This window comes from Dermacentor variabilis, chromosome 1 (genome assembly GCF_050947875.1).
Source record: "Dermacentor variabilis isolate Ectoservices chromosome 1, ASM5094787v1, whole genome shotgun sequence".
NCBI classification, from domain to species: Eukaryota; Metazoa; Arthropoda; class Arachnida; order Ixodida; family Ixodidae; genus Dermacentor; species Dermacentor variabilis.
In genome coordinates this window covers 272706074-272837639 of record NC_134568.1, presented here as the reverse complement: position 1 = coordinate 272837639, position 131566 = coordinate 272706074, and the positions used below count along the sequence as shown (strand labels likewise).

General features: G+C 47.9%; 1 protein-coding gene across 1 annotated transcript; it reads left to right on the top strand.

The window, feature by feature from the left end:
• Nucleotides 1-58082: 58082 nt before the first annotated feature.
• Nucleotides 58083-127973, top strand: LOC142564758 (transcription factor LBX2-like). Its single transcript, XM_075675910.1, has 2 exons — nt 58083-58600; nt 123545-127973. Exons 1-2 carry the CDS (start codon nt 58120-58122, stop codon nt 123898-123900), a joined length of 837 nt encoding a protein of 278 aa, XP_075532025.1. The 5' UTR covers nt 58083-58119; the 3' UTR covers nt 123901-127973.
• Nucleotides 127974-131566: the final 3593 nt, after the last annotated feature.

The window sequence follows — 131566 nt, the reverse complement described above, 5'->3', positions numbered from 1 at the left end:
AGGAGAGTGGACGTACCTGTTGGGCCAAGGTTTTTCAAGGTACAATAAGAAATGTTGTCAGGACCAGTAGCTGTTTTTGGCGTGTCTTCGAGAGAGCGTGCTGCAGTTCTTTTAGAGAGAACAGAATATCCAACTGGGTATGAGGTAAATTGCAAGCATTTTGATTCTGTTGCTGCACCGAAAAGATAGATTGAACTTGAAGTGACATAGGATTTGTGAAATTTACTAGTGTTGCGCAGAACGTGTTTGCAATTTCGCGTTCAGATACGCCAAGAGCTGTAGCAAGGCTTTTTAAGGGACTACACTGTGATACCGGATGGCCAAGGGCGTTTATTAATCTCCGAATTTTCGGCAAGGGAGTGAAGGGGGTAAGTGACGTACAGAACTCACGCCGCCACTGCTATCCCAGTTTTTGCATGTCCCGGTTAGATTTTCAGTGTGCAGCTTGACTTTCTTGATCATCTTCAAGCCGTCGGGAACGACGAAACCGACGCTCTGCTCTGCGTCCAACGGCTCAGAATCGTTCTTAGTCTGCGTCGACACCGTTTTGTCCCTCCGGAAGAGTTGTGTATCGCGTAGCCCTGGAGTAATTACTTAGTACCGATGACATGAACGTGTTCAGGTCATTTACTTGGTTCAGTGCTGCAGAATTATATTCTCGAGTGAGGGAGAAAAGCTTTATTTCGAATCAGAACGATTCGCGTCCGGCAAGTTAGTGGGCTGGGGCACCCACCGAGGTTACGGCCAAGAGTTCTTGCCTCTTGACGGCTTCCTTGGCCCGCTGGACTGCCCGGAGTTGGTCTCCTAGGTTTGAGCTGAGTAGCGTGGCCTGCCATCGCGCGCGGAGGCTGTCGATGGAGGCTGCGCTCGCATCGTGCTGTATTAGTTCCTGGCATTCCCATAGCATGGGTTGTAGCGTGGCTCTGCAGTGGTGCCACACACTTTGCATCTATCTGTTGTGTATATTTCTGAAATACTTGCCAATTATTAAGTTTAGTTACTCTTTAGTGCATAAGGGGATGCGCTATAAGAATTGGGTAGTGGTCACTACCCCGTGTCTCATAATATGTGTACCATCTAATACCGCGCGTAAGGTCAGGGGAGGCTATAGTCAGATCAAGACAACTAGCGTAATTGTAGCCTCTTAAAAACGTAATCGATCCATCATTGAGCACAACAAGGCCGCATGAATCTATAGCCTTTTCTAAAGACCTGCCTCTAGAATTAGTGTGGCTACTGCCCCAGGTAATGTTATGTGCATTGAAGTCCCCGCAGAATAGGACTGGTCCTTGAATCTTTTGAAAGAAATGCATGAAAGTTGACTCAGTAATGCGCGATGCTGGTTGCATGTAAACGCAAACAACGGTCACTAGCAGCTTTTTAAACTGACCTTTACAGGCAACGAACTCAGGCACATCAGAGTCCGGGGAGAAGAGAAGACAGGAAGGTAGATCACGCCTTACGCATAACATAGTTCAGCTAGGATTCGGAGTTCGTGAAGATCAGCATATTACGTAGTTCGATAGACGGAAATTACGGTCTACACCGGCTTCGTTAAGACACACAACGGGGAACCTGTATTGCAAGTTAAATTTTGATCACTTGATTATGAACGTTAAAGAGCTCTTTGTTGTAATGTACACGCCGCTTATATAGAAAGAATGTCATTTAGCTTTACAGTCGATTTACTCTGAGCTGGTGCTCTATGCAGGCGATATTATATGATATATCGACTGCAAATACGCGCGAAAACGTCTCAGTATATAGTTATCGCAAACAGTCAGCTAGAAGGCATACACAGGTGGGTCATGGCTAATGTTGAGGTCAACTTTGATTTTCCTACTCTAATACGTGCGCAAGGTGGTAATGCTGTGGTTATACAACCGCTGAACCGATTTGATGGAGTTAAATGAGTAAAAATATAGCGAGAGAGCCACAGAGGATAGAGTAGAGAAGATAACCATATTTACATACATGCAACAGAACGACTAAGTAAAAGTTATCCACAGTTCTCTTGCGACGCGACTTCCTTAAGAGGGTCTGTCATACACCCCCGCACACCAGCACTATTAGGTCACGTATATAGACCAGTCAGGTGGCGAGGCCCGACTGCTCGAGAAAGTCACACAGCGTTTTGTGAGCTGCCTCCGGCGCGTGAGGGGCACCGCGTGACCGTAACAGCGCCTCGGCGCTGTCCTCGCGCAGCGCATGCGCACCGTATAGCGAGCAGCTCGATAGTTCCTCCCGCCGAGCCTCGAAAGCACGGCACAGAAAGAGCAAGTTTTCGAGGATCTCCACTTCACCACATGCGTTTATTGCTGTCGTCTGTATAGCGACTGCCCGTAGCAACAGCGAGGCGTGGCCTGCGCGCTTGCTTCCTCACGCACCCGACTCGCAACCGAAGCAACCTCGCCCGTTGCTGCCGCGAAATATTGCTTGCAGGGATCGCAGGGAGCTTCTACCCCCACCCACGATACCAGGGTGGAGATTCCGTTGTTGGAGGTGGCGTCGGATGGCGAGACGCATGTCCTCGCTGTTCAGAGGAACGTCGGCGAGCAGTGTGGTGGACGCTGGCCTGGGACCCAGCCACTGTCTTCTCACAGTCTATGCCGAGTATCATGCTGAGGTCCCAGAGCTTCGCTGTCGTCGACGACCCCTGGTGCGTCGCTCGTTCATGTTCGTAGCACTTGAGCACTATTACGGGCCCAAATTGTTTACTGTCACCATGGACAGTCGCCTAAAGTTTGTTCGGCACGTGCCCGAGCGTACAAAGGTAAAGCCTTATAATTTCTGCAAGGTATAGTTTTGTTGTTAATCTGCACTGCTTTCTGGTTAATGCTCATTCTAACTACTGCACAAGTAGCCACTTGCCGAACTACAAAGAAGAGTCGCTTATTACCAACATTCACGACTCAGAAAAGAAGCTTATGCACATTATATTCAAAAGCGCGCCGAAATGCGGCGCGAACAACCTGTTTTCTTCGCTTTAAATGCTCACCGCCTCATCTCTTCCTCTAGTGCAATTTAGTGTTCACTACACCATAGATTTCTTCTCACTAAAATGCGCACTAACTACTTGTGGGAGTCAGGCATTGCGGTTCTTCGGTATATAATTTGGAATTACTTAATAATGTTAATCTGCACCTTCTCACTGTATATTTCTAAAAAGGTAAGTTAGTTGCTATTGACACTTACGTGTCACAGTTCGTCGTTGCCTTACTTTAATCTTCGTGATGCGCCATCTTGTTTTAGAGCGCAGCTCTTTGGCGTCCGTTCCTGGGTTTCGCGTCGTCGTCGGCGTTGTCGTCGGCCTCGTAACCAGCTCCGCCCCCCTTTCATCCCCCCAGCGCTAGCAGCGACCGACTGATACCGCTGGATGCCGCTGACGCCGCTAGAGAGTCAAGATAACGTGACTGCATAAAACACCGTCGCCGCCATGCAGAAAGAGGAGGAAAGGGTCCCCCCCCCTGTTCTTGTGTGGCGGATAGGGTGCTCTTCAGTTGCCGACGCGCCGGTTATTTCACGTAGGCCCCGGCACGTCGACGAATACGTGACCACCTTCCCACGGCTAGACCTGGTTCTTAGCGCTGCGGAAGCGAGGGTATCATATTGTTTGTGTTGGCATCGGCGGCGTTGTCCCTGAAACCAACTCCGCAGCTGGGGTTGACTCACTATCGGCGTCAGCGGCATCAGTCAGTCGCTGCTATCTCTTCCCTCCTCCCTTTATCGTGTTGTCCGCTTGCTGCGCGCGCTTCTGCCCCCATCGTTTGCCGCTGGGTGTACACGCCGCCCCCCTCCCCCCTCTTCCTGCGAGTCTCCGGTTGTCAAAGCGCCGGCTCGAACTTAATTCCTTTCTTCGCTCCTCCTCCAATGCAACCCCTGTGCGGTGGCAATCAGAGAGCCAGATCGGTGGCGGCGGATCTGTATATGTGCACCGCCCGAGCCGAAATTGCCGCTGCCGTTCGCCCTGTGCGGTGGCAATCAGAGAGCCAGATCGGTGGCGGCGGATCTGTATATGTGCACCGCCCGAGCCGAAATTGCCGCTGCCGTTCGCCACTGCGAAATTATCTGCCAGTTCTTTCTGAGCCATGAGCGAGACGACCGATGGAAGTCCTCCGTCTGCTGCTGCTGCTGCTGCTGCTGCTGCTGCTGCTAAACGAGCTGCCAGAGCAGAGGCCCAGCGCCGTCGCCGTCAGAATCCAGAGGTGCGTGCCGCCGAAGCAGAAGCTTACCTAGTGGAGTCTTTGTTAAAGGAATACGTGTGAAAAATAAAAAAAAAATTCTGTGATAGCGCATACATGTGTTGCTCGATTTCTTTGCCTCAATCTATCGAAAAGGTGAAACAGCTTATTTGCTGCGCTCAAATTTCGCATTAGGAAGTAACGTAATCGTCGGTAATTTTTTTCCTCTGTCTTTCCCTACTTCATATCTCAAATTTTCTTGCTTTGTCCCCCTTGCGGGGGCCAATTGCCAGCCTACCTCCTTCTCTTCATCTTATATTTGTACACATGTTATCAAACATAATAATAATAATAATAATAATAATAATAATAATAATAATAATAATAATAATAATAATAATAATAATAATAATGTTTGTTTTCATCCTATGGCAACTTTATGATAACCAAGTGAAGGCTGCTAATCAAAGGCATACCAAACGAACTTTACGCTGATGAGAAAAGCTTCTATGTCAAAAGAAACAAATAACCACCTCTGCCAAACCGATAAACTGTGTTCACCAGGAACCTTATGCTTCGCGGGAACAAACCCGTTAATAACATGCCATGATCGCTTTATCTTTTTTTTTTTTCGTGTGCTTTTCTTTCAACGCTCTCGCGCCAGTTTCTTGGGCGTGCGGAGCGAATGAAACGACCAGTTAATCCGCCAGCGTATCTAACTGCACGGTCGAAAGAGCGTCGGGCTCGGCACCTGATACGCGTTGGGGACTCCTCATGCGCAATCTGGGTGACCGCATATTCGTGCGTCCATCGCTCAGCTGCAGCAACAATGGGACACGGGGTGGAGGCGGTGACAATCCAGCCCGGTGACATCACGGCGCCCGTCATCCCCACAGTGTATACACGAGCGGGGCCGCACCACACACCGCCACTCAAGCGATGCCCGCTGGCGCCGGGGTGGCCCGCGCCCCGCCGGGGTAATCGGACAGAAAATCGCTGCAGGGCCGCGCAAGGAGCTGTGAACATTCAACTGTATCATCACGGCCCTGAATTGATGCCGCTCTCTTTTCTGGGAGGGTGAGGATCCTCGCGCGCAGCGCTCCCGTACGCGCGAGGTTTGTCTGTGCGTAAGCAATGAAGATGAATGGCGGACAAGCGCCAAGGCGCAGTCGGGTGCGCGCACCCGGTAGCTCTCAGGAATGCGGCGAAGGCGACTGGCTGCTGCTGCTGCTGCCGCCTTTTACTCGTGTAGCGGAACGTTGCTTTGCCACTGCGGCGAATCATGCAACGCCCAGCCCGCACGCGCACAGCGCAGGCGCCTTGCGTGCACGCAGGGTGCGTCTCGCGTCCTCATGGCAACGAGCCGTACCCCCCCTCCCCCACTTTAACGGTAGCGCGAGTGCGTTCAGGGCCGCGAGGGCTTGCACAGTGCGACCACGTGTGTCACGGCTGCGTCCAGTTCGCGTCACTGGCTTCAATTTGTCTGGAGTGTAAGTTTTATACTGAGGTGGCCCCTTCAAGTGATTGGGATTCATTTAAATGCAAATCACGTTGCAGGCTGTGCAAATGCATGACTGCAGACAGACCGAAAATATAGTACCTGCACAGTGACTGCCTGGAAACACTGCCAGCTGTGCGTCAGCAAAGAGTTTCCTTCCACTTTGTTTCCGTAGATGGTTCCAGGTTTATCGTAACGTATACCGAACGATTAAGCATGAGGGAACGGCAAGGGGTACCTTCAACGGATTGATCTATCACTTGTGGCTACATAACATGAATGGACCGTCCGGCCTTTTCCATTTGCTGCCCGCAGCTGCGCCGCCTTTGGAATGTCGAACTTACCACGCGGGGCTGCTTCGTGGAGCTGTATGAATTGTTTAAAAGCGAAAATCACGAAACAACCATGCGACGGCTGGCGAAATTTAGGCGCCCGCTGTGTGCCATGCTTCACCACGGGGCGCCAATAGGTGAAATTGCCGGAGGGATCCCTCTATTTTTCTTCTGCGTACCTCATGCAGTTTGCTTCGGTACAATGCGTTTGCGACTCACCCATTCATCGACACAACGCTTTTCCCGCAGCGTGGCGATAAGCGAGCGTCGGCAATTTGAGGCCAGAGGCCATCTGAGCCCAGAGTCGACCGTGCAGCAGGAAGGCGGCAGCAGAAAACGAGGGGCGGCGAGCGGGTGGCGAACGCTGGTGCGCACAAGCGCAATTAGCAACGAACTAATTAAAGAAGCAAATGAGACTCGTCGCGGGTCGTGATATATTCAATTAAGCGGGCCCCACTGTCCTTCCGCCCCAGCAGTCTCGCGGCAGCAGCCACGCACGCTCGCCATCTTGGTGGTTCTCGCTCGCTCGCCTGCTGCTCGCCGCATTACGCGCGGAGGGGGTCTGGGCGCGCGACTCTGCAATGAGCGGAGGACCCTAACGGCGTCACCGCGGTCGTCGGCGTCGCATCTAGCGCTTTAACACCGCGCTCTACATAATTGAACGGCCCCTCGGCTGGCTGGCTCCGCAGCCTTGTTTGTTTTAGCGGCAGGGCCTGCTTGCTCCCGTGTCTTCCCCGTTCCTCCCCCTTCGCACCCCGCCGCTCGTCGGCTCCCGGAGTTCACGCGTGAAACGAGCTGAGGTATTTTCGAAACAAAGTTGGTTGTCGGAGCAGTTTAGAAAGAACAATCTGGTAGCCGGCCGCAGCTTCGTGTTTTGTTCTCCCTTGGCCGTTCTACGCACCGACGGCCGCGCCTGCGCTTGTTGCTACTGTTTGTAATTCTCTCGTTACAGTTGGCTTTCTCTCCTCTTTGCCGGGTCCTCCCGAGGCAACGGCGGGGACTGCGCGGCTGGTTGTCTCGTGGCAGTTGAACTTGCCGCGTGATGTATGGCCGGCTCGGGAAAGGAAGCATGTTTGGGATGCCTGTCTCGTTCTCGCCGCTGTCGAGGGAGCGCGCTCGTCGAGCGAGGGGGAGGCGCGATGACGACAGTCGGGACGCTGCCGCGCTTCTTCTCGACGTGCTTTGTTTCTTTTGTCGGGCGCTTCTCGCGGAGAGCGCTGCACGCGATTCGATCTCGCACGCGTTCGTTCGAGATGCCTTGGCCGCCGCTCATTGGCCGCGTTAGATGGCTCCGTTGTCATACCTTTCTTCTTGCCCTTTTCCTTCTTTCTTTTTTTTTTCTTTTTGCTCACGCAACTCTCGCTCTTGTGCCATAATATAGGGAGACTGCGGGAAGAGCGTTTGGAGTGGTAGAATGCGCAGTCTGGCCAAAAATGATATGTTATCACTGCAGCGTGGACTAGGACATTAACAGGTGAACGACTATGTCGCAAAGCACCGTGGCATATTATAATATATCCTTCAGCGCTTCATGTCACTCCTTCGGTGGCCTAGAAATCTCGTGAACAATGCGATTAGTCGCCTCCAATTTCGATCGCACTTTCTGTTCGACAGCATCCTGACTGGCTTCTATAGCTAAGGTATTCACAAGAGTTGAAGTTTCTTCTTCTTCCTTTTTTCTCCTCGTTTATTGCGCGCTGGTATTTAGCGATCTGAAGGCTTCATTTTGTCGGACAAATTTTGATGGAACTGCTACAAATACAGTTCTTTCATTTCCCCTTGTTCCCATCGCTCGCCAGTATACCCTCTCCCCCTTTTTTGTTCTCAGGTACTATGTGATGATTAAATAATTAAGTTTCTTTGTCGTAGGCACGTTTTGTGTATTCTCTTGCCACTGGCATCGATTGTATTCTTTAACCCGCCGAGGTAGTAAAAAGGCTATGGCATTGCGCTGCTGAGCATGACGACACGGGTTCGATGCCGTCCGCGGCGACCGAATTGCGTCGGGGCGGAATGCAAAGACGCTCGTGTGTCGGTGCACTGGGTGCACGTTCAAGAACCGCATGTGGTTGAAGATATTCCGGATCCCTCCACTACGGCGTCCCTAATAACCCTCTGTGCAGTTAAACCAACATCCCAATATATATATACATATATATTTATGCTTTGCTGCGCCATCGACCGAGTTGCTGAGCGGTACAACCCTGGACTCGCAATCGTGGGTCCCGAAGTCAAATCCTGGCAAGACACTGTGACTTGTTTCTTTAAAAAATGCTGGAAATTGTATTCTGGGATTCCAGCGATGGACACCGGCGGACATCGAAATTGCTAAATGGGGAATGAGTCCATAACAGCTGCCGCTGTAAGAGATGCTTGCGAATCCTGCGCAGAAGTTTTTCCATGTCGAATGGCTCCGTGTGGCCAGAATTTTTTCACTCAACACTCTGGTCATGCATCTCTGCGCGTCCCCTTACCAGGTTAAGTGCCCCATTTCGCTTGCATCAAGAATGATATCAACGAAGTCGGTATTTGGCGTCCGTAAAACTAGGATTTTTCGTGGCAAGTCAAGTGCAGATTTCCTTGTTTCGAAAGCCTTCATAACAGCGTTGGCTAGACTTGTAGCCCAATGGGCAATGCCTGCTCTTACGCATTCAGGAAATGCATCTGCTATACAAAGCGGAAAGCGTGGAGAAAATCAAAACTGCCCAAAACCAGAATATGTCACGCAGGGGACAGTATTCCAGTTCACTAACGATCCTGCTAGATTACCTAGATTATATCGTCTTTCCGATGGTGACCAACTTGACAAATTTATTCCATTGGTAACTGTGCAAATATTAGGACATATACATATATTCACTCCTGTTCAAGGAGTCAGATAGCGCACGAACAGTTGTTCATCTTTCTATCTCTTATTAATTTTTTTCTGTCACAACTAGATGCATCTGTGAAAGCTTTAAGCTAGCACATGAAGCACGCGTTACCAAAGCGTCACACAAGCTTCTAAAGATACTCTTATGTAAAGCAAAGCAACAAATTTGTTTTGCAACTACATACACATACGTTTCACCCTGACAAGCCTTTACGCGTCAGCGAAATTGCGACTGAGAAATCTAACCTGGCTTGCGTCCTAATTCTGTGTGAATAAGGTGTCCGACTGGCTGGTGTGTTAAAAACAACCGAATGGAAAATTTTCGTTCGGCAAAACTTACTACTAACATGTAGTGACTAGTGAGGGCAACGGAAACCGCGGAATCTAAAGAAAGTAATAAACACGCTGTAAGAAGCAATAAATGAAGAATGATTTCATGACCGCCCCTTTATTTCGTCCGCTTCTGCGCCCTCGTCAGCGCTTCGTGATTATTAACAGCCCTGAAAATAGAGTCAAACCAAGTCTGGACGGCTGTGCGCCTTGTTTGCTAGGGCTCTCGGATGAAGAACTTTCCCTGGCAGAAAGAGGGCTCTTTGTTCTGACGGCAGAGAAATTAGCCGGCGATCATCAGCGCTCGCATGACATTCTGCCGGGGTAAGGAGTGTCGGGTAGGAGAGAACGAAAGAAGGAGCAAGAAAAACCAGAAGGCAGGAAGGGGCGAGCTATTCTGAGGCGCAAGGAAGCTTCAGAACTCTTTCAAGCATTCCTATACAGAGTGCGTCAGACACGTGCCATTATAATCTGATCAAGAACGACAGAGTATTTGACACGGGCGAACAAGAATTAAGCGCGAACGTTGTTGTGGTATTTAGTGGCACTCGCTGAAACGAGCGACCTTAAAGCAGTGGGGCTGGAAATTACTGTGCAAAATAGATTTGCTCCATCCCATTCCGTGGGCTCAGCGCTGACCCCGCAATTAACTGTGAATGCATTTTTTTTTTCATGTGCACTTTCGTCTTGCCTTGCAGCTAGTAGTTGTGTCGGTGTGGGAAAACGAACCTTCAATTTGTCGTTTAATTCAATGTTCTGCGCTTTAACACATGGCTATTTAGCCATGCACGGCGTTATGTATGTGCATTCAAATCTATATGGGCGTGTAATCAGCTACGTCTTCACGTCTATGGAGAAATGGGTCTCCAACACAATGCCTAAATAAAGTGGTGCGTGCATGTGTTAACGCGAGCCCAAAAGGGAAGGCAATGCAGGGAGGACAACCACAAGTGGGTCACCTTAGGCAACTACTATATACCTTAAGCAGGGTAAAGACGGTTAAACGATAAAAGTATGGAAAGGTGAGAGAACAACGACGGTGCTGCTTCGTCCGGACGTACACGTCGATGCTATACAGTCATTCACTGAGGTCTGTGGACTTAGGAATTCCAGACACGTACTTGCCACCTAATGCGCTTAAGACGTAAGTGGCCAAGGTTCGAGGAACTTTCTCTCCAGAAATCCTCTTAGATTCAAATAATTTAACCTGTTAAAAGAGCGTAGGATTTATCTACAGGCTTATATCGTAACAAAGAAATGCGCATCGGTAACAGTGAATTTTCTTTTCATTGTTACAAATAAACAGGGGCACAGCCTCATCCACCAGTTCTTCCTTCTCTCTCTCTCTGTTTGAGTGAAACGCTGAGCATTCCATTTTGCACGCAGCAGACACGCTGCTAGTGAACAATATCAAAAAATAAATTTTGCAAGCGATGCTTTCTTCGCCCATGTGAAAGGGGGGAAAGAGCAGAAGGATAAAGAGACAGGAAACGAAGATATCAAAAGGTGGCCCTCACAAGCGTCACCCGCCGTGGTTGCTCAGTGGCTATGGTGTTGGGCTGCTGAGCACGAGGTCGCGGGATCGAATCCCGGCCACGGCGGCCGCATTTCGATGGGGGCGAAATGCGAAAACACCCGTGTGCTTAGATTTAGGTGCACGTTAAAGAACCCCAGGTGGTCAAAATTTCCGGAGTCCTCCACTACGGCGTGCCTCATAATCAGAAAGTGGTTTTGGCACGTAAAACCCCAAATATTATATATATCACAAGCGTCATGAAGTACCCGACCGATGTTAGTCTCTGACGCTGTCCCGATGCTTTCAGGAAACACACCAGTAATTTTAAAGCAATTCTAGCTAACGTCAGCTGGGACTGGGGGTCCAAGGATTCACGGCTTTTCAGAAGAGACGGCCAACGAAATTACATGTAACTACATAAGACAGTAGCACAACACGTGTCTTTATAACCAGATGCGAGGTCTGTTAGAAAAGTATCCGACTTTTCTGTTTTTCTTTTTTGCGCACACCTGATGGATATGAAACAAGCACGCTTGCGTCAGCCGACCATGAACCTTAGTGCGCATGCCCGAATTTTTTCCTGCCTGCCGATAGCGTCAGTCGCTAGGACGCAGCGTTTGCGTGAGGTAGTGCGCAGGGCTCTCGTCGGTTTCTTTATTGCAAGGAAAATGGCGGATCGGACTGCAGCAGCGCTACTGCATCAAATTTTGCCAGAAACTGGGCGACAGCCAAGTATAGAGCATTCGGAAGATTCAGACGGCTTTTGGTGACGAAGCTATGTGCAGCACACAGATTAAGGAGTGGTACAACCGGTTTAAAGACGGCCGCACATCGGTGGAGAGCGAGCCACGCTCCGGCCGGCCATCAACATGCCGAAATGACCAGGTCATTGCCGAAGTACACGTTGTGGTGATGCGGGACCGTCGTGGGACTATCCGAGAAATCGCAGAAGAGGTGGGCATCAGCACTTTTTCCGTACATTCCATTATGACCGAATATTTGGCCATGAAGAGAGTTGCGACGAAATTCGTGCCGAAGCTGCTCACGGTGGAGCAAGAGCAACTTCGTGTTGAAGTGTCACAGGGCATGCTGGATTCCAGAAACAGTGACCCCGACTTCATGAACACCATAGTCACTGGTGACGAGTCTTGGGTGTACGGTTACAACCCAGAAACCAAATCCCAGTCGTCACAATGGAAGCATTCCACGTCACCAAGACCAAAGAAGGCCCGCCAAGTTCGCAGCAACGTCAAAGTGATGTTGACTGCTTTCTTTGACTCCCGCGGTGTGGTACTCCACGAGTACGCACCACAGGGTCAAACAATCACCAAAGAGTACCACCGGGATGTCCTCCGTCGTTGACGTGATGCTGTGCGGCGCAAGGCACCAGAGTTGTGGTCAACAGGAAATTGGCGCATCCATCACGACAGTGTACCTGCACATTCCTCGCACTTGATTCCTACTTTTTGGCGAAAAACCAGACTCCTGCAGTTCAACATGTATATATATATATATATATATATATATATATATATATATATATATATATATATATATATATATATATATATATATATATATATATATATATATATATATTTTTCGTTATTTATTTATTTTTCGTGAATTTTTCGTTATTGAAATTTAATTAGGTCATTGTAATTAATTATATAACTTAAGACGTACTATTCTAATTATCGAAGTGTCAATCAGGCATTTGTAGGCGCATTCAAGGGACATCTAACTGCGGTATTTTCGGCGACGTAATAATTGCGTACTAAGTTTTTACGATTGATAAATAAACCCTGCGAAATATGGAGAATACCACTTGACTGCGCTCCCACCCGCATCATAAAGCAGCGCTCTCGAACATGCTCCCTCTGACTTAGCCAGAACGAAATAAACGAAATGAAGAAAAACATCGTGATCGAGCTGGTGACTTATCTGCCGCGCCTCTGCTGAATGAACAAGTCACGTTTGGTGTTATTTGGAAACAAGCTGTGATAGCTGTTGTATTAGCGTAGATAAAGTGCAGGGATGCCTTTTTTTTTCTTTGCCAGAAAACATATCACCACAAAAGCGAATTGACAACGTCAGTGCAAATGTTTAAAGGCGCGTTTCGTTTCATCCCAGTCGCCATGTCTTTCTCTTACGAGCAGAAGGAAAACATGATACTTGCCTTGAGAGCTCCAAATGGCAACAAGAGGAAGGCCGCAAATATATATATCAGCCATGGAAGTTTGACGGTAGACCAAACCCATGGACTATCATCAGAAATGATGAAAACCTGAGACAAACCGGCAGCTTCAAAAAACAGCGCCAGAGTATTCCCCCTTTGAGTCCCGAAATGGGTCTTCACAAAAGCCGATGCGTCACCGGCCTTTTTGAGCGAAATCATGCGCACAGATGAAACCAATTTTCGCAGAAACGCCCATGTGAAGTTGCACAATGCACACTATTGGAGGGACTCCAATCCACACTGGGTAAAGCGCAATCGGTACCACTACCAGTGGTCGCTCAATGTGTGGTTCAGAATTTACGCCGGTGCTATAATTGGTCCCATCTTCTTCGATCACACACTGACTGGACAGCGTTACGTGAATAAAATCTTCCAGGAGTGGTGGAGGAGTTTCTCAGCGAAGTCCCGCTGTCGCATCTTGCACTTCTGTGGTGTCAGCAAGATGGGGCATCCGCACACAGCAGCAGCCAAGCGCGAAACCAGCTGGATGCGACTTTTCATGCGCAGTAGATTGGAAGGCAAGGGCCTGTAAATGGGCCGGCTAGGTCACCTGACCTCTCTCCAGCCGATTTCTTTCTTTGGGGTTATGTGCAAGATCGTGCTTACAAAATCAAAACGGACGTCATATTAGCTCAAGGCAAGGATAACGGATGCCTGCCGTAGAATTCCAGCGTCGGTCATCAAGAAAGCTACTGAAGACGTGATAAAGCGCACTCAGTACTGCGTAACTGCAGAAGGGGACCTATTCGAACACGTCCTCTAGGCAGCAGCTGGTGTTCAACGGGGTTTACGAATTCATAGGTAATAAGGGCACACTGAAATCTGATGTTTTCATTTTTTGTATTTTTTTTGCAGGCATACCGATTGCAAATTCGGCTCATTTAGAAGTGGTATGTATCTCCTTTTTCGAACGCATCGGTTTTGCCTTTTTCTACACTTGGGTAGTTTCTCGGTCTCTTTGTTTCACTTTTATTTTTTGCCACAAACCTGTTCTTGCAGCACGCATACACTTTTATGAAAAATAATACCGCCACTTTAATTTGGCTTCGGTCCGAAGTAAGCTTCTTGCGCGAAATATAGCTGCGCGCGCACTCTTCGATGCGATGTGAGCAGAGCCGGGACTTTGTAACATCCCATACCTATTCCATTGCCTTTCGCATTTCGTGCGTGGTCAGAGCGGCGCTTCGGCCGCTTTATCAAGGGGCTTTTGTTATCAATGTGATCTGTCGGCCTTGAGAGACGGATAATAAGTGTGACGTAGAAATGAGAGGAAGAATAGCTGCGAAACGCGAAACCTGCTGTTGGTGGTCCTTCCGTACCATCATCAAGGTGATGCGCTGTCTCTTCGGGTTCGCGACAGGCAATGCAGTTGCTTTCAATCAGCTTATTTGAGGGCGCTACGTTATGATGGGCGTGGGAGCGCAGTCACGTGGTATTTTTTTGTATTTCGTGAGGTTTCTTTGCCAGTCGGAAAAAAATTGTACGCAACTAGTACGTCGATGAAAACACCGCAGTTAGATGTCATTTGGGGGTGCCTGCAAATATCCCATTGACACTTTGATAATTATGACAGTACTTCTCTAGTTAGCTACCTAATTGAAATTACCGAAATAAACCTCAGTAACAAGAAAAGCTGGAGTAACGCTACTGCTCTTTTTTTAAGTCTTGCTGCATAATAGTTGGAGCACCCTGTGTAATTCACTCAGTAACCGAAATGTGGCTAAGCTGGATTCACTCGAAATCACAATCAGCAGCAGTCATACGCAGCAACGCTTATACTCTGACTCACAGCAAAAGGAAAAGAGAGACAGAGAGAAATAGAGAGACAGGCTGCAGTTTCGCCGGAAAGGCGAAGCAGTATTAGTGGTAGCCAAGTATACGACAATTACACGAAGGAAGATTACACCACCGAGAAACGCCGGATTCATTCTTGCTGGTGCGAGAAGACTGAGGCTGTGACGAAACTGAACTGTCTCCTACTAATACGTCTTGCAAATTCTCATATTCTCATATTCTCCGACAGGTGATATATATATATATATATATATATATATATATATATATATATATATATATATATATATATATATATATATATATATATATATGGGGGTCGGAATGCTGGTCGCCTCCCCCCCTCCCCCCTCCCCTCCCTGGACAAATGGAAGCTTTCCGCCTATGCTGGTAACTGTAGCAACGCATTGTATTCTGTAAAATTAGTACCACGTATATGATGCACGACGCCCCACACGACGCAATAAAGTTACAAATTCTCTCTACTTGCTCAAACTTGACGCAAAAGGACAGCCTAATACCAGAATCAATAAAGAATGTCTTTTTATCACTTCGAGTGCTTAACATAGCAGGTAGTCATGCTAAGTCTCAGCAACAGGTGGTCTTCCCTACGGGACAGATGGAGATGTAATGTTTTATCATTTTCATGGGCCTGTCTTCCATTTCTGTTTCTGTCCCCTCTTTCTGAAGAGCAGGTAGGCGTTGTGCCCCTTCCGGCGGCAGATGCCAGCGTGCTCCTCGCTTTCCATTTCCTGTCAAATGTATGTATGTTTTCAAAACAAGTAATAATAATAATTGCAAGTGAGACGGCATTAGTGTATCAAGGTCTGTTACGTACACTGTCCGCGCTAAGCTTCTGCGTTGTCTTCGAGGGTTCCACATACACTAAATGTGTTGTATAAATAAACATGGGCGGATATTACAAGTTCCGAATACGAATACGAATATTGAGTGTGTAATATTCAATTCGTTTTGAAAATCAACTATTCCCGGTATTCGAATATTCAAAACTAACCAAATTTTTCGCAACTACTGACTTTTTAAGCCTAGTTGCTGTTCTCCGTTTGCTAAAGAAAGGATCGCTAATGATCAGAAGTGCGACAACGATAAAAGTTTTCAATGAAATGCAGAAATAAATAAAATACAACACGAGATTTATTTATGGTTTTCCGGTGAAGGCCTATGAAAGCTTGGGATTTTTGCCCGCATTCTGTCATTTAGTGCTTTTGGAAGCCTAGCAGTGTAGCAGCTTTTACGCTACAACCAGTGATGTTTTCCTTGCAACAGGTTTTTTAAATAATTTCTCATTTTTCGTGCGTGCGTGCGTGTGTGTGTGTGTGCGTGTGCGTGTGCGTGTGCGTGTGCGTGTGTGTGTGTTTGTTTATTACAGCCGGGCTCTAACGTCGTTAAAAGGCTACTCCTGCAGTTATTCTAATGACAATGGGTGATCTTGTGTTTAAAACTAATCCTTCGTTTGACTACTTCATTTGACGTTAAAACTAATTCGTTTGACCTCTAACAACAACATATTCCCATGGATCGTCGACATATATAACAGGCAGACGTAACGCATCGGCTGTATACGCGGCTCTTTGCGAACGGTATGATACCATAGGCACGCGAGTACGAAAGGGGTATTCCGTCTGCGGGTGCCGTGTACGAGACCCCCGTCTTGCCTCATCGCGCGCAACAATGTCCCCGCGCCTTAATGCTTGATTCTTGGGGCCCGCGGGGGCGACGCAACTTATACTTGACACAATTCCGCGCCTTTCAAAAGCACCTCCCAGACCCGGAGAGCAGGGAGGGGGGGGGGGGGGGGGAGCACGCCTCTCGAGCCGCCCGCGGCGTCTGCGCGCTTCAAGAGCACACATACGCGCACACACACGCCGTGCATCCTGACGTCGTCGCCATACAGTCGCCGCCGCATGTGTGTGCGTGCGTGTGTTTGTACACTGTCGCAACCGCGAACGTCCTGCCTCGCTATTTACTTAATCGGCCGAGAAGCCATGCTGCCTGCGGCCTTGATGAGCGGCGGGGCAAGTGCGACGTCATCGCCAGAGGCGTCGTCCGCGCGGGTCCTCCGTTTCCCGAAACAAAGCCGCGCGCCGAAAAGGCATTGAGAGCGCGCCTTACCTAAAGAACGCGCCTCGGCTGGCAACCATTTCTGCGTGACGGGCGAGAATGGAGGCGAGTGGCTGCACAGTGCGAAGTTCTTGATGTCGCGCAGTCTGCGCAGCACATGGGGTGCTGCAGCGTGATCGACGCACGCGAAGATACTTACTTCAGCGGATAAGTAATTTACGCTGAAGAAGCATTGAAACAACAAACACACGAGAAGCGCGCCCTCAAAAACAAGGCATTTGAGGTCAGATCAGCTTAATAACGCCTCAAAGTTCGGTGAACGCTGTAATTTTGGACTCGGGAAAGCGCGGTAGGGGATTCTGTATACTATCGCATTTTCTCTCGTATTACTGCCGGCTCCCCGGAGACGTTGCCTACGGGATAAGTCGCACTGAGCAGCGGCGGACATGTTTGCTTGGAAAAGCTAGAAGCACACTGTAAGCACCCTGTCGACCTTTAAATTATTGCACCAGTTTCTTGAAGGCCTGCGCGGGCACGTGCGCAAAGGCTCGGTAGCGAATCAGTAGCAAGCCGTGAAAATCCGCAAATATTCGGCTGGTTTGGCACAAGCAATTGAAGTGTATTAGTCAGAGCTTCGTACAACCACCGATACAAAAATCGTGTTATATTTTTATTTTTATTGTGTTTTCTTCATAAAACTCCGGTAATTATATTTCCCACATGCCTGATTATTGATTTCTTCGTACTTTACCTATGTAGCTCACATATCTGATTTTTTGCGTTTATTTCTATGTTTTGGCTTCAAATTGCCTCAGAATTTACTGTTCAGTGGCGCTTATTCTGTTCGCTTCGTCTTGAGTGTTTTTCTCTCTCGCAGTCTCAGGTGTTACTAACGAGCCCCGGCATACTTGCCCTATACACTTGGGAAAGCCGAAACCCACTCAACCGCGAAGCTACACCCAAGATTATAGCCACTGCTGGCGGTCCACATAAAGCATCTTGACGGGTTCGGTCAGTTGGACTCAGCTCCACAAACAGGGGCCCAGCTGGACTCCGACAACGAAGACGCGGACTACGAGCCATTTAAAAATAAACACTTTCTCTCGCACGCTTTTTGTGTTGTGTTACTCATGAGTGCAAAACGAAATACGGTCAAAAGCGCGCCGTTGCGGCAGAGTACTTCTACTAACAAGATTCTGCTTAATTTTATACTTTATTTTTTTTTATTTTCGAGGCTAAATTCCATATTATCATACTTTCATGAACTTCCTTACAAAAATACACACATTCTTCAAAGCAAGTAAACAACCAAAAGCAGCTGCTAACTTCGCGGCAAGTAAAGCTCCACAACATTGTGTCTACGCTACTGTGTTCGTCTTCGACTCAGAAACCATGTACCCGCGCGCATTTAATGTGCATGTGGTATTTCCTCCAGTACATAAGCGTCAAATGTCGGGCGCAAGTGGGTACACGATCGTAAATGGACAGCCAGCATAAAAGGTGAAAAAACAACCGAAGACAGAAATGTATAAAGGAAAGACGCCGGATCGAGGCTGGTCTTCCAGCTACTTTCCTGTGCACTTCTGCATTTGAGTAGTGTTTTTTCCGCCTATAGGTTGGTGGATGTCGGGTTATAGCTTGATCAGTACAAGGGCCCTATAACGTAAAACTATCCCAATATGTTTTTATTCCAAACTCTTGACGTCAAATTTGCGTAACCGCCGACGCAAGCATCGGACGGTGACCCGCAGGGTTGTCTGAAGAGATTAATCAAACGTTCTCCTCATTTATAGGAGGTCACTTTTGTTTGCTTGAAAAAACGAATAACATTGCCTACACTGAGCGGCTTGTTTATCTAATTGGCTGACAGGAGGCGAGGAGCACGCTCAAGTGGAGAGGGACTCGCTGGGGCCAAGCTACTGCACTGAAAATCGATAACCGGATGAAGAGGGTAGTGCCGGCGTCTGCGATTGGTCCGCTTTCCCTTACTTAGCTTTAGGTGGCTGGTCGAAAATCGTGGTGGCATGCAACGGAAGGTTAAGAATGCTGCCAAAACGGATCCTCAGCAAAGAAGGGTTGGCAGAACGAGGTCGTAATCGTGCCGAAAGTGCCCGAAAATGCTTCACGGCCACGCAAACAGTTGTACGCAAATAAAACCCATGCTGTCCGGCAGGTTTGAGTAGCCAGTGCCTGAGCGATCGGCGGCAGCCATCTTATTCTTTTCGGAACGGGACAGCCTGCATGCGGCTATTCAGAAAAAAAAAATCGATATTGTTCAGCATATTAATGCATCTTTAACGCGTACACGTCACTTTGACGCGGTGAGTTTTTGCGCTTTTATATGATGTCGCGTGACAGGTAGGTGAAGTGGATACAGCCCTAAAACATTTGACCAATAGCCGAGCTCTAATGGCGATAAGGCGTCGAATCAGAAATAGCTATTTTTCTTTTGTTTGGTCCAATCATTCATAATTAGTGCGCACACATCTTATGGGATGGGGAACTATTGCGCTTCTCGTGACGTCGCGTGACAGACAGGCGATCGTGTGGGTGGTTCAAAAAAGTTTTTGACCAGTCGCGGAGGGCTGATTGAAGAATTGAAGTAGAAAAGTTTGGAATAGCTTTACGTTATAGAGCCCCAAGTTTTAGATTGGTTTCCATAGTAACCGCGATAAATATAAGCGGCGAGAAAGAAATCCGTGGCGCGCACGGAAATCCTGCTGGTGGCCGCGCGCCGTATCTCACGTGCCGCGTCAGAGGTGGGCTTTCCAGGCGGCGGGGCCAGTCACGCCGAGCACGCCGGCAATTCCGGTGGGAGGAACATGCACGAAGTTCCTTCAAGAGGAACAACGCTGAGGGCTCTGTTACAGCGAGCTTCCCCTCGCGATTCTGTTCGCTTGCGGACTTCCGGTTGTTCCGACATGCCCAGAAATGCACTGAAAGCCGTCAAAGGCAGTAATTTCTCGTAGAAACTAGCCTGGTAAGAGCGAAGTAACAGATTTAACGACCTGACGACTTTCTCCTGGGCGTTGGAACGCATGCCTTCACATAGCCGATTTACTTTTTTTCTGAAGCACGTTTTTTTAATAACTGTCTTTCCGAAGGGCATACTGATAGTAAATTATTCAATGAACTGGTCGCAGTGAGAGTTCAATGGCTGTGTGGTTCTGCTGCTGCGTGAGCACGAGGTCGCGAGTGCGATGCCCGGTCGCATTTTGCATTCATAGTGATGGAACGCAAGAACGCTCGCGTACTGAGCTTCAGGTGCACGTTAGAAGAATTTCAAGTAATTAAAATTAATCCGGAGTTTTCGCCTATACCACATCTCTCGTAGTTGCTTAGGGACGTTACCAGCCGCCGTATCCCTGTGCCCATGGCGTTGTGCTCTTTGGCTCAAGGTTGCGGGTTCGATCTTGGCTGTGGTGGCCGCATTTCAACGGAGGCAAAATGCAATAACGCTCGTGTACATAGCTTTAGGTGTGTTAAAAAAAAAAGACCCTCAGGTGGTCGAAATTATTCCTTGGTGCCCCACTACGGCATGCTTCTTAATCAGATCGTTATTTTGGCACGTCAAACACCAATATTTAAATAGAAAATTTTGAAGTAAATAGGAGTAATCATCTCCACCGTACTAAATGGCCATGGTGCATTAAAAAGATTGCCCTTCGTGAAGCTCGCTTGCTGCAAGCTAACTTCCTGAAGCTGTGACTTGAGCTTCAGTAGGACGTCTGTAAAGTGACGCGCCGCACACGTGACTTTGCACAAACATACTGAGCTCATGACGACGGGGGTGGTGACAGTTGTGGATGACGATAGTTGCGTTGGTGGTGGTCGTTGCAGTGGCACTTCTTGTGGCGGCAGTGGCACTGGCGACCAATACCCGGTGGGGGGTATTCGTGGCCGCTGAGGCGGTGGCAGTATATAGCGGTTTTGTGGAGGTTTATCACGACGCAGCGCCATAAGGAGCATGACGGCGCTTTTTATTTGCACTCTATTTAGCTCGTTTGCGTTATCGCGCTGTGCGAGGACCTTCTTTTCTCTCTTTTTATTTGTTTCTCGAGGAAACACATCGTGCTCTGACTCACGCCGGCACAGTTATGTTGATTAGGTTGGCTAATAGAATAATTTCACTACTAGGTGGTCCTTGTTTCTTTATATTACAGATGTGTCATACCACTCAACTATGCATTAAATGCCGCGGTGGTACAAGGTCGTGTGTCCAGAGGGCGCGCCTTTGAAAAAGCCGACCCCCCCCCCTTCCCCCTATCCTTTCGGCCTTGATCATTCATGCATCGTCTCGTTTGGCTGATGTAGTATAGCAAAGACCACAATAAAGAGGAATCTGTAAACTACCCTATACTAATGTAGTACATCGACAAAAGCGCATCGGCATGCATCTGCACCAATTCTGCTGCCTTTACCGTGAGCGGCAAATAAAATGCCCTCCATGGCCTTCCTGATTAGCAGACATCCTGGCATCAGTCGCGCTAAGAGTTTTTACAATTTCATGTATCTCTCTCTGCGTCATTTCCCGAGCACCTGTATCCGAGCAACCACCTAGCACTTAAATATAGCCAGCATAACTACAGTTATTACTCTGAAAAACGTGCGAATTGACAGAGTTAGCTGAGTCGTATCAAAGCACAAAAGCCATGAGCTAGGACCTCGCGCAAGGTGAGGCGGGGGAGGGGGGGGTCGACGCTGCTTAGGCACACCGTACTCTTCCTTACTAAATTTTCACAGAAGACGTGCTTTCTTCATTATTTGATGGGTTTAGCCTCCGAAAGCTGTGCTTAAGCTGTTGACAACCCATTTAGTGGAAGCTCCGAAATAATTTTAACCAAATGGTGTTCCTTAATTTGCACCAGCACATAACTGTTCCTCTATTTTTTTTATTACGCTCCCATCTGAATGTTGGTGCAGCTGCTAGGTATCGAAACCACAACCTCAATGCTTAACAGCAGACCGTCATATAGCTACTGCGATGCTGTGGTGTGTAGATTAAAGGAGGTTTTCCCACACACATTAATTGACCTAACCAAGATGGCGGACGTCTGGTTAGAATCGTAATTAGGGTGTCAAATAGCGGGCTGCTGACACCAACCTTGCTGCCTTCTCTGCCGCACACCATCCAAGCTTTGAAAACGCATGTCTCAGGTTTAACAGGGCTATCAGCTGGAGCGCGGCCACCTTGGTTAGGACAAGTGAGCTGTGTGGAAAAGCCTGCTTACGAAATTTCGCAAATCCCCTATTAGGTTTTGCAGCCGCATAGTGAAAGCTGCAGTGTAGACATTTACTGGTCTCCCTTCTCCATGTCTTGTCACCTTTTGTATTCAGTTCCCTCCTCGCTTTCCCTTTCCCGTTAATTGTATATATGTGTTCAAAACAAATAATAATAATCATTTCCCTCCTCCTGTAATGCTAAGTATCCAACGGAAGAAGACTTGAGGAACTTGCAACTTCTTTCGTAAATATAACGCTATAACCAGCTTGCAATATGGATTTGTGAAGTCTCCTGAACAAGCATTGTTGTCCATTAAAGCGCAAATAAACGATAATATTCAGTGACGAAAATATGCTCTTCGCTCATTTCTTAACTTTCGAAAAGCATTTGACTGTGTCCAACGTGATACTTTATTGTATAAGTTGGCTGATTATGGAGTTCGTGGTGTGCCTTCGGTCTTATTAAGAAGTTATTTGTGCGACAGGCTTCAGTTTGTAAGAGTCAATCACTGCTCTTCTGTTCCCATGGTTATACAGCAAGGTGTTCCCCAGGGATCAATTTTGGGGCCAGTAGTATTCATAGTGTATATTAACGATAGAACTAATATTTCTGACTCACCGGATCTGGTCACGTACGCTGATGACACCAATGTCTTTTTCACTGACTGTTCCTTGAATGCATTAGAAATAAGGGTCAATGATAGGTAAATAGATTGGGAAATTGTTTGATGGCAAATAAGCTAAGTATGAGTCTTACTAAAACTACAGACATAATATTTAGGCCGATCAATACTACAGAACGAGGTAGTGTAGTTATCAAATATAAAAATAATATCATAAAACACGTTACCAATCACAAGTTTCTAGGCGTTTGGTGTAATAAAAACCTTTTACGGAATGTTCAGGTTTTTAATTTAGTAAAAGATTTGAGTAAAACTATAGGATGTCCTTATAAAGTAACTAATTTAGAATCCACATGGCTCAAAATTTCTATTTACTATGCTCTTTTTTAGTCCAAAACATCATATTGTATTCTTGTGTGGGGAACCACTTCATCTGGAAAAACGAATAGGTTGCTTGTTCTGCAAAAAAAAAACCCTTAGAGCCATTGAAAGTTATTATGGCATACCGCGGGGTTTGCCTACCGAACCATTATTCAGGAATTATACTATTCTACCTGCACATCACATTTAATACTATCGTCTGCTGCAATATGTTCATCAAAACAAACTTTAGGCCACTCTACCTGACAGGCCTGCCATAACGTAGCATCCGAGAACACGTAGAAAATTAGTGCCTGTCACTCGGACTAACTACGGAAAACAGAAATCAACCTTTCAGGTACCATTTGTCATGAACCAAACTACACTAGATGTGGAATTGTCGACTTCAACAACGGTGTTTAAAAATAATATCAAGCAATATTTGGTTGAATATTCTATATAGTTGAACTCGAAATCTTCAGATTTATTTCACATGACCCATCGCGTCAAATTAAGATCCCGCCAACATTAGGGAAGACGACAAAGTGACTTCTTGGCAGAACACTTGTTTCTGTGCTCTGTGAATTTTTGGTAAAATCTTCGCCTTTCGAGGCGCCTCGCCTCCTCGTCTTGCGGCCATGGACGCGGAGCATGCCAGAGGCCCGCCTGGCCAGAAGTCATCATGGCCGTCAACCACAAGAAAGCGAGTTGGCTCCCCCAGTGACACCGAAGACACCGAGCTGTACTCTATGTCGGAAGACGACTCATCCGACGGCGGCTTCATACCCGTCCGGAGTAAGAAGGCGCGGAGAAAAATCGTCAACACAGCGCCGTCAACTCCTGCGAGCACAACGACTGTGAAGTCAAGGCCTGCGCACTGGCCACACGTCGTCATCTTTATGCCGGAAGAACCGTCAAGCAACCTACGATTGCTGAACAGGCAAGCCCTATCCATTTTTCTGGAATGTGCGGTGCCGGATCAAATTAAAGACATAAGAATAAATCCACGCAAGAATATACTCGCCATAGACGAGTACAACGCGAGTGCACTTGGAAAACTTCAAGAAATCACAGAGCTAGACGGAATCAAAATGCGCCCCTTTAACCCGATCGACGACACATCCATAGCCAGAGTGATTTACGACATTGACATTGCCATTCCCAATGATGACTTACCTAGCCTCATCAAGCCGGCATACGAAGGCACGATCATTACGCAAGTGCGCCGTCTTGGGAATACGCGCTGCGTAAAAGTAATATTCAAGTGGGATTGTATACCATCCCACGTTAAAGTCGGACATTTCCGACATCCAGTTCGGCCATTCATCCAGAAGCCGCTTCAATGCCATCAGTGTTTCAGGCTAGGACATGTCAAGGGCGTGTGTCCCAAGTCGCTACTCTGTCCCCGTTGCGCTGAACCTCATGCAGAACAGACCTGCGGTGCCACGGTCCTGAAGTGCGCCAACTGTAGCGGCCCTCACGCGGCCTCGTCGAAGGACTGTCCCCGCATCAAGAGGGAACGCGTGGTTCTCAAGCAAATGGCCAGAGACAATTCGGCCCACAGGGAGGCAGCCGAAGTAGTCCGGCGTCGGCGTCGACGTAGGCGCCATCGTACGTCTTCGAAGAAGGCGCATGCGCGAAGTGGCAGTACCCACTCTACTGCGGTGCCAGTTAGTCGCGCCGCGAAAAGGCCCACCACTTCCACGAAGGAAGCAGAAAAGACTATCTTTAGAGGGATGGCCTACGCTACCGAGCCGCTCCCTTGCGAAGGAACCTCAGAAGGTCGGGGCCCCACCTGATCCTTCTCCGGCCATGGATGATTCACCTAAAACAGACCGTCAAGTCATCTAGGTGCTACTTTCTCTCATGGAGGCCATTCGAGCAATTTTAGTGGACATGGGGACACCCTCTGCTCAAAACGCACTTACAGTGCTGGACGCCTTAAGCCCAGTGCTTGCATCCCTCAACTAGAAAGATGGCTACCCATACCCCATCCTTCCGGAAAGAAGTCAAGGCAGCGTCCGTCATCCAGTGGAACGCCAGAGGGCTAAAATCACGAATTTCAGATTTTTGTCAGTTTGTGTACACCAATGTGTTTCCACGCATCGTAATTTGTGAGCCCAACTTGTCGAAACCAATAAGACTGTCAGGATACGAATTTATCATGTCATCAACAAATGCTGCATGCAGCAAAATCGTCTTTTTTGTTCGTCGTGGAGTCACCTATGTTTTGCAACCAAGTGCGCCCCACGACGACAATCAATATATATGCATCACAGTTAAAAAGAACGAACTCTTGTTTACTCTCATAGGCGTGTATATATCGCCTTCCAGCAATTTCGATACCAAAAGATTTGCGGATATCTTGAGTGTTTGTCCCGCCCCATGGGTCATCATAGGAGATTTCAATGCACACCATCCAGCATGGGGAAGTACAAGGACAAATGCAAAAGGACGAAGATTAGCAAGCATCGCCCACAACTATGGCCTTACTCTCCTGAACGATGGTAGCCCCCCCTTTCTTCGAGGCGGGACATACGGCAGCTGCCTCGACTTTGCTTTCGTCTCCAACTCTCTATGAACTAGAATATGTGAACCGGTTTCCAGACATTGAGACACATGGAAGTGACCACATTCCCACGTATCTTAACATCAAAGGCTTGTCGTCTAGATCAGGTCCACGGAATACCATTCGGACAATTCAATGGGCCAACTTCGAATCTGAGATGGAAGATGCCTGCCGTGAGGGCCTACCATCTGGGTTAGAGCAAACGATTAAAATTACAATGCAAAACGCCACTCGCATGATGACGATCTCTTCCACGCGAAATGACTTCGACATAGAATTAGAGCGACTTCGAGCGCTTCGTCGCCGGGCGGAACGTCGATATCGGCGTACAAAATCAATCCATGTATGTCCTTAGGGAAGCCAGGAGGATGCAAAAGAAGAATCAGCGTCGCATGGATAGATTAGCATCGGAACGTTGGGCAACGTTTTGCCAGACACTCGACCCCCGCAAGCCACTGTCTCACATTTGGAAAACGGTGCAATATCTGCGTTGCGTTCCGGAACAGCGTTTTCCATTCAAGGCGCTCGCGCTGTTCCAAGGGCGGCAAGACATCGATGTCGCAGAAGACTTTTGTGCGTGTATCGCAGACCAAGCGACTCGTCCAGATCCTCCAGCCCGAGCTGACGTCCCCCATTCCCGTGATTGCAGCATGGACCTTCCTTTTACAATGGAGGAGCTCGAAGCGGCTCTAGCTCTCTGCAGGCGCTCATCATCTCCGGGTCCGGATGGTATATCATACTGGGCCTTGTGCTGTCTCAGAGAGTCCGCGCGGATAGAATTGTTGAGCCTTTACAACTCCTCATGGCAGGAGGGAAATGTTCCTGAAGAATGGAAAGTAAGCCGCCTCGTGCCACTCTTAGAGCAGGGCAAATCTCCATTGGAACTCACCTCATACCGCCCAATAGCGCTGGCCACCTTTGGAGTAAAGATAATGGAACGGATGATCCTTGGCCGCCTGGAATGGTACCTTGAATACTACAAGATTTATCCGATTTCCATGGCTGGTTTCCGACGTGACCGCTCTTCCATCGACAATGTAGTTGATCTCGCTTCATATGTCCAGCGCGAAAGGTCCCGTAAGCGTTTATCTGCAGCTTTATTCTTAGATGTGAAAGGGGCATACGATAACGTATTACATGAGGCCATTCTCGACGCCCTTGCGACGGTTGGCCTAGGTGGTCGAGTTTTTTCGTGGATTGAAAGTTACCTATCTGCAAGATCATTCTTTGTGTTAACTGACGATGGCCCAGCTACGCGACGCTATACCAGCAGGGACGTTCCTCAAGGCGGTGCTCTCAGCCCGACCCTATTCAACCTCGCTCTTGTTGGACTTGCTGAATACTTGCCAACTACCATCAAAATTTCAATATACGCTGACGACATCTGTGTCTGGACTTCGGCAGACACACGTCCTCAGATACGTGCGCGACTTCAAAGAGCGGCCACTTTGACAGCGAACTACTTGTGTAAACAGGGTCTCAGCATATCACCAGAAAAATGCGCACTAGTAGCATTTACTCGCAAACCGATGACGCCTTATGTCATCTCAATCAATGGGCGGACCATTTCCTATGTCCGAACCCACAGATTTCTTGGCATAATTATTGACCGAGACCTCTGTTGGAGCCCGCACGTGGCCTACATGAAACGGCGCCTGACAGCAACTTCCCAGTTGTTTAAGCACCCGACAGGAAAGACGTGGGGGATGTCAGTAGACGCAATGCTTAAACTCTACAGAGCTCTCTTTCTCGGTTTTCAAAGATATAGTCTACCTGTACTGAACAACACCTGTAAGACAAATATTCGTGTTCTGCAGGCAGCACAAACTCAAGCACTCAGAGTCTGCCTTGGTTTGCCCAGATGCAAGTCAACAGAGGCAACTCTTGCGATTGCTCGGGACCATCCAATGCGAACTCACATTACGGTGGAAGCCCTGAGAACGCACATCAGACATTTTGCACGTGCCCCCTATCACCACCTTGCAGCACTACCTTCAGACAGGCACCAATCATCATCCTCTAAAGCTATCATCAAGTACAACGACTAACTTCCCTCAGGCTTCACCGCTGCATCTAAACCATCGATACCCCCTTGGTGTCTTATCAGCCCCACAGTCCATCTCAGTGTACCAGGAATCGGGAAAAAGTCTGAACTGTCGTCGCCTGTGCTGAAACAACTGTCTCTGCTTCTTCTGCACGAGAGGTACGCGGACAGTGAACACATTTATACTGATGGTTCCACAAACATCCAGTGTTCGTCTGCTGCTGTGGTTGTCCCAGCAAAAGCTATTACCATCAGCTTTAGGACTGACCACCCAACAACATCGACATCTGCTGAACTAGCTGCTCTTCGCGCTGCACTTCGTTTCGTCAATCGGGAGCCACCTCGACAATGGTCAATCTTCAGCGACTCAAAGGCAGCCCTACAATCTGTACTATCAGCTCGGCGTCGCGGGCCATTCGAACAGCTCGTATTCGATATTAGATGCCTACTCCATAGATCACAGGAGAAAGGACACCACGTGACGTTTCAGTGCTGCCAAGTCACTGCGGCGTCACTGGAAACGAAGACGACGATAATGCCGCTCGGGCAGCTCTTGAAGACGCACAAGAAGAGGCCATACCGCTTTCACGATCCGACGCAGCTAGCAGACTTCGAGTGCTTGCACCGGAGATCACGCTCTCTCTATGGTGCACACCAAACAGCCAGACCAACCAGAGCAGCCATCCATACCACCTGCCCTCTTTGATGCATCTCTATATGCCAACTGGACTCCGAAGAGAGGCGACTCTGCTTTATCGCTTATGGCTAGGGGTGGCTTTCACGAAATCTTACTCCTTCCGCATTAGAATGGCCGACAAAGCACTCTGCAATGCCTGTCTTTGCGAAGAGACGTTGGAACACATTCTGTGCGACTGTCCTGAATATAATGTTCAGCGACAGTCCCTGGCATCTGTTCTAGCGCACCTTGACACTAGACCATTGTTCCTCGACACGATTTTCACATGCCGCCGTCAGAAGACATCGCAGGTGAAGGCGACGAAGGGATTACTTCGGTTTTTGAAAGAGACGGGATTGGACAAGCGGCTGTGACAGTGATATCACGTAACATGCCAGATTGATGGACTCCAACAGACGATGTGTGTGTGCTGTGCTATGTGCTCTCTCTCCATCTCCCCCTTCCCCATCTTTCATCTCCCCCATCCCTCTCTCATGTGTAGGGTAGCAAACCAGTTAAGCTAAACTGGTTAACCTCCCTGCCTTTCCTTCTCCACTTCCTTCCTTCCTTCCGCCAACATTAGATGAAACCAGAGCCCTTGAAACGCTCATTCGCCCTCTGTGGTTGGGTACCGCATTCACAAAAAACTTTGTACATAAAATTTCAAGAGCTGACTGTACGGAATGCACTTGTGGCCACGCGGATGAGGATATTCAGCGTCTTCTGGTACGCGACACACACAGGCAACGCTTAGGACGTTATTTAGTAACATTAGACCACAGGTCCTTAAGCCTCAGGAAAATCTTAGGTCCATGGCCAACATACTCATTGCAAAGATGAGCGTTACTGGCCCTTCAAAGATTTTCAGAAGCGAGCAATATTCTCGGACAGTATTCAGTAGAACGTTTAAATGTGATAATATCATTCTATGGCATTTTTTTAACTTGACTCTGGCCAATTCAGTGCCTGTATTAATGTACGTTCATTTGAATCTTATCCGTGCTTTCTTATGCGCCCTGATATTAGTGTAGTTATGTGACCGGACTTACTATTTACTTTGGTGCAACTATGTAACTGGACATTGTGTTATTATGATTTGGAATTGACATTTAGTTTTTTAATCAACTGACAATATTTTTTTTTAATCTCTATGGGAAAATGAGTAGCCGGCGCTAACTAAAGGCGACATATTTAAGTACCATGTAATTTAAAAAAAATGCTTGTTAAGCATTCTCTCTTCTAATGCGCAGAGCGCGCTGGAAGCGGTTACTTGAGTGGAAAGGGGACACCGGTTACAAAACAAACTTCTCTCAGTTTTTCTTCGAGCAAAGCACGTAAAGGCTGTATTAATACGAGAACGCACGCAATCAGCCCCGCAGCTGTAATATCATAAGTGGGAAACGCATTTTTATAATGAACAAGAAAAAGCGGAAACAGCTTGTCGTGGCATAATATTCTGCAGATCATTATAAAGATTGCTCATTCAATTCATTATTTCCTTCTTTTCATCAAGCCTACGTCATTCGTCGCGTCGTTAGATCCTCTATATTATGGCGATCTCGCAGTTCAGTTTTACTCTTGACCGATAGCGACTAGTTCTGTTAATTAGAAAACGGTATAAATAGATCACTTGAATGAATTATTCTACGCCAGTCGTGGCCAGACTAGGTACAGCGCCGACGTAAAATAAGCCACGACATTCAACACAAGAGTACCGTGGGCACGTACGTTAACCCTCGGGACATCCATCCCTCTCTGACGGCTGATATACGAAGGTGCAGTTCCTATACAGGAGGGCGCTTGCTCGAGTCTCGCCTCGCCCACGGCACTGCATCTGAGGGAAGCGGCACAGCCGTTAGCCGCGTAAGTTCGAAAGCAGCGCGCGCACATACACGCACGCACATCGAGAGAACGGGCAAAGAAAAGCCGCCGTGTTCATGGAGGGCAGACGCCTTTGAGGCCGCGCCGTGTAAGCCGAGTCTGATGAGATGGCACTCCCCCCCGTTTTCGCAGGCGACCATCGCCGAAGGGCCGCGCGCTTTATACGGCGGGTCGGGAGAGAGACGAGCGCGGCCGTTTGGTGCGAGGGTGCGCCGCAGATATATGGCCGCGGCAAATGGCCGCCAGATGAACCGCGGCTGGACGCGCTCGAGGAACAAAGGCCCCTTGACAAATAGCACTGCCGGCCGTCCGGCACGCGCCCACGGCCCCGTCGCGCAGCCGACGGGCAATTTCTGGGGCCAGGAAGTGCTGCATTTGGGTGAAGCCAGACCCGGGATTCAGGGATCCCCGAGGAGTGCGCCGCGCTTGCACGTCAGGCTCGGGGGCGGCCGTCAACCTGTTTACTCTTTGCGCGCGCGTCTCTTCCTTGACCCCCTAATTAAGTGCCGCGCCAAAGGAGGCGCAATTTCGGCCACACGTTTCTCTGACTGGGCCGCCGGCGTGCTTGATTAAAAGAAATGCTGACTCATCTAAAAGAAACGAATGTATGTCTTCCCCGGTAGCCGGATATTGCGCCGCTTTTTCAACACACCGGGCGCGAAGCACGGTGCGCGCCCCGAGCACGAAAGCTGCCGCGGCGGGAACTCCTCGTAACGACCGTCCGGCGTGCTGCTGCCCGATGACCCGCGGGGGACCCCGGTCAGTCGGCGTCCCATCATTGCCATTGGGATAAATTGTGCCCGACGCGCTGCTCGGCACTCGTTATTGGGCCGTTGTGGTGCGCTTACGCGGAGGCCAATTTCACGGCGGCCATGCCGACCCGAAACACGCGCAGCCTGTCTGGTGCGGAGGCGGCTCTTCTTTTCAGGGCCGACTGCGTCGCTTACCTGGTTCGCGCTCATGCGAGCTGCATGCAGTGCGGCTACTGCAACGCGCGTGGAGGCGATCAGTCTATGTCGCATTAACCTAAAGACGGGGCAAGAAATTTGCATGTGCGCCATGGCCGCATTATACTGTATGAGCCGATTTATTTGAAAAATGGGCTCTCAACCTTTGGGAGGATAGTAATGGTATACGATGAGACGTTCTCCCAGTTTATAAAAAAATTGGCAAAGTTCGCGTTCGCGCCTGCATTATGTGGGTTGTGTAGGACACACACCCACGCACACGCACGTACTGCAAAGTGATTTCTCTATATTTCATACATGCTGTGCATGGAGCCCTGTATATTTACGGTACGACGCGAACAGTGTTTGGAATTAGGTAACATTTTCGTGTCCGGCTGCAATATGGTCACAGCACCGATCCATACAAACGGAAATACATGTACGTCCATTCATGCGCACATCAAAATGAGCAACACTGAATGCACGGTTGCTGCGAGAACTAATGCGACATGACGTACCTTAAAAAAATAATAAGAAATAACATGATCTCTCACTAATTACAAATGCGACTCAAGTCGCTTGCCTTCAGAGAGTTGGTTCCCATAGAAATGTAGGCTACCTCAGTCTGAGCATGGGAGTGAGCGCACATACTTTAATTTCACACCAAGCTCTGTCACAGACACGGTGTTCAGAAACTAATCGTTCACGAAGACCCCCGGTTTGCTTCCACAGCCAACTCTCGCTTAACTGCCGCGAACGTTGTGTGCATGTAGGCACGCACCATCTGATAAAGTCGCGCTTTGAGTGCGCGCGCAAGGCTTCTGTTGAGTCGACCAAGGTTAGAGCGCACAGATGGGTTGCCGGCGAGCAGGGGCCAAATGGCCGCGACGCCTTGGCCAAAGCGCGCGCAGCGGCGGATTAATAACCCTAACTGTGGACAATTAAAGCAACGCGGTCCCGGCAACAGCGTTGGCTGGCACGCCGCACAGAAAGGCGCGCAGTCACAGATGAATCTGCATAGCGGAGCCGCTGGTCATTTACAAAGCATATTCCTCGCGCCGAGAAGAGGTTATAATTAATCCAACGAGCCGAGGCGGAGGAGATTGCGGTCGTGGAATGCGACAAGCTGCGCGCACTGCAACCGTGGGTTAACTGCGCTGAAGCGATGGCAATTAGGCTGGTCGTCGGCGTGTCCGGCGCCGCGAATTGGGTTATATCAGTGCGCTGGCCGCGCGGGCTCCTCACGCTATTTATGACCGGAGCCGTATCCTCTTTCAATTAATACCGCCCCCTCGCGGAGTCCGCGGGATTCCTGCGACGCACGCGGAGGGGCTCGCGCGCGGGGCTACGGCACCGCTCGCAATTTGAAGCAGCGCGGGCCTCGCCGCTGTGGGATAATTCAAGCCGGCAGTGCAGGCATTGGAGTGTACGCTAATTGCGTCTCGCGTGCTTCGCGACCGCGCCTATCTGGGGTCTCCCTGCGTCAAGATGGCGTGCGGCGGCATTCCCCCGCTACTTCGCCGGCCCTTTCGCCGGCCCTTTCACCGGCCTCTGTCCCTCCTCCGAGGGTTTTTGCGCAGCGTTACAGGCGCACCGATCATGAATGCGTGATGCGAGTGTACGCGCATATTTTTACCCTTCCAAGTGACCTATACGCATTCATTTCGGTGGTCTCCTTTGCGATAGGAAAGCTATTGCCGAGCTGCTCTATCAGGCAAGTAACAGAGTAGCATTATTCAAAAGCTCGTCTTTATAACTAGCTATACTTCCAGCATTGCTCATTCTGTGGCCAACGTGTTCAGATAATGCAGGTGCGTAAATAGTTCACGAAATGAAATTGTACTTGTAGAGTTAGTTGGTTCGTTCTTGCGGATTGCCACCTATCACAGGTTTTATACCGTTAAGGACCCGGAAATATTCACAAAGTTGTCGAGTCGAAGCTCTCAAAACTTAATGTCTTGAGTTCATACAGGGCCGTTTAAAAGCCTATGGCCCGAGACTACGAAATTAGGCTGGCTGATTCGTGCATATAGCATGGCGAACAACGCAAAACGGCAGGACGAGAAAGAATGCGCATCCACGTGTGTTCCATATTTCTTTCTTCTCCTGTCGTCGGCGTTGTTCGCAATCATGTCGCCACAGTGCTTCGTATAATAAGAAACATTCCGTCAACAGCGGCTTTGGCCGTAAAGCTTGACTTAAGACAGTAAAGGGCCACCAAAGGCCACATAGATTACGATCCAGGCGACTTCCGTTAACTGAAGCTTTTTCAAGACGTGTCAAATTATTCTGAATTATCTCATAGTAGAATCAAAGAAGATGTCAAAATTTTCGGCATAACAGCTTTCCTTTTTTTTCCTCGTTATTTTTTTTACCTTGAGCATTGCGTAATCAGGGAATGCACTTCCTGTCGAAAGTGGCTGCTGCTAAAGCAACAGGAATAAAATTTTCTTTGAGAAAATCCCAGAAGATTATCAGGCACCGGTGTCTCCGTTATCTTGTACACGATGATATAATGGTGGAAATCTAGCTTGCACTTCACACTTAAGTCTACCTCTATCTGTCCTTGTATTACTGGGGGAGGGGGGAGGGGGGGGCGTCCACCTAGTGACCACCTAGAGTCCACCTAATCGTCTGCTGCTCTGAAGTTCTGATGATTGGCTGGGGTGGGTTACGCGTCAGACGCAGACAGGTACTCCAGCAAATCAGTACTTCAGCAACAGACTAAATGGACCTGTCCACTACGTGGAGTTTAAAGAGTACCCTCTTGATGTTGCCAACAGCTCGGAATAATTAGTATCACGATATGCAAAGAAGCTCGCTTACGAAGCCATATTGGGGGCGAGCTCCTCCACTGGAAAATCTGGCGCCGCGTCGGCGTGACGTGTTATGAGGGATCACGTGGACACAGCGGCCGCGTCGGCTGCTTCGGAGGCGCCGAAGCGACCTGCAAACGAAAGTTTAAAGCCCCACCTGCGCTGCGGTTCTGATAAGTGAGGAGGTTTCCCCCTTTCGGGTGCCTGCTTGACAACTCTTGAAAACACTATAATATGTAGTGACTGCCTTTGAAGGCGACCAACATGGTAAGCGTCCAACATGGTAGGTCCGCGTTGCTGGACGTACGCAACGGAGCCCAGTGTCAGCTTTCACACGTACCCGCGGGACAAGAAGCTGCGTGTAGCTTGGATCACAAAACTTAGAACAGGCAAGCAGTCATCGACTACAACTAGGGTGTGCAGCAAGCACCACCGCGCGGAAGATTTTTGCTATGGCGTCGGGTTGAGATGTTTGTTGAGTAGCAGAAAGCGCGCGCTGAGACACTCACCCGCGCGTGCTGCCATATCATAAAGCTTTTATCTTGTTGATGCTAGATACTGGCACGTTCACTGGAATGGAAGGAGAACGGTAAGAAGCATATTAAAAAAAAAGAAGGTATGGCGTATGCTCAAGCAATAAATGTACTGGATTGAGAAAAAGGGAGCAGAGGGAAATTGCTCGCTGAGAAGACCGATAAATGTAGAGTGCAATGCAACTTGAGAAATAATGATATTGAAACGTCCAAGAATTTAGAATAAAATAAAAAAATGAAAAGTTTGAATCGTCGCGACTGCATATCACAAGTCGCCGTAGGCTTCGAAGTCCTTAGTTATAACGTAATTATTTTTGAACAGCTCTGATAGCGTCCACGCAACAATGGTTGCTTGTGTACTATCAAATGCTCATACGCTGTGACCTAAAGCTCACGGCACGGCGTGAAAACGCTAGCAGCGAAAGTGAAACATTGTGCGCGGACATGCGTGCAGATGCGCAGTCGGCCGTTGCGAACCCGTGCGATCGCTGCATTAAACTTCATTCTATTATGCTCCATTGGCTTATACAGACAGCCCACTATACGAAAATATTTCATACATTTTGCTCTCAGCGATTGCCTACCTTTCACGCAAGAAACCGGTTCGGGGGACTCCATCACGGCGACCGCGCGCAGTGGGCGTTTATTGCATGTATTTAGTAAATAGATAGCCTCTGTAAACCATTCTGTGCTGTCTGTTTGCCCGAGATTATTATTTTGACAGTAAAAAAAAAAACTTCCGTTGCTTCGAAAGTACCCACAGAAATGTCCACGAGGGCTTCCGCATGTTATTGTGCGCCGACAGCCAAGCCCATGAGGAGCGCGGCGCATATACGCAAGCGAGGCGCTTCCGACAGATGGCGACTCCGTAAGTCCTCGCCGCCAATATGTCCGTTGGTATGCATATATACGCGCCGTTTCCCTGATGGAAAACATCGCCGGAATCATCTTAGGGACCCTGGACTGAGGGTTCATCCCACACTGTTCTCGCCATTCAAATATTATTAATAAAGGTGTTTTACTCTCTCTCTCTCTCTCCAGTCCCGCTGCACCTGCATGTGGCGTTATTAGCCCGCCTCCGCTAGTTCCCGCTGCTTCTTCCGCTCTCTTATATGGTGCACGAATATATGCGCCACAGACACCGCAAGTACAGCATGGAACACCCATGTTAGGAAATTTCGCCATAACTTTAGCCCTCGTGTTCAAATCATAGGCGCTTGCATCTACTAGCTCGAAATATCCGACGTTCGACACTCGAATTTTGAATACGCTCTGCCTCCACTTAAAGTATGAGACCCCCTTGAACCTTTCTGACAACGCATATAGCAGTAACCTACGTCGAAGTAAGAAACTTGGACTGCTAATCTTCAGACAGCCGGTAGGTAATTTCGCCAAAAGCAGATGTGCTCGACATACAGTGTATGGCAGAAAACGGCCGATGCCACCTTATAATTTTCAAACCAACTTCTTGTCGTCAGGTACAGCGGAAAGGGCTGGTCGTGGCAAGTAAATTGATGGTTAGTTTCAATATTGCATTGAATTCAAGAGCGGAAGAATATTCTACCTGGCGAGTTCAGTAAATCTCTTTTTGGAGAAAAAGTGATAATGTATATATAGAAGATGAAACAACGGGGTAGGACATACTGATCTCACCACTGATCGTCACGCTCTCAAAATGCGCAGTTTTCTGGGCAAATCAGAAGAGTTCTGCCGGCGAGTGGTCTTCAGCCTTTATGGCGCTTATGCAAGAAATGCAGACCTGACATATAAGAGCTATATAGAATAGGCGAGGTGAATTCGCCAAAAGCACAGAACAATTTGTTGTTTCTTCGCCGATAACTGCGTGTATACGGCGAACAGAACCGACGTACTTTCTCGTTTAACCTCCAAGCCAAACGTATAGTGCGGCTGTGCAACCACCATGATCAGCGGGCACGGTGCTTAACGACTCTATCTCTCACGAGGACGCTCAGGGAGCCAGCTTACTTCGTTCTTCACGCGGAGCGCGCTGGTTATACATGCGCTTATTATCTCCCCGCTGAGGGATGTATGCATCCGCATTGCACCTAGAGGCTTGGCTCCGGTTGCAATCATTCACCGACCATCTCCTTGCTGACAGAACAAAGGGGGAAGCGCCTACCCTTCGCGCTGACTGAATGGATAGCGCGTATGTTGAAGGTCGTCAGAGGTAGAAGAGCGCCACAGGAGTTCTTATTTCGGCTAGAGACGGGCCTTCGTGATGTACGTGCGGTCCAAAAGAACACTTTCGTTGAAACATGGCACCTAACACGAAGTGTGTAGAAACAGACGGTGGCAAAAAATCCCGTCGGAAGCAAAGGTAAACTCTAATATGGGAGCTGACGGAGCCGAGAGCCATTGACGTCAATCAGCACACTATGCGTTTCTGCCCAACGGCACAGCCGTTGAATGAGGCTTTGACCCATGTGAGGTTACACCAGTGAAATACGCCTGCGTGACCTCGAGAAAGAGAGGCTATAGGACAGCTGCAGCTGGAGACACTCAGCAAATGGAGTGTACTGTTCAATTCTAGGGTCACTTTCAAGCCAACATCCGATATTTTTAAATAGGTCGGCATGTTGGACGCATTAGGTCGACTTTCGAGAAGTTTCACAAAGAAAATGACAACAGGTGTGATAGCATATAGTAAAAAGGCTGCGAGTCCGGAAAGCGAAGTTAGCTTATGTTTACTGTGGCGCCAGCCTTTCCTGTGGCACCGCGGTTTTGCCATTGCTAGTCGACGCGCTTTTGTTCTTTCACAGGCTGACGAACAGGCAGAGGGCTACAGGTTAGACGTCCACGATAAGTATCAAGATGCACAATGAACATCAAGCAAGTGGAGGAGTGAACAACATTAGTGGTCTACCTCACGCGTCAGGCGCAGACTGCGCATTCGGCTTTCATCGGCGGCAAGTTATCTTTTGTGCCACTTTTTATTCCCTTCCACTAAATTAAGAATATTAATACAAACGTAACTTTAGGCCACCCCTATTATTATTACGCAATTTATTAAATAAATTCATTCATGCAATATACTGCCTTTCTTGCCTTCAATCTCTATTGGTTTTGAGTAACTGCTCCGAAAAGCTAACCCCTCGTTAGGGATGATTCGAATCGAAGCACGTGATTTCTGGACAATTGTGAACACGAGGAGGCAGTTCACGCTCGCGCTCTCTTGAAGCTAATAAGGGTGAGCTTGCAAGAGTTCGTCGAGCCCACCAGGGTGGCCTAGAGGCTATGGCCCGGAAGAGCTGTCTTCGAAGAGCTTTCCTTCGAGGAGCCCGGAAGATTCATCCTAAATTTACGGTCATCCCACCAAAGGGCAGAACTAGGTAGGAAAAAAAAAACTGTTTCAACATGGGAACTTCACTGTCTTGGTCAAGTTTCCTTGACAAAACGTTCTCGCGTTAAAGAAAGGTCATGCCAGTTACTAAAATATAGTCACGGTTTGCCACAGAGGTAACGAGAGAGAGAGGGAGAGGGATATAGAAAGGCAGGGGTGTTAACCAGTCAAGAGTCTGGTTGGCTACCCTATATACGCTGGGGAAAGAGAGAAGGGGAAGAGAGAGAAAAGAGAGAGAAGGTGTAGAGACGTGTACGGACAGTACTTGAGTTAAAGCCGCTCGCGTAAACCAGAAAGGTAACGAAGATTCTTGTAACCGTAGGTGGTAACTGCACAGGTAGTAGCATTTACTACCCGACGAAGCTGGTGCCCCCCCCGTACGACTAGCATATGTATAGTAACAGTTTATGCCCCATAAACAGTAATGGCGCCGCGGTATAGTGGCAGTTGCTACCCAATTAAATTAGTAGTAGGCCCTTTTTTGTTTAGAAGTGGCATTTTCATAGCCGAAAAATAATTAGGTCGCTTCTGTTCTAAAAGCTTAATGCTACCACGTATATGGAAAGAAAAGGTAAAACGATAACGGCATTGCCAGGCAGTTTACTCATACTTACTCATCATTAAATAATGGCACGTAACGGTCATGAGTGACAGGAACATGTAATAAACGGCACTTCACAGGAAGGAACAAACAGTAAAGGGCAACAACGCATCGCACAATACAATGGTCCGGATACTATTCGATATGTTTCGAAGTACGATCTTATATATATATATATATATATATATATATATATATATATATATATATATATATATATATATATATATATATATATATATATATATATATTAGGTACACGTTGTACCGGCGAGCACCTATGTATTTGGATAAATAAAGTTATAAACCTACATTTGTATCACGTGTATCATGTACAGTTTCCACATGTGTGCGCCACGACGTAACATTTAACTATTAATGATGCCTAACTGTCGCATTAGGACTGCAACTACGCAGCCTGCAGGCAAGTCGAGGTAATACCAGTAGTACTCTTTACCAACTTGATCTCCGTGCATCCGCGGATCTGTTGCTTTAGTACGTAGCTAGTAAAATGTTAGTTACTTTGTGTGAAACATCGTAAATGCTTAGTAAGGACAGCACTTACTAAGTCTGAATTATCGAAGGTAGCAAAGATCATCTAGCAAAGAGGTAATAATGGGCGGTAGAGTTTGTAGCTCCACTCGTTACTACGTTTGTACGAGTACTACAACTTTTTTAAGAGTGTCGGCTTCAGCGACATTCGTTATTCCACCACTGTTAATCACTTCAGACCGCCACCTTCCCGTGAACCTCTGACTGTTTTGGACTGTCGCACCAGGGACGCTATAACGGAAAGCTACTTCTAACTGTTCCTATTCCCTGTCTGCGATAAGCCCTCCACGATTGGTCGAAATTTTTTGGGGCCAGCTCCGGTTCACCTGCGTGTCGCACGACGTCACGAAAACCGCGATAACTCCCCATCTGAAATGACGTGTACACACTGATTATGCATCATTAGCTAGAACAAAATAAAAAAAAATATTATTTTCGTTTTTACACATCTTTGCTATTACACATCTTCGGCTATTGGTCAAGAGTTTTCGAGCTGCGCCCACTTCTCCTGTCAGTCAGGCGATGCCACAAAACTGCGAAAACTCGCCACATCAAAATGACGTGTGGGTATAAAACATGCATTAATACGCCGAACAAAGCTGAAATTTTTTTTCGGAATAGCGCAGAAACTACCCCGTTGCGAAAGGAATAAAGGATGCCTGCCTACCGATGACTCGGACATTGACTATTCGGAGCTGCCGGAGAGCTTGGACTCATTTGCGTGTAATAAAAATTTTTTCGTAGCAGTAAAACGTCGTCGAGCCGCTTCGGCACGTATACGACATCACTGTGCCAACTCTTCTTCGCTGAGGATCCGTCTTAGCGGTATTTTGTAACCTTCCGTTGCACGCCACCGCGATTTTCGAGCAACCACCGTAAACGGAGGGGAAGCGGCCTAATCGAAGACACCGCCACCACCTTCCTCATACCGTTATCTATACTTTCACTGTGCTGGCTCGGCCTAATCAAAACCCTCTCCACTTTATCGTGCTCCTTGCCTCTTCTCAGTCAATTAGATAAGAAAAACTGCTCAATGTAGGCAATGCTTTGAATGCAAAAAAAAAAAAAAAAGAAATAGAAATGGCAGTCCTATAAACGAGGAGCGCGTTTGATTGAGCTTTTCAAACAAGACCGCGGGATACAGCGCGATGCTTGCGTCGGTAGTAACGTAAATTTGACGTCAGATGATTGGAATAAAAGCAGATTGGAATAGTTTTACGTTATAGGGTCCCAGTATCACGAATGTCGAATCAAGCGTTGGTCTTACCCCTCTGCGTGTATGCCAAATCAGCCAGCTTCGTCTTCTGCACAAGCTCTGTTACAGTTTACCTTATGTATATGTGAGAAATACTTCTGTTATCCCCGTCCTGCTCATTTTCTCATCTTTACAACTGTCTCAGTATACAACGCTCAGTATATACAAAGGCTTCTTATCAATCGTTCTTACCCTCTGTGATTGAATCATGGAATTGTTCGGCCGATCACGTTGTCAGTGAAAGCCTTAAAAGCATAAAGATTTGCTAATGAAACATGTGACGTACAACACCTGCTGGTATCTTTCGTTTCATTCATTATGTTCTTTGCTTAATCTTCTTATATTTTCTACTTTTTCGTTGCCCGCCCACTCTCTCCTTTACTGTGTCAGAGCTTATTTATTCAATGTGTCATTTTATATATTAACTCACTTGTCCGAGGAATGTCAGTATTTTAGAACATTGTCTCCACATATGCGATGCGATGCCCCGCAAGTGACCTTGTATGGTATAATAAAGGCGATAATAATAACGACGATGGCGTTCCGCTGCTGAGCGCGAGATCGCGCATTCGACTGGCGTCCACGGCGGCCGCATTACGGTGACGACGAAATGCCAAAACATTTGTGGGCCATGCTTTAATTGGGTTCACGTTAAAGAACCGCAGGTGGTCAAATTTAACCCGGAGCCCTCCACTACTGCGTCCTTCAAAACCCACAGTGCAGTTTCGCGACGTTAAACCCAATAATAGTTTTTAAAAAGAAGAAGAAAAAAACCCTTCGTAATTCACAATGGCGAACGCGGCCAGTACCAAGTAACGGCAGTGGCGGCGGATGTCGCCGAGCTTTCAGCACGAGAGAGCGCAGCGCTGACAAGCACGCAGCAGAAGGAGCCATATATACAATAGCTCTAGCACGCCGTCTGCTGGTGCGCCACACCGCGGAACATCGAACCGACACTCGCGCCTCTTTCCGTGCTGCTCGCGAAAGGGTGTGCGCTCGTGAAGATGACACTTCGGCGCCGCGATTCATGCGCAAGCGCCGAGAGAAGGAGAACCGCGCTAGCGCACGCCAAGTGACCGCAGAGAGTCGCGGTGCGCTCAAAGAAACGCGCCGCCCGGAGCCGGGCACATAACGGCCGCGACGTGTCTACGCCTCTCCGCAAAGCGCCGGAGACCGGGGCTCCCGCGGCTCAATTGAAAAGCGTCCAACAAAAGCCCTTCGCGGCCATTGAGTCCGTCCGGCGAGCCGCGCGCTTCGATTTTCAATTGCCGATCTTCAAGGCGGGTGGCGCAGGTTTGGATCAAATGGCCGATCAGCGGCGGCGCGCCGGCGACGACAGGCGCGAAGACCACTGCTATTGACGCGTCTCCTTTCCCGAGCCTAACTTTCTTTCTCTCATTCGGTCTGTCGCCTTTCGTTTAGAATTCCCCCTTCTCTTTTTTTGCCGTTCCTTTTCTTTTTGCGCCACTAAACTGTATATGGTCTCGCTTGAGCGCGCTTCTGCCTTTCGCATGCGCGAGAATATGCGAGAGCGAAGAGGCGAAGCTCGCTCTTCGAGTCATGCGGGCGTGCCATTGTTTGCGCAGTTTCCTGTCCCCTAACGCGCCTCTCGTGCATCGACTGCTCCTTGTACACGGAGTCCCGGTATACGAAGAAGTCGTGAGTGAATCACGCGAGCGAGGGACAGAAAAAGAAGGGTGGCTTTTCTGTCCGCGGGTGCAGATCGGCGAAGCCTGCGTGCACGCGAAGATCCGCGAAACATGGCGCTTTTAGTAAACAACGGCAATACGTCTCCCTTTTCTTCTGCGCCCTGCTATTCCCGCTTCACTCGCTGGTTTTGTCCTCCCATCACATGTTCCATTTGCCACAAAACGTGCGCCCAAGCCAGCGACCCTTCAAAGCAAAAGCCGGTAGGTAAAGACAGGAATGCAGTGGAAAAGCAGGCGATGCCTCCAGTGAACTGGTCGTGTCCATTTGTTTCTTCAATGCACGGCAAAACAGAGGCATGCATTTGCAAATATACGATCCATGCGTCCCTCTTTCTTCCGGGTGTGCTGGCGACCGTCACGACTCTGCACCTTCCGTGTCTGCGCGTGTGTCGCGGAGTATTTGTGTGCGATCTGCAGTAAGTGCTTTGCGAACTATCGACGCGGTAAAGGTTCTATTTTTGCTCGTGCCGACGACTTCATCGTGCACAGGCGCGTGAGTGAGAAAACAGCCGACCGGCTCACGTCTTCCTCGTGAACATATGATGGTTGGGCCAGCTTGTATGTATAGGTTGTATGTAGGTTGTTCTTCAGGGCGCGAATTCCCATTGCCGTGGACTCTCCCGCAACAATGGTTCGTGACAGCGTGCGCTGATCGAACGCGATAGCCAGCTGGATGATTGTGAAGGCACCGATCGACGAAACACAGTGCGTTCAAAATAAACGCTTCGTAAATCTGCTCCCAGATATCGCAAAAGTTCCCCACTGTAAGATGCGTTCGACAGTAAGGCTGATCGAAATGAGCGACAAATAAGATGCACAAGTTGTTAGTGCATGGTACACTCAGTTACTTATTGGTGACTTTACTGGCGTTGTACCCCAAAAAAATTAAACCTGTAATCACGCTCCGAAGCTGCATGTTCACCGGAGACATGATGAAGCAGAAAGCAGGAAAAAAAATGCTTACCACTTGACCATTTTAACAAATGCGAGAGAGTTTATAGATTATAAAACACTAGTTATAATACCAACGCCATTGTTTATGTAGAGTTAGAACTAATGCCGGATCAGCCTCTCACGATATCTTAAATATTTATTTCAACTCGCATTTCTGCCCGCAGCGAAATCAGAACGCTGTGGGGTCAACTCCTTAGATATGTGTGTAGACCACCTGTCACTACCGTTTGTTTTGCTAAAGCGAACACCTGTTTATATGATGACCCAAACAATTCTAAGAGCTCGCGAGAGTACTAGGGCGCATGTAGATAAATCTACAACCTGTGCGATCTTCGTGCATGAAGCCTTCTGTAGGGTAGCCTCCCGAACTGCTCAAGTTTGGACCTCCCTAAAGTGCTCCTGGAGCATCTCTGACCGGAAGTGTGGACACAACACAATATATATAGTTTTCGCAACAGCTAATAAGAGGTGAAAGAAGCCCGTAGGCCACTTAAAGGAATTATTGGGCCCGTGGCCAGCAATAAACATTCAAAAGGGCGCTTTCTTTTTAAAAAAATATACTCAAGACAGCAGCATCGTTGGGCGTTACTAACCCATGTAAAAAAAAAAAAAGAAAAACGTTTTCAGAACGTTGTTTATTTGAACTGTCACTGTGTGTGATATGTGATCTGCCGTATTATCGTTATTTCAGTTGTTGCTTGAGTGTTTCTTTCTAGTGTCGATGCGCCATGTGATGTTGTTGTTGGCATTGTTGCTTTGAGAGCTTCTTTGTAATGTTTTTGTGGTGCTTTGACTGATATATGTGATAACGTTGCTGTGAGTACGCTAACTGTTCATCTGCTCTTTCCCGTACAGTATACTATGTGAAAAAGTACACAAACCTGTATATGCAACTGTACCACCTGCTCAAGAGCCAGCGAGTAGCCGGCGCCGCATTTGTGTGCCAAAACCTCCCTTCTATCATGACAATAAAAAAAAGAAATATGAAAAGAGAAAAGAAAGGAATCAATTGGAAAGTCAATAGCTGGGCGCAAGCCTTCGAATTTCATCTCCTTCATACAATAAACACATGGCAACAAACGTGCTGTTCTCCAAGAGCATCGTCCTCTGCTATATATAGTCCCAAAGCCGGTTCGTCCCGGAAAATCTAGGGCTTCTGCCTTTTTCCCTCTTCGTAATTCCTCGCATCTCCTCAACACTTCCAACACAATGAAAACGCAGAAGCGATATGAAACAGAGCAGATGAAAAGGAATCCTTCTCTTAGGAGATGAGCTCGCCGAATTTGATGACGACGTAAACGGACTGGACTCCAAGGGCAGCGCCCACGAATGCGCCAATGGCGAACCGTCGTAAGCCTTTCAGGCTCAATTGAGGCACGTTTTGCAAACAGAAAGAGACAGAAGTAATTTAACAAAGCCTGGAGAGATTTTCATGGCGGAACTCCTAACATGCTACTTCAGATGAGAATGATGAGCAATTAAAGGATACGAACAGTGCACGCCAGAGACACGCTCCTGCACATGCAGAACTAAAAGAACCTCCGTAGCTTGGTCCATGGCCCAAGTACGCCTAGAAGTTCACGGCGGAATCCCTGACATGTTTTCACTGCGGACATGAGGCAGGACCCTTGGTATATGGGAAAAGGCTGCAGGAGCAAATAAAGTGGGCCATGTTTTCCGGTACAAGAATGCGCATGGCACAGCGGTGATCCTAACCGTTTAACTTTAAACACGAGTCATTTTGCATTTGTAACATTCAGAAGAATACTGCGCAGACATGCACGATCAAGCCTGTCAAGGCCACACTGCGTGCGGAAATCGCACGTTGTGTGTCAATGTAAGTGCGAACAGGTCAGTCCGCGCCGCTCAAGAGACACCAACAGCTGATCCGTAACTTCAATATATATATATATATATACTTAGACGGTCATGCGCCAAACAAAAATAACGTTATTTTAAAATTTGGGCCGTATACATTTCATATAGAATGGCATGCACTACATGCCTCCGCATTTGTCTTGCGAACAGAATAATTCAGGCCAAAACTTTTGATTAGTCGATGAATGTATCCATAAGAGCCTGCAGCTACATGATCTATTAATCTGAAGGCTCACTGCTATCCATACTGCTAAGTTCGTGGTGGAAAAATGTGCATAGAGTATGCACAGGGTTGCACATTGATCTTGAGTGTGAAATACTCCACGTTACACTATTTTTAAGTCAGGTGTATATGTGGTCTGTAAAAGGGACCTTGTTCCTTTAACTTCGTCAACATGGAAGGGTATCATGTTTTGTACTGAAGACCAGTGGATGAAATAAAGGTGCTTCCCAACAGTATAAAAAGACTGGTCCGTTCACGATCGCTATTCTGTTATTAGAATGAAAAAAAAAACAAAAACAATTCGAACTAAGTTTACAAACGTAAAACAGAAAAAAAAAACATGTTCACTCCGTGAGCCCATGCAACATGCACTATCAGCGATCAGAAATCCGCCTAAATCCGACCTCACAAATTCTCGGAACCCAGACGTGAGGAAGAAATAAAATTTTATTGCTCATTGTGCCACCTAGCCTGTAAATTGCTGCGTGTGCTCTGGATTTTTTCACTGGAAAACAGACAAGCAGACTTTGCAGCACAAGAACGGATGCTGGCGCAGAGCGAGCCATGGGCGTGCTGTGTTTTGCGCGTCCAGCACCTGCAGGTTTGTAGCAATGAAGTCAAAGCAGTGCTCCTGTCCGTCCCCAACGTTCACGAAATTTTCTGTTTCTTCCTCATGACGTCTACGCCAGCAATTTTCTTTTCGTCGTCTTCACGATATGTTGGAATGACGCCATGTTATATTAGATCTTAAGAATGCAAGTGTTTATTGCTGTCTAATATAGCCGGATTATGTTTGTTGTTGTTGTTCTCTAACGAGTGTTATCATTCATGGGACACGGCAGCTAGTCTGCTGATATCATACATATATATCCCGAACTTCATGTAACAAAGACGACACGACGACGTACATCACGGCCTAACAGAGCGGATGGACATACTGACGTGAAGAGCCGCCTCTGTTTCACGCTCTGAACTGTTCTTGCAGTGAATACACCTATAGTATTTGCACTAAAAAAGAACACATTGGTTGGATAGCTGAGCGTTCAAAGCAATGACTTCTTATGCGCAGGCTAACGCGTGGCAGTGGTTCGAACTAGTTTTTACATTCCTTTCATTTGCTCATTTATAAGAGCTCCGTCCTTGTTTGTCCTTCCTTTCCTTGCACTGACCAAAGTTTCAATCAATTTCTCCCTCAGAGGCGTACTGAAATAAAGTTTTCGTTTCTTCGTTTCCTGCGTTAAGTGAAGTTAGTGGATCTTTAAAGCCTGCAAAGAATACTGGCAAGCCTCACAGCACCCTAAATAATTTACTGTAATATTTTTTTATAGCTGGTATAGTTTTTTTTTACGGTGCCATGACGTCATTACGCAGGGAGTGGTCACGTGGGAGCAGGAGATTGCGACGTTTTGACACCCGTTCCTGCTCGCTCGGTCGTCTGCTATATACTGCTACATCGGCCCTCAGAATGAGTAGCAGCATAGAAGGCGACCGAGGTCTAGGAACCTTACTTACTGAAAAGAAAAGAAAAAAAGTGAATAGTCGAAAATATTATGGTGAACGTTTAACAGTGCGAACAGACGAAGCACAGGACGAGTGGGGAGCGACACAAACCAGCGCCCCTTTGTTTCGACTGTTCACGCTGTTAAACGTTTAGGATGATCCAGAAACAACTAGCCCAACAACAAGCCCGACGAAAATATAATGTTAGTGTTCTTTTAATGCGTTAAAAAAACGTCATATAAATTATTTTATTGCACGTACCCATGCTTGCAGAAATAGAGTGGGATTACGTTGACACCGTTTTTTTTTTTCACAAGATTATTTCTTGCAGTTCGCATCGAGTAATAATTTTCTCTTATAATTAATATAATACTGGCCTTACAAGTCTCATATATAGAATGTCAGATCGAAGTTGAGCCAAGTAGTGAAGGGTTTGGCGGCGAAACGTCTGGCCAGGTAAAGTCATTGTATAGCAATTATAAATCGCGCAAATCAGTTCTGCGGAATACCACAAGGCGCCGAAAATTCACGAAAAGGGAAAAATAATTATATATCTTGTCACTGACTACAACGACAACATTGACGTTTTGGTGCCCGTATACGGGCACCTTGTTCACAGTGCAGAAAGGTCACCGCTGAAACAGCTTAAGTATTCTTGAATATACGCCATAGTGACTGCGCGTAGATAGGGGAAGAGTGTCATTCATTCTATTCAGCGTGCACATGAGTCAGTCCTTTTAATTGTGAGCGACCCTGTAGATCAAGCCATGATGACATATTTCGGTCTGTCGCCAAGGTGCTTACGCTGTCTCAATCTATATGGTTCGTCCAGACGCCTGCACGCATGTGCTCCGCCGAGTCGTTCCTTCTTGACACCATTCCGGTAATGTTTCAAACGTCTGCTTAGATTTCTGGTTTCATCGATGTATATGGATTTGCAATCTGCGCATGATAGATATATTGCAGACAACACTAGAAAACTCGCCTCGGGGCAAAAATTCATTCACGTTGACCAAATCCTGTCTCAGTTTACTACCGTGTACATGCGCTATATGTATACGCGTAGTTTTGAGATTACCTGTGCGAGAGCTTCACTTTAACTTGAGCCAAGGTTTTAAAGTTTGCCACCGCACCATAGACAGACACGGCTAAAGGCATGTTGTTAGCGACTGTACAGAACAAGTCAACGAATGCGAGGTATTCTTTCTGTCTTTAAGTGTGTTATGCTAAAACATTTGAACATCACTGAACAAAGCAAGCGACCGTAAAATTTTTTTCGCTATACACTTCCACGCCGAAAAGTAGCAGTGAGCATCACACTCAACAACTGAAAGGACACTTCGCGCTGGCTGCAACCATTGCGGGAAAAAAAATACAATGTGTGCCAACTCATACGCGCAACTCGACTTGAGCTTGAAACTGCGGGACATTTTTGGTTCGTTAACAAACAATACTTGCGCGTTGCACGCAACGAAATCGGATGTAATGGTATTAAAGAATTACAATGATCAATAAGACTTAATGAACCGTTTGAGCATGTGTGCGTGTATTTTGGGTGTAAGTGCCATTTGTGTGTTTACTCTGCATATAATATTTTGCACCCAACAAATGAAGTAGCGTTTCAGAACGGCAAAACAAAGGCAAAACATCTCTAGGTTTTCATTAAAGACCGCATTTCACTCACTCACTCACTCACTCACTCACTCACTCACTCACTCACTCACTCACTCACTCACTCACTCACTCACTCACTCACTCACTCACTCACTCACTCACTCACTCACTCACTCACTCACTCACCTGCTCAGTCTCTGTCTATATAAAGACGGTTTTCGCAGTTGGAGATATCCTGAACAACATGCACAAAAGTTCACCATAACAATGTCATAAATGAACACCCATGTGTTTTCTCTGCATAAAAATCCTCATAAAATAAGCACACGTATCTTCTGAAATACTTGCTGGCTACCGCGGCGCCCCTTTGTATGTCATACCTTTGCCAACGATGTTTGTAGTGCTCAGAGTTCCCCTGCCTTTTCATCGCAATACATTTTTTAATTTCTTGTCAACCGCCGGCGCACTTCGCTTATTTTCTATTTTATACCTCGTAACATTTTTTCTCCTGTTGATGTGGCATAGAAACGCACTGAAACCTTTTAAACTTTGTCTTGATAGAGGCGGGCCCCGGACAAAACGTCGGCTGTTCTTTGAGAAGCTTACATAACCTTGCGGCAATAGAAGACTGTATATGTGTGTGTGCGTGCATGCATGTGTGTGCGCGTGCGTGTGTGCGTGTGTACCAGGGTATTTGATTAAAATGATAGAATAGTAAGGGCTGGAAGCGGGCGGCACAGCGGCAATGGGACAGCGCATCATCTATTAAAGAAAAAAAAGATATGTCCACTGCAGTTGCTGATGCGAGCTGTGAACACACGAGCGTCTTTGCATTCCATTCCCGCCTAAATGCGGCGTCCGCGGCCAGGAATCGCACCCGTGGCCTCGGGCTCAAGAGCGGAGCCCAGTACGGCACTCAGCCGTCACGACGGGTTGGTCTAGAGATGTGTGCTTGAAAATAATACGCACACGAATAGACACACTATACAGGATACAAATCGCCTTTGGGTTTTGCTGCTCAGCGACCAGTCTATGCGACAGGAATTTCAATGCACTATTTCTCTCTTCCTCTGGCGGGACCTAACTTCTACACTGCCTCCGACTTCGCTTTTCGAGATCCACGACAAGCTTGGTATATACGAGACTGTCTCGGTTAAAGCCTCTACGACCTTACGCACGAATCCGGTATCCGCCAACGAGCCGACAGACAATGAATGCTAGCGACATATATTATTATTATTATTATTATTATTATTATTATTATTATTATTATTATTATTATTATTATTATTATTATTATTATTATTATTATTATTATTATTCAAGAAATATGGAGATGTAGTCACCTTACAGTTCGTGGCCGCCACATCCTGTTCGTTTTTCTTTGTTCTCGCACGGGAGAGCCTGCGAAACCGAGGCCGTGTGCCGGCTATAAATTACATCCTGTTTATTGACACGAAAACTGTTTCCTGTTGCATACCAGCTCAAGAACATGTTACATGACTACGGCTAGCGTATGCACCATATTGGAACGTAAAACTTCGGCGGCATCCTAAATGCGCAGGACGACAGACGGCATTTTCCGAACCCATCTACACTGCACAGACACTAGCATGTGCACTGTCGGCACGCTTCATCTCAATTTGGGGGAAAACTTTTGTTGCCAGCTTATCGTCGAGCTTTTGCAAACATATCGCAGGCTTTGTCTCAAGAACAGCGCACAAACACATGGACAACAAAGAAGACGACAGCATGGGCGCTGACTCCCCACTGGGAAGCTTATTGAAGTGAACACGTATTTTATACACGATCATGTCCCGTGCACACAAGAAACGTTATACAAAACCAGCGTGATGTGCACTCAAGAGCATGCTCATACAGCCCGGACGTCGACATTATGTGCGCATGAATTTGCCTAATCTCTGTCAGTTTTCTGAAGAAAATTCAATTCCCTCTGTGATAATGGCACTGAAGGGTGACTGATGCACAAATCTTTTGCATTACAGATGTGGTAGATTTCTACTATTTCCCCTATGAGTCGATTGCTATGACGGTGAATGATAGTGCATTCAATACAGGGTTTGCAGCATTGAGCGCAAGTACCATTTATTGCCATTTATTATGGTAGAAAAGCTGAGAGGTCGGAACGCTGCAATTAAAACAGTCAAGGAAATATTTCTGGACGCTGACGTGAATTCGCGCCAATATTCTGTACACTTTTGAGAGTACTGTCACTGACTTACATTTACGTAGTATCTGTATAGTGTTGGGCCGGGATAATATACCGATTTTATTCCAATTATGTTTCTTTTCGCGTTTCGTCAGTGCTCCTTGCGGCGCTTCGCGCATGCGTTATCACCCGCATAGAGAGGTCGCGAGTCGTAGACGATAAAAAAAAGGAGGAAAATTGACCGAAAGCAATTCTAGTATAGTGGCTTAGTGCCTTATTCTACCCTGTGTGCAACTTCTTATTTATTCCTTCTTTTTCTTTTTCTATGCGTAGACTGCATAAAGGTGTTTACTCGTAATGTGCGTTGTTATTGGACGTCCACGCGTGTTGCCATTATGTCGCGCTCTACAAACTATAGATATAGCTCGGCAGGTTATACTTCACTTATGTGATGTTTTATTACTGTGATACTTTTATTTTACTTGACGTCTGTGTAGGTTTTTCTTGTTGTGTTCGATAGTTTTATTTCATATTTTTGTTCGATAGTTGTTGTTTTTTTTATTCTGGATGTGTCTTCTTTTAGAGGTTGGGCCGGGGGGGTGGGTATATTTTTTATCTTCGTGTAGTAACTGGTCCTTCGAAGCCCTGTTTTCCCACGTCGATTTCCTAAACAACAACCACAGCAACAACACCAATGGCAGCTATCAGAACCGGCGGCAGGCATCGCACTCCCTCTGTCGTGACGCGCTGAATCCGTATCCGTATATTCCACTTTATCAGATGCCTTTTCGCCGTAGCCAATAAAGAATCAATTTTTATGCAACTACAGCTGATTCCCTGAAAAACGCGCTTCTTGAAATCCTTCGGACACTCCTGAACTGGGTGTGTAGGCTGCTAAGGTAATATAGCATAATGGCCAAAATGTTAACTGTCATTATCATTGTTCTTACTGCAAATTCGTTTTCGGCAGCTGTTGAATAGGCTGAACTAACCCCCCGCTCCAGGTGGGACACAGATACGATCACAGCACCCTATAGCTTCACTCATACTAGTGGTTGTAAGACCTTTAACTTCGAGGCCGACCACTGACTTCGAGGCTGTCCCAGGACAAAATCCCCACTAAAGCTTGCAACATCGAATGCATGTTCTTTCAACGTGGTGAAAGTTCACCTGGTTTGCCAGCTTGTTTTGACGATGAAATTTTGAAGATTGTGGGCCAGACTTACCTCCATATTGGAGCCATGTTTTACAGAATATCATTATTTACTCTCGTTGTCGCCCACACAGTCATCAACGATCAACCATGAACACCGCGCTATACGCATCAAATGAAAACACTCATCTACGTTCCTGGCTTGAAGATAAGTAAGGCACGTAATTATTCAATAAGGGCTCTACGATAGCCGCTTCTCATATACTGCTGCGTGGCAGCTCTAAGATGCGTGGCAGCTCTCCAACAATCAGCTTTATTATAGCGTTTTGTTTTGTATAATGTATGCACTAATTACCAAGTTTCCCGAAGTGCAAAATTTGACATTACAGGAAGCACCAATAAACCGTACTATACAACTCGTATACCTGATAATATGCCTCCTATGAGTCCTCATTCTAAACATTCTTCAGAAGCGATTCTCTTCAGTGACGCTCGTCGCAGACAAAGGTCGTTATTGTTTATCCTAAAACAGCTGGTGATAGTAAGCGAGGGCTGACTGCTTTCTCGCGACCTGACCATGCACATACGATCCATTTCGCCGCTTCCATTGCTGGTAGAAGAGTGCCTGACTAGACGAGGTGAGACTTCTTAAATTCTTTAATGTCATCGAAGATAAAACGCACTAACAAGCCCCCGAGTCATGGGTAAAGACACCGAAACGTTGTGCTCCTCGACTATTTCGTCCTCCACCGCAGCGACCCTTGTCGGTCAAGGCGTCGCTTCGCGACGCAAGACTCCTGTAGTACGCGTGCTCTTCCGTTGTGTTTTCTTTGTCATAACGTCATTGTTGTTACATGTTGTCGCCGTTAACAACAACATGAGCGTCGTCCAATCACCAACCTTCTTGACGAACCGACCGAATACTGCGTTTGGTACAATTTCGCTTCTCAACACGCACAGAAGTTCAACAGTGAAGCCAGCCTTGCTCAGAACCACGTTCTTTATTTAATTAATTTATTTTATTTATTTATTTTATTTTATTTATTTGCATATGCTGCAGCCCAATACAGGACTACAGCAGCCGAGGGAACATTATACATTACTACAGATTACACTTCAAAAACACAGATATACAGAAAAAGATGAATGATCAAAATGAAGTACTTTACATGTTAGCGGAGTGCTTACCAGTGATAGCTATAAAATATTTTAGTGACATTGAACGAATGTTACCGGGTAGAGAATTCCAAAGCTCTACTGTATTTGGCAAAGAACTGTACTTGCATGTGTTAGTACGGGCATGAATAGGTGTTATGTTCAATGCATGGGAGCTATACTGGTACAACTTACGTTAGTAAATGCGATATAGTTGCAATCAGAAAGACCAGAGGTGGAGTTATTAATTGCATATAAAAATTTCAAGGCGTCAATGTGATAAACGTGAAAGTAATGTCTCAATGTTCAAAGATTGTTGAGCCTGTGTTGGTGAGAAACTGCGGCTGTAATTTTGGCAAATGAAACGAATACATTTTCATTGAACGTTATTTAGCGAGCTTATTTCACATTGTTTGTAGGGGAACCAAACGACAGATGCATAATCTAGAACATGGTGAATTAGCGTTTTATATAATAGCAGTTTAGTATTACGGGGGGCCTTCGCTAAAGTACGGCGTAAATCACCTAATTTTTTTAGGGCTTTCCCGTTTACATATTTGATGTGTTTAGACCAAGAAATTGTATTTATCTGGGCTCTACCTAATGTTTACACTTACATTTACGACTCTAACATACGAAAAAGGTAATTTTGAGATTATTGCTGCCTTTTTATTAGCTCTTTTTGATACGTATCATAAAAAGAGAGTAAAACGAAAACGCTCCGCAATATGCCTGTTCCCTTGTGGTTTGATCTGACACCTTTAACGATGATAATTAATGTTAATTATGGCTTTTTACGTTTATGGGGCACGCCGTAGTTGGGGACTCCAGAATAATTTGGACCACCTGGGATTCTTTACCGCGCGCCAAAATCTAAGTACACGGGTGTTTTCGCACTTCGCCCCCAATAACGAGTTTCATTAATAACATGTGGCGAACGCAGCATCATGTATCATAGAAATCGAACTAAATTTGAAAGCACGAAATAAGGGAATAAGCACGGCTCTTTCGACGAGACCCCAGAAAACAGGCTCTTCTGCGCGCTTTGTTGTTTTCCTTAGGTCCACACGCTTTGATGTTTGATGATGAACTTGAGAAAGTCAGAAATATTGTTTGTTTAATGGCTGCAAAGTCCGACGCGTTTTCCTTTCTTTCCTCATAGCAAATTCTGCGCACGCCTGTATTCTGCCTGTGCGTGCTTAAACTCCTTGAAAAACACATGAATGCAGCATGATTCATGGTTGAGCACGAAAACACAACGAACGCATATACGTAGCCAACATTTTTTTTTTCTATTTTGCGGATAGTCTATTCTTTCTTTCTTTTTTAGCGCACGCAACAGCTTTTATTTGTTGTTCCGTGCTTTCAGTATTTGTTCATTTATTTTTTATTAAACTCGGTGTTTTCAGTCCGTCCTCGTATATTTTTCGTCCATATTATGAAAAGAGGTCGTCGACCCCGCTCTACACTTTCGGTCCTGCTAAGCGATGTGTCATCGGCAACAGTAAACAACGTTATTTTGGTAGCCATTATATTCACCATGTAGCAGGCTTGAGCTACATGCGCGATACTTCAGAGCACTTATGAGGTGTCCAGCAAGATATATATTCACTGAGTTTCTGCCCTTTTAAAGAAAATATCTGTCTTTAAAGTTATACTCCAGAGACAGAGAAAAGGGGAGGTAAGAGAGGAGAAAAGAGAGAAAAAAAGGAGAAAGAGAGAGAGAAAAGGGGAGGAAAGACAAGGAGGTTATACAGTGTAAGTACTGGCTGGCCACCCTGTGCTGGGAAAAGGGCTGAAGGAAATAAATTCGCACAGTAACACGATGCTACGCGCTACAGCATTCAAAGACGGTCGCACAATTCACAAGCCCTTAAAGACTTCAGCAGAGTCCTTTAGGCCTTGAGTGCCGAAACCCGCCTGGACCAGTGTCCTAGAACTTTTTCTTCTGTGAAGGAGCGATTGTGCAGTTTTTCGAGCGCGGTCACGAGCACTTTTCTTGGCACACTGTAACGGGGACAGCCACAGAGGAGGTGCTCGATCGTCTCCTCGCAGCCGCAGGTGTCAAGGTATACTCCAGCGCACCCACAAGGACACGAGCAGAAATGAAATGGGAACGATGGAGTGCGGGAGGTACACGCAGCTCAGCTTGAAAAACAATCGATGCCTTTGTACCACAGCCAACGAGTTGTGCTCAGACATGATTATACCTAAAGGGCCGTTTAGAATATGCTCTCGTAAGATTTTTGCTTTTTCCAGTGTTAAGTGAATTTCAATAAGACTGGATACAAATAGCTATAGTCACTCAGGCGAGGGGACATATTTGATTAGGACCAACTGCAAAATGAACCGTATCGCCGGAAGATAGCTTTAAACTGGTCTATTTGACGAAATAGTGCAGGTAAAACCTCGGAAAGGCCTATATCGAATTGAAGTCACGGGCACAGACACCAAACTTTTCTGTAGAGAAAGAAAGAGGCCGACGTATTTAACCAAGTGGTTCTTAGATATACGTGATAAAGGAGATGGAGAAGGTTGAAAAAAAAAATAATTTTTAAACGAAAATTAATGATGGCTTCATGTCAAACTTCACGACTATAGTCTTGCTATGCTGCAGAGCAGACAATACGTGCTTGAAGGAAGCGCGCAATGATATATGCAGTGCTGCTTATTACCGTACGTGCAGCATAAAAAAAAACTTACGCGACCGTGCACGAGAACGCGCCGTAGCAGCAAGCAAGACACGCCAAGAACGTAGTCTATACAAGAAAGCAGCTCCGCTCTAATTGGGCAAAAACAAGTAGAAGCGCGTGACTCCTTCGCACGTAAAAATAAAGGAATCAGTACAGGAATTATCGATCCAACTCCAATTTCCATTAGTTGCTTCCAGCCGTTTCCTAGCGATAGGTTTTGGAGGCAGCACCGTGCCAACATCCACACGTAAAAAGTGGGAATTTGCGCATTCAGTCTGCCTTCTGTCAGGTTCATTTTTCGATATATCGCAAATTCCTGAATCACCTATTTTATGCTCCTTATCATATTCCTATATTTTATTATTAGCTTTTCTGTCACTGTTTCTTTGTTATATCTTTATATATCAGATTTTTTTTCCAAGGCACCACGTTGTTTCTGAAACAATGTTGGCAATAACTGAACGTCACATGGAGCCAAAGATAATGAAGCCAAGGTAAGCTTTCCCTGGCTTTATTATCAGTTAGCTTCATACTTTTAATTGTTTGAAAAACCATGTCCCTCGGTTCCCCTTTCTCTTCACTCATATATTTATTGTTACTCTAGAAGATATCTTGTACGGCGTCCTAAAATGCAGACCAATAATTGCTAAGGTCGTACAGGCATTGTTTAAAAGAGGAAGAGGAGGAAGAGGGAGGGAGGAAGGGTCAACGCTCTACAACAACAGTCAGTAATGCACGTCACAGGCTCAAATGTAAAAATGGCTGACTATTTATAAAAGCTCGTGCGACAAAAACAAAGCAATAATTCTGAACTGCAGTTTTCTTGACACAACAGACCACGCAAATGCAAAGCTGTTCGTCGCCTTCACTGTAAAATAATTTACACCTTAAAAGGTGATAAAGGGTGTAAATGTGTCGATAACTTGTGTCGATTGTATAAATGGCTGACTATTAATAGAAAACAGGGCTATTGCATCGCGTATACGCGATGCAATAGCCCTGTTTTCTATTTTCATCGTGAAAAGAGGCGTTTGTGATACGTTCGCATCATTTGCGGCGTGACTTTATTGCGCGAAAGAATACCGAACTTGCTGCACAGACAGAATATACCGTATACAAGCGTGTGATACGAGAAAGCTTGAGTCTAAAAGATCAAGTGCTGCCGGGTGACGACGCAGTTTTTATGCACAAGCCGTACGTGAACACCTACGCAATGAGTTCTGTAGTTGTAATTCATTTTCATAATTAAGTTACTATAACTAAATAGCCCGAAAACGCAGAAAACTTGAATAAAATTCTTCTCGTCATGTTCTTGGGGAATTCACTGTAAAATAATTTACACCCTATAAAGTGAAAAAGGGTGTAAATGTGTCTATAACTCACACCCTTAGGGTGTTATCTATATAACGGACACCCTAAGGGTGCAAGTTATCGACACATTTACACCCTTTTCACCTTTTAAGGTGTAAATTATTTTACAGTGAAGGCGACGAACAGCTTTGCATTTGCGTGGTCTGTTGTGTCAACAAAACTGCAGTTCAGAATTATTGCTTTGTTTCTGTCGCACGAGCTTTTTTTCTGATTTCGTTAGCTGATATCCCAGATAAAAAATAAATGCTAGTGCATACTTGGTTATTTCGTTCACATTGAATATCACAGAACGCCACCATGCAGCACTGAACATCTACCGGATCAAGTTTACCTGCGAAAATCACCGATATCGCTCTAACGGAGTACGTGTGAGTCGTATAACTAAACATTAAATTCGAGACATTTTCGTATTCTGCAATTCTTGTGCTACGCGATGTTGTCACGTGGTCGTGGTCACGATGTCGTCAGTGCAGATAGCTGGCGGAGTTTTCGCACATGATTGCAGTAGTTCTACAAGGCTAAGGCGTTGTGGGGAGTAAAAAGATGGCGTCCGTAAAGAAGTACAAAGTCAGAGAAATAACTCAAGTCTGTGTACTTTTCGAAAATCTAAATTCTAATACTTTACCGTATAGAAAGAAACAAAGCCGCACGACTATGTTTCTTTCGTTAAAAGTCATTTCTACATGTTTTATGGAACGTATATACTCTGCACAACGTTTCTGCCGCTATATGTAACTATTCACCATGCAAAGTACCTGCAATAGCTGCAAAGCTCACAGCGACGGTCAAAAAATGTACGCAGCATGATGATTGTACAATCGGCCGCCACTCGGGCGAAGGTACTTAGAAAATCACATCACGCGTGCAATGACAGGAAACAATCTAAGTAACTCGAGGCATATGCCGTTTAATGTATGTATTTTTTCTGCCCCCAGGGCGCACCAATCCCTCGCACAGCAAGCCGCTGTGGATGGGAGGAGGCGAAGGAGGAGTGAACAAGGCAGCACACAGCGCTGCAAACGGAACGTGCGGTCCATTCAGGCTAAAGAGACAAAGTTAGAGCGCCATGGCGGCCCACGCACGTGCAGTGTGCAGTCCACCGACGAAACGGGGCCGCGCATTCGCGCGGCAGCCAGCCGCCCTTGGGAGCCGCATCGTGACGGCGTGATCCGCGGCCTGTCATCGGCCGCGCGCACGCATAATCCGCATCGGGCGCGTCGGCCGAGCCGGTCCGGCCCGCGCGCCGCGAAGCCCCGCCTCCGTGCGCGCGCCATTGGCCGCCAGGCGAGCGGCGGGCGCGGCCCTCTCGTCGGGCGCCGACAGGGCTGCTTGCGCGGCATGAGTGACCGCGTTGGCGTGTGATGGACTGGCCGCGGGGCAGGCAACGCGACTGAGCCAGAGAGCGTCGCACAGCATGGCGGACGGTGCGGGCCAGCAGCCCGACGAGCCGGCGGCGTCGCCCGCTCACGAGGCCGGCTCGCCGCTGCGGCCGGTACGCGACGACGAAGAGCTGCTCGACGTGGTGAGCACGGCATCGCTGGACGGCGCTGACTTCTCCGAGGACGAAGAGTACTTTCGGCCCATCAAGCGGCTCTGCATGCTGGAGGCGCCGGCGAACCCGTCGCCCAAGCCGCTCACCTCCTTCTTTATCAAGGACATCCTGAGCCACAAGCCTGCGCGCCGTGCGTCCGGCATTGTGCGGCCCTGGGACCTCGAGTCGGCGAGCCCCGGCCGGCGACGGCCGCGCTCGACCGACGAGGACTCGCGCTCCGAGAGCGACTCTGCCGACAGCCCGGCGGCGCCGCAGCAGCACAGCTCCACGTCGCCGCTGGATGCACTCTTCGAAATGACGAGCAAGGCCTTCGAGGGGCTCGAGTCCGGAGACCGCACGGCCGGTGAGTCACCCCTCCGTACTTTCGGAGGAGGCGCTGTGGGTGTCACGTGCCGCCGGCCAAGCGGCACGTGGCACGAGACCCGTGCGTTGCATGCGCCAGGCGCTCTGCGGCTCGCCTGCCCACGGTTCACAGCCCTGACGGCTGATGGACAGCGCTGACAGTACGCCATATAGTGGTGACATTCGGGGTCTGTGGCTCGAAAACAGAAACCACCGTGACCGTTGTAGATCGTTTCCACAATGTAAACAACTGACAGCATCAACTTGCATTGACAAACTTGCAATTGTTACGAGTCCATCGTGCGAATCGCCCTTTAATGTGAACTGAATGTGTGGTTGTTTTGACACGTGCAGTTCTTCGTGCATCCTCAAAACAGTCACGAGTTCAGTGCAATGCGTGCGTATATAGGCTCCCGTGCTTCGATTGCGTAACATTACCTGCACGACAGCATGTTTATGCATCTTATGTCGAAAGTGTGTGTATAAGGAGAAATACGCTGGACGTTAACACTACAACATTTACAATATTACGGCGATGCGTTCACAAACTGATTTATTGATGCACTGATTGGGTGATTCCTGCATGGGGTTAAACGTCTAAACCATCACACGGGCAACGAGAAGCTGTAGTGCAGGTTTCTGTATTACGTTTCAACACATGAGACCTGAAGCACACTCCAGTGGAGTTCTCGCATTACGCCCCTATCATTTCGCAATTCTGATGGTAGTCGAACCCGCGACCTGAGCCACAGCGGCGTGTACTAGCATGAACTTATAACCTACACGTGTCGCACATGAACCCTCGTGGTTTATGTGCTGACTGACGGCCATAGGTATCACATGTTAGAAAGCTGTTGCGATGTTGTTCGCGCAAAAGCTAACACATGCGGTGGCTCCTGCGCTTACATCAAGTGCTGTTCCTTTATGACATGTGCACATGAACGTACTCGTACAATTACAAAGACTAGAAAGTTCAGTGATTGTCCATCAAGGAACATCCAGAAGAATTCTTAACAAATTTGTTTCCACTTAAACTAACAATGTTCGTTTTTTTTTTATACGGCATATATCAGCGCCTGCTTTGTTTACTCTTCCTGTAGTCCTGCATAGCTACAGCACCATTTTTTCGGAAGGTTGCTCAACAAACTATAGCTCAGCTCCGCACTCTCGTACAGCACGTCCATTGACAAAATGCAATCGCAATTGGCATAAAATTACCGTTTATCTGGTGTCTTCCTCATGTTCAGTAAACATTAAGTTGCAGGACGGGACGTATTACAGGATATTTGAATTCTAACCCGACAAGAGCGTATCAGTCAGCCGAGAGTGCACCAAGTTAACTTTTCAGGGGCATCGATAAAGCTGTGTCTAAATTGCAGCTGTCTACAGCATGTGAGCTCATACACAGGAGGGTTACCTTTGAAGTGGTTTCATTGACTTCCAATTCAACAATGAGGCGTATTATCAGACATATGGAAACACATACCACGACATCCTTATTCTGTGCAGAAATATGTACATACAAACTATGGTATTTTCACATGTAGAGCGCCATGAAAGTGTTTCATGGCGTTACACACAAGTTATTAACTAGAATATCCAAATACATTTGGGCGCTGCAACAGTTCGTTCGAATAGAACGCTTCTGTATAGCCCATCCTATTTCGTTGTGCAACTTTGGATGCTTAAAAATTGAGCAATAAACCTATTTTTGTCTCATGGCTGAGATATTGTTTGCGTTTGTATATTGTTTGCGTTCCTCCGTACTACAATATCGAGGTTGATGGGTCCTTGGGGAAAAATGTAAATCGTATATTATTCCTTCGACGAAGGACACAGTCAACTTTTAAACGACGTAGAAATACGGCTTCTTTTGTGAACGCATTTTACATCCCGCAACTCAGTCATTTCATTCAGGAACATATATAACAAGCAACAGTGGTAGGTAACACACACTAAGCACATCTTTTTATCGTGGTTTAACATAGCTACGCATGTTGCAGCGCGCATTTCATAAGTGGTGTATTAACCCGCACGTGATACATTCATCCGTACAGCCTGACTCTGCGTATTAATTATTTTAATTTTCACAGCTAGTGCATCTTTTCACTCTATGATCGGCCGCTATGATAACACACTTAATACTTGAGAGTCTAGCTTCAGCAGTTAAGTTAACCTACATAACCCCTGATGTGTAAAGAATTTATTGGGAGAGCAAAGATCTTGCGCACTTCATTGTGGTTTTGTGGGCTCCTAAACTTGCACTCCTTTCGCTTACGCAGCCTTGGATTCTTTGATGCATAACTTAGTTCAAAGAACATGCCTTCTTCTACTAACATTATATATGTTTGTCACAAGTTTCGTGTTTCCAATATTATTATCAGGACATATAAAACGCAAGAACGGCTTCAGTGGGTTACATCTTCAGGATACCATATAGTTGCAGACTTCTGCAACACGTGATCACGCTGAGCCGCATTCACGCGTATTTTAATGCACAAACACAGAAAACGCATGTACACCCGGCCACAAAATTTTACGGACCACAAGATCTCGTAGAAGGATGAATTTCCGAGCAGCCAGTGAAGCAGTGCATCGTTATGTTGTTCGCATATACTAGCAGCGCTGGAAATGCGAACACCAGGCTCCGTTGTGAGGCTGCTGAGATGTTAAGCATTTTCTCAGTTTCCGTGGTGCGAAAACTATTGTGGCCGGGTGTACGTATTAGCGTCCACAATGCTGAAGTGTGACTATTTCCGTTGTAAAAAAGACCAGGAACATTACGTTTACAGCGCAACACTGAACAGAACAAGTGTATAATAGTTTAGTGTGCATGTCGTGCGCATACGATTTGTTCTAAAACCAAGCGTTACTGCGATGCAATAGCGATAGAAATTACACCCACTATGTAATTTTGTTTTTTCAGCATAGAACAGTAATTTACCTTCCTATACGTCAGCAAGGAGTTTCTGCTATATATATAGTCTGCAAACTATGCTAAGCTGCGCAGCGAAAAGTATGCCTACCTTCTGTTTAACGAGCCACACTATACGACGATGCTTAAAGAATGCGGAAAATAACGTCACACACATGACGGATGGCTCCTGTCGCTCTTAGAAACGGAATAGGCTCACCTGTAATCAGTAAGCTGCAGAGCATTTTGTTCAAAGCTATATATATATCCATCCTATTGATCGGTAAACACGCGCACAGTCTGCCTAATTGCTGGTTGCGTGCGATGCAGAAAGCGACACTTACATTGTGTAGGAAATGACCATCCATCAAGTGTAACTGCATGTCTGCAAATTTGAAACGTCTAGCTTCTCATGAAAGTTAGCATAAGAACATAAGAACTGACGTTGCGTCTACAGACGTCATTTCGCATATATACGGACGCTCATCTGTACGCTCTAACGCGTTCCCACATGCACGCATAACTTAACGACAGTGTCGGGGTGCACTGCGTTTGTATGTGCTGAAGGAAGCTTGCGGAGTCAGATTGCAGAGCAGGTGTCTCTTTATTAGCCCCTTGAAAACAGAAGCCAGACGAGGTATTACAATGTAATCGGAAACCGTAGCACAATGCTTTAAATAAATGTTTGTAGCACGACAGACTTCACATTGTTGTAAGCGAATCCCTGGTACCGTTACGTTCTCATATTTCGTTTGTTCTGGTGTTACATGCTTGAGTGGATTGCGACATTAGCACATTACGCATGAACGCACCCACTATACATACACGTTGCTCCAGCTTTTTCGCCGCGGCCGACGTAATCACCATGCAACACACTTGTGCGCGTCTGAGGCCTGAATATGAGCTTGATGAAAATAGCGCCAAGTCGTCCTTTCATAGTCTGGGATATTGCACATCCTTACAAACGTTTTTAACAATTTGGCTATAAATAAACAGTTGCGATACTTGCCGAGTTCTTCCATCTGATCGAAAGTATCCTTCGTGTCGCTTAAAAATTTCATAATATACACCTCACAGGTTGACTCGTGCGCCTGCCACAATGGAAAACCTTGTGCTGGACGAACTCATTATCAGCGCGAACTGCATGCAGGCTGCAATGTTTCGTCCAGGCTTCTGGCTTCGATAAGTGAAGATTTTTTAATGACTTGAACTTTAAAAAAAAGCGTTGTCGCTTTTAGGTGACATCTCCTCATCGCAGAGCAAACAACAACACGCGCACGCACACACACAAAAAGAAGGGATAGCGCCGAAAAGCACTGGAAGAAATTTCAGAACACGAGCATATGCATACAAAGTTCCGCACACGAGGGAAAAGAACAGGTGAAAAGATTACATGTTATGTTTGCGGTATTTCAGATGTTATTCACAGGCCACTTTTATCCTCACCCCCCACGCCTTTCTTTTTTCTCCCTCTCAATCTCTCTCTCTCTCTCTCTCTCTCTCTCTCTCCTAAACCTGCGAAAAGGGGTTCGGAAAGGCGTATAATAGATGTGAAAATTGTCAATAGAGCGAACAATTATGAACCTGTAGGAGGTATCCAAAAGAAAAATGAACAAATGTCTCGTTAAGCCCCATAGCAGAACAGTACCTTGACGTGTATAAAGGCAGGAGTACAAAGAAAATAGGAAAGTTTAGTGTTGTCTAGTGTTGTTAAATGGCAGCGAGACAATTTCCCGCTAACGAATGGAGGTGCAGCTGCGCACCTAAGCCATCGTAACACGGTGAGAGTCACAAAAAATGTGCATTTCCTGGCAATTTGTATAAGTAAGCATGCGGACAGAACTACAAAGCTGTGCACTTAGCACTTGTGTGAATGTACACAAGCTGCGTAAATGTGTGAGTAGCCCAAGTTCACATAGCCAAGCTCAACAAACATTGGCGCCATGTTTACGGTGTAGGCAACGAGACTGCAGGAGCACATAGTACACTATACCCTCTTCTGCTTCGTTGTCCACCGCATAAATAATAATCTCCGACAAGAAGCTTTGAGAACCATGACGCTAGCTATTTGTCCTCCATTCTTTTTTTCGACGTAGCTGCGTCGACAAACTCCTTGCTGCGCGTGAGACTATGGCATGTATGACTTTTGCGTATAGCCAGAATGAGAGCAGCATGGCCGCGTCTTTGCAGCGTCTTGCTAATCATGCTGTCTATGCATACACGACTTATAGTGCAGAGTACCGCTCGCAAAATTTCCGGCAGCGCCATCAAGCCATGTGGCAATTCAGCCTTTTCGTGCCCTGTCGGCCCCTAAAACCAGCGTTATCGGCAGTGTTTGCACTTGTCAAGGGGAAAGACACGTTGGCTGCGCTTTAACTTCCGCAACACCGTAATTACGATGGAGCAGTCCCAAGAAGTCCGTATACGAGCAGACTACAGGCAAATTTGCACGTGCGTGGTCGCTTGCAGTTAGTTTTACACAAGTTCCTCGCAGCAAAACTGCGCATATAGTAGTACGTATAGCTACTCTCGCCAAACGAGCGAACAAGCAAGCAACCAGGCAGGCAGGCACGAAAACAAACAGAAACATGTCGAGTTCTGCCGCCATGCAAGGCACCATACAATAATATAACAATATCTAATATAGGCGGTCCGTTTGTGATTGCATACTGTGCAATAGCTAATAACTGCATTCGCAAAACACGAGAAGCCTGGCGTTCTATAACCGGTCTTGCGTAGACTTGCATTAATCCTACCACCCATAACGTCGACGGTGAGGGTAGCACTTCTATCCCGCTATCTTGGCAGATCGCATTAAAAGAGTGACCCTTCGACTCCGCTCATTACCATGGCTGTACAGATGCACGAAACTATTAATCCTTCGGGCGCTAACGCCTCAAAATCATACGCACTAACGAAAATCATGTTTAAAACATTTCGAATGCGTGTTCAGATGCTTCTGATAGGACGCATGTTCTGCAAAACTGATTAACTTGTGCGAAATGTGTTTCAGAGAACAGTTAAAACACGGACGTCTGGATTTGTGCTGTATAGTTGTCGTCAAGTATAGCGGGTTTTCTGCCTTCGTCGTGTCTTTGGAGGAATGGTTTCTACATCAGACAAATTTCCGAGGTGGCGTGGTGTTTTTCAGGTATACATGGCATGGAAAAAGTTCTGTTTTGTCCCCGAATTTGCCGTATGCTTAAGAGCGCAGGCGCGCATGCAGTTCACGTTTTTGGACGCCACAAAACTCGTTGAAAATTCAAAATACGCAATCTGGGTCCAGACTCACAAGATATCACTAATTTAAGAGCGTTTATTCCGTAACTGATTGCAGGAACCCGCCATTCGTAGAAGCGATAAGCGCGATAACAAAACCATCGCTGCAGCCAGCGCCAGTTGCAGAGGGGGTTTATACGAAAGAGAAGTTTTGTGAATAACGAGGCCGAATCCACAAAGCTTCTTTCTTGTTTTTAAGGACTGTTTGTCTCTGCGCTGTTAGTTTTGTCAGAAACTGTTAACTGCACCTTGTAACTCTGTATAACGTCAAACGTTGATTTTAACGTTTAAGCTATACAGAGCTGAGCACTGCAGAATGACGTATACTATATATATATTAAGCAAGCTACAAGAGTCTGAAACCCGTGCATGGCTTTATACGGCAGGCACAACCCAACAATAGTTTTGTGCAGTGAATTCACTAACCTTCACTTACGTGCACTTCACTACGTTTCAAGGATAGTAATGACTATATTTTTATAGGCTGTACAATATTGCTGCCTAAATCACTGAACACGAGTAAAGGGCACTCACTCTACGACTTTATACATGTATACCCTGGATATAGCCTGTTCAAACACATTTTCGCTTTTTATTTCGTTCGATATCTAGTTCCCCCGAAAAACAGCCTTTTCAAGTCATTTTTTTTTTAATTGTATGCTATGTGGCGATGGCCAACCCATCGCTCTTCACGTGCATGCGGTTTACAGAAGCTATGAAAAATTTAGTAAGCCTAAAATGGTCGATCGTTTTTAGGTTGCTGTTTGCTATTTGCATATGTATGTATGCTTATAGTCAGTTGCATGTATAGTGATGCGGCACTTTTGTAAATGATTAGAAATATTCTGCGAAAAAAAAAAAACATTCCTTTAATCTATGCAGTAATGGAAACGAACGGTATGCACCTGCAGCTGTATACATTAAATGATTGCTAAAGTGAGCACTCTTTGAGCACCGGTGTAGTTCGCATCAAAAACGTCATGCAGAGGAAAGAGAGAAGGAATTGCTGAAGAGGCGGCGGTATTATTCTGACGAAAGGTATAAGGGATGCAACACATATTTTACGCCACAAAAGAACTCTCGAACAGATCTCTCCGCCACTTCGGTTGACTATAGTTCGCCCTTATACCATAACTAAAGACTGGATGTCTAAACACTCTTTTTTTTTTAAATACGCACTAGTATGGAAAAGCAGTAATATCCGGCTCTTGCGTTGCACACTGAATAGTCGCGAGCGGCTAAAAGTTGGACTCTTCGCGGTAATGCAAGGGCTTCGCGGACCGCGTGCAGTGTTTTCGCAGATATATCGAGCGGCTCGTGCACGGTAATTTGAGAATGACATGGCATAAAGGCTTCTGTGACCCACTTCTATAGTGTCCCATAACCGTATACCGTATATTTCACAATACAATTTCACAATTGTTTTTCACAATTTCAGTATTACATATGTCATGGAAATTACAGCTTCATTTTCTCATCACATCAAAGCATGGGTATATTAGGTCTCAATAAATACACCTGATGCTGTTATTATAAGTATTCTTCCAGATAGTACGACGAAAGTGCAAATTTCGCTTAATAAAAGACAATGTTGGCGATACATTTTCAGTACAACTAGCGATTGTTAATGATTCAGGGCTGTGTTTACCAGGATTCGTAAGAACTGTTCTTCGTTGGCCCTATTATCGAATAATGTGATCGCAATCATGATTGGCTGCCGCGTATTCTTATGATCCGATCTAGGTTACGAATTCCTTCGTGAATACGGGCCCTATAGAGGTCCTAATAAAAAATTTAAAAGAAAGTTCTTACGAAGCAACTGTTCGTAAGTGTGGATGCCAGTAAATTATGACGTCGGAAATATTATTAGTGAAGGCGAGCGGCCAATAGCAAATAGAACTTACGAAAAGCTGTGCCAATTCGGCCGCATGCAGGTTTCTGGGCCCGTATTCAGAAAGCATTCGCTTCTGAATACGGGCCCAGAAAAAAGCACCGGCCAGTAATAATAGCAAACACAATGCTAGCGAAGGCGGCTGGCCGATGACAAACGGGTCTTACGAATAAGGACCTTCGGGAATTCGACACCGCCTTCAAACAGCTTTTCTTTCTTAAAACCAATTCTCAATTGATGAGCGCTTTGCCTTCGCTCTTCGTCTTCGCTCACGATTGGTCCTCGTTTTTACGAACTGCTGTGCTGTACGAACACGAACTGCTTCATCCTTTCTGGCACAGAAAGCCGGTATGCGCGCATATATACGCTTATTATACCGTCTGGAAGCTTGCACTCTGTAACTGAAAGCGGCTGATGCTAAGGTGGGAACAAGATTCTATAGCTACTAATATAGAAGATTGCTGTGCCGGGGCTTATTTTACAATGCGTTTCGTTTATAAGTGCTCTTTGCCATTTGCCGGCCGCCTTAGATAATATGTCCAGCATCAGGATTGATTAAACTTTCTTTTACGAATAATTCTAGCATAAGAGCGTTTAAGTGAATACAGGCCTCGTTCTTCAATCTATAAGCGTTATGAGTGTGCGACAGGGCGGTTCTCATGAGTATGCTCTCAAAAGAAACGAGGTGAGTTGTTCACTAGATTTTGTTCACTAGAGTTGTTCAATAGATTTTTTTTTTTTTTTTCACGTAAGCGATGTGTCAGGATGGAGCCAACATTACGACAATGAGACTTGTTTCCGTCTTCGCACTGACGAAGACAAGAATTGGCTCCAGAGCCTTGCTCTGTTCATCAATTCTTCTTCTGTGGATGATTTAAAATCTTCATCTCCCTCTGAAACTTTGTGAAGCATTCTGGATTCGCGCTTTTCTTACTAAGTTCTGTTTGCATTATATGCAAGCCGCCTTGACTACTATAATATGTCCAACATCGCGATTGGCAGGCATCTGTTCTTACGAACTCTTGTGAATACGGGTTCTAGCTGAGTCTATGTATTCACAAGACATGCCTTACGCAAGTTCCGTATACGCGATCGTTCAACGCTGGAGCGGTAATCTCCCTATCGCAGCGATCGCCGTCATCAATGGCACGCAGCTAAACTCCGGCCAATGAGGAAACGCTCTTGCGCGAGAGGAGTTGAGCGAATGCGGGGCTTGGCGTTTGGCGAGCCTCGCGAATGCGTGTATATGCGTGCTGCCTTGGAGACCTCGTTTGAGAGCGCTGCCAATAGCGAAAGTGCGTCTAAATGCACGGCGTTCGCGCCGCTTTTTCAGCCTGACGGAGGCAGCTCACGCCGCGCACTCTTCCACCACGATATCAGAGGGGGGAAATGTACACTCGCGGCGCGCGAGAAACATTACGAAAAGACACGAATCTCGCCTAATGCGAGAGGGCCCTCCATGGCGGCGAGGCGGTCAAGGTGAGGAAGACGCGTGGTTTTTTTGTCCGCGGGAAAATATGGGGAAATGTACGCATGCAGCTTACCGCCGCCGTGTCCATATATGCGCACGCCTAACTCGACGATGCCGCTGCAGGGTGCGTGGGTCCCCCCCCCCCCCCCCCCCCGTTTTCTTTTTCATTTCCCACCCTCTCTCTCTCTTTTGTTTATATTATTTCTTCTCTTCATTTCTCGTCAAGAGATCGTGCAGCTCTTATGCACACACACACGCACACCCGGTAAAGAAAAAAAAAAAGCCTCGTGCGCGTGACATTCTGTTTACAGCGCTTAGTTTCCACGCTGATGACGCTGTGTATGAGGCGCATTGCGCAACGATGTAGCATTCACTCGAGCGAAGTTCAAAGCGCTGCACTCAGCTTAGCTCTCCTCAGTTTTCTTTTATTTCTCCTGCATCCTCTGCGGTAGTCAAGTGCTTTTATCTTTCTTTCCTCTTTTTTATTCTTCTGTCACATCTTAGAGAGCGGGAAGGGCAAGCTCCTGTCTGTCTTGATGTGGCGGTAATGTTTGATGAAGAATGAGCCAAGAAAGTAAGGAAAGAAAAAAGCGTAATGATTAGCGCGTTGGCGCCCGCTTTAACGCGTCCTAAGGTAAGGTGTGCCACTCTGAACACTCTTTTCCCTGTTGCTTAAATGCGTTGCCTTCCTTGCTTGATAGCATGCCTTGACCATTTCAAGAAAGGCACTATATACTTCTTCACATGTCGCCCCTCGGAAGCTGCAAGCCGCGCCTACACACGGCCTGGGTGTTAACACCCACATTTTCACGCAATTCACTGCGTGGATGGCTTGTCGGCTTGTGTCGATATTAAAGCGCCTCGTAAATGACGCGCACACCCTGTGGTGATGGCCTGTCCTTGGAAGCTTGGTGTCTATTCACTGTATACCAGCGCGGTCTCTTGGATGAGATCTTTGAAATCTACCTGCATGACGTTAATAAGCACTATACCTCCCTGCCTTCTACTTTTCTCTTTCCTCCACTAATACGCTCATGAGTATACAAAGGGAGCTTGCAGTTAAGTGTAACATCTATGAAGCCACAATTAACCGGTGTATACATATGTATAACGCCGTGCCTGGCCAGCACTACCATGCACTCACGCCTGCAGGCTCTTCTCGTTCGCAGAGGCAGCCATACAAATCCACATACAAATTATGAAAGCGTCAGGAAAAAACGTATGTAATCTTACGCCTTCTATGACCGCGGCGAAAACGCTGCTGTAACATCTGTACCGTTTATGCAGCACCAGAAAAACGAGCATGAAATAAAAATATTTGTATGATTACTTTGCTCAGCTCAAGATAAGATATAGAACGATGCAACTAGGTTTTTTTTTTCTTTTCCAAAATGGATAAGGAAAAAAAAAGCGATTTGTGCAGTATAGATCGACACGGCGCCAAAAAAATATCCATGGTCTGTTCACGTTGTGCCGTTCCAAGCTGTGTTCTAAGGGACAAGGAATGATAAGGCACAAACAGTCCGCCGTGTAATAACAGTAAGTAGTAATGGTACGTATATGCATGTATATAGAAACAGTAAGCAATGTTTTTTGTGAGGTTTAATTTAAAAATTGCCGCTAAATATCTCTTTGAGGCCGGATTCGATCGTGGCGCTGACGCGCACGGCAAGGCTTTCTAAGCACATTCGCCCTTTCCTGCCGGCAAACCACATATTGGCGCGTGCAGAAAACAGGACTCGCATTCACGAAACTTCTCTTACGCAAGAGCGTTTCCTCATAGGGCGGAGTTCGAGCGCCCGTCACTCATGAGCAGTGGGCGTAATAACGAGAATAAAGCCGCGGCGACGGTCAATCGTGAACGGCACTTGCGTAAGAGAACATTTCTGAACACGAACCCCGGTGATTATGGCTCTTTGCACCCTCTTAAGTGTGGATACTGATGGAACTGCGATACTTTGTCCGCATGTTTCATTCGACAGCGGTGCACTAAATGTCCTACGCGCTCGAAAGGCTATGCTCGCTCAAACCGGCGTGGCCAACAACGTTAGTGCAGATGGAGTGCAAGTCAACCCGTTGTTACTTTTCATGTTTTTTTCTCCTTTGTTTGTCCTCCCTATTAAATCAAACTCGTCGCGACAAAGTTGGGATGGATAAGCTCGGCGAATTTCCACGGGGCCGTAAAAGCCTAATTTTCAAGTAATAGCGAAGAGGCTATGGTTAACAGAGCCTATAGCTATGGTTAAAGAAATTAGTTTTGCAGAAATACGTAAGCTGAAGGAAGATTAATGCACGAAAATCTTTCTTTCATAATAACTGCGGTTGATTTCTTTACTGCATTGCACTGCAGGTGCCAAATGAGAGCGTGAAGTCAGGACCGACCATGTTTTACTCCATACTTCTCAGTAGTGCGTTGTCGGAATAGGACAGTGTAATCTCAAATTACGATTTTTACTTCTTCTAAAAGCGGTCTGTGATTATGCATGTCTTTTGGCGGTGACATTGCGATTTTAGTTTATTGCAGATGTGTGAATTTAACCCCAAAGGACAGCCTCAACGTACACTGCGGGGTCACATCGCGCTCTGTTATCATAACAAGTGTTACCATAACAAGTGTTATCATAAAAAGTGTTATCATAACAAGTGTTATCATAACAAGTGTTATCATGACAATCACGTTGCTCTCGCTAAAACTCGTTACGTCTTAACCGGCTTTTTTGAGACCCAGCAAACACTTCGTATTCTTTAAACAGAACTAATACTACAACAAGTGCTCCTGCTACAGCCTACCTGCAATATCCAACACCTGCAAGACAAACCTGCGCACGATTCAGAGTATTCTAGCCCAAGCCCTTAAAGATATGTCTTGGCTTACCACGCAGTGCATCAACGGCTGAAACCATTGCCCTTGCGCAGGATTACCCAATCACGATGCACATTACCGTTGATACAATGCATATGCATCTCAGGCATTATGCTAGGACTCCTTCCCACCACTTGGCGAGCCTCACTGCTGCAAGGCCCTGCTCGACATTTAGCGGTATTGTCAGTTCACATCGTGCATCGTTTACTTCAGGGTACGCACCTGCGGCCAAGCCAGCGTTTCCTCCGTGGTGTTTGAGCCGTCCACAAGTACATATAATGATTCCAGGACTACAGAAGAAGACCGATCTACCGGTCCCTGCTCTAAAACAGCTGAGCTTACTTCTTTTGCATGAAAAGTACAGCAACTACGTGCACATCTATACCGATGGATCGACTACGTCGTGCAGTTCTGGTGGTGCCGTGGTTATACCAACGCGAGGAATGACACTGCGGTTCAAGACATCGCATGTCACGACCTCGACAGCAACAGAACTAACGGCCCTGCGTCGAGCACCGGAATTCATTGATTCTGAAAGACCTAGAAAATGGGCTGTGTTCTGTGATTCAAAACCGGCATTACAGTGCACGCAGTCAGTTCTCCGACACGTATGCCTTGACCAATTGACATATGAAATCGCGAAACTTTACCATCACGTCCAACAAAATGGTCACGAGGTCGTTTTTCAATGGGTACCTGGTCACAGTGGAATCAGTGGCAATGATTCCGCCGATAACGCTGATCGCACAGCACATCAAGAAGAGCACAGCGTTCCAATTCCACTTTCGAGGACAGACGCCGCAAGGCAGCTTCGACACCTGGCACCCAGTCTCACACTGACTGAGTGTAACTCGCCAAAGTTACGACTTACACGACGCATCGACTAAACCCCTCCCTGCAACTCCGACCTCCACTCGGACTTCCTCGACGTGCAGCTACGCTTCTCTGTCGCCTTTGGTTAGGAGTTGCCTTCACAAAGGCATACTCTACATTAATTGGAGTGACTAACAGTGCAGCTTGCGAAGTCTGTGGCACCGAAGAAAACATCGACCACCTGCTGTGCCACTGTCCACGATACACTCCAGAGAGACAAGAACTTGCCAAAGCTTTCCAAAAACTGGACTATCGGCCGCTTTCTGTGCAGGTGCTGCTGGAACGCCGCCCCCATCGCCCGTCGGCCCATAAAGCGGTGAAGGCGCTTTTGTGCTTCTTAAGGACGACGGGCTTGTGCGACCACCTGTGACTATTAATGCAATTTCTGTAAGACTACACACGTCAGCGAATTCACCGTAATTTCCTTCTTTCCTTCCCTCCTCTCTCTCCCTGTTATCTTTGTTTCCTTCATTTCCCATTCCCCCGGTGTAGGGTAGCCAACCGTACGTTATTCTGGTTAACCTCCCTGCCTTCTACTTATCTCTTTCCCTCCTCCCTCCACCCAACGAAATGTGCGTGGTGCAGAAGTGTTGTTTAAATCGAGCTTCTTCGCGCACATACACCACTATTATCGTGAAGTGAGATTTCCCACCTTTTTGTTTTGTCATTAGTCGCACAGCTTAGACATAATGGACAGTTAGAAAGAGGCGCTGCACTTTTACACGTGATCAACACGGAGAGATCTAGCTACAGCAGCGAAATCGCCGGCGAAAACTTTGTCAAAAGGCGCTGTGAACTTCCTTTCACGAAATATGCATCAAACACGCATGTTCAATCGCCACGAAAGGAGTATAGCATAGAAAGCACTAAATAAATTCGCCATTTTAGCTTGAAAGTCAATTAGTGTTGTAAATGTCTCGTCTCAGTCACTTATACGGACCCAACCACGAGCAAGACTGACTGTAATAAGAAAAAAAATTGCGACATAACCATATTGGTGATAATAATAATCACAATTGCAGTAATGGTCTCTGAAGTGGGTTGAGTAAGTTTGTGTTTTCGGCGTATATTCTGTAGTTTGCAATCAGGTTTTGCAGGGCAAAAAATATCCGTATAATTGCGTGTCTGCAATATATCCACGACGCTGTCATACGGAAACGGTTACTCGACATCTTCAGACAGCAGTGACAATCGAGACACGTGCTCCGCGCTCTCTCTATCTGACGGCTGTGTGGATTAAAGAAGAAATTTATTAATCATTCGGGGTCAGATTGTTCTGTAAACGCGCCTCGGGCTGATGAACGAGCAGGCCGTACTTTCGCAGCCTGCACGAAGCACTGCCGAAGAGAAATCTGTGATTCTTGGAAATAGTACATTTATCGCCGCATCCTATCAATATTTTTTTTCCTTTAGTATACCCGGAAGTAGAACTATTCGCAAACAAGGTAGCGCAGCCTGCACACATTTTATTATCGCTATAGACCGCGTGCAACCTCTGCTAAGCGCCTTGCAGCGAAGGGCAGCTGCTTCGTAAGTATACAGCATGAAGACAAGGACCGTGTGTTTACATTTTTTGTTCCGGCTGGAGTGACGAATGAAGCAGCTTAAATCTTGAAAAAAATGCACATTTTCGAGCTGCATTATATTGCAGTGCGGAGCTGTAAGCGCTGTATAAGGTAAATATATTTTTATCGAGGGTGCTTTTCTTTTCGCACGAGATTTATTACTACGTCGCTTCGTTCGTATAATTCTTCGTAATTACTGCGGGCAATCAATACGAAAGGACACGAGATACTTTCGTTGCGTGTGTGTTAGCGAATAACAGCATAACGTGAGTTCTCTATATAAAGTGACAGCTTCCTACAAGGGCCAAGGGATCCTATAGCTTCGTCGTGCATCGTTCTAACCACACGAAAAAACACGGAAGGGCCTCACGCTGTCATCGTTCAATTATAGCATCTGCCGCGAGTCTAATGTTCACGGTTGCAAGTTTCGCTCGAAGAACTTCTCGAAGGTTCACTTGACACGCGCGCCCAAAATGCTGCCCAACTTCATGTAAGGGACAAAATTGCCCTTAGTCGGCCGATTTCCCGATGACCGAGAAATTAGGAGATCAGGTTAGCGTGTCGCTGTTCCTATACAGCTGCGGAGAAGAGGCGCTCGCGTTGGACCCTCCCGACCTGCGCAACGCGCCTCGCCACGCGGCCCAACGAGGGACGATACCGCGGCCGCATATACTGCGTTGCACACGCGGGGTCGCGCGACGTCATCTCTCCAGACCCGCGTCCTGTCATAAATCACTATTTACGCGCCGCGGCTTGTGACGCGGCGGCCGTCATTAGTGAGGTGTATAGTATAGCCGGGCCGCAAGCAAAGGCAGAAACAGAGAGCGCGAGCCATGGGCACAAAGGAAGAGGAGGTCGTCTCGGCGCGGGCTGCAATGCACACGCCACTTCGACGAGAACGATGCCGTCGGCTCTCTTTATCCTGCCATCCTCCTGTACCTTTTTTTTTTTCTTTTCTTGCCTCCCCCGCACTCTCGCCGCTCCTAAAACGACGCGCCAGAGACCTACCGTGCTCCGAACATTCCTGGGCCGGCTAAGGCTCGCGAGTTGCCGCTGCTGCGGCGCGCCGTTTTGCGGCATGCCTCTCGCGGCCGTAATGCGCTGCGCCATGGCCGGAGCATGCATACGGGGGCCGAGCGACTCCCGTTGGCGCGTCCATCTGCAAAGCACATGGACGCGCAGAAAGCGAAACCGTCGCGTGGAGAGCCGCTCACAATAGACGGCTTTATTCGCCGCTCACAACGTTTCTAATTGGACCTAAGGAGGTCGCGCGAGGTTCACATGTAAGCTCTAACGCCCCGCGGCCGTGCACCGTCTGCCGGAATTCCTGCGAAGAAATATATATCTCGACCGTGCGCTCGGTGGTGTCTGCACGTTAGCCGAGCTCCGCTCTCTCGAGAAGGGGGGGGGGGGGGGGGGAAGCAGTTAACGCGAACGTGGCAGAGCTCTCCGCTGCATTCTATGAGGCGCGTTGCCAGGGCTGCTTACTTTTTTTTTTTTTCCCATGCACGCACTTCGCAGTAGGACTAAGACAACGTCGGCCAAGCGTTATCTAGGAGATTCCATCTTTATATGCGCCTTTCGGAGTGATTCGCGCGTACCAAGCGTGTGGACGCCACACACATGACCCAATTTTACTTTATGCAAAAGTATAGATTTGAACAATAAGGCACCTAAGCTTCCTTTACTGCGAGAACAGTTGCTCTCTCTTAAAATTTGTTGCACTGAACTAGAGCTTGTTTGTAGCAATGAAGAAAAAAAAGAGCATTTCGTCCAAGCCACTGCGAGTGACGTCTATATCATAGCTATAAATAACGCTAACGCCTAACATAGGGTAAAACTTAATTCAATTTAATAGAAGTATAACGTGATCACTTCACTTGACGAGCCCCTCCGTTTTCTGACGTATTTCATTATATGTAAACCTGTATGCAAGGATACGTGCTTCAGCGTTATCCTGCGATATGCAAGTATTTAAGAGATGAATGGATCGTAGAGGATTAGAGAGATGTATTAACGTATGCACGATAGCGAATCACAGAGACTTGTGCAAGAAATGCTAAAATAAAGCCACGTGACAAGTTTCAAATGCCTGAAAACGGCGTCAAGCACATTCCACTGGAGTGCCTGGCCGATCTTGTTCATCCCTTACAGAGCGTCGCCAAACGCCGGTCGTCATTGGACGCTTTCTATTTAATGTTCTGTCAATTTCGTTTTGAGTGTCCGACGTTTGCTCCGTGAATACGTCACACAAATCAATAAGCAACCAACTAGCACAGCTTTCCGATTTAACCAGCACTTGAACCGTGGTCTCGCTATTGCGCGGCGATAAACTGAGTGAGCGACGAGATCAACAACAACGGCGTGATGCCAGAGCAAATGCACGACTTCTGGCAAAGTGTGTACCTCGTGTCGCAGGACAAACAGGCGAAAATCAAACATATATACAGTATAGTGACATTGATATCGTAAGTATAGAATAAATCGTAGAGCTTCACGATTAAGAATCTCCATATAAAGAGCGCCCGGCGCACAAAGATACCAATGATGAAGGGAGCTTACTATTTTTTTCAGAACAACGACAGCAAAGGCGTTATATGGCGCGGCCGCCCGACAAGCAGTCGAAGGTTGCCGAAAACGCACACTTGCACAGCATCGCAACTCTACTCGAGACGGCAACCATGCGCCGACGTTTCGCCGTATAGATCACAGGCATGACTCAGAAGCAAACTGGAAATACGACGCGTATATATCGGTGACAAAATTAGCAGTATCCTGTATTCAAATATCCACTTGAGGCGGCGATATATAGATTGGTCCAGTGTGTGTGTGTGTGCGTGTGCGTGTGCGTGTGCGCGTGCGCGTGTGCGTGTGCGTGTGTGTGTGTGTGTGTGTGTGTGTGTGTGTGTGTGTGTGTGTGTGTGTGTGTGTGTGTGTGTGTGTTGTTCAACTCTAGGAGTGTCAATTATTTTGAGGTTGAAATGACTTGTAAACACGTCCGTTAATACAAAGATTAATTAACTGGTATGTATAGGCCGCATGTGTGCTGCGTACTTCTTGGAACATATATCCTCGTTCACTACAGAGGGATGTCTTCTACAGCGCCATGACTTCATCCTTAGGTGCTAGAAAAACCCACTTCACAATGATAAGAACATGGTCGTACGTAAGCGCAGAACTGTCTGTCTGTGTGAAAAACATTCATTTACATAAGTTCTGCACAAACACTAGGTGGGCTCCACCTTACGGGAGCCCATTGGCGTCGGCCGCAGCCCGGGCCCGCTCGACCAAGGCCCGTTGGGCCGTCAGGTCAGAGCAGCCGAGCAGGGCTGCCTCCCAGTACAGAACTGCAAACATACATGAAATGAGATGAAAAGTAACATCGGGTGGCTATCGGTGCAATGCGCAGCTTCCTTATTTTAGCATTTTTACATCATGCAGCGGTTTCTACTCTTGCAACCGCGCGATCGATCAGCATGCCTGCCGCTATCAATTTTCTGTTTGGGAAAGAGCGTGGATACGTACTTACACACATGCTATATGGTATGTAGCAAGAGATTCCAGTTTTCTGCTTTCTAAGGCAGATTCGCAAATACTCTCTTTTGTAAGAATTGTTAATTGTTATTATCTGTAATTTTCAGCGATGTTACGTATATTCACTATCATGCAGTGGAAGGCGTGGTTCTTACGAACATCTCAGACATATGAACTGCAGCGCTTTTTGCATATATTGGCCCAGGGAAGGGATTTACAAAAATTGCATTGCGAAAGTCTGACTTGCGGTTCGCGTGGGCAAGGAAAACTCCACGGCGGCCGCATTTCGATGGGGGCGAAATGCGAAAACACCCGTGTACTTAGATTTATAGGTTCACGTTAAAGAACCCCAGGTGGTCGAAATTTCCGGAGTCCTCCACTACGGCGTGCCTCATAATCAGAAAGTGGTTTTGGCACGTAAAACACTACAATTAATTAAGGCAAACTTGGTGGTTTGTGAACAATTACCGGCATTCATTCAGTTCCAACCGTGATTTTTGGGATCATACTGCTACTTAAATGTGTGACTCGTCTCTTACGTACACCCAAATAGGCTCACAAGCGCATGCACATACGCAAGCGCGCATGCGCGTGCTTGAGCATACGTGTGCATTTTTCTGTAAGTGCAATGCTCCGAGCCTTTCTTGCCATTAAATGACCCCGTTCCAATTCAGTATTGTGACACCTGTGGTATTCTGTTATAATAAGAAAAATGTGACACGGCTTTTTCTTGACCATTTTATTTCTCGAACCATGTTATCAAATATCCGTAGTAAATTCGTCACCCTTACCTATACACGGTCAACAACTGCACGGTTTAATAGCCACATATTGTCCCACTATCGTAGCAGAGGGTCAATGCTTTTTTTGGTTTAGCATCGCGTGGGCAAGTTCCATGTTAGGACAGCCCTAATCGGTGTCCCACCTTTGTGTGCATAGCCGAGAGACGGGAGGCTCTAATTTTCCAAAATCTGTGCGGCGCGACGCTGTCGCGCAGGGGTACGCGTGTATGCATGTTCAGGTGCACAGAATCGATGCGGCTCAAAAACCAGGTATGCGAGTTCGAGTCGCAGTCCTCGCGGTCACGATGGAGAGAGGGCTACAGCGTGGGCCCACAGCACCGGCGTTAGCCCACGGCCCAGCGGCAGCTATCTAAACAGAGGCGGGCGGGCGCGTGAAGTCGGCCGCCGCAGCCGCGTGCCGCGGTGTCACGTTCGCCACGCCGCCGACGCGTTACCGGGCGCCGGGAGAAGCGCGCGCCGATTGCGAGGCCGAGGGAGCGCGGATCGAAGCGCCGAGTTGACAGGCGCTGTTCATCACGGCCGCTTCAAAACAAAAGCAGGAAGGGCTGCCTCGAGCTGACGCTGCGCCGGCCTCGCTATCGCGGCACCGTCCGCCGCGCCAGCGCATGCAGCAGAAACCATCAGACGCCTGAAAAATGGACTGTCCGCTGCTTGGGGACCGCTGTGTTGTTTCGAGGGAAGAGCCCGAGAAAGCTCTCATTTACAGAGCTGGCTTCTCCTATTCCTCCACCCTCGCCCGCTGGTCCTTTTACTGCTTGGCTCCCGCGTTTCCCCTGCTTTTTTATTTCGCTCGAGTCACTTTTACGTCGCGTTCTTTGCGACTCCTCTCCGGCTCGCTGCGCCCGGGCGTATACAGCGCGCGCGCTGTTTTTCTGCTCCTCTGGGCAGCATCGATTCACGGGCGCTATACAAGAGCCGTGATTTATCGCGACACCCGCCGCTTGTAATTTGCCGCCGATAAATATTTGAGCGTCGTTTCGGCCTGTGCCTCGCTGCTCTGGGCATACTCTCGATCGACACCTCGAGAAAAGAGGAATACAAGGGAATGTGACGCCCACCTCTCCCCCCTTTAATTGTTTGCATGTTCAACAGTGTCAGCCTCAAGGAAACGTTGCACTCGCGTGGAAGCTTTGCACTAATATGCATTTCAAAGCACGCACTCCCATCTGTGTACAACGAGATTGCGAGCATCACTGTTTGTTGTACTGCTATTTGGCTGCAATGTTCCTTTAAGACCAAACGGTACGCTGATAACAAGCTCATTGCTTAAAAGCTAAATCGAAGCTTTCATAAAATTTTACGTTTAGATAGCTGCACAAAGAGCTGTTTAGAGGTAAAAGAGGTATGCCCTGTGGCACTATCGATTGCGGGCTTCTGCGTTACCTGTCACTTGACCTATGGGACGGGAGCCCTCCTCTGTGCTGCCACTGCGCAATTGCGAACGCCGTTGAATGGGAGATTTCCCTAAAACAACAGCAATGACGATTTGTGCGTAAAACGTCCTTAGTCCAGCTAAAGGCTTCTTCTGTTGGTAGCTTTGCCGCCACTTGCACGTTTACACATTTGCGCGGGTTCGTTGATCATTCATGCCTGCCTGGAGTCGCGCTATACCACAACGCCATTCATAACTGCGAAGCTGCCGGCGCAGCGGAAATAGCGTGGGCCTTCCGCTGTTCTCGCCTTGCCCGCATGTGCACCGAACGCCCCCGCGCGTCTTCCCTCTCCTGTTGAACTCGTGTAAGTTCCCTTCGTGTGCCCTTTTTCCTCGAAGCACACTGAAGTGCCAAGGTGAGACCAAGACGGCCACAGTGTCAAAGGGCGCCAGCATGCTAGCGAGCTTTCGAAGTTTCGCCAGTGTTGTTCCGCGCGCGCGCCTTGAGACGCCGCGCCGCGGGTCGTTAGTCATTTTCCGCTCCAATCAAGAACCGTTAGTCACGCGGAAAGGACGAAAAGGAAACACCCTCGCTCATCCGTCTCGCTCCTGTTCGCCGCGCGACGCGTGCGAGCCCGTCGCCTCGGCCCGCGGCGTCAGCAGCAGCGCGAGGGCGCCTCGGTAAACACGCCGAGGAAGCCGTTAATCACCAACGCACCCGTCGCACTCGGCTCCACCATCGACACGCGGCCGCGGCGACAACGGCGCCCATGACGCGCTGACGCGCGTTTTATGCTAATCGCGCCGTTGGCGAAGCGACTGGCCATGAATGAGTAAAACGCCTCCGCCTCGAGACTCCGACATGCGTGCGCGCGTTGACAACGCGCGCGGAGCTGTTCGAAATCCCGACAGCAATCTCTGTTTGCCGAGCTCTATGGAGCGGACGACCGAGCGGCGCGACATGCGCCGCATTTCGATGAGCTGCCTTCCCCTCGCTTCGCTCGCGTCGAGCGCGCAGATAAACGGGGCTCCGCGCGGCAGCGGCCTCCCTTTCCTTGCCCGGCGCACGCCGCTGTCGACGCGCAGCTACGCCGTTTCCTATACATAGGTACTGAGGCCCCTGCAGCGAGAGGTACGTCCGAAATGTTGCCCACTTAGAGTTATTTATACGGTGTCGTGAATGTAAGTTAAATGACAGCTGCAGTTACGCCGCCTACAGAGCACCCATTTTCAGCTGGCGGGACCGCAAGGAACAGAATCACTTTGCATATTGTACTCACCAAGCTAGACGTGCTCGTCGGGTTTCGCGCGCATATTCGGAGTGCTTCTGAAAGGAAGCTGAATCCGTTGCTTTTAAAGGAACCGCTCTGCTTGTTTGTTTGTTTGCTTGCTTGCTTCCATGTTTCTTTCTTCCTTCCTTGTCTATTTCTACACAGCTTACACATAGTCTATGACTGACGTGTGCCTGCAGCTTTTCCTGGCATCTATGACGGCGGAATACCGTAGTTCATTATAGTAAGCGCTAGGTAGGGCGGCTCTTGTCGGGAGCTTTATTCGCAAAGTTTATCGCACATTCGAAACTGCACTTATTGTGTAGTGAACGGGCCAGGTTAGTTTAATGGCATTGTCATTACTGTCTTCATGCCACCCAGAACTGTTTCACTCAGAGCTGTGGGTTAAACGGCACGCAATGAAAGTCAACAAATAAATGGAGAGCCAGATCGCGAAGCCTTAATTTTATGAACGTAATTCTTTTTCTCTTCTTTTTTTATACAGAGGCACAGAGCAAGCTCGTGAATATTCAAAAAAAAAGAGGATAATAATAATGACGGTACCTTTTCAGGTCCGAAGGCAAAAGTACGAAAACTTTACGAAGCTTCGATGGACAAGGCCACGTCGTAATGATCTCGTTTAAGGAGGACAACCCAGCATTAAGACTGCCGGAACGCGACGCGCGCACCGCGGGGCGTATAACGAGGGCACGTTAGGAGGAGAGGGTACCGCGGGATCGATGGCGTACGTCAGGAAATATGAGCGAACAGAGCTGAACCAAATCGAGTAGAGTGAACGAATTTCAGCTCCGGCGAACGTAAGACGTCGAGGTAGGGGGAAAGAAAAAAAAAACGCAAATAAAGGAGAAGAAAACAATGAGTGACAGACCAAGGAGAAACTGGAGGCTTTAATTAAAGTGACAACGAGCGTAGTACGAATAACTAAACAAAACACTCAGAGGCGCACGAATCGCGCGCTCTCCCTCATTTTTTTTTTCTCACTCTCTCCCCCCATTTAACGTCGAACGTGCTGACTTATGCTAAGCCGTCCGCTATCATTACCTAGAAGTGCGCGTTCTCGCTTTTATTTTCGCGCCAAACGCCGCATCGTGCGAATGGGAACGTTCCTCCGTTCGAGTATAAGGTGAGCGAAACCGAGGGAGAGAGAGAAGGGGAAAGAAAGAAAAGAAAGCAGCAGAGCGCGCGTCTCGGGAGGACGATGGCTGCGGCGTTCCGGGCCGCGGCGAGTAAGCGCGCATCGCGGCGAAGCCCAAGCAAAGCGGCTGGCGACAGAAGCGCGGGCGCGGGAGCGTGGCGCCGTGCGACGACTGGCTAATTGTAATTTCCGACGCTCTCTCGCCTGGGCTGCAGCCGTATATACTTGTCCGTGTTTTTGTGTCTCGCCCGCCGGCAGGGACCGCCCTCCCCGTTTTGTTTCACGCATTTTAAAGCACAGAAAAGGCGAGTCACGTGAGCTTGCCGGGGATAAGTGGCGGGAACAGCCGTGCCAAAAGAGCCCGTGAGTGCGCTTCTCCCCCCAACTTTGTTGGGCTCGGACGCTGCAACGCTGCTGCTCCATGCATTATATATATATGTGCGCCCGCGCTGGCCGTGTCTCCGGTGTCGGGGCTCTCGTGAATTCTTCAGCAGCGTTCCCGTGCTTAGCGCGGGCTCCCTCCTGCCCATTGCTTCCTTATTTTTATTAATAATGATAGTAATATTATTGGCTGTTGTTGTTCTTGTAGAGCGTGTGCAGCAGTTTGTAATTTTTGCGCAAAGCTCAATAATACATCGTTCTTGTTGATCCGAATTTTTTTTGTAATAAAATACAGCTTTGAGGGCCTGATTCTCCATCCGTTCTCTAATATATCTGCGGTCAGTACGCAGGGTCGTGCTGTCATAATAAGGAATGCTGAGTCAAATACGTAATATAGGCCAGAGGGCCTTCTGGAGGCCCTCTTTGATAGTAAAGTTACTATGTATAGCGCAGTTTATAAAAAACACATCAGTCCACTGACCGCAACACGGAGCAGTTTGCACGAGTATGCCTTCATCTATACATTAGATGGAGAAATATATCTATATATCTATATCTATATATATATGGAGAAATCTCTATGCTGAAAGTGAGCGCTCAATGTTAGCATACCACTGCCTCCCAATAGCACCATGCGCTGCTCTTGGTCGAAAAATTCCGCAGTGATAGTAAAACGTATTGAGAGTGAAATGCCGGCAGAATTGACACAACCGCACAAAAACTGTAATTTATGTCCGGCAAAACGTTTTCGAAAATTTAGAAGGATTAGGAAAGGCGGGCCGCATTGCGCGTATTCACGAAGCTTTTGACGTCTCTTACGTAAGTGCCATCCGCGATTGGCCGTCGCTCCAGCGATCATTTGGGGCGGTATTCTCGAGCGATCACTTTCGCGGAGAGGATCACGTCCACGAAATTTCGCTTGACTGGGCACCGGACGCGTCTAAGTCCACAGCCGACGGCGTTTCTGGGACTGCGCAATGATAGCCAGCTTATAGCGCAGCGTAAGAAAAGCTGTCACCCGTGTACGCCGAGGCGTCCAGTGCCGGGTGACGCGTAATTTCGCGAAAGTGATCGAATCCCCGAAAGAATACCTCCCCTGAATCACTATCATAAGTGAATAAGCTGCCAGCGCCGGCTAACGAGGAGACGCTATAGGAGAAGTTGGGGGAAGTTTTGTGAATGCGGGCCCATGTTTCGGTAATATTAGCTTTATGTAACTGATGAAGAATAACTTATATGTCCTGAACCATCTTTTAAACTTAATATGCCTAATATTAACTTTACAACTAGGATTTTGACATCCTTGGCCCAAGCCATTTTTCCTTGGTGCGTTACATAATCGAGCAGCAACCAATGTAAACCTTCAAATAGCGGACAACCTTCGTCCACATATATAGCTCAGTAGTTATGGCGTCCTCCTGCTCAGCGCAAGTTATCGAATGCTTCACTCGCTGGCAGCGTTTCGATAGCAGCGCAACGCCGAAACGATCATACTTAGGATCACATTAATAAGTGCGAGGTCGTCAGGAATGGCAACTGGAAAAGACGAGGTATAGTGACATCCAGTGATATCAAACGAAGCGCGATTCGGGTGCAATTTATTGATCGAAGAACTTTATTGTTTTTCAAGGGATGGCTTTAAGGCCTAATATAAGAAATAGGAAAGGCAAAGGTAAGCATGGCGTATTGGAAGGGGAAGGCGCGCTGTGAGGAGAAAGATCTGTACGTAAGTTGGAATATGGCATATCGTATCCTCAACGCACGCACGCAAACACGCAACCACAAGAAAGTCCCAAACGTACAGTCGACCCTCGATACAGCTAACACGGACTGATATAACAAATTATAGTACATAATGAAGCAGATCTAAAACTTTTCTAACCCGTATTAGCGTGTAAAGATTATATTCTTACAAGGAATATCGGACACAACTTAGCTATTTTCCTGGTCGGATGCGAATTCGTTTCGAGGTCTTTGTATTATAGGCACCCGTCAATCCAAGGAAGTTCCCTATCGGCCATTTCGTTGGCCCCGCGGAGCCTGTATGCGCAACTGAGGCGACTCTTCTTTCGCGAGGCCCCGAAGGGCTTCCGTCCCATGCATCTCTTGCCGCGACTTCCGCTCACCGGGGTTGAAACGCGTCGCCTGTCACTCTGACAGCTGTAAGCGCGAGGCGCGAAGGTGTCGCCCTGTTCCCGCCACTCGTGCGTCCTGTCCGCGGGCTATAATAAGACACCGCGAGCTCAGAGCGCGCGCAATTTTGCCGCTGGATGCGAACGTGTATATGCGCTGCGCGACTGCTTCCCCCCCCCTCTTTCTTTTCTTTCTTTTGAGTCTTTCTTTCACGCGCTCTGTGACGGGTCAGAATATAACGGTTTTCTTTCTCTAAGTGTTGTGCCAAGCACGCGGTAACATCGAGCAAATTAAAAAGGTACTGCTCTACTTGACCTGCAGTGTATACTGTTGGAGCAGCGTCAAAGGAAACAGAAAAAAAGCAAGAAAAAAAAAAGCAAGGAAGGGTGAGAGGGAGGGAGAGAATGCAGTATCTTGGGGGAGCCCTCCAGTATCACTGCACGTTATCGCATATAGATATTCTAATATTCGTAATCACGGCCCAAACTCGCAAGATGAAATATAAAGAGAAATAAACACCGCACGTGGATGAAAATTCCCTCATTTGTGAAAGCTCTTCGGGAGGGGTCCTCTGGAGCGTGGCGTACGTTAATTAATCAAGAAATATAATGAACCCATGACATATTTCTTTTCCTTCTTTCTCTGAATGGGTATGAATCGCGGATGCGTAAACGCGTGCGCGCGTGTATCTCTGTCTTGAGCTTTCAATTTATATTAAGTAAACTTCATTGCTAAGCATCGGGATCGTTTTTTCTTGTTTCGACTGACACGCTTGCGTTTTGGCGCGAAGTTCGTTAATGAAACCAATTAAATTGCCTGCAAGCTTTATTTTAACCGCGGTGTACGCACGTGCATGAGAAGACGCATGACGTTCAGTGCTTCCTTTTATAAACTACAGAACAGGCATCGGCACGCACCTATTCTTGATAATAATTAGTGGGCGGAAACAATCGCGATTATGACATGTTACCTTCATGTTACCTTAAGCTCTCTTTTTATAGTTCAAGATGAAACAGAATTTACAAAAAAAAAAAAACGCAATTGTGTGAAGGTTCAGTCCCCGGTGAGAATGACATTCAGTCTGTTTCTTTATCTTTTCGTAAGCAATGATATTGATTGCATTTGTGGTTTGCACTTTGTGATCAAGACATTTTATAATGTGTAATCCCTCTTTGCGGTGTTCTGTATACTTTTTATTGCCGTACTACCGCTTGTTTATTGTTTGGGAACGTCTGTGACACGTTTCTATTTTTATCATGTGACAATGAGTAGCCGGCACCATTCCGTGGTGACAACATTGGCTTATGCTAGCAACAACAACGGCGACGACAAGGGGCTTAGTTAAACTTTACCGGATATAACTGCCGCTCAGGACGACTTGTTCAAGCGGGCTTTGGCTTCTTGTCATGGAGTCGGCTTCTCAAATTTTCCCCTGGCTTGTTGCCGTATTGCTTTTAGTTTTTCTTAACCTTTAATTTTATAGGGGAGGGGGGAGGGAAAGAAGGGGGCGTACGTTTATTGTCGTTCAAGATTATTTCCAAGCGATATTTGCATGTATGTCGTCGCCTTCATGTTAGTCTTTATGCAAGGTATAGTCTCTACTGCATGGGGCATATAGATAAGCAAGCTGCAACTCTCATATCTATCATGACCTCGTCAGATATGTTGGCTATCCGCTTGTTGGCAAGGCCTCACTGTACCATCGCGGTTCTGCCAACTAATGACCGTTTTTACGTTTGCGTGTAGTGGCGTACGATAGATCGGCAACGTTGAATTTCACTTTGGTTCGCCAAGTTCAGCTAATCACATGTTACCGTTGTGTGTCACGTATACATCGCGGATGGGACTCGTTCAGTCTCATTTGCACAGCTTAATAGGCTTACGTTGCGTGATCATTAATTGGCTATTTGCAGTTAATGTTCTTTGCTATTACCTCCCATAGTCTGTAAAATTATAGTTATGATGCAGCGTAACTTTTTTTCTTCTTTCTCGTGTGCAAATTCTTATTGTCCGTCTACTGCGCTAGCCTTTACGTGCGCTATCTTATACAAACCAATTTGGATTCGTGTAGTCAACAATGCTATCCTGCCTTCAACTACTTAATTGGCGCGTATCCACAAGCTATAGGATGAAAGGGATGAAATATTAAACATAAGAAGCAAAAAAAAAAAAATGACAGCGACCACTGTGATACGCAGGGCAAGATCTCTTTCTTCATCAACAGTGCTTTAAGAGCAATTAAGAAAACAATGTCAACGGCTGCGTAACGCCAAATGTAGGGCCCTCAACGTGCACAGACGCAGTAGGTCTTGAATATAAACAGGTGGGAAAACCTTCCTGCTTGTCCCACGATTCGCCTCATCCATCTTTGTCAAGCGTTTATCTTCCTATTAGCTGTATACCAGACGCTCATCGAAGCGCTACAAAATATCTGAGAGCCACGGTCGTGTAAATATTGTACAAACGAATTTAAATGTTTAGTTAAGCTGTATAACTTTAGTAGCGGGCGTATAGAAAAAAAAGTTTTTTTTTGTTTTTTTTAGATAGCACGATGTAAGATCCCGTTCCTCCTATATATAAAAATTATGTTAGTGCTCTTTTTCTCTTGCGCCATGCACGAACCGCTGAACCTGCGAATAAAGAGTAGGTAAAGAAAAATCGCTTACTGTTAGTGTAATATTTTCCACGCGATGGATGGAAAGGGGCGGGATTGTTATACATATTGTGGCACTGGTAACTTTCACGGCTTTTATATTATTTCTTTAAATTCTTTTTTAGAACCATTCATTCAGCTGTATGGCGCGGAATTATGGAGGTCAAGCAGAGGCGAAAACCAAGTTTACATTGCCAACAGCCGCTTGCTTTTGTTCATAAAGCTGGCCTGCACCTAAATGAGCTATCTGATTTATGTCCTATCCGCTGGCGACGAAGCGGCGGTGTATACTGCAGCCTCGTATACTGCAGAAAGGCCTCGGAGCCGATGGAGATTGGCGACGGTGCCTCGGGGCCGGCATTAATATCCCGGCCATTGAGCATTCTCGCGTAATGATAATTGGCGGATCAAACACATGACGAGGAGGCGCGCTTTGGGGGTCAAGGCTTGGCTGACTGCACGAGTCCATGGAAAAGCAAGGGGGTTGGGGCGCAGGAGAGGCGTGCTGCAGCGCAGGCGAGAGGTTCGCGAAACGGCCGGCCAGAGGCAGACGCGCAACTTCATTATTCGGGGCCCATCGCGCGCCCGTCACTGTCGGCTAATTGATATGTAAAAATAAAATAACTTCGACCCTGAAGCGCCACCCCGTAATTGGGCCTTGTTTCGAAGCGGACGCTTGGGGAAGCGCCTGCGCTCGACTGACTTCTTGTATATATATATATATATATATATATCTGTCTTTTCGTCTTTCTTTCTTTCCGTCCGAGTGAGCCGCCCCGACCACCTCTGGCCGCGGTAACCCTCGCCGTCAATATAAGTTTTCCTTTAGCGCCCGTCAAAGTGTTGCTGCTACCTGTCATACGTCAGATATTCTCACGTATTCAGTAGGAAGAACGGCAGCGTCCCGGCCGCACGCATTTCGCGCGCGAGAAGAAAACATGAAAACACGAGAGGTGAATGGAGCGTTCTGTGAGGTATGTGTCAGTGGCGTCATAGTTGCTGTCTGGCTACGGCTGCCACAGCACGTATGTACACCGTATGAGGTACAAGTAGGCTGCATGCGCTCGGTATAGCAGCTTCGACCCTTAAAGGCGCCGTGCAAGTGTCAGGAGGCGGGGCACAGATTAGAAAGGGGAGTCAACACGCGCATAATTCGTCAAGCTGCACACGACACTCGCGTCCACAGAAGCACATAGCATACATATTGTTGCATTTAGGTACATGTTCTTTTTCAAGAAAGACGGCGCTGAAGTATAACCACTAAGATTTAGCGCGTCGGGAAAGAAAGGCTGATCAGAATTGTTCTGAAAGTTAAAGGGGCAAAGACGGAAGTATACGTGTAGCAATAGTGACGTGTGCTCTGTTCTGATCTCCTTGTCACAACGCCTAGCCCGACCTTTTTTCTGAGGCATATATGCACGGACCAGAGTAGCTTCGTCTCTGCTGCGCGCCTCTCGTTAGAAGTGCGGATGTGGACGGGTCGTCCGCGCACAGCGAGAGCTCGCATGCAGTGCACACGGCGCATGGAACGCCACGAGCCTTGGCTGACGCGCACTTTCACAGGCGTGCTCTCCTGCGCACCGTCTGCTCATCTCGTTTCTTCCCTGCGATTCATGCGGACCGACCAGTTTATCCTTTGAAGAAGAGAAAATGCGCTGATAACAAAATTGCTCTGCATTTCGTCCGTCGGTGCGAAGTCGTTTCGCCGGGCCGATATTCCTCTTTTCAACGCGCCGGGGGTGATGGAGGCTCGCCCTGCACTGCTCGCTGAGAGGGAGGTATCTCTCCGAGAGAGCAAAAATAAAAAAGACATTCTCAAAGAAAGAAAGAAAGAAAGATAGAAAGAAAATGGTCTGGGCACTCGGCTATAGCTCTGCAGCGGCGCGTCAGCGTCGTCTGCGGCGGTCGCGGGCAGCGCGTTATCGGGCGGCTCTCGCGACGGCTCCTTTTGTATCGGGCGCTGAATGCTCTTCAGTCACACTTGTTCGGGAGCACGCACGCGCGCGCGCGCGGTGCGTGTGACGAACGACTGCCGCCCGGCGCCGCCGGGCGTCGAGAGGCTCGGCTGTGGAAATTGTACCCCGAATTACTCAGGAGATGTCCAATTTGCAGACATCTTTAAAGGTGGGCGCACACCACTTCCTATATACGGCGCTGGCGGGCGAGGGAGAGCGACGAAACTGACGCTGTAATAGGCCGTCGGTAGTGTTGACCGTGATTCTGACAGGTCTGACAGCTGCGCAATCATCGTCGTGGAAACCCAAGTCTGCAGCAACGCGTCCCCCGGGCCGAGCGGCAACGGTTGACCTGCAGCTCTTCGGGGCGTCGTCGGTGCTGGGTGTATCTTCGGCGGCGGCGCTCTTTTTGCGAGCCGCCGGCGCGTGGCTTTGCCAAATTCTTGCTCGCGGCAGCTTTGCCGCCGCCGGGTCGCCTTTTCGCGCGCAGCTTTGAGCCGCGGAGACCACAGGCGAAGGCGGGCAGAGAGGAGGCGCGAGTCGGGCTGTGCATGCGCTCGTTAGGGCCGCAATAGCCGGCCGCGCAATTCGCCGCCGCTGCAGCCCAGCGTAGCCGGCTCGCGCCGCGAACAGCATTTGCAAGCGCTATCACGGCCACGCACACACGCGAGAAAGGCTACAGGGGGGGCTATTCGCTGGTAGGCTTGGGTCGTGGACGAGCTGTGTACACGTGTGGGGAGCGTCTGTAAATATGGCGCGTCTCGGAAGGATTGTTGACTCGCACGCAATAAGAAAGTGCAGCCAGGAATCAGACCCGTATCCATAAAGAAAGTTCTTACGCTATAGAATTGTTCGTAAGAGCAGATTACAGACAATCATGATGTCGGGGATATCATTAGCGAACGTGATTGGCCAATGGCAAAGAGCACTTATATACGAACAAGAACCTTCGTATATTCGGCTCCGGAAATCTACAGTGCGCTTTGCAAAACTTGTGTAGATCTTTGTATGAGCCAACAATACGCTTCTGCGAAGAACTATAGAAACCCCGTCGCTTCATGCATCCGCTACGGTATCATCGATAGTGGCTGAAACTGTAGCGCCATGTACTTTCGCCATGGTTGAAAACTACCGGTATTTCATAATGTATAAGTATTAAACAAGAAACAAAGTGTGTGTGAGAGAGAGAGAAAGATAAGAGGAAGGTAGGGATGTTAACAAGTCAAGAGTCCGGTTGGCTACACTATAAAATAATTTACACCCTTAAATGTGAAAAAAGGTGTAAATGTGTCTATAACTACCACATTTAGGGTGTCAGTTATATAAATCCCACCCTAAGGGTTTGAGCTATAGACACATTTACACCCTTTTTCACTTTTAAGGGTGTAAATTATTTACAGTGTACGCTGCGCTGGGGAAGGGAGAAGGGGAATAGAAAGAAGGGAGAGAAAGAGAGAGAAGGGGGTAGAGAGACGTGCGTGGACGTACAGAGTCAAAGGCGCTCGCTCAAGCCAGACGTTCGCAGAAAGCACAAAGCGAACGTTCACATAAATATAATATAGAGTGCGTAGTTACTTACTATTGTAAGTGGTCGCTGCGATAAATTTGGGGCAGTGATTTTCATGTGGGCGCACTCATTCGACTAATACTTTTGAAACTTCCGGACCCTGGGCACATTCGATCGTGTTATCAATGCAATCTGACAAGTGCTGTTTCTTTGCCGGTGACATGTCGCACAGTCTCGAGGCCATCAACGACATGAAATATTTGTCTGCGCGCTAACTCACGCCATCTACGCAAGTGGCCCTAGCACGATGCCGGGGAGGTTTCTTTGAATAATGGTGCTGTCGCGCCGCTGCTCAGCAAACGTTTAATTAGCGGACTTAAGCTAATGTGTCTATGTTTTATGATGCTTTCACCTCATTGGACGTCCGGTGCGAAGTCACGATGTTTCACGAGATACAAAGAATCGAGCTTTTTCTTTTTTTTTTCTTTGTCGACGGTATACGTGTTAGAGCTCTACAAATTTCTGCAAGGGACATTGCAGTGACAGCAGTAATAAAATAGAGGCTATACAGCGTTATGTACTCGCGCGACCTATAATCGCAGTTTCCGCTTGCTGTCAAGATGGAAGTACCGTGTTATAGCTTCGTGATTTTTCCCCCTGCGAGTTTTATCGCTTCGTTGTTTTGAAACATGCTACTTCGGCGCGGCTCGTTTCGAACGTGCTGTCACGACGAATACCGTTTCCTCGGCTATTCCGTCTCTGCCTCGCCGAACGTTCGACCGACGAAATTTCCAAACGCACATATAACAATCTGGAAAACAAGCCATAACTACCGCCGCTATACCGCCCTCCCCCCTTTTCTTCTTTTTTCTTTTGCTGTTGACGCCTACTTTATGCGAAAGAAGACGTATATATCGGCCCAGCTAGTTCGCACCGAAGCAAGTTTGGCTCCTGTAATAGCGCGAACCCGTGGCCCATATAATGCGCTCGTAAAATGAAACCTGTTTCTTTCCCCCCCGCACTTACGCATGCAGGCAGCGCATGGGCCGAGCTCAGCGCCCCCGCGACGCTGCACGCGCCCGCAGCGTGGTCCACGATGCCGCCATCTACCGCTCACGCCCACACACAGCCGGGCGTCGTTCTGCAGCGCGCAGAGCGGCTGACGTGACCGCGCGGTCGCACTCCGACGACGCTCGATTTGACGCCGACGTAAATCGGCTCCCATGAGCGCAGCAGCGGCTCCACTTGGACCAGTCGCGGGTGGGCGGTCGGTGTCAGCGCGGCGCGCTTATCCAGGGGACACGTACAGAGCGCGCTTCTGCGCCGTTTATTATTTTCCCTACACAGACGTCCGTGGCACCGGTCGTTGCGAGGCCATTAGGGCCAGTTTGCGAAGAAAGAATACGGCGCGGCAAAAATAAGGTGCACTGGGGGACCGAATTCGAGAGAGGAGGCATGGGCATGTTCGGGAAAGGAGAGTCGGGGGCAATTAGGCGCGATGTTATTGGCTGCCGGCCCGTCACGCGGAATGGGTTTAAGGACACCGCGGTGCTGCATGAAGGAGCAGGAAGTGATAACTACTATTCGCCTATTAAGTACCCTCGCATATATACTGCCAAGAACTATATATAACTGCAGAAGTGCGCACGGTGCAATGCAAAATGCGCACCACTTAGATTATGACGGATGGTATATAGCCCGTTCTTGGAAAATCCTCGTAACTCCCGAAAGTGAGTCTGGCCGTAGTAGATCTATCTCTATATATTATTCTTGAAAGTAACATTTGTTCAAGCAGATATGCATACCGCAATGTGCGTGATAGGAAAGATATGCCAAGAAAAAACTAAGAGGCCATTCATTGTTGAGAGCCAACGAGATGCAATGGCGATAGAGAAGAGGAACCAACGTATCAAACCAGCCCTTCAAACGCGCTTATGTAATTTACAATTTACAACACATTATGGTACAGTGCAAGGTGTAGTGTCTATCTATCTATCTATCTATCTATCTATCTATCTATCTATCTATCTATCTATCTATCTATCTATCTATCTATCTATCTATCTATCTATCTATCTATCTATCTATCTATCTATCTATCTATCTATCTTGCTGTCTGTCTGTCTGTCTGTCTGTCTGTCTGTCTGTCTGTCTGTCTGTCTGTCTGTCTATGGTGCGCCATCCCTCTCTCGACTTCGTCTTCTCTCGCCCATCTTTTGAGCATCGTTTCTTTTCCTCAGCAGTGCTGTGGAGGTGTCCTTCGCGTGGAAAAGTTACTGCCCCTTTTTTTCTTTTCACTCAGTAAACCCATTATTACTACTACTACTACTACTACTACTACTAATACAACTACTCCTAACATCGTCGTTATTGGCTTCGATGTCTCCCGTTCATTGTTTGATGCTTATATAGTTGGTATTCTGAGAGCATACAGCGACGAAAAATTCAAAAGCCAGAATTAATAATAATTTGAATAAAGTGTCCCGATATTTCAGCGAAACAAGTAACGAGATATTCACAAATGAAGGCAACGCTACCGATTTGTAATGTTTCCCTGCACTATCTCTATAAGGACAGCGTTAATCCGGACTATCGTCGCCTCCCTGTTTACGGACACTTCGCGCTTTTTTGTGCTTGCGACCGGTTCGCTGCGCGGCTATAAATACGTATAATCTCATGAGCGTAACGACGCGCCCTCTCTTTCTTGCGCGGCCACTTTTGATGTGGCTAAAAGGCAGCGAGAAAGAAGCACTAAAATCAAAAGGGCAGACCCAGAGCGTGCGAAACAGAAAACAAGGCAGCCGTGGGCGACAAAAATGAAAATAACGGAGCGAGACGCGGCGTACCTCGCCTCGTTCGTGGAGCAGCGGACCAGACTCCCCTCGGAAATAATTAATCAAGAGGCAAACGGCAAGACCGGTCTGCTCACGGTTCTGGTTAATCGCTCGCATCGAGTGCGTGCTGGTGCGGCCGCCGTTGCGAGCCGCGCGTCGCCTCGCTTCCCTTCGCCCACCGGCGTTCGTGCCCGACGATTGGCAGAGCCATTGCTATGGCGACCGCGGCCACTGGCGCTGACACCCACACCTTCTCCCCCAATGCCGCCATAATGGGCCCCTGCCGTGGTCCGAGCTGTCTACTACCGTTCCAACGTGCGTCCGCACCTTGCGGCCACTGCACTCCGTTGTGTGTGCGCGCGTGTGTGCGTGCGTGTGTGCGTGCGTGTCTGTGCGCCCTGAGCCTTTCGCTTTCGGTGCTTTGTTGGATTTCAGCTTTCCTTTAACACGTCCCCCTGGGTCACGGCCTCGTTGTTTTAGTCCACTCTCCCCGGAGCCGTCGATGTGCGAGCGCGGACGTGAGCGCCCGTCGTGCTGCGTCCTCTGCCTCGTCCCTTCCAGCGCTTTTTGTCACACCCGGTAGTCGTGTATTGGAGCCGGCTTAATATACCGCCACCAATCCGGGTAGTTCTGGTCGGAACTGCGTTTACGCTTTACGTGCCGAGAATCTTTCTTGCGAGAAAATGCCAACTGTATAGAGCCTGTTGCCCCACCCGGGTGACTTGAGAACAGGTGTAGCCGTGTAACGTGGAGTTGATCCCCGATACATATCTAGGTTGAAGTTGAAGTTGAAATTTGTTTGCATCATCACAATGCGGGAATGCTCTATGTGGTGGGAAACTATGTGAGAAAGCCGTTCGAATGCTTGCCATCAACCATGATGATGATGATGATGATCTATGTGATTAGCGCAGCTGGAGTGCAAAACATGGCAGAAGAACACGAACATAAGAGATGTAAACGTGATTATAAATTTACTAGAACTTAAAGAAAATGGTTAACACCTTGATAAGCCGGTTTATATGGTCGGTAACTACTTCAATACAAAGTAGGGCTGTGCGATTCCGCTTCTTACTGCTCGGGCGAGTGGGTGCATAGTCAGTTTGATATACAAACTTGAACAACGTCGTCGACAACCACCTTTAGCCTTGTTATATATTTTTCTTTTATTTTTTCGTACTCTTCAAAATACATTATGTATTATTCGCTGATGATGGAGTTAAGGCTGTGATGAAGCTTTCTCGCAGTAGCAGAAATAATGCTTCAATGCGGAGCAACTTTAATTGTAATTACCCAGATCCATACACTCTAAGAACAGTTTACACCCTTTGGCGTGCCCCTTCTGCCACACAACGATAATCGTCATCTGCCTTGATGCGTCTCCTTTCTTTAACGCTGCGAGCCCGGAACTTTCCAGTAACGAACGGCGCGCGCGTTATCAGCATAGAACAGTTTACACCCTTTGGAGTGCCCCTTCTGATAACGCGCGTGCCGTTCGTTACTGGAAAGTTCCGGGCTCGCAGCGTTAAAGAAAGGAAACGCATCAAGGCAGATGACGATTATCGTTGTGTGGCAGAAGGGGCACGCCAAAGGGTGTAAACTGTTCTTAGAGTGTAGCGCCACGCAAACCACTTAAGTCTTACGCACCACTCGCGGAACGCTACATGGTAGAATCAAGTGTTGTCCTGTGATTGGACCACAGGCACAGGACGAGTCGGCTGTGCTTCTCTTGCAAGCCAGGAATGTCGGCCGGAGGAAGAAAAAGAAAAAAAATTGGGCTAACGACGAGCGACAACATTTTCCACGCGGACGCTAAGTTCGGGGAGGAACGGACTCGGAAGAGGGTGTGAGTGGAGAGGACAGTCGGGGACTGTCTAAACGACGATACTGCCGGAAATGCAGAACGCGTGTTCCGCGGCGCCTACGTATAGCCGAGCGGCGGCCACCGCGACTGGGTCGCCGCGTGGCTCCGGCGGTGGTTCAAAAGCAGGCCGCCCGCTCCCTTCCCCCACGACGGCGCGCGCAGAGCGGCCAAGATCAAGAAACGCCGCCGCACTTGTCCAAATTGTTTCCAGCCGAGGGAGCTGTTGGCGAGCCCATCCCCTCCAATGGGCCAAGACAAGGAAACAAAAAGGGCTAATGGTGGCGAAAACACCGGTATTAAGGCCCCGGTTGTTGCGCCGCGCGCATCGTATACAAGTGCGTGGCGCGCGCGCTGCCCAGTGCCGATCAGATAAGGCGATGGCTATCGCCGCCGCCTCAGACGTTAAGAAGAGGAGAGGGGCGCTCGATTCGACGGGCGGAGCGAGCTTCGCCTCACCGCCTTGCGCGGCAGTCTTCTTTTGAATGAGAACGCGGATAATGACATACCATTTTTCAATGTTGCGCAGCAGCTTCTCCTTGAAAGAGCGCGCACGTCGTCAGTGTTTTACCTGAACGCTTTGTTGTTAAAGTCAATGGCTCTGTCGTGACGCGGTCGTTTCCGAGCGCCGGCCCAGCGAGAGTGGCCCGCTGGCGCGAATTCTTGAAAGGGGGCGGACACACGTCGCGCGCTCGCCGCGATGGAGACGCCGAGTGCCCCCCCTCCCCCCTTCCGCGCTCGGGATCCTGTTCGAGTGCGCGCACAATGCGCGGTGTGGGGGCGGCCCGAATCCGATTGGCCGCCGTCCGTGGACCCAGCGACCCGCACTTGTCGGTGCAAGAGAACCGCCCGAGGTTCCACCCGTCTGTCTAATGGCGCTCAGAAAGGCCATCAGAAGAGCGAGCAATAACGAGGGAAGCTGCTCAGGGCACGCAATCCGCTCGTCCACCTCTCAGCGAAACGACGTTGGTGAGGTAACGATGTGACCGCTGTCTAATTGGACGGCCACTTCTTCCTTCTTTTTCTGGGAGGAGGAAAGGGAAGGCGCTTGCAGGATGACTTCCTGAACAGGTACGTTCCTCAAAGTCGCAGATGCGATATAAAGGAATACTGGTTGTGGCACACGCAAGGCCCGATCTCTCATGAAAGTAACGTCGCAAGAGAATAGCAAGATTACTACATCTCAGCTCAAGAAGGCTTGTGAACACAGAGCTATATGTAATCAACTCTGTGCGATGAAGACGGTGGTGGACTTTATTCGATCTCAATGAAGTATTGTGTACAAATCGCTGTCAATGTGTACGTGTGAAAAATTAACGTGACATCAACGATTTGTGGTGTGTGCTCAATGGGTACGTTGGTAAAGAAGCGGATCTTCAATACGACACGTGGGTCTTGTATGCGCTGCATAATATTTGTCAAAAGTTTGTCTTGCAACCCGACAAGTAACAAGACCTGGCTCCGGACCCCGTCGCAGAGCCCCTGTATAGCACGCCTGGCGCTTCCTAGCAAGACCAGGAATTAGGGACATAAACAATCAGCGTCTCTAGCAACCATGAGATTCAAGCAGGCGTAGTTTCTTTAGGAAATCGGCGTTTTTCGTTAAATAATAACATGGCCCACCGTAGGAAATAGAATCTGCACGGCCATTCCCATACCTTACAAGATCGACATCCTGGTTTTCACAGCCGAAAATTAATTCCTAATTGCGCGCGACGCTTGTGTATGGGAATCGTCCAATTTGTAGGCATTTCTGCGGAGAGAACAACAATTTGCGAAGAAACTACGGTTGAGTGATTGGAATGGCTAAGGCGTTTCGCAAAGCTTAAAGCCACCGCACAGCGCTCATCGCAACAGCAACCCCCCCCCCCCCCCATCTCGAAATGATCAAAAACTCGTTACATAACCGCTGTGCTGATAACTTTTTCACCAAAAATCAAACGCAAACTATACACAGTGACTACTGGTTCGGACCGTGGCCGAGTGGTTTCGACGAACAGCGATCAATCTACTTGATAATATGAACGCGAATTCATTGGTTTGATTAATATGCGCGGCGTTATTCGTTTCTGTATTCATTTTGTTTTTATCGATAACTCGGTTCATTCAGTTCAGTTGCTGGCCATGTTTCAGTTATTGGCCAGTTAGTGGCAAATGCCACCACTTGCAGCATCACGGGAATTTCAAATATAAAAGCTCTCGGCGTGCTGTGTGTTGATGGCGCAGCGGAGCTCCACTCTAATGATAACACAGTGCAGCATGCTGATATTATTGTTTTTTTTTTTTATTGATCGGCTACCTATGTATTGTGGACTCAGGGCCCTGGCTTCAGAGCCAGTGGCCAGCTGAGGCTCTCAGAGACGACACAGAGCGCGGGAGACATGCAAAGGACAACCTTTACTGTCTGGAGCGCAGACCGACCGAGCCCAATTAAACCCAGCATCGTGATCGCCGCTCCCGGTGCCAGGCTCGCTGCGCGTGGCCCGGGCGCATGAGCCGCGCATCGATGATGATAACGGCGGCACCGCTGTGCCGCCATGCAGCTGGTGTCCCTATATATATACAAAGAAAGGTTGGTTCCGCAGTTAGGTGTGCATTTTCCCAACACTTAATCGACAAGCCATTAAAAAGCCTTAATGTACAACGCCCAATTTATTGCTCACTCTTACATACCATTATCACATTAGTATTAGTTTTTTTTTTTTGTATCCACCATCTTCCTTCGATATTCTTTCTTTCTCCGATCATCACCTCTAGATGTGGGCTATAGGATGCATAGGCGGTCATACGTACGCCAGCAGAAACTTGTCTTTTGTTAAATAGCTTACTTTTTATTTTACTGCCTTTAACGCAGGGCAAGAACGATTGGCAACGCCAAGCACTGTTGGTTCGCAATTTATTTGCAATCTTGGCACGTCCAGTAGGGCCCGAATTTAAGAAGTAAAAAGAAAGGAAGGAAGGGTGCTTAGCTCTTTTGGAAATATTTGTGTAGGTTAGCATGCACTTCGATCGTGAATTGCCGTGACGATGGCCAATCGTGAGTGATAGTTTTGTGCGATAAGTATTCGGGTTTGTGGGACCCTGATCCATTATTCATTTACAAAACTCTTCAGTATGTACGCTCTGTCCTTGGCTGTCGATAGAACAGCTAAAGTCTCGTTATCACGCCCATTGATATATATATATATATATATATATATATATATATATATATATATATCGAGTAAAGAGTGTATACAAAGAAAAAAGGAATAGACGAGGTCGTCAGCGGCGCGAAGAATGCAAGTTCTTAGTTAAATCCTTTTTCAAAGCAAATACTGAGAAATGCTTTCAGCATTGGCGCCTCTAGTTTTATCTTTCAGTCGCGTCAGCAAGCAAACTAGCTACTACACCTGATAAAACGAATCGGACGCCGCAAGCACGAGAAAGAAAGAAACGCGTGTGCAAATAGCCTAAAGAGCGCCAAAGTGGCCCTCGTGGAAATGAAAGGAAGTAATCGTGCCGACATAACGCCTGGAGCAGCCAGCTGCCCGCAAAGCCGGCGAGTGTCAACAGGAAGGTGTGTTTCAATGGGGCCGCTTTGGAAGTCTTACGAGCTGCGCGTGATCAAACAGATGCATTGTGCAATCCGTCGCGCCGTGCGGCCGCGCCAGCAGCTCTCCGCTCGGCGGGTTTCCGGCCGCCGCGCTGTATCAGAGGAGCGCCCTTTCCGCCTGTCTGCGGTGCGGCCACTTTTCCTACCGACAGTGTGCGCAGGGATTACGGAGGCCTTGTCTGGTTCCTATTTTGACTCCGTCCGCACAACCGTGACGACAAAAGGCCCCTCGAAGTGTTCGCACGCGGCGGCGAGCATTTGCGCATGCCCCTGGGAAAGGAATTGCCTCGCGCCATACAAGCGGCCGCTGAGTGATTGCGCAGTCAGCCGCGCGTGTAGCCGCAGCGGTCGAGACAAAGAAATCGCTCAGCGCCGGTCCTGCAGCGCGCACTTGCGCCTCGGAGTGCGGGCACCCGCGGCGGTGCACTCGTGACTCACACTGGGTCAGCCTTCGCCGCAGGAATCGTCGTGAAGTTTACGGCGGCCGCCGTCAGTAAAGTACGAGTTGACATGCACCCGCAACTGGCGACACGCTCCGGTAACAAGATCGGGGGACAAAGGAAAACAGCGGGGATTACGCGCTGACAGATGCCATCTTCCGGGGGCTGCCGCGCCGCAGCTCTCCTGGAGGATGCGTTTGCGTCGCGGGCGAGAAAGAGACGGCCTCCCGCGGCGCCCAGCGCCGGCGCGAGCCGGGAGCGCGCTCGGCGCGTCATGTGACAAGCCGGCCAAAGTCCTCTCGGCGGCGCACTTACGGATGGGAGCCGGCGCTGACAGACGGCATCCGGGCACTCCCTTATCGGGCAGCAGCGATTGAAAGCAGGGACGACGCGACTGGCAAGTGCGCCCTGTCAGCAGCCCCACGAAGGCGGCCAGGGCGCCGAAGGCGGCGTAATGGGTCCCTAGCTCACCTATGCGGCTGCAGCGCGTCAGCGGGCGCGATTTGCGACCGCTGCCGTGTGAGTAAACACGTAAACTGCCTGCGACTTCCTCCGCGACCTCGGATGAGCTCCAGTCGCGCGTCGGGTTACGCGCCATGGCTGCAACGGCCGGCTGCTGCGGGCCCCCAGGAAGAGGCGTTGCACCCATTACTCCGCGGTGCTCGCACAAACGTTTGGCGTGCTTACACAGCACGCGAACTGGTCCTACTAAACTTACTCTTCCCGTTTGGCGCCTCACACAGCATCAGACAGCAAGCGGTAGACTGTTATTAGGCCTGCGAGGTTGTGCAGAAGTGAAAAAAAGAAGTTACAAAGAAATGCTGACATTCGTTAAGCTTAAGACCAAGACGTTTGGTTACGACAGAGAGAATGGGACGACCTTAGGAAGCGGCGGACACAGATAGCCTTCTAGTCCGCTTCGGGAAGGAAGGAGAAGGGAGGAAAATGAGCAACGAAGGATTTCGGTGAAGACTAGCAGAACGCAAAAGATGGCGGCACCAGGGGATGCCGTATGCAGAAGTCAAGCGGCTTTCCTAATGCCGCGAGTCCACCCTTATGCCGCGTTCCGCAATCTGCTCAGTTACACCGTTGTGTATATATAGCCTTACTCACTCTCTTTACATGCTAATACCACGACAAAAAGCAATAAGCTCCCGCTCACCACGTTCTTCGAGGAAGTATACCGTATAAAATACGTAGAGCAACACCTGCTACCATTATCTGGTGGAAAGGGCATAGAAAAAGGTACATCGGTATCATTAGCGCTCCGGGAGTATCTGTTGTTGTCTATAGGCCGGCTTACTGAATTTTTGTCTCGTTGCGTTGTCCTTGCATGCATGGTATTTTAATATTATTTGCCGTTTTACTCGCATGCAGAAGAATTGTCATCAACTCAAGGCAGCAACAGTATATATCTCACTGAGATACCATCATTCAAAATTAAGCGTGCAGACAAACTCAAGGAGTTTGTACAAACTGAGAGAAGGAAAACCCGTGTGCGAAGTAGACACAGAGTCGTCAGACGCTGGTCGATATGCTCTACATTCACATATTTACTTAAAATGCGTGTGAAACTGCTAGCGCATCAGTGAGCAGCAGCAGCTGTCACATCAGTTGCCCAGCAAACATCACGTTTTTCACACGTACGGCCGGGGCGCTCTTATACAAGTTTTATTTATGGCGAATGTTTGCAAGATCTCATGAGATGAGCGCGACTTCCAGGTCAAGTGTTCCGCTCGCGTGAGTCAGGCACACAGCAGCGGAGGGTCCTGGTTTACCCTCACATTCATCACGACGTTATTGCGTAGGCAGTGATCTTGCACGGTCACGAAGGATAGCTTCGGCTAGGAGAGAGCTGATACAACATAAATAAAAGTATCAAGGCCCGAATTACCTGAGCTTTTCGTATGTAAATGCTCTTTGCCATTGGCCAGCCACCTTCGCTAACGATGTGTCCAACATCATGATTGACTGGCAGCTGCTCTTGCGAACAGTTCCAGCGTAAATAACATTTTTTTACATAAAGGCCCATGGGACACCACGACGACTATCCACATGGCAGTCTCTGGCCTGCAAGACATATATAATTCTATAACGCAGATATATGCTCAAGAAAGCAGAGCCGTGCGAAGGAGAAGTTGATGTAAGTTTCGCGCTTAACGATGCGTGTTCTCACCGCGCGGCTATCGCAGAGGGGTCAAGCTTGATGGTAGCCTGCACTCTTACACGCACAGCATCTAAATGCTCCCCAGCCTGACCGAGCGGTGCGGGCAAGCGCCACGCGCCGCAGGGGAAGTTCCGTTCGTGTGACCAAAGAGCATGCGCGATAGTTGTAGGCTAAATTACAGGTTACCTGCACTGCTAATAAGCTCCTGATTAATGGTCAGCGAGCTATAGGAACGCCCCCTCCCTTCTTATTGCTGCTGCGGCGGCATGAAACGACTATGCTTGATAAGCGGCGCCATCGGCATAGTTTTCATTTCTTTCTTTTTTCAGTCACCAGCTATAGAACATGCCATCTCCCGTTGGTTGCTGATGTTTACTGTTGATCCTAATGCGTACGGCGTCGTCGTTCGTGCTCTTCGACCCAAGGTCACTGAACACTGCCATTTTGAAACCAGTAAATAGAAAAGAGAGCTTCGTGAAATCACTGAAGCCTTCATCCTGCCCCTACAGCAGCAGGGAAGTGCAAGCCCGCGGTGCGTGTAAATGCAGAAACGCTGTTAGATAAAGCCTATGTTTAATCGATTGTTTCCTTTGTAATTTAAACACTAACACTTAATGACCCAGCGATTTTCCCAGTCAGAAGCATACGTGAAATGACGATATATATACAAGGTCGACGTGTGTCCTACAGAAGCGAGAAATTTAGCGCGAGCTTTCGACGAGCACATGCGCAGGTATGAGTTGCTTATGTGAACATTTGTACTTCAATGCGAGCGTTTATTACGAGGCATATCCGTAAGTGGAGAGGGAAATGGATCAGGCCGTCGTTATATTACAGTAAAAATTTCAAGGAAAGGATATAATGTCGGCATCGAATGTGTATGTTATTGGCACGATAATAAACCAAATACATGATCGTTCAAATTTATTGACCTTAAGAGATGAGAGACTGTGCTGGAAAATGCGGAACTGCGTGATGGTGCCGCTTTACGTCTAAATGTTGGACGGATGATCATTTGCTTCTGCATCGCGATTTGTAACATGCGAAGACACTTCTTATTGATTAGTGGATGCGCATACTAAGATATCATGACTGTTTAAAGAGCTCGCAGTCGGTTCTCAAGCGTGTTGGCGCGAGTCGGGAATTCGATCTTTTACGTCGTTGAAAACAAGGCACTGCGCGGGTAAGATCGAATGAACGTAGCACAATTTGTTTATTCACAAGACCTCTTCCCGTTGAGGACTATTTTAGTATATACTCTCTGAAAAAAGCCGAAGTCACAGAGAGAGAGAGAGAGAGAGAGAGAGAGAGAGAGAGAGAGATAGAGAGGGGGAGATGCATAGAAAGTCAGGAAGGTTAACCAGAGGGAGTTCCGGATGGCTACTCAGCGGAGGGGGGGGGGGGTGTTAAAGGGGATAAAAAGAGAAAGAGAGTGGAAGGGAAGATAGAGGGTCACCATATATTGCCGCATTCTTACTAACGGGAAAATAAAGGTTTCTTGCCTAACTATAGGTCGGTAAGCTAGTCGCAAAAACAAGAATCGTGTTCGCGATGACAAGTAATTACATGTACTTGTACATTGCTCAATGTTTTATAACATGATTACTGTTTTACGCTTCAGTCCACAAAACACGACGGACCTCATGTGCCATTGTAATATTGATCATATGTACATAATTATAGCAAACAACAATGTAGCAAGGTTCTGCAATGTTCCCACTTTACTGAGATGGTGATGAGAAAAGTCTCAACATCGCGGGGTGGAGTAGATGATGCGTGTAGCTTTTTATGCCCTTCATCGCAAGGACATTATAGCTGAAGCATTAAGCGGATAAGCGAATGACACACATGCAGAATGCTGTGCGGTATATTAGCCAAACCTTGTTTCCACTTGCATATCCGGGAAGGCAGTCTGAATATGTTAATACACTGTATATTAACAAAGAAATGGTACCTCATAACTTAGGCTTTGTGTTGAAGATAACACGGATTAACGAACCGTTGGTTGGACCACGTATAGCTGTATTTACTAAGTGAATTACGTACGGCTCTCTTGCACTACTATGTGCTTAGTGTGACGTTAGTAACCGTCAGAATGTCTTAGCAAACAAGCACCATTTTCGGACGTGCTCAATAAGCGTAGCCGAGAGTTCCGCTTTGTGGTCAGCTACATTTGCAGCTGCTTCTGACATTCACGACAGACGTTTTCACGACAGACAGACGACAGAGAGTTTTCTGTAGCACACTGGTCAAACAATGAGTTCACAAGTAGTCTGAGAAGCAGCATCACCCAGTGTGCAGCCACGTGATTACTGTTTTAAATTTGGTTCCATTGATTTTTCTTTCCTTTTTTTTTTCTGCGCAATGTTTTCAGAACAATATTTCAGTTGTAGCGTATAGCCGCTTTTCTTATGAGCTGCAGGCCGTCCAATCCATCTTGCGCTTGGCAGAACGAATGGAGTTCATCGCGCTTCAATATTTTAGACTGCAGATTTTTTTTAACGACTGCGTTATAGCCAACGATCCATTGAATTGTGTTGGTAATCGTGATTTGTAGCTGCGGCTACGACGGATCATCCCAAAGGCATGATCCCTGCGGTGATCACTGTTTTGACTTTCACAGTGATGTTGTGGTGACATCAAGCGTACACATTTTATTTTCTCTGGAGCTCTATGCAGTCTCCTCAACTGTACATGGCGCATAAGCGAAGTGAGCCATGCCATGCGGTATTTTCGGTCAGGCTACAGCTATAGGACAAACGCGAGTTAATGACATCTTAGTTGAAATCAAGAAAAAGAAATGGGCATGGACAGGACACCTAATGAGGAGGGAAGATAACCGATGGTCTTTAGCAGGGAAGAAGTTTGGGCGTGTTGGTGGGATACAGTCAGACTGGGATACATAGCGCAAAAATTTTTACACAGGGACAAGCAGAACACAGGACGAGCGCTATCTTTCAACAATTCAACAATTGTTGAAAGATAGCGCTCGTCCTGTGTTCTGCTTGTCCCTGTGTCAAAATTTTTGCGCTATGTATCCCAGTCTGAATGTAACCGATGGTCATTAAGGGTTATGGACTGGATTCCAAGGGAAGGGAAGCGTAGCAGGGGGCGGCAGAAAGTTAGGTGGGCGGATGAGATTAAGAAGTTTGCAGGGACGACATGGCCACAATTAGTATACATGACCGGGGTTGTTGGAGAAGTATGGGAGAGGCCTTTGCCCTGCAGTGGGCGCAACCAGGCTGATGAAATAAAAAAACAGCTATAGTGAGGTGACCGCACAGACATTTCCGGTGTGGGCGGCCTTCTTTATTAGACGTGCCGTACACACCACCCTCGAGCCCCTTAAATAGCCCGAAGATGCTGTCGCCGGTTTGCGCTTTCAGAGAAAGTTATCTGCCTCGTCTGCAGTCACGTCTGGAACTCTAAACGCTTTTACCGCGCTCATAGTAATTGAATAACGAAATCGAGGAAGCGTAGGACAAAAACTATACCGAAATCTTTGCTATGTGACGCAGTTGAGAAATGTTTCCTGCATGATTGTGCTATACCTGTTATTTACGTTTATAGAGGAGCTGCTTCCTCACATGACAAAGATATATAGTTCACAAAAACGACATTATAGCAACTGAAGAATGGTCTAACTTACATACTTTCAAAACACGAAAACTACATGCATTTCCGCACATTCTTGCTTTCCTTTTTTTGTATTGTTTTTTTTTTTACCTTATACACCACAGTAAATGTGAAAAATACCTACAATATTTCCTAGTTCCCCTTTTTTTCTAGTTTCCCCAAGTTCACACACAAATTTTCAGAAACTCTTTCTTGTTGTTTTTCGGATGTGAATACGGAATGTAATGCAAAAGGATAGACAGTTGGGCGAGTTGGTACGGTAACATGATCTTGGCTTGTAGCGCGAAGCGAACACGGACACAGAAAGGAGCAGACAGGACGAGCGCTCGTCCTGTCTGCTCCTTTCTATTTCCGTGTTCACTTCGCGCTACAAGCCAAGATCATGTGAATACGGAAGCATGGCCCCCAGAAAGGAGCGGAAATTCCATAATCTTAGCTGAGAAAAGCTCACAACCTTTTTCCATCGTATTCGTTCAGAGCGCAGACTAGTAAACTATAATTTAATGTATCAGAGCCGGCATTTGTATTGCATGAAAGAAGGAATAGCATACAAGAAACCCACGCAAATATCCGCGTATTTTGCTTCGCTGTAGCGAAAGAGTTGACGCTTCTCGTCTCGCGTGTGAGCAGTGCCGTAAAAACAAACTTTCCAAGAACTCGTAGGCCGCATTCCCTCGCGACTACAAGGGAAGTGTTGTGCCTACCTCGCTTAGGTCTAAGTAAATTTAATGCAGTGTACAACGTTGACGCAAAAAAAAAAAAGTTTCGATGTGGTCTATAACAAGAACTGCAGTGTTGTAGCTGCCACTCGTATAGCGGTGCCTCGTAGACTCTTGCATCAACAACAAAGCGGACCTAAATTCATTGACCTAAATTCTGGCATCTAAGATCGTCGAGGTTTATAGGAAAACAATCAGCACTAAAGCGCCTGAAAAGTGTCATAAGTATTATTTGCATAAAACGCCATGACCTGCATAGAGAGAGAGAGAGAGAGAGAGAACTGTGAGGAAAGAAGCACACACACACACACACACACACACACACACACACACACACACACACACACACACACACACACACACACACACACACACACACACACACACACACACACACACACACGCACACTAGATGTGTAAATAGTGAGTCAGCTCGAAATTAGTGCGTGAGTAGGTGAGACGTTTTTGGAAATGTGGAAAGTGAAATTGCAAAGCTACAAGTAGATTAATTAATTGTGTTCAACATCCCAAAGCAACACTGGGATTCGAGAGACGCCATGGTGGAGAGGCTCCGCATTAATTTGACTACCTGGGGTTCCTTAGCATGCACTTGAATCCAAGCACACGAGAGACCTTGCATTTGGTCCCCATCAAAATGCGGCCGCCCTGCAGCCTGCGGGGAAATCAGGCAGGGTGATTAGTTTTGTGGGTGTTATAAAAGCTCATCCTGCTGCAGGTAGACGACAGATGAGCTATATGTCTGCATAGAAGTGTTTGCCGAACGCGGAGAGATAGACATACTGTAAAGTTGTTGAGTGTTCTGGAAAGTTATCTTAGTAGTGCAATATTGTGGATGAAGTCTTGTTTTTTGGTGTTTAATTTTTCCTTGAAGAAATGGTTCCACCACGTTCCACAAAGATGGAAGCCAACAAGTCTAACTCTATAAGCTGCAACTTTTCATCACTAATTGTACTCAAGTCCTAAACATTTCTACCAACTTCTCTCGATAAATGAGAATTGAGGGTAAAAGCTTGCTGTATGTACATTATGATATATAAAGTGATTGATTATTCTGGGCTCTCGGAACGAAGACCCACTGCCTGAAATTTCTTGGCATGGAGTAGCGACATAGTAGCATCCATTACATGTTTTATTTGCTGACAGCAACGCGTTACGTTAACTTAATTGTTCCCTACGTAGGGAGGTAACGCGTTCCGCTTATTTGAACGTGACAAGTAACACATATCGTTAATTTTTTTATGGCAACGCCTACAGCACTGCTCTCCATAACATTCGGGAGTTGCCCGTCTAAGACTGCTTTCTGTGCCTCTATTCTATTCTGTATTTTGTTTCGTGTATCTAAATAATGCAGGAGACAGATCAGCAAACTAGTAAGTCAAATATATGTAGTTGTCCGGACCGTCTCTTCGCGATGGCCTGGTGGGTTGCGCTCGAATGTCATCACGCTAGAACTTCGCTCTAAGCCGAAATGTGTTGCTGTGGCTCTTCGTGTTCGCAAGTGTTGTGTCTGGATTGTAGCACTCAGGAGATGTGCCATTTGCACGTGCCCGGGAACATTTGCATTTTGTGAACTGCCCAGGAACGCCTGTTTATACGTGAACCTTTCGAACTGAGGTCACCGTAATTATTTCTTCTTTTGCATATGCTTTCGTTCTTGATTTATCAATGATTCTGCCATTTTAATCGTTTCGAGCCTAATTATTATGTCAAAGAAGTAGCCGACGCCACCTGCAGGCACAACATGACCTTAAGTACGGCTTCAAAAAGAAAAAAAAAAGAAAAAAGATGACGAAAAGAAGAGAACGGAGTGGTATACGGATGCCGGTGGATGACAGGGACACATACTTACCGAATTTCAGGTTTGCGGCTTCCACTTTCTGTCCCATTTAAGTTGGTGTTCAGTGATAAGTTGCCCCAAACAGCCACTGGTTGGCATGCAAGCTCATTCGCTTTAAGGCACGCTGCGCAGCAAGGCGAAAAAGCTTGCATATATTTTTATTCCCCCGAAAAATTAAATTGGAGATAAGGGGTTGGTGCGGAGGCGCCGCATTTTTCGTACGCGCGCGCTGAACACATGTTTCTCGTATATACACGTGGGCCGTGGCTGCCCCTTGCCCAGCAGCATAAGTGAGCAGCATGGCCGGGCCAGACATGCACCGCGTCTTGACCGCTCAATGAGAGGACGCTTGTTGCGGACTATCGCGTTGCCCTGCGATCGATCAACGGGCGACGTTGCTTTCATGCCTTTGCCGCGACAAGATAATGGCGAGCACGTTCTAACGCCCCGGGAACAGCGCCGCAGAGCGTGCGCGGTGGATTATAATGAATCACTTGCGGGACCATTATTTTCTCGCGCTCGCGAAATGAGGCGCTGATGTGCAAGGTCTTCCTTGAAGCCAACAGAGATGTATACATGGCGCAGGCTCTGCGCCCTCTGGGTGTACACGCCCGTTGGGTGTTAAGCAAAAAGAGAAAAAAAAGGAAAATAAACAAAAAATGCGGGTTGCGCTCATCACAGCACATATAGCCACGAGACTCTAGTCGAAGGGGAAAAGGTGTCGGACTCGGAGCGAGAACAACAAAAATCCGTAACGCCCCATTTGACGACTGCGTATACAAAACGCAGGACCGCAGCGCTCGCAGCCGGTTGGACAGCGTTGGAGAGCGTCCACGGGGCGACGCTGTTCGCCTTGCGGCGAAGCCAGAGAAAGCTGGTGACGAAAACGACGCTGCGGCGCTTCCGGCACGCACAGTGAAGCTGCAGCAGTGCGCTGATCAAAGAGACGCCGGGCCGAGCATCGATGCGGTCATTTCTTTTACCCCAAAGCAGGCGAGCTTACGCAAGGAAGGGGAGCGCAGCCGGGGCCGCCATAATTCGCACCTCAAGGTTTTAATTACATGTCTACGCCGTGGCAGCATCACGCCTGGGACCTTGGACGGCGGCTTCCTTTGATCCATCGTCGCAGTATCATTAGGATCGGCCCAGGAGGAGAGCCGGCGGGAGGGCAGGCGCAGCCCTCGGAAACGTCTGGGCGCGCTCCTACTTAGGCGCAATAAAAATTTGTACTTTATACTCGTGGTTCCGGCCACCGCCGGGCGTGCGTCTGGGAGTGTGCGCGCAGACGAAAGGCGAGACTGCCGGCTCGGCCCGCATTGTTCTTCCCCGCAGCCGACTCCCGGCCGGGAGAGGGCCGACACTGGGTGCCGCGGCTCGCTTCGTGAATGGCCTTCGAGGAGAAGACGGACCCGCGCGGTCATTCAAACGCCCGACATTCCCTGGGCGGGATATACGCTCGTATAATGCGCTATTCACTCCCCTGTGATTTCCAGGGAATGCGGTGAACTGCGCGGTATCGCAAAACTTGGCACGTGCATGCACGCGGACGCTCAAAATTCCAACGCCGAGGGAAGACCCCCGCTCGACGCCCCATTGCATTACTTACTGTTCAGCGGAAATTATTGGGAGGTGTTCCGGAACACATATGCCCTGTCACGCTTTTTTTTCTTCACCAGAATGTAGTAAAGGTAACACGCAAGCTCACAGTCGCAAACAATTATCGTACGAGCATTTTACGACAAGAACGGGACGGCCAATCCGCCAAGTTCGGACTTTGAATGACGCATTGAAACAGGCACACGGGGACAGGGAGGCAAGGCGACGCACTCGCGAAGCGTGGCTTCCTCCGTCATTTCTTGGACTGCCATGCCGCGCCCGGCATTCATTGCGGATGGATCAGCTGCAGCGTGGCCAGCAGCGCGAACCCCTCCGGCGGTGCGCGAGGCCCGAGGCGGGGTCCAGGCCAGCGTCAGAAGCAGCCAATCAAGCAATCAGCGGCGGAGACACCAGGCCTGTCAGGGTCCCGTTGCGAGCGGCCCAAGCAGCCGCTGACAAGGGCTCGCCGATACCTGTGAATGGATCCGTAATCGAAGAGGCCGACGAGGCCATTCCGGGGACCCCCCCGGCGCGGACCGGACGTTCCCCGTCGGCGGCCCCTCCGCGCGGCCGTCTCTATTTGTGCGCCTCTCCCCAATCAGTCTCCCTCTCCGCTCAGGTGAGGCTCTCGCGGAAATTAGCGGCGCGGCTGCAGAGCCACGCAGCTCCTCGCCCCCCCCCCCTCCCCTCCCCTCAGATGTTTAGCGCCTTAAAGACGGTGCCAGGTTGAGGGTTCAGCCGGGTCACTCCTGTCGGCATCTTCAAAGCGGCGGCAGCTCCTTTTATGCCGCCGGCGAGGAGGGCCGCCGAGAGAGTCCCCCCCTCCGGCGGCAATTTCGTGACATCGGCCGGAATCAACGCCTGCGCCGGACACCCGCGTCTCCGCCGCGGGAGTCGCGTCGCTTTTATAGACTCCCCCAAAGTTTGTTGGCCACTTGATGGAAAAAGTGGATGCGTGCCCGGTCTTTAGGCTTCGCTGCTGCGCGGCGCGCCGCAATGGTCGGCCGCCAAATGGCTGCGCTGCTGCTGTTGCTGCTGCTGCCGCCAAGGGGTGGGTCGCTGGGCTCTCGCTAAGGATGATATGAGGACGCGCCTGCTTTGTTCGTTTGTTTTTCGTCCATTGCTTTTTCTCTTTGAGTTTATTTTACCGGCCGCGTTTCCTTCCATCGTCACTCTTCTCCCTGCTGACAAAAGTCCCAGTTTTAAGTCGAGGATCCATCGCGTATTCCCGCGTGTACAGTGCCGTCCACATTGTGAAAGGCAACGCACGACCGAGTGGCTCACCCTGCGAGGTACACCTGCAGCAACGGATGTCGGCGGACGCAGCGTCGATGCTCCGCGTAGGTGCGCTACCCACGCTACCGGCCGGTGGTCGTCTCCTCGCCCACCTATAGATAGCGCTACATGCAAGACCAGCGCCTGAGAGAAGTTCCCTCGTGTCACGTGCTCGCGTGTTCTAACAGGGCACCAGTGTACGTCGTAGATCCAAATTGAAGACAGTTATTTACTTAGTCAAGGCGCAGTCGTGAGGCATGTGTGATAGTATTTCTCAGGATGCATTACTAGTTCTGCGATGAATTGAGCTAGCCCTGTTAAAGAGGAAGGACAGACTCTTCAACGAAAGCTCAGCATTTGTCTAACCACACGCAGAGCGAGCCTTTACGCTAAGCTAACTTTAGGGGTTTTTTTAGTATAAAGCTTCCCCACTCTCAGCCCTGTTAGAAAGACCTGCGCACAAACTCTGCATATACAATTTAGGGCAAGCAAGGAATAAAAAAAATGATTTCGCCATATTACTCCAGTTTTGCGGAATTTTAAAAAATCACCTGTTGCAGATAACATAATTCTAGTTCTTGAGCTAGCTTATTCAGAGAGGCGGATATTACATGCTCGATAAACAAATTCTCAACTAATTAACAAGAGATCACTAACTATATTGTGAATTAATTTATGGCGCTTATTGCAGTTTACTAATTGTAGCCGGTGAGCTGGAAATTCATTCCAAGTGGGTACGTCTTGCAACTCCCCGGCTACAATTCGTAAACTGCAATATGTGCCGTAACGTAATTTGTTAAGAAGGTAATTAGTGAGGCTGTGTTAATTAGTTGAATATGTGTTTCGATTTCTAGCGCTAGTAATTCCTGCCTCTTCGAATAATTCAGCTCAAGGACAAGAATTCTGTTATCTGTAACAGGCGACTTTCAAAAGTTCCGTAAACTGTAGTGAAGGAGGCTTGAATAATATGACAAAATCTTTCTTTTCCCTCGCCTGCCCTAAATTGCCCTAAAATGATCACCCTGTATATTGCCCGCTTGTATATGTATGTATGTATGTATGTATGTATGTATGTATGTATGTATGTATGTATGTATGTATGTATGTATGTATGTATGTATGTATGTATGTATGTATGTATGTATGTATGTATGTATGTATGTATGTATGTATGTATGTATGTATGTATGTATGTATGTATGTATGTATGTATGTATGTATGTATGTATGTATGTATGTATGCATGCATGCATGCATGCATGTATGTATGTATGTATGTATGTATGTATGTATGTATGTATGTATGTATGTATGTATGTATGTATGTATGTATGTATGTATGTATGTATGTATGTATGTATGTATGTATGTATGTATGTATGTAGCGTCCGTGTGTATCAACGTAATATACTATGTCACTTATGACTATTAAGCGTTACAGGCTCGTTAGGCACAGTGCGTTGCATTCTTAGTACTTTTGCCTCTGGAATGCACGGGCGGTGTAGTCAAACAGCTACAAAACAGAACAAGGTGGCATTTTTTTTTCGAAGCCTGTGCCAGCAAGCACGCTGTGTACTTAGCATTTTACACGTCAACCAATATATCCCGCAACTAGCAGAATTATCGTGTCCTTCTCTCCAACCATATGGTAAAATCAGGATATCTAACTTTGGCCGTTATACAACGCATAGGGATTCCGTTTGCTTGTTTCTGTAACTTTCGTATCATCCGCCGCTCAAGGCCGGCCCATTCTTATGACCGGCATCGGTGTTGCCCTGGTGGGAGCGTTGATGCATGGGGACAATCGTCGTGAAATCGGTTATTCAGGTGCGCTGGCGTGAAAGATATTTCCCTGTACGATTGCGCCAGATTTTCATTCCTTCTTATCTGTCTCCCCAAGAGATGCCTCTCTCGCGCTCCACGCGCTCACATACACGCAGGCGAACGCACACACAGAGCATACGTAATGGTGACACACTACCGGAACGGCTTGAACGCTGCATGGCTGATATCAAAAATGCACACCTAACAACGGAGACACAAAGAGCGCCACGTTTCCCGCTGAAATGTAATGTCCAGCAAGAAAAACGGCACTGCGGTGCCAGAAAAGGCTCGTTACAAGCGCCAACTCTGTTAGTCCTGCGCAAAATCAACTAAACTTGCGTCGCCAGACGTTGAAATAGATGGAGCCATTTGAACAACCTTATAGTAGCGAATGAATGTGAAATAAAAATTTAAAGGAAAACGAAAAAACACGCATGCCGTCATGAAAGGAGTCAGGCGCTGCAGGACTCAGGCTAGGCTGCAGCCGCTCGAAGAGAAACAAAAAATAAAAAAAAGTACAAGATTGGTAAAAAAAAAAAGAAAAAAAAGGTGCTCTCGGCGCGCTCCGGAATTTCGCGAAATCCATGCGAGTTATGCAGAACGGCTCGTAACGGCGGCTCGCTTATGGCGCTGGGAAATGGGAAGACAGAGACAGAACGCCGACGAGCGCGAAAGGAAGCGGCAGCTTGAAAAGAGCCGCGGGAATGAAAGGAAAAGAAGCGCCGGCAGTCGCCGAGCGCAGCAATAAACAAGGAACTTCATGTGAGCGTGCACTGTTATATAGACCTCCAGTTGTGAGCGGACGCAGTTTTCGTTGGAGTTGGGCATGCTCATAAATCAAGCTAATGGGGTAAAGCCAACAGCGCTCGTGCTATTAGCCGTCCCAAGAATGCGCTGCCGAGGCGCCGCTCCCCGGCCGCGACGCAGCGCCGCGCGGGCCTCCGCGCTCTGGCAGACTCGTTAACGTGGCGCGCGCGATGTGATTTGCGCAGATGCTTCTATATATATGTGTGCGAGCGCTCGCTCCGAGCGTCTTTGTTTGGCCACCTCGGTCGCGCCGCTGCACAGCCGGGCAGAATCAAAAAGCGCCGGGTGTGCTTATGACAGATGACCGGCCAGTGCGCGCGCCCAACACGCCATGTCACTGCAGCAGCCGGGTTGGGGCTGGAAATAGCTGCGACTCTCGAACGCCGCAGGGCGGTCCCTGCGCTCTCTCGGGCGATTCGATTGGAGCGCCAGGGCTGGTTGCGCCCAAACGCTCCACCGTGTTGCTTGAGCAACCATCGCCAGCCTCGTGCGCAGCGGCGCTGTTGACAACGCCCGAGCAGCTTCCCCTTGATGGCTCCCGGCAGGTTCCTTCGCTGCACTTCTTCGACTTACCGAATATATGTTCGTTCTCTGTTCTTTCCTAGTTCAATTTGGGCGAAAGATGCCGCTGTTCCTATAGCAGCCCCTCTTTTAACGTCTTGCGGTAACTGTGACGAGTTGGTGGACAGCTGTTCGCTTCAGCCATATATAGTTCTCAGTCGTTTCCCATCACTTCGCAAGTTGAAGTCAAAAAGAGATGACTCCTTGCTCGACAAAGTGCGGCACGAGGACGCTTTGTCCGCTGAGATCAGAAGACGCTAGACCGAAATGAGGACAGACAAAACCTACGACAAGTCAACCTCGGCGTCGTCGCATAGGAGCCGCGTAACGGTCATTGAAGAAACTGCAGGCAACGACCGTTGAGTATTTCAACAAAACTTCGAGCAGCGCAGCGAGAAAATGGAGACGTCTGACGCGCGGACGTTGGGGCCGGCGAGAAACAAAGCGTGCCTGCCTGCCGAGGGCGATTCGGCGCCGCAGGGCGTCTCTCTTGACGCGGAGGAAATGGCTGTTCGTGAACCCTTCATCATCACCGGCAACGACTGTAGGACCGCCCCTTCCCTTGGGGGTTGCCCTCCTCCCCAATCAGACTTTTCAATTCCCACTCACCGCCCATTTGGCGCGCCATAAAGAGAGAACAAGTGGCGGAATCTCATGGGCGCCAGGGACCTTCTCCGGCGCGCCTCCATTATTAGCTTCTCGCACGCCGGAACATCTGGCCACGCGGGGAGCGACAAAATCGGCGGGGCGTTTGCGCCGGGTCGCCTTCCTTCTCGGCTAATTAAGGTCAGGCGAGCGCCTGGCATCTGATTTTTTAAGGGCGCACCTGTTGAAGGCGCCGTGTCACTGCTGCCGCTGCACGCATGACGGCCCCGTGGGTGCTTGACTCCTTCGCGCGCCCGGCCTCCGTGATTAGTGGCAATTAGGAGCGCCGGGCGATACCCCATGACAGGCCGCGACGAGCTCCTTTGTCTCAACTACGCGCTTCACTTTCCCAGGCGCCATTGTTTCTTCCGCGATGATCGGCAGCTCCGCACGCCCGCGGGTTGTTTGACGATTCGCCACGCGGTGGCCGTCGTTCGCGCCAGAAAGAACTTAATTCCTCGCGTCGCCCGTCCGTCAAGGCCCCCGTCTTGCGAGGCCTCTTCGTGCCCGGCGCCTCGCAGCAGCGATAGGCTGCACCGGACAGGTTCCCTCGGCAAACACGTCGGGAATATGAGGACCTCAAGTCGTGCTCGCCAGAAAACAGAGCCTCCCGGCAAAAGCGACCTTTGTGCCTCCGAGCCCGTGATGGTAAAACGTGGAAAATAGAATGGGAGAGCGATGACGTGGGGTGCGGGCCCGAAATCGCCATGCTGGTGGCATCCGCGTCCCGCAGCAACGGTCGGCCTGCAGCAGAAGCGTTGGCGTGACGTACCAGCTACTGTGTTAGACGCCATTTATCTCTGCCCGCAGCACGCAAACTGGCGCTCCCGAGGAGGGCGCATGCATCGGAGGGCCGCAGTTGGGCGCAATAAAGCTGAGCCCCTAAACGGCCTCATTGCGTCGCCTCGCGTTGCTGCTGAAAAATGGTCGAGAGGCCCACGACGACGACGTGATTGGCGGACGCGGTCCGAGGGGGCCGGGCCGGCCGTTAATCGGCGACCCTCGAACAGTGTGCGCGCGCGCCCGCAACGAGGCCGCCAGCAAATCGGGCCGCGCTCGGCCGCCCATCTGCACCCGCACGCGCATCACACACTGCCCCCCCCCCCCCCCCCTTTGCTCCACCACTCGCTCGGGTGCCTACTGCCTCACCCCGCGCACACAAAGGGCCTGCGACGAGCCACCATCTGAGCTTTTTTTACGCCCAGCTTGTGCTGTGCCTTTTCCCTGGTTCCACTTACTGAGGTGCTGAGGCCCTGCAACATTAGCATGTGTTTCCCAGCATACGAGAGTGCTGGAACTAGGCTCTTCTGTCCGCCCAATATATGGAAGTCATAAAGCTCAGTTTTGCTGTTTATGAAGTTAGTTTCGGAAATAGCAGACTTACAGTGGACTCCATCGATCCTGCGCACAACACTTCGGTTTTTACGCTTATGCAGTGACAATGATGAACTGACGCCTTTTTCTTATTCGCTTATTGTTTATTTCTTCACTTATGTATGTCTTTCTTTAGTCAGGAGGGCTATTACCACAGTCAACTTATTTTTGTCTTTCACTTCTAAAGCTCTCTATTATGGCATAGCACTGGTCTCAACAGGTTTGACTTATTTTCATATCTACATGCGTTAAAGCACATTCGTGTGATATAAGCACCTGTTAAGATGCTTATCGTAGCGAAGCAGCAGGCTTTACAAAACTACGGTCGCGAAACGGAGGCGACCGCTATAGACGTGCACGGAGTCTTAGATACTTTCGTCTTCGGTGAAAATGTATGAGCATGCGCGGAAATCCACGCAAGGTAACGGCAATTATTAACGGTCAGTCATCACGAATTTTCTCGTGGATCGCATGCACCGATCCACGAGTTCTTACGTCTTGTTCCGAGTTCGTCCTCTCAGATTACTCCGAGTGCACTATCCACAGGTCACGCGAATTGCCAATGAATCTGAGCTGTGTCCTATTCTCTCATTCCTGAAAAGAAAATCAGAGACAGAATTAGCGGACGACGGGCTACCCTATATTACCTTCATTGTGCTTAAAGCAACGGGTTTTGCAAGTCCACACCTAGATTAATTTGATAAAGTAGCAGTCTGACTAGTGAATGAACAAACTTCACCCATGAATAAATAAACTTCTTTGAAAGCATACGATTGTTACCGCATGGACCGTATAGTAATAATCTTTGCGAATAGAACCTGCACCCTTTCCTCCCACTCCTTTCCTCCCCTCTCTCGCGCAACCATGTAGAAAAACAAGCACAAAGACATATACAAACGCGGAGCTGCACAAAGAATAGTCTCTTTGACTATTTTTGCAAGTCTATACTTGCAAAACGAAAAAAAAAAAATACCCCTCGATCCCCCCGCAAAAGAAAAAAAAAATTAAAGTGCGTCACCTGAATAGTGAGTAGCCGGGCTTGTTGGTACTAACAGATACTTTAGCAAACAGCGCAAATAATGGCACACATGTAGAAAAGGGGCACACGACGCAGGCGCTGACTTGCAACAAGTATGTTTATTGCGCGAGCGCAGAATATATAGGCAGAGAAGCAAGGTTGGAAATATAAATGGGGTGAAAAACATGAGGAGAATGACTTGTAGTATAGCAGGTGGGCGGATATGTGTTAAATTTGCAGATACGCGATTGCCTTGTCTAAATAATTAATAAAAGAACTTGACTTGAACTTGACTTGAACTTGAATGAAAAGAACTTAATAATTGAATGGATGGTTAACTTATGCATGAAGGACCGTGCATGCACCATGCATCATGAAGGATGCATGATGCATGCATGCAGGTCGTGTAAATGCATCCCCTATTTTAGAAAAGTCACTGTCATCCAAAAGCACGCTGACCAACGCACGCGTGAAATTATCCACGCATTTGCCATCATCCAACGTGGTCCTTCATGCATCAGCCCACCATCCATCCAGTTATTAGACAAGGAAGTCGCCTGTCTGCGACGTTAACACATCTCCGCCCGCCCACAACCTCAAGTGTATTCTCCCCATGTTTTTCACGCCATTTATGTTTCCATTCTTGCTTCTCTGCCTATATATTCAGTGCTGGCGCAATAAACATACTTGTTGGAAGTCAGCGCCTGTGTCGTGTGCCCCTTTTCTGTGTTCTGTTATTTGCGTTATTTGCTAAAGAAGTATGCGTCACCTGTTCAAGAGACATGCAACAACCGGCGCCATATTTGTGCGCCGACATTTCCTCCCATCGTGCCAACAACAACAACAACAACAACAACAACAACAACAACAACAACAACAACAACAACAACAACAACAACAACAACAACAACAACAACAACAACAACAACAACTCAAACATCACACTGCCGATACAAAGGTACCATATACTAGCAGCATAAGTTCAAACGAGAACAAGTATAAAACAACTCGAAGGCGTTGGTGCATTTCCAGGTTCGCCTGCATTTGCAACAGTGGTTTAATTCCGTTTCCAGAATAAATACGCGGTATGCAGGCGTTCCGGTCAGTTATTTTCTGTTCGTGATTTAATTTATGCTAATTCTGCATTGCAACTCAAATTCCTAGGGGACATGTTGTCTTGCTCGTTCTCTATTATGATCGCAACTACAGTGTCGCAATGTGTAAAAAGGTAACTAAAAAAGAATCTCAAAAGAGAGAGAGAGAGCTGCTGTATTCACTCATATGTCTCACGGAACAGTGTACAGCGTAACGTATGGCGCATGCTCATGGAAAATATATTTGCTTTTTTTTTAATGAAGAGGAAACAGGCGAGTGCGGTTCCTTTCGCTTTCTTTCGCACGCTGCTTTATTGTACTGGGGGCAAGGAAGCAACGCTCGAAACACCTACAGAGGCGTCGAAAATGACAAAAAGAAAGAAAAAAGAATTCTTGCCCAGACGCTATTTCCTTTCACCACCACAATACGCGAACGCACGCAGCGCGCACCAGAAGAAAACAGCGCTAACAAAGTACTCGTACACACCACAACTAACCCGCCAACAAACCTGCGGTTTGCAGGCCCGTCGCCCGAGCAGGCGTCGAGCCCAACAGCGAGAAATGACGCATGATCGGTGGTTCGGCTCCGGCGCGTACAGTGACCGCGGGGAGGCGGCAGGAGGAGCCCATTTGCAAGCAAGCGCGCGTTCTGGTCCCGGTACAAAACGCACTTCCGCGATCGAGGGCCCGCGGGCGGCCACCCATGGTCAACGCCGTGCTTGTCGGCCCCTCGTTTCGGCGCGCACAATTAGGGCCGGCAACACTGCGGGCTGTCCCTTGTTCACGGCCTTCCCCCGCCGCCGCTGACAGTCGACTGCGCTGCAGTAGGCAACTCCACGAATCCTCCCATGGGCAGCACGCCATTCGCACCTTAGCCGCTCCGCAACCATTCATTTCCGGTGAGCGCTTTGCGACCCGCTGCCGAGACCAGGTGGCGCGCGCCGCTACCTCAGTTGAGCTCCGAGAGAGAGAGAGAAACGTACCGCACGCGGTGCGTATGTACCTCTGTCTGCCCAGGCCATTCGTTTCCTCATTAAGACGACTTCCGTACCAACGTCTCGCACGCGGTACCGCTGTCTTGTGACGACGCGTCGGTAGTGACGCAGCCTCATTCTGTGGGCCGTTGTGCGTCCTAGCAGCGACGCACGACAAGGTGTACTGAGCAGAAGGCCATGTCGCTGCGCTTCTCCAAGTTTGGGTACCAAATTGAAAAAAAAAAAAAAAAAAAAAACTCTCGCGTTAAAGCGCTTCCTCGTCGGGTGGTGCATGCGCAATCGTCGGCCTGTCATTACACGCCTACGATTGTCATTGTCATTGCAGGCCGCACTTACCGTCAAGGGCGCCCAGCCGCGGTGGTGAGCTTTACGTTATGTAACAGAATGCTCCTAAACATGTGCCGAACCGGCGTATATATATAGTGGCCTACAAAGCGACCATCTAGGCCAATTAGTGGCACATCTGGCAGGAAAGGCGTTATGTATTTGCACTGCGCAGGTATAGCCCTTGCTATAGCAAGGGCACAACGAATGGAAATCAATCGCTTTGCCATGCAATTGAAACTCGATTGAACTAAGTGATGACCACGCTCGAATTATTTCGTTAAATCGGAAAATCGAGTAACGGATTTTTCGGTCTTTCAAAATCTAAAATTGTAACGTAGCGACACCCAAAAGGTACAGCGACATTCATTGTATTTGCCGCTAACTAATGCGTGAACCGGTACCCGATCTTGCAGCGCAGGCGAGCACCTCGCCGATAACTTGACGCTGCTGAAGTTGTTGGAGCCGCATTGTTGCTGAACATAACGTCTGTATACCTCCACGCGGACTTATACTATACCGACAGATTTTACAAAAGTCTAATACATGGCATTTCAACTGTATCTAAAAAGTGGAGCTAAATATGACGCGTCGTAAAGAATTGCCGTCTAGGAAATGGGAAAGGAAAAAAAAAAGGCACTTGAAGCGCGTTCGCGTTAGGTGTGAAAGTCTACACATGCCAAGCTAATAACCGCGTATCTTCACCCTAACCGCACAACGGCACGAAATACGATCGCCCGCGTGCTTTACATTGGGCAACTCGTTTCCACGATGCAGAAGACCTGCCAGAGAGCACTAAGAGGCTTGCAGAAGACTACACGCACTCCGCTGCACACCAGCGACGTCATTGCGGTCTTGCGCTTTGCTTTCCTCGGTCGCTCGAGACGGAGGAAATAGGAAAACAAAATGCGTAGATTAAGACGGGGCCTAACGTCGAAGCGTGGAAGCGGCAAATTACCCGTCATTATTCTCGCCGCGTATACGGCGTCATCTCACCTCGCGTCTCGAATGAAGGGACATTAGCCACCAGGTCGGACACACACGACACCGTAATCAACTCTCGAGTCGTCAACAATGCTTTCGCCCGTGATGACGCCGGATAACGAGGGCTACTCATCAAGGTGGAGCTGTATAAGCGCCCGTGTCCCCTAATGAAGCGCGAGTCAACAAAACTTGAGCACTTCGCTTGAGAGCCCGCAGCGCCATGGGAAATTGGTGGCCCAGGTGCGCTAACATTGTGCTTTGGCCATCTTCGTGGTTGTATACTGCGGGAGCTGCGACCGAAAGCAACAACAACGAGGCAGCAAGATGTGTTGAACTTCTGTTTCCCCGTTTCACACAACATAACACGAGCACGCTGATATCGCGTATGTCTACAGTCTTCAGATATTGAAACGGCGAACGAGAGCATAGTTTTCATTTGTGCAGGTGCAGTCATTGTGCTGAGGGGAACGTAACCGACCAATTTACGCATCCTCTCAGGGTCGTTGACCCGGGGCCACTTCGTTTGCTACTGTGGTAGACAGATGTGCTCCAAGATAAGCAAATCGATTCTGACCTGTGCGCCCAAAACAAACGATTATGCATGCGGTACCAGCAATATTATTTCAGAGACCCGGCGCAATGGCATGCCTCTCGGTGGGCCGCACTCGTGTGCGTTATTCCCTCGGCTTTGCGTGCCGCCGGCTGCCTCGCAGGCTCTCTATAGAGGTCCGCTCGCTTCGGGCGGCCTCCGCAGCGGAGCGTTGCGCCGCTGTCATCCCGACCGGCGCTTGTCAGCGCGCAGCAAGCAAGCGGTGGTGCACCGTGCGGAGGTCTCGTTTCCGGGCCGGAAAGTAGATGCGCCTCGCAAGCATGGGAGGACGCTAAGAAGCCGCGGCCGAGGCAGCGCGGTCGGGCGAGATAATTAGTTCCAATGGGTGGAAGTCCTCCCTGCGCGCCACACCAGCTTGTCTCACATTGCAGGCCGCGCCCGCCGACGCGTGCGCTGGCGAGAAATCTAATGCGCGCACGCGAAAATGTGCTACTGAGGGGATGAGTCATTTTGAGAACGCGCCGCCCGCTGCCGCCATCTAACCCTCCTCCCACCATTCTGATGGCCTTACGAGGCGACCTCGCCTGTGGTTAGAGGAGCACCTGACGGTGCGGTGGCAGTGAGAAACGCGGGACGCGCAGGTCGAGCGTATACCGCCTATGCGCGTCTCGAGCTTAATAGGAAACGTCGAGTTGGATTGGGTTGCTGAAAACATCGTGATTGCGCCGCACTGATGTTCGGAAGGGTGCTAGGAGAAAAAGAAAAGTATTTTGGAGCCAAAATATCAAGCGTAAGTGCGGAGCTATACGTTTCTGACCAACTGGGAAGCTTCACACGAGGGAACTATATATATTTAGAACGTGACGAGCGTGCAAGAACACCTTTAAAGGCACAAAAGTTCTACTGCAAAGTCTTTGCTCGACTTTCTGCTTTAACGGTTAACGCTAATGCGGCGTTTTATGCGAAAACTCGAGGAAATAGGGCTTGGTTTGTTTGATATCGGATACTATGAGTTAGCAGACCTGACACAATTATTACATGCAAAGATACTCGCGTTTTCAATATTACAGCACTGAGAATGATGTAAATATCTTTCGGAGCACGATCTAGCCTTTTCTCTTCCTTCTTTACGAATCGAAGGCCTTCGCGTAGCCTGACGTGCATCATGCAGTTGCTCTCTCTACACGATAGGCGCGCTCGCCCGAAAACTGCACAGGTCGCCACTCATGTTGCGGGGCTCGCTCAAAAGCGGTGAATTTGTCACAGTCCGTATCCACTGAATGATGCGCAGCAGCGGGGTCGCGTTCTGCCGCCTTACACTCGATGGACCCGGCCGAGTTCATAGAAACGCTGTTAAGGTGACGAAGTCTCCCGCCGTCATCGCGGGCTCCCGTACCTCTCGTTCTTTTCCTTTTGCCGGCCGCCTCCTCGTGTAGCAAATTGCCGTGCGGAAATCGGACTCTTTGAATAGCCGTCAAGTCGGAGGGGAGCACCGCAGAGGCGGCTTCGGCGCGGCCTCTGCAGGTTGAGGGCCAGTTTTTTCTCCTTTGCGAGGCCCACTACGGAGCCGCGAAGCCGTGAAGTCGATACATCACCGAACGCGGCAGTGGCAGCGGCGCTCGGAGATGCGGCACAATGCCCGAGCGGCGTGGGGGTCGCACCTCGGTCAAGAAAAGCGCCGACTGTCACCGCGTTCGCGCGCGAGATGCTCTCTTTCGGTGCCCGGAGCCGCCGCGAGATGAACAAGGGCCCTGCTAATCGAGCGCTGATGCGCACTGCGCTCCCCGAACCAGAACGGGGCGGGGTGCCGCCGCCGGGGCTCCTCGTGCCGGGCACGTCATAAATCAAGCCTTCTTCCGAAAACTGCGATTGTCAGCGGCGTCTAGGGCAGCGCGGCGAGGACGTTGAATAGCGCGTGTCGTGCGGCCGCCACCCCGCCCCCTCCGTTCCGCCGGTGCAAACGCCTTCGACTTTTCTCGGACTCCATTAAGACGTTGCCCGCGGTTCAGCCCTTGTGCGCCCCACAGCTCGGGACCGTTGCCAACTGTGCGGAGTGTATCGGATGCCACGGGCCGGTGGTTGCGCCATGCGCGCATCGACAATGCAGAAGCACAATTTTCTCACCGCTTTGGGGCATAGCCGATGCCGAAAATGTCATATGCTTGATTAACCTATCTACGAATTTACTGCTGCGCAGTGGAGGTTTTCGGCGCTTCCTACCTATATATTATTGTACATACCACCTGGCATACAAGTGAGCTCTGCGACCGCCTTGGATTGCGCGATGAACGCGGTTATGTCTGTGCGCATGCATCACTCATTCCTATCCTTCTCCCTTTTCTTTTTTCTTTTCTGCCCGCTTCCTCCTCTCGCAGTGTAGGATAGCAAACCAGGTGTAACATGGTTAGCCTTGTGCCTATTCTTTTTTTTTTCTTTCTCTATCTCACATGGAGTAGAAAGGCCTGATATAGTTATGCTGAAAACAGTCAGATACTAAAAGAGAAGGAAAAGAAAATGAGAGCCTTTCTTAACGAAAAAAAGTATGGGGATTAACTGGCATGCAAACCTATGCGAGAAATCCGGGCGGGATCAACTGCGCACTTTGTAATGTGATTTCTATACCGGCCATATAAAGAGAGTAACGCGAATGTTCCATGTATTGTACCTGCTTCATGGCTACGTTATCAAAACTGTGACAATAATGCACGTTATACTGTTTCTGCTGCTGAAAAGTTTCACAAAGCAGTTTGGTTTTTCTTATGCGCGGGCAGGAAGCACTGCGGAGTTAAGAAAAAAAAATAAAATAATAGTCTTTTGCGGCTTAACCACTGCGATCAGCACTTCCGATCTGCAAATAATGAAGCAAACATTTGAATGAAACGTGTCCAGCTTGTGCAAAGCAGATTCATGTTGCTGTCCTTTTCTTGTGTGTTCAATGTGTCGGTACGAGACATGCCTTAGTGATAGACAAGTCTCGAAACGCATAGTAAAATTTAGCTCTGTTCGCCGAGCGAATGCATGCTTTCTTGGCATTTTTTAACGGTTTGCTGAAAAATGAAACGTTTGACTTTTTGTACAACTGAGTGGCGAGAAATGAAAGTGATGTGAATAAAGCGCCCAGCGATGTTGCTCACACGGTCCGTTTTTTCTTTTTTTCATCTGTGCAGAATCCTCTCGGGAGAACGGCGGCTCCTTCAACGGCCGGCAGCCAGTAAAAAAGAAGCGGAAGTCGCGAACGGCGTTCACCAACCACCAGATCTTCGAGCTGGAGAAAAGGTTCCTCTACCAGAAATACCTGTCACCCGCCGATAGGGACGAGATCGCGCAGTCGCTGGGGCTCACAAACGCCCAAGTGATCACATGGTTCCAGAACCGGCGCGCGAAACTCAAACGGGACATGGAAGAGCTCAAAAAGGACATGGATGCTGCCAAGATCCACACCATTCACAAGACCCTCCTGGATAACATACAAGATCTCAGCAGTTTCAAGAAGGACATCCACAAGGCTGCGAGCGGACCGTGAGCCCAGTGCCGCGGTCTTCTCGGAAAGTCCAAAAAAAGTTCTCACAAGAACTGTCGATACCTTCTATGGGTTCCATGTGCAGAGACAGCCTTTCTACGGGTAACTCGTCGGACAGTGCGTTGGCGACGCCGCCGTCGCCATTGCTTTGCCATCTTGTGGTATGGTCCGCTTCTTCTTCGCGGCGGGCCACAAGGTGCGCACAACACGTACACACGCACACACACACACACACACGCTATAGCCACCACGCGAACCCGCGAACTGTGCGCTTGGTGTGTTCTCTGAATGCCATGTATGCCTCCCCTCTTTCCTTCGCCACCATCTACGCCAGAGGGAGCCACTCTCTCGCGCTCCTCGTATACGTAAGAGACACTGGTCTGCGAAGTGGCCGAGTTCGTGCAGACAAAGTCCTGAGAGTATTTATTTACCATGTAGTAGTTCCCTGTGAAGTACACTTTTCATTACGATTGTGCTGGCCGGCTACGAGCGAGCCTATACCACAACGAGCTGTTATTTTGCAGTTTTAAGTTTGATTACGGATGTAAGAAAAAAAAATGGTCATATTGTTTCCTACGTACCTCATGACCATTTGATGCAGCTTGGCAGCATATTACCTATTAAAAAGCGAAACACTGAATTCTTGGCGCGGAAAAAAGAAACTGAGTTTCTGGATTTGCCTTTATGCTATTTATTTATATGGCTTCAAGAACCAAACGCCGTCAGGCGCGCGAACATTATCGCGCTGGAGTCGGGTATCCCTCGTGTATAATGGTGCGTCGACTGGGGAGCTCAATCTTAGATTACCAAAGGGATGTTCTAGGGACGGGGGTGGGGGTGAGGGGCAATTTATTTATGAATACATTGGTCGAGCCTCCTACTGCTATTGCTCCGGCGAAATTGCACCAACTATCGGCTTGATACTATTTTGTTTCATTTGTTTTCTATGTATCATTGTCCTCCTACATTGGTCGTGCAGTGGCATACATCGCGGTGTATCAGTATTTTAGTGTAGAATACCGAGGAGCATACTCAAGGTTAGCGGTTTGGATGTGCGCATGCAGTTGGAGTGACGCTATATTGTTTAAAAATTTGAGAGGCGAAAGACACAGGGCACACTCCTACCCAGGCCTGAACTAGCTCATTAACACGTTTATAGCGGTGGCGAGCTCATCGAAGAATCACATTTTGTGTATAGTCGATGTTTAGACAGTGACTGAATACGAAACAAAATTTGTAAAACCTCGCGCACATATTCAAGAAAAAAAAATTACATCTGCTTATGATCACTCTTGGTTGGACAAAACAAGGGCTCGTCTAAATCAAATTATTGCCACAGTGAACATGACAATGGCCAGTTCTTGGTTGCCCTTGCTGTATCTCTTGACAGCACTATTTAACGCAATGACTCGTTTTTAAAATATTTAATGAAAAAAGACGAATCCATGACATTTAGATTCTAGGCGCCTTCTGTTGATCGTATAGGTAAACTCGATAAATAGTGCCGTTGGTACATATGCCTAGTAAAGTATTGTGCGTGCAAACGCCTCGGCAGCTCGGTCACCACGACAATCTAGCCGCTGCTTTGTGTGCAGTCCACTCGGTCCTGCACTTCACGACGAAGGAAACGCTCTCGCTACTACAGCGCAGAGCTCGCACACTGCAGGATGCGTGTCATGATTTCAAAGCGAGTGGAATAGAGGTCCGGAGGACCCACCAGTCGGTCAGCGGCGACTTCAATGGCCTGGTCAACGAGGTCTTCTGCGAGGCAGAGGCCTTCGCCCCTGTATATACGTATGCTTATTGAAGCTGCTGTTATGTCCCGTGTACATATTTTACATCCCGCCCAGACATTTCTTGAAAACTCTACGGGCATCTTGCGCGAGCACAGCCGCCGGCAGGCCTCGGCTATGTTGCACTGTATGCGCGAAATATTTGCCCCTCTCTGTGTCGTTTTCTTTTGTCTTATAACTTCCTTGGCTTTGTTTACCTCGGTACACTAGCACAAAGAAACAGAAAGGCAACAACGTGTTTATAGCATGAACGTTTGTACCTTATGCTTTTTTTTTCTGCCGTGGTCTGATTATTTAAACTTTCTTAAAATATTTCTGAGTGCGGTGGATACAAAACCCCGGTTTGTGGCATCCGTTCGAGGTGTCTGCCTGCTTCGTGCTTGCTTTAGCAAGAGTATTGTTCTCGGTGCTTACTACATGCACAGCGCTTATATTTATTTTCCATTGCGCGAATTCGCATTCTTGGCGCAATAATAGCACGAGACAATATTGTCAACGAAAATACACAGCCTTCACAAAAGCCTCTTCAGCATGTAAATGTATGTGCGGTAGCAAATGCCACTCACGCTGGAGAAATTCGCGAGCATGTGAAAACTGTTTCCGCATCAGAGAACGCGTCCAGCGGCTAGTGAAGCTCACTTACGGCCTTCGCGGTGTACGAGGACATCACAGGCCAGCTTTATACGGTGTATATGCTCATTTCACTCCTTTAGCCATGCGGATGCGTATGGGCTTCGTGTTGATGGGATGATTTCTTGTGGTGAAAATAAAACGTGGAACAGCACTGAAAGCGCTAATTAGTGCAGTGCAAGCGTTCCAGAAACAACGACCACAAAATGCACACCTTTGCCTCGTACAACGCAGTTTGAACAGAGGAAAAGGAAGTTGCACGCGGTTACAAAATAGCCACAGTCTGAAAGGTGCGATACACGAACGACGAAGAAATTCTCATGTTTTCCTACCACGCTTTTGTTATCTTTTTTTCGTCACCACCTATTTATTGCGTCTGTCACGCTACAAATGTGTGCACTGCCGGTGTTGCTTTTCTAGACACTTGATTTCATATTGCTCTTCGCAGGCGCACACTTGACACGATCACACGCGAGTAGCGAAGCATTACATTTTAGTTCGAGTGGCAACATTCTCGAACGGCTGTCATAAGAAAACACTCCTGTTGGGTCAATGCCTGACGGGAACGATTTTACGGGGGGGGGGGGGGGAATGCAGCGAACCCACGTGGCTTGCACTTTCTCATTCTTCGGCACGAAAAGCGACAAACGCACAGCGCGAACGACTCCGAAAATTGCTCCCAAAGCGGCCTCGTTCACACAACCAACCAGGTCGCTTCGTCAACCCGAACAACTAGCAGGCATCTTCAAATGTACTTTCCGTTGAATAAGTTCCTTTTCTCTCTCTCTCTCTCTCTCTTGTTTGTTTCTCAGCGAAGGAAACGTTGGCTCACACCAAATAAACCAGGCCTACCGTACAGGTCTTGTAGCGACTGATCCGTATACTTTGGAACGCATTATACACATTGTACATATAGCGAGCAGCCTGTCTTGTTGTGCAGAGTTTACGTCTTTGCTGCGAAAGTATACACTGTGTCGTGTCCTTGCGTGTTGTTACGTGTGAGATCCCAGCCTATGTCACCAAGTCCTTTCTGTCTCTCTGCTTTTTTTGTTTTATTTTTCTTGCCCCTGCAGTGAAGCCGTGCGACAGTGGTGGTAAATGCGTTAATGAACAATCACGGGGCTGCTGGGTTGTGTTGCTGAAAAAAAGAAAGGAAGGAACATTGCCATTTATTTTCTACTCCACACTAGCTGAGCGACAATGCACAGGCATCTGCCAGCAGTGCGAAATTGACAACGGGAAATGCGCACGGACCACTTGCATCCAGGCTTTATTTACTTTGTTCTCGTTAGCTGGTGAACATGCATTACAAGAACACCGGTTCACCCAAGCGACGTTTATCTTCTCTCGGCTCACATCTGTGCTTCAGCCAAAGCACGAAACAACTTAGTCTACTTCGCGTTGAACTTACAAAACCACTGTTGTTCGGGCTTCTTTTATATATTGTAAGTAGTTCCTATTTAAGTACACGACAAAATCTAAATGTTTATTATTACTTGCATATTCAATGTTTTGTTAATGCTGTGAAATATTGGTATCTGTACGCATCACTGAACAATCCTGTGATAATTCTTATTGTTTCGAGAGACGTTGTAGCATTCATGCCTGAATGAACAATGCGTATAACAATAAAATCTGAATTTATCCACCGTCTTTGAGTTCTTCGCCATCAGGAGTCTCGCCAGATCTATGCGGAGTCATCACTTTTAGTGATTGATGCCGGCGGCTTGAGACTCCATCCTACAACGTAGTTCTGCGGAAGATGACCGGACCAAAGCAGCACTAAATGTGAAGCACTGCTGTAAACGTTATTCTTTTTCACAAATTTTCGAACCACTGAACATTTATATTGTTCTGTAGGAACAAGGAATGTCCCATTCAAGTCTTTTCTTCAAGAAAACTGAAAAACAAATAGCAGTTAGGCAACAAATATTGCTAATACCTAAGGGTGTGCGAATAATTAATATTGAGACAGAATAGAATCCAATAGTGCCAAAACGAATCGAATCGAATATCAAATACTTTTTTGAATAGATTTCAAATAATCAGCAGCCGTTTTCATAAATAATATAAAACGGTGTTCACATCCTAGTACATTCACAACGTTAGCAAGCTTCTGTCATTCAATTGTAAACTATGTAGGGTTGTTTATCAAAAAGCATTAATCGTTATGAACAAATAAGCAACTTGTTCGCATGCTCACGGGCGCGATCGGAGATCGTTGTTCGCAATGCGCGTTCAGTTCCGCCTCACGCGATTGGTCTAGGCCGCGCCAGTGCCGTCAACCGCGCGGCGCAACCACGTTTTCGGCGACTTCAAAATGCCGACACGTCCCTGTCAATCATTGTGAAACTGAGCACGTCGTCTGCTATAGGAGCAGAACGCGACGAGAGGTGTTTCGTTGGAGCGATCACGCGCTCGCTACGAGGCCGGCTTCGCATGGCAAGTCTGGTGAATTGGGTTGGATCCAAACGGTGGCTGAGGCTACGGAATGCCACGTTCCGATTCAATCCCCAGTCTAATTCGAGAAAATGGCACTCGCTGTGGGAACTTCGGTTGGTGCATTGGCGTTGCTCGAGGAGGAAGCAGAGCTGCTGGAGGTGCCAAATCCATTTGAAGAGATGGCAGAAAGCGAATTCCGGCGTCGCTTTCGTTTCTCGAAACGAACAGTGCGCTGAACAGCTTCCTCTGACCCGCCGAGACCCGGGGGCCCAGTCGGACATTGCGGTGCAACGATATATTGTTGTTGCCTCTTGAAAGGCGCGCCACTGTTCCCGTTGCTTTCCTTTTTCTTTTTTCTGTGCGTGAAACCCCCTAGCGAGCATGCAGAAAAACTAATAGTAATAAATGAGTAGTCGTACGAATTAATATTTAGAACGTGTTTAAGCTTGAGAAGAAAAAGTACATTTTTTCATTTAAGTATTTTCTTCATTGGTAGGCGAGAAACATTTCTTTTTGTGGTATATTGCACACAAGCATGGAGACGACAAATGAGGCACGTAAAGTTCCTGGGAGTCCACCACTTGCCGACCTGGCTCCTCTCTCCCTCCCGTTCTCACAAATCTTGCGGACCGCCCACTTTGTGACGTTGCAGTGACTGAACGCGCGTTCTGTTTCGAACAAAGATCTCCGATCGTGCCCCAGAACTCTGCGGTGAGTGCAAATTATAGCGGTTAAGCCGCCAAGACCCTCGGCTGCTTGGGCAACGTATACAGCGTGCATCACTACGTAACTTCTCATGTACCTCTATGATGGCCGCCGGAAGGAAAGTTATCAAACTTTCTGCTCCAACCTTATGCTTGATTGCCTTCAGTTGACGGTTTCAAACAATCGAAAATTATTTTTTGAACATCTACTAGTACTTACAAATACTGACTACTAGATACGTTGACCAACCCGAATTCGAATTCGACAATATTCAGTTCGTTATTCGAAAGTTCCAAATATTCACCCACCCCTAGACAGTGAATCCGCTATGTGGTTCCTATATACTGCTTCTGTGCACTTGGAATAAAAGTGTACCGGTAAATCTCTGCGACTACCACTCACACAAGCACAGCTCGTAGACGTTGATGAGCTTCAAGATAATATCCCGCAGCTTAAAGGAACACTTAAGAGAAACACTAAATCAGTTTAAACTTACCTTAGAACACTATTTTTGTTAATTTAGCGATAATAGGTTGATTATTAGAGCAGAAAATAAAGGTCAAAGCTCCACTGTCCTTTTTTCTTCTTAATTTCGCGTCTAAACCCCAGCGTCGTTGTGGCAGTGTGCCGTCACAGATTTCGAGGTATTTTTTCGCATTTGGGCGTCGTTAGCTCAGTAAATGTTCGCGAAGCTTGACGAATTCAATCTTTACGAAATTTAAAATACAATATTGGCCAATTTTTAGCGACAAATAATTAATTAGGTCCTAGCAGACGCCGCCAAAGCGACATCATAGCGAGCTGGTGCGAGCACTTTAAGCCGGCTTAGCCATCCGTCTTTGATGAGAAGGGGTTTAGCATTCTTATCATGCTCATTGTAAGAATGATTCCTTTTTATTGTAGAATGGCAATTTACTAATATCGATGAGAACAACTTTCTCCGTCCCTTTAACAGAGAATATATATATATATATATATATATATATATATATATATATATATATATATATATATATATATATATATATATATATATATATATATATATATATATATATATATATATATATATATATATATATATATATATATGACTCGTGGTTGTGTATTTACACTTTCGATTACCCTCTACTTGGTGCCAAAAGCGGGAGGTCGGACATCTTGTGTAATGCAACCAAATAGTGTGGAAAAGCCTAACTCCAGTATTTCGCATATCTACTATGGCTGCGCGCAAACGTTGTGCGATAGATAGCTCAGTGCATGGATAGCACGTGCGGCTCCAAACTGCGCACTGCAGCAGGGGCGTGAATTCAGTAGCTGAGGGTTAGGGTCGTACCCAGAAATTATTTTCGGGAGGGGTTTTTAGGGACAGTTACGTATTAAAAAAAATACGCTCACCTATTATCGCGTGGGGATCAAGCACGTCACTGACATAAGATAATATAAACATATGATACACATAATGACATGCACATATAGGGTGCATATTCTTTTAGCAAGTAGTGGCTGTTTCTGGGGCAAAAACACAAATGGACGCTTGGCCACCTCCAAACTTATTCAAAAATTTCAGTTCAGTTAATTAGCAAGAATATACTGCATGCCGTTACGATAAATACTAAATGTATCAATTTTATTTTTACCACAATGTCGATATAATAGTTTATAAGAGGTATTGACCTCAAGGGTCACCACTGTAAGGACCGGCGCTGCTATCACTATGATGTAGAAGATGATATCACGTGAGTCATGTTCGCGCCTTTGCCGCAGCCGCCGCAGCTCGCTGGCTGGGCGATGGAAGCCTTGATTGTAGGGTTGTATATAATGTGTTTCAATCCCATGACAAGCAATTGAGTTGCCCACACTTACAGCGTGGTTTACTGCTTGGTGCCGCAGTATCGAACGTATTCGACCAAGCCCGGTGCGAGTTTTCGCGCGTTCCCAAAGACGATGTGGCAGCAGGACGCTTAGCTGATGAAGTAACTGAAAACGAAATAATGTAGTGATCGTAAAAATCGAGCAAGCGATACACACAGGGCTTGGAGTGTGCTCGCTTGATGTGACCTCAGTCGAAATACCTTGCACAAAGATGCATACGGCTT

Excerpts from the sequence above, each read along its gene's own strand:
- LOC142564758 (XM_075675910.1), top strand. The coding sequence starts at position 58,120 with ATGGCGGACGGTGCGGGCCAGCAGCCCGACGAGCCGGCGGCGTCGCCC. Across the intron at positions 58,601-123,544 it reads GTCCGGAGACCGCACGGCCG|AATCCTCTCGGGAGAACGGC; the intron begins GTGAGTCACCCC and ends TCATCTGTGCAG.